General features: G+C 37.7%; 9 protein-coding genes and 2 pseudogenes across 9 annotated transcripts; 7 read left to right on the top strand and 4 right to left on the bottom strand.

Moving 5' to 3' along the window:
- The first annotated feature begins 40,067 nt into the window (after window positions 1-40,067).
- Window positions 40,068-41,902, top strand: LOC110732531 (AT-hook motif nuclear-localized protein 23-like). Its single transcript, XM_021912483.1, has one exon. The coding sequence runs from the start codon at window positions 40,547-40,549 to the stop codon at window positions 41,456-41,458; it is 912 nt and encodes a 303-aa protein (XP_021768175.1). The 5' UTR covers window positions 40,068-40,546; the 3' UTR covers window positions 41,459-41,902.
- Window positions 41,903-49,008: 7,106 nt separating this feature from the next.
- On the bottom strand, window positions 49,009-49,810 carry LOC110732530. The gene has a single exon (XM_021912482.1). The coding sequence runs from the start codon at window positions 49,639-49,641 to the stop codon at window positions 49,210-49,212; it is 432 nt and encodes a 143-aa protein (XP_021768174.1). The 5' UTR covers window positions 49,642-49,810; the 3' UTR covers window positions 49,009-49,209.
- A 2,691-nt stretch (window positions 49,811-52,501) lies between these two features.
- On the bottom strand, window positions 52,502-60,018 carry LOC110732529 (AT-hook motif nuclear-localized protein 8-like). Its single transcript, XM_021912481.1, has 5 exons — window positions 59,082-60,018; window positions 58,923-58,975; window positions 56,895-57,026; window positions 54,115-54,276; window positions 52,502-53,168 (listed from the first exon to the last, which is right to left on the bottom strand). Exons 1-5 carry the CDS (start codon window positions 59,761-59,763, stop codon window positions 52,890-52,892), a joined length of 1,308 nt encoding a protein of 435 aa, XP_021768173.1. The 5' UTR covers window positions 59,764-60,018; the 3' UTR covers window positions 52,502-52,889.
- Window positions 60,019-60,464: 446 nt separating this feature from the next.
- Window positions 60,465-62,910, top strand: LOC110732854 (protein MAIN-LIKE 1-like). The gene is made up of 2 exons (XM_021912854.1): window positions 60,465-60,521; window positions 61,489-62,910. Exons 1-2 carry the CDS (start codon window positions 60,465-60,467, stop codon window positions 62,908-62,910), a joined length of 1,479 nt encoding a protein of 492 aa, XP_021768546.1.
- On the top strand, window positions 62,720-63,815 carry LOC110732237. Its single transcript, XM_021912152.1, has 2 exons — window positions 62,720-63,198; window positions 63,281-63,815. The coding sequence occupies exons 1-2, from the start codon at window positions 62,968-62,970 to the stop codon at window positions 63,401-63,403; spliced, it is 354 nt and encodes a 117-aa protein (XP_021767844.1). The 5' UTR covers window positions 62,720-62,967; the 3' UTR covers window positions 63,404-63,815.
- A 1,981-nt stretch (window positions 63,816-65,796) lies between these two features.
- LOC110732853 lies at window positions 65,797-67,257 on the bottom strand. The gene is made up of 2 exons (XM_021912853.1): window positions 67,210-67,257; window positions 65,797-66,384 (listed from the first exon to the last, which is right to left on the bottom strand). Exons 1-2 carry the CDS (start codon window positions 67,255-67,257, stop codon window positions 65,797-65,799), a joined length of 636 nt encoding a protein of 211 aa, XP_021768545.1.
- A 9,121-nt stretch (window positions 67,258-76,378) lies between these two features.
- Window positions 76,379-83,451, top strand: LOC110732528 (AP-2 complex subunit mu). The gene is made up of 13 exons (XM_021912480.1): window positions 76,379-76,786; window positions 78,343-78,520; window positions 78,997-79,087; window positions 79,745-79,839; window positions 79,986-80,075; window positions 80,157-80,205; window positions 80,305-80,443; window positions 80,882-80,998; window positions 81,438-81,528; window positions 81,614-81,756; window positions 82,431-82,545; window positions 82,807-82,851; window positions 82,932-83,451. Exons 1-13 carry the CDS (start codon window positions 76,704-76,706, stop codon window positions 83,010-83,012), a joined length of 1,317 nt encoding a protein of 438 aa, XP_021768172.1. The 5' UTR covers window positions 76,379-76,703; the 3' UTR covers window positions 83,013-83,451.
- Window positions 83,452-90,057: 6,606 nt separating this feature from the next.
- Window positions 90,058-92,705, top strand: LOC110732235 (annotated as a pseudogene).
- Window positions 92,706-93,448: 743 nt separating this feature from the next.
- LOC110732234 lies at window positions 93,449-95,802 on the top strand (annotated as a pseudogene).
- Window positions 95,803-101,335: 5,533 nt separating this feature from the next.
- LOC110732527 (putative disease resistance protein RGA1) lies at window positions 101,336-105,898 on the bottom strand. The gene has a single exon (XM_021912479.1). The coding sequence runs from the start codon at window positions 104,933-104,935 to the stop codon at window positions 101,576-101,578; it is 3,360 nt and encodes a 1,119-aa protein (XP_021768171.1). The 5' UTR covers window positions 104,936-105,898; the 3' UTR covers window positions 101,336-101,575.
- A 352-nt stretch (window positions 105,899-106,250) lies between these two features.
- On the top strand, window positions 106,251-120,961 carry LOC110732852 (probable LRR receptor-like serine/threonine-protein kinase At5g59680). The gene is made up of 6 exons (XM_021912852.1): window positions 106,251-106,292; window positions 107,095-107,250; window positions 119,091-119,194; window positions 119,763-120,226; window positions 120,755-120,856; window positions 120,891-120,961. Exons 1-6 carry the CDS (start codon window positions 106,251-106,253, stop codon window positions 120,959-120,961), a joined length of 939 nt encoding a protein of 312 aa, XP_021768544.1.
- Window positions 120,962-135,354: the final 14,393 nt, after the last annotated feature.

Below are 135,354 nucleotides of genomic sequence, written 5' to 3'. Positions count from 1 at the left end.
CCAATAGGGAGTGAAGCTAGGAATCAAAAATTACTGGAGCCGAGGTTGCCTTCTCCCTTAATTGTTGGAAAGCAAAAATCCATCCTTTGCCTTCTCCCTTAATGGGCGGAATTGGGCCACAGGGGATCGAGGCCCTTGTCAAAACCCCATAGCTTTGCCCTCGCCTTTCATACACGACTCACTTGAGCACAAGAATCTTAATTAATATATGTCACGTGGACTTGCACAATCCGACTTGTGCCCTAATGACAAAAGTATTTAGAATTGGCCTATTATATAGAATTAATTATGTTACAAAAAGTGTCAAACCCAAAAACAATGACTCCAAAAGACTAGGTACATTATGTCATTATATTATACGTATTAAGAGTGGGGGATAGCTCAAGTGGTTAAAGGCTTAAAGCTTCCCTCCCGGTTCCAGGTGATCCTGGGATCGATTCTCATCACTCGCCCTTGTGGTTTTCTAAACAGCAAAAAAATAATTATATTACGTGTATTCAATTCAAAAATCGGTCCCACGAACTTGACTGGACCAAATAGAACAACAGTTTTGAACAGTCCAGTCATAGCATAACCAGATTAGTCTCCAAAACTTTAATTTTAAATTTTCAGTCTTTGACCTAATTTTGAACATGTGAACAACCTCTTAACTCCTAAATGTCCTTTCCTTTCCATAGTTTCTAACATTCCAATAGGTTTTAATAAATGACCTCTTAAGGGCTAAAATGACCCCTAAAACCTTTACGAAACATTTTTCAACACGCAAATTAAGGAAAAAAATTGATTTGGGTGGCAATTAACAAGTTATTAGTACTTTTAGGCTGCAATTTGCAATTTTTTTTAAATGACTGCAATTTACAAAATACAAACTTTAAATGGTTGCAATAGCAAATTTTCCTAAAATACACTTACCCTTTGACATGATTAACATGCGGCATTTTTTTTTTCATAATTATAAGCCATTGGGGTTTAATTACGCCGGGGCTATACATCTTGAGGGTTAGGGCAGTCTTCTCTTAAGATTTGTTCAAAGAGATGGTGGGGACTTGGGAGCGTCATAACTCATAACCTGGAGAAAAAGGAGGGAAATAAAAAGTTACGGGTTTAATTCCGTATTTCTCAGACTTCACTGAAAATCTTCAACTGCGCAACAATTTGGTAATCTGTCGCTCTTTTGTTCTTCACTTCTTTCTAATTTCTTTTGTCATTTTCACTTTTTCTTCTTCTCATTTTTTTTTTCCTGTAATTTACCTGTCTCTGCTTTTTTTCATTATATTTCTTCATTTCCCAGTTCATCTCCTCTCGCAACTTCATGCATTTATTTCCGCACCACTTTACTATTTCACTTTTATTATTTAGAAAATAAAAATAAAATAATATATTGTGAGAGGAGATATAATCTAAGTTAATTTCAGAGATAAACTTGAATTTTCCCTAAATGATTACTCCGTATTTGATTTGAATTTTATAATTGAAAATGTGCCCTTTAATTACTATTTTTTTTGTTTTGTTTTGGAGTTGATATGTTCTTGTTGCTTAGTTTAAATCATTATACTTATTTTTTCCATGAAATTATAATACAGTGTTCGTTGTTGAGTTATAATGTGGGCAAAAGATTGAATATTGACTAGCAATTTTGCAAATTTATATAGTAAAAATGTTTACAATCTTAGGGTATTCAAGGAATGATGAAATATGGTTGTTCAATTTTGCCAATTTTCGTTCTATAGAAGATAGGAAATGATTTTGGAAAATGTGAGTTTATTCGTCATCACCAGAATTTAAGACGGAATTTTTTGTGGTTGTGTACTTGTGTTGGATGCTATGTAATGTTAGGAAGATGAACAGTAAATTGGAAATTTTATTTGAATGAATGGTGCAATTAAACTCAATTGGGATGGAGTCTTAGAGATTAGGCTACTATATGCTCTTATTTGTTAGTGGAGCGTGCTCGATGCAAAAGAATTGAGAGGATTGTGCACAGCTAAGGAAAATTTTGGAAAGGTTTTGAGTTGCATTAGTAGCACTAGCATTGAGGATGGTTGAATTTGAATGTTCAAAGGTGTAGCATACGAATTGCTATGTAGGCTTTATGTACGAGTGTTAAATTACAGGTTAATTGAAGTTACCGGACTCAAGGTCCAATCGTGTTTTAGTAGAATAGTAGGGAAGGATTGGAGTTCTCTTTGTACAGTTGCAATTCTCCTTGTACTATATTTTTTGTTTACTTTCCTTGCTTCTATACTTTCCTTCCATCTTATGACACTGTTGCTTTTTATGCCAAAACAACACTGTTTTAGGGTATGATTGGATTCTCGTGTCCAATAATCACTAGTGTATCTCATATTCTACTCTCATTTTGTAGCTGAAGTATGTTTTCAGTCAACAAATGTTTACAGTTCTATGGAATACTCTTGTAGTATCCAGTACTTGTAGCATGATCTATGCTATATGCTTGAATTTTTTAGTGTTCATTAAAGACCTGCCCTTCCTGAACTACAGTATAGTGTTTTTTTTGTACTTTCTTTTTTTTTTTTTTTTTTAAAAAAAATAAAAATTCCTATGTTATAGTGTTATACTTACTAATTTCAACTTCTAGTAAGAAACTCTCAAGCTATTCCAGTTTCACAGTATGATTTCCATGTAATTTATTTGATCTAAATTGATTTAAGTATTTTGTTAAGGGTTTGAATAAGCACTCTTCTTGTACATTGCTCTCAACTATAGAATCATCATCTACTCTTATTTGCTGATGTTTTCTGTTATATGAACCTTCTAGTTGTTGGATTTGGTTTTTTACATATAGAAATTTACTTTTGTTTCTAATTGGTTTTCAGGTGTTTTCTTTGAAAAGTAAGAACATGGGACAAAGTCATTATCCCGCCTTCCTCAAATTACCCACATAACGTCTACTGGAAGCATATCATGCATTTGACAACCATTACTGGTAGGTGCTAATAACTTTTGTTCTTATTAAAATGTCTACTCCGTATTATTGATTGATAGAAAAGGACCTTCATGCATGATCCATAATTTTTTCTTCTATTGAATTTATAATATGTTTGCTACACTTGAAGGTAGAAAATTGCTTGTTCTTAATTTTTTTCCGGTGTGATTGCATCGTGGAAGATCTGAAGATGGCTTGTTTATTTGCCTTCTATAGTGTACACTACTAACCTTCAATGTGATTTGGTTTTTCACTATGGTGACTTCTTCAAGGCTGGATGTTGCTTTATGTTGTACATTTTGGAGACTGACTTTCAAAAGTGGTATGGGATCTTCCACCACTGATTTTTGTAGGGCACACTTACAGAATTAAGCAAATAAATGACTTGCGAACTTTGTTCTTAATACATATTTTCCCAGAGCAGCTGTAAAAGAAACTGAGCAAACATGGTCACATGGAAGATCCCTAATCTTTATTTGAAACACTAGGTGTAAAGGATGCTAGTTGTAACCTAAATTTTTTCATGAAAATGACCCATGACCCCGCATGAAAGTTTTGGTGGGGAATTTATAGAAATCCTGGATGCTCTGTCTATGTTTTCCATTTGGTTCACTTGCCTAAAAACTGACTTAAATCAAATTTGGAGACGACCTGGCCAATTTGCTGGCAGTTTGGTTTGACGTAAGCCTATTTTTGGTTTCTGGCTCACCTTTATTATGGATAATTTTCTAGTCTCCACAAGCGACCATTTAATTTTCAAATATGAAGGTATTTAAATATACTTTACACTGATGACTTATGAGAAGCGCATTATTTGTAGTTTGTACTACTTATGTGTGGAAATTGTATTATCTGAATAATGAAATTGGAGATAGAATTCTAGTCAGCACACTTCAGCTGGTAGGTGAAATGCTAATGAAAAAAGGCCCTAGAAGTAAGAATGTAAGATATGGTGACTGGAGTATTTGGATGATCCATTCCCTCTTTCCAGACTGGAGATAACCAGGTTAAGCCTTTTTAGAGAAATGTAGGGTTTTTCCTGATACCTTAGTGCAAAAGTCTGCAAACCATTGTTGTTTCAGCTGCACAATATCCGAATGACGTTAGCCCTTCATTTTCCATCCTTTGATTACTTCAGATTATTAGATCTTAAACCAGCCTGAGAGTCCAATTTTTGGAGTCAATGACAATATTTTCTGCCCCTAACTGTCTTGACAGAAATTGTAATTGCTGCTTACAGACTGTTTATTTGCATAGAGGCTAGAATGGAGTAGGGGAATTAATCCACTGCACACCTTTCAACAGAGAACTTCTTAAACTGCAAAATTGTCCATAACATCCGAGAAAAAAGGCAATTATTGTGAAACCTGAATTTTGGTTGACCACTATTTGTGCATATGCTCCGTATATGGTTCTGAGGTAATTTTCAAAGGGTTTTTATATGTATGAAGACTTTGTCGAGTTGAAGCACCCCTTAAGCTTATCTGCCAATGTCTTATTTACTTTAGGTCATTTCTGTAACACAAGGAGTTTGGCTCTATCAGTTATCACTGATCTATTAAGGTATTTACCTCTTTAGGTTTGTAGATCAAAGTCCAATCCAGAGGAACAGCAGTTTCTTCCATCCTCTACCTTTTGAGCCCCCTCCTTTCTTAATTAAAAAAAGAGAACTATATGTGCGAGAAGCTGAGAACGAGACAATACAAGTAGAAACAAGAATCATGTACCCCCACTTCCCCAAATCCAAGAGATCCCTGCCCCCCCCCCCCCCCCAAAGTTAATCCCTTAGATGTCTTCTCAAGATGAAATCATGTACTTCTGAACTAACTTTAAGAGGAAAGAACAATCCACAAAACTCACACTAGATCTATCCATGTTAATCCTATTCCCATAAATAAGCTTAGAACCTTACTTTTTCAGTAATCTCCAAGTGATCACAGTGAAACAATGCTATAGGCCTTGCTGCATACTCGTATGTTTTCACATATGCCTTCTCAAACTTCAAGTATAGAAGAGCACCCATCTTTCCTCACTTCCTGGCATCATATTCATCTTTATATCTACTTCTTCTGCATCTGATTATGTGTAACCTCCATAAAAGCTTTTTAAAGTCAAAATCTTATTTGAACTCCTCAATAAGGACCCCAATAACTAGACTTGTAGACGTTATGGCTGACTTATATAGAATTCTCAATCGCTTCAAGTATATTATATCTTGTAACATTAACCCTCTTAGAAGTTAGCTGCAAGGAAACCACTAAAAACAGCTTGCCCAAGCTTCTCCTCTGCAAATTTAAAGGCCTCTTTATCCTACCAGTGCTGTTAAACAGTAGTTAAAGCATTCGTTGATTAAAATAAATTGGTGTTTGCAGATAATGGAATTTCTTAATATCTGTATTAGGAACTTTGAGGTTACTTATTACGAAATATAATGGAGAGCTTTCTTAGATTTATCTACTGGATCATTATTGTAGTATCCATTATTTTGAGAAATGAAGCAGTAGCTATGCTTGCCATTAAGTTGGAGCTGAGCAAATTTTTTTACTCTTCCATTTTGCTATACTGCAGTCGCCGTTGTGCCAGGGAAGTTATATTGGGTAGTTAGACTAAAATATTTGAGTGAAATCGGGCAAATGACGGCACGATCTGCCCCTAAGGCTAACTAGCCTCGCTGCTATAATCCACTCTTTGTCCGACTTCAGCAGTTTAAATTCCTTATTGTTGGATTGGATAGGTATTAAGAAACCAACCAATCATATAAAACTTAAATTCTTCGACATTTTCATTAGAGGATTAGACTGTGTTTCTAACAGTGGTACTAAGTACAGAAGGTCACTTTTTTACTTCTTCCTCCAACCACACTTCAACTCAGTGACGATTGATGTTTGTAGCTGTGAGTCTAAATGTATAATACTTCATATTTAATTAAAAGCTATACTTGTCCATACTAGTTCTAAAGTCTACGGGCATTTGCTGAAATACTTATCCATATTGTTGTTGTGTCAGCTTTCTTAAATGACTTTTCTACGGTTAGAAATTCAAAATAATCTGTAGCAAATTTTGCCTATCCTTGTTTCAATATTTGCTGTAGAGATGCTATGTTATTTGGAATCTTCTTTTCGCTTCACACTTATGAGATTCTTGACACTCTTACATGAGTATGGATACTTAGTTTAGACCTTTACTTTTGAATTTTTTCGTGAAGTATCCTAGTATGACACTTGGATACTTACTCATCTTCGAATCCTAGTAACATAGTGCAGTTGTGTTATCCTTGACAAGCCCTCCTTGGCTGCAACCCTTTATTGGCATATTACTAACCACTAGTTATCCACTATTATAACAATCATAATTGGGACAAAAGAATCAATGCCTTACAGGAAACAGCATTTTTACTCGTCATTCTCAGTCCAATTCCACACCACGAAAAAAGGCATTCAGCTGTGCTTTATGAGAAAGAAAGAGGTCCCTTCTTTTTGACGTTTATTTGTCCGATAAGCTAACTATAATATGCTCTAATATCTGTGTCCTAGATTAGTTTATGCTAATTTAATTGTCTACTTTACCATTCCATCTGTTGAATTGGTTGTTAATGAATAATGGGTTTGGTTTCTGTTCCTTTCAGGATACGTATCTCATGAGCTCCTTTTGTAATGAATCGACAAGGACAACACACACGGATGGTAACTTATTTAGTGCAAAAGCTCGAGTTCTGGTGACCTCTTGATAAGACTCCTGTCCTGATATTTCATCGTACAAGGTAGGCATATTCTATCAAAAACTGATGTTTAGTTTACCAACTTATATATACATATATATATATATAACTTCTGATAGCTGCACCAATATCATTATGCAATTTGATTATTTGAAATCACTTTTGGCAAAACCTTCCACTTGCATCTGCCGTCAAACTAGACATAATTTTCTCTTATTTTGCCCATAATATGTTTCTTTATTACTTAATTATATCTTATTTTAAGCATACATTTGTAAGTACAAGGTACATAAAGTATCTTTGTAACTACAAGATTAGTAAAATATTTGTACATCTGTCGCATTTTAATCTCATATGAAGTTGCTTTTGAACTTACTTTGTAATTGGATAGAGATAAATATTATACAAGTTTAAACCTCATGACGCAAAGTTTATCTTTGGTGCATAATGCAAGTTTAGTTGGGGACTTATCTAGGCAGTACACTGGGTGTGATTAGGTTAAAATACATTAAGGTGATAAGGACCCTGCTTGATGATGAGCTAGGCTTATCCGTAGATAATATATTTTACGGGCATTGGCCCCATGATGGATTCCTTTTATACAGCACAAGTTAGGATAATAACTTTGATGTGGTAAATCCCAAACTCTATACTTTGGGGAAAAACTACGGTCAAGATCTTAAAAGACAAAGAGTCCAATATAATGGCGAATAACATGATATAAGGGTAACAATCTGTATAGATCTCTCTGCCCTTTAATTAGTTTTAACTAATTAAAATCTGTCTTTTGCTAGGTCTAAGTTTAGGATGGGCTAACTTTAAACTTCTCCTTCCTACAAGGGTTTGGTGGTGTTTGGGATGTACATATTGCCGAGATGCCTTATACTTGTGAAAAGCATGTGTAAACTATATTGTGTTGGAGAAGATGAGAGAAAAACTATTGTTAATTTGTTTTTGGATGGAACTTCACTTAGGCTTATATATGTTCCAACTCACAACGTCCTTGACGAGCATGTGGCCTAAATCCATTTAACAAAGTTAACACATTACTCTCATAACTTCACCTCTGAATTGCTGATCAATTTATAGCCTCTAATTGCTTCGTTACACTTAGGGTTTGCATCTTAGATTCGAGTACATATTAAATTGATAAATTAGAACTTTATAAGCACCTTATGGGTAAACTTAATTATAGTACTCGTATTATGGTTTGATCAAAAAAATTTCACATAATATGAGCTCTTGTTCAGCTGTACACTTGTACAAGGAACTGGTTTATTTGCTTTACTTTGAGTTGCTAGCCATGTACTCCGTAAGCTACTTATGTCATACAAGTATATTGTCATAGCTAGAACATTTCATTAGTGGAAGTTAATGAAACATTACGGCTTTGCTCTTTTCTATTTTATGAAAATAACAGGTTTAAGAAAAAAAAAAAAAAATAGTTTAGATAGGTGACAATAAATACATACACGAGTCACTAAGTTCAATTGGAATATTGGGACACAAACAGCGATTGTTACGAAAATTTTCATAACAAAAGGGAGTGCCAAAGTATAGTAGAATGATGCAAAAAAACTTAAAACTCACTTGTTTAATTCAATTTGATCAACTCATTTGTAATTCAGGGATTAGGATTTTAGGAGGGAACCCAGAAGAGTGAGGAAATAGTTTGAAGGGCCTATTTAATGGGCCAATGGAATGAAAAGTTGACAAGTGGAGTTTGGGCCCACAGAATTAGAACAGCTATTGAATTGCTGTCACGTGGGAGCGTGGGAGAGGGAAAGAAAGGGTAAAATTAGATATCGAAAACCAACAAATCATTAAAACAGGGCACATGCAAGTACCCCCTCCATTCTTATAGATTCTCACGTTTCCTTGAGCCGCACGTGCTCACATGCCTAACCCTATTAAAGTTTTTTTTAAAAGGATAGATTACAAAAGGTAATCTTAGCTCTATGGATTTCTGGTATTTTTTAGAAGTTAGCTAGTTGAGCTTTATTATTTTGGCTTATTATGATTTAAAATCCCATGGTTGAGAAATTATGAATTGTAAGAGTTTTTACTTGTTTGGATTAGAGATACAATTACACGCATTTAGGAATTAGTAAAATGGACAGTTGAGACCAGAAAAGCAACCACCATAAAGAAAAGTGTCAAAGTAAAGGCTTTCGAGGTTTTACATTTGTTACATCACTTACACGACTGAGCAGGGATCCTAATTATACCATCACAATGTTAGCTTCAATTCTCCTCTATAGTTGGTCTCCCTTTTGTGGTATTGGTCATGACTCATGAGGGAAGATGCCTAGACTCTTGAGCTTATGTTGTCATTTTGTGAGTTAGGTTCTCATTTACTCATCATGAATTCTCATTTTCTTTCTTGTGTTTCATAATAAGGAGCCCTTATTTGTTTAACTTTGATTAAATATAGGAGTATATTCCTTTCTATTTGCTTTGGTTGCCAACTTGTTTCATTTATGTATACTAGTATATTGGAACTTGTTTCTAGGCTGCAGCTTGACTAAGGCTGGTTGTTGAAGTCTGTTAGACTTGAATATTGAGATGTAAACTACTAAACTTTGTTCATTTCAAGGAATTTTTTCTTGTTTCACAAGAACATGGTATTGTTACTGTCACTTTGTTACTATTTGTCTCCTGTAATTTGTTCTCTCCCTTTGATTATACCCTTTGTTTCAGTTATTTGTTTTTGAACCCAAATACAAATCCTTTTTGAGTATGTATGTAGCCAATATGACACTCTAGGTCATTTTATAATATCAGTTATATCTAATACAATTTTTGTAAAACAAATGATAGTTTCAATTGAATTGACTAATTTTTTTTTACTATGTATAAAATTTGCTAAAGGGCTTTTGTTTGATTTAGGTGGAGAATTTGTCCTCAGTGAATAGGTTTAGTGGAGTGCTAGTGCAATAAATCCATAATTAGACAATGTGGTATCGTGTTGTTACTTAGATTGTTTTACCTACCTTGTCATACCCATGTAGTCCCAATGTGACAAAATACATGTCTCGATCCTGAACAATCTTTCAAAAGTAGCATTTTTTTATTCTTTAGGTAAGGAAGCGGACTTGGGTTGGGTGAAGGATCCCACACCCCCAAAGTGCCCCTAGCTCAATAAGAGCTTATACGGCAAGGAGTAAGTAAGAGGATCCCATCTTCAAAGTGTCCATTGAGAGTCAAGTAACAAGCTCTCTATCCTCTTATCAAAGGGACCTAGATGTATCGTTGTCCAACTTTATTTACAACAACACATTTGTCGAGTTTGAGTAACGTAAGAACGAGTAGATTAATTGATTGGAGGGTGTGTTTCTTAAACTCGTATATTGAATCTAGGTTATGAGAAGTTATAGTTTTGTGTAGATTATGTTGATGCTCTACTCTAAAGTACGATGTATTGATTTTTTATTTTTATTTTTTTCCTTGTGGAAAATCTTTGTTACTTAGGTTTTCTGTATAATCAAGATAAATTCTTATTATCAAGATAATAATAGCAGTCTTAAAACTGAAGATTAAAACCATGATGAGTGACATTATAAGCCAAATTCTTGTTACAACATCATTGCTTCATGAACCCTTGTCGCCGCCTAAAGAACTATCTAAGCTGGCTGATTAGCCCAATTGTTCAACCAAAAACTTCTTTTTAATTATGTTTGACCAATCAATTAATTATTATTATTATGGTATTAATAATTCATTATATCAAGTATTATGTGTTGCATTATATACTAAAATAATAGAGCTTGCAGTTTTAATTATATACCTGTCCGAGCATCATGGGCTTAAGCTTTGAAAGTTGACATTGCAGAACTTTCTAGACGTCATTTTTTTTGACAATTTCAGTTTTAAATTATAGTTTTATTAATTTTCAATATGAATACGTTGTAGAGTACTTCAAAATTCATATTTAGGTGTTTTTCATGTTTTGATCTTGGAGAGAACTTATTCTCATTAGTACATATAGTCTTGTATACATTGTCGTGGAAGTTTTACCCCTATTGAGCTCATTTTGTACATAATGTAACCTTCGTTTTTTTAAGTCTCTGTAATTGGACTAATCTAAACTTATTAGTCTAATTTGAAATCTATATATAGTTGTTAAAAAAACTCTGATTGAAGTTTATATGGTTTCCAAGATTGCATGAATCTTCTACTTTATTATATTAAGTTGCACATTTATATTGCGTTAAACTACTATACTTGTATTTATTTGTATAACAAAACAAAAGAACAATCAAGGTCAAAGATTTGCATGCTGGATCTCAAATAGTCAATTTAGATATATAAAGTAACACAAAAGCTATGTTATTTGAAGTTAATTAGTCTTAATTTTTCTCTTTTTTTCTTCTTTTTATTTATCACATGATCGACTGTTTCTCTATTAGATATTGAAAAAGAAGCATAAAGATCTAGATTTGCATTATTTAGTGACTTTTATGAAGGTGTGTTATATAATTGGAATTCTTACATTTCAGTCAAATAATTTATTTGTAAATATATTTTACTATTTTTGGTAACATTAAGAGGGTATTTATATATACATATTGAAATTATTGGCCACTTCCTTATGATTGTGAGACATATTAAATATGTTACTGCTTTATTTAATTTGTTTGGACTATAGAATTATGTTTCTCTGCAAATGTTGGGCAAATAGTTTTGTATACTTTATTTTTGTCCTCCTTTTTTAATGTATATAATTGTATACTTATTCGTTACAAATAGGCGATTGTACCCTGTATTTTCCCTATTATATAACCAAAACTAGAGTTAGAGACCTTTGTTTTCCACTTAAAGTGACAAAAAATTATTGAGTTTACTGAAATTTGTTTCTTGTTCTAGTTGTTCAAGTGATAGCCTTTATACTACTTGATAGGGTAAAGCAAGAGGAGGTAAAAGATAGATGGTAATGATCGCGATGGATTGAACCTGTATAGGAATGGCAAATTACTTGTGTCGAGCCTAGCCAATCACCAGGCATGTGAGTTCGCATGAGGCAAGACCCATACTATATTTGAGTTAACTTTTAATTTTGGCTAGGTTTAGATTTAGGGTTAGGGTCAATTTGTAACGTCGAACTACAAATTAATGTTTTTATCTAACCTTGGAACATGAAAATAATGGAATCAAATGTTTATCAACTTGTTAGATCAACCCGAGCTAGATAAATCTAAGTTAAACCCATGGCTTAAAACTTAGAGATGATCTAATCCAAATCCAATTCAATAGTCGTTCCAAATGACAGGTTGTTGTACATTATAAACTTCATAGTTGTTAGTGGCGTTACATAAAAGTTGCAAACTATAGTAGTAGTAATTAGTGGTCATTGTCGTCGGCGTGGATTACTGTTTGTTTCTATGTTGAAAATCATTATTAAATTTGATTAATGAAATCCTCTTTTCGTTCCGTTGATTAAGAAATTAATAATGGTCTAAATCATCTTCATGGAATCTATGCTGTAAGGTTTGTGACTGAATAATAAAGTTATTAGAGGTGGGCCCAGTTAAACGAATAGATTACCGTCCTTTGATCGTACATTAAAATTGAGTTTAATATTAACAAGTTGGCTTAATTATATTACAAGCAATCTGAAAGGCCAGATTAAAAATTAATCAAAGTTGTTGGTCGGAAACTCGGAATGTTATGTACGTGCTTGTCAAATTTATGCTGATGCCCCTTCCATATTCTTCAAATATTAAAATGTCTAGCAAGTTTTCAACTATACATAGATTTCTACCCCTTTTTTTCTCTTTGGTCATGTAAATTGATAATATTTGTGTCTAATTTCTTTGTTACACATGATGTATTCATATATTCTCTCTATTGATTCGATTTTTCGTATATGCCCGTCGATATATGAAATTTAGTTACGGACTTACAGAGTATGAGGACTTTTCAGTTTTTTGTTGTTGCATATACATAACTTTAAGCAATGATACGGATTATTTAATTTGGGGTAACAAGGAAATAAGGCCTTGTTTAGTTTAACTTATTTTTACTTATTTCAGAAAAAATAAGTTCAGATCAGATCATCGTAATGTGTAATTTCATATCGCTAAATATCTTTAATTTAGTAATGAAAAAAATTATGAAAATTACATATTAATAAAATACACATTATTACGAATTTAATAAGATCCCAATTGATATATTTTTTCCTTACACATTATCGTACACTTAAGGTCAAAGTTTGGTCAAATCAGACAATAAGATCAAATCAGATCAGAAAATTTCAAATAAGCAAAAATAAGGTGAACTAAACAGGACTTGTGATTTTCGATGGATATACAACTTATGCTATTTTAGAACGTCTGTTTATTACATGAAGATATCAATAAGGGGTCGTTTGGTTCACAGAAGAGAATCGGAATGGAATGAACAACGTGAATGAAATGGAATGGAATGGCAAAGTGGAAAATTTGGAAGGTTGTTTGTTACAAAAACCAGGGAATCATTCCCTCCACCACAGCACCACCACCACAACGCAGCTCCGACCGCCGCCGAACCCTCACAGAACTCTGCCGACCGTCGCCGACCATCCAGCCCCCATCGCCGACCGTCGAACTCCCTCCCCGATGCTCCAGCCCCCCTCCCCGATGCTCGAACTCCCTCGCCGACAGTCGCGCCCCCCTCTCCGACGGTCGCTGACCCCTCGCCGACCCTCCAGCCCCCCTCGCCGACGATCGCTGACCACCACCGACCACAGCACCACCTCGAACTCCCTCCCCGATGCTCCAGCCCCCCTCCCCGACGCTCGATCTCCCTCCTCCACCACAGCACCACATCGCCAACCACTCCCCGGTGCTCGCCGAGCCTCCCCGACCACTCCCCGGTGCTCGCCGACAGTCGCCGTCCGACCACCACCGGCGTATATGGGTGTTAGTGTTAGGGTTAGGGTGGGTGGGGAATAGAATGGGAAAGTGGGGGGGGGTGGGGAATGGGGAAGAGGGGTTTTGGGGTATTTTGAAAAATGAAATGGGGGAATGATTGAGGGAAAAAGTGGCAAACAAACAGGTTGAAAGGGAATGATTCCCATTCCCTTTCCTGAAACCAGCGAACCAAACGCACCCTAATAGTAATGATTAGTACTCAATACTTTAGATTACTATATGAGTACTTTATGAAGAATTTAAGCTGGTGAATTATTGTCAAATCCTTGAATGTGTGTATCAGACTGAGCTTGGCTTATTATTAGTGGTCAGTCTGAATGTTATCATTCAAGCTAGGGTTTGAGTCATAAAAACAACAGAGATAGCGTACTAGAAATGAAAGATTAGATACTACAAACTTTAATGAACTTTGACACTATGTCTACATCAATGACCAAACTAGTATCAGAACTGAAAATCAAAGGCAAAGACAAACAGAAATACATGCCAAATTTCTGAATTCAATGTAGACTATAATTTCATAATTTTGTGACTAGCATTAACGTCAAAATGACCGTGGAAAAATAAATGTCTAAATTTAATTCGAAAAAGCGAAGACAATATTAATCTCAGATTTATAAAAAAAATTAAAAAAAAAAAAACTTTGATTACTATGGTCAAAGAATTATAAATCCAGTTATAGAAATATAAATTAAGTTTCTTATTTTCACTGAGTGATTTAGAAACTTCATAGAGTATATATATAATGATCAGAAACCAACTTCTTCAAACTTGCTATAATTCTTAAATTAATCAAGAGATTATTAAATAATATCCATTAAAAAGATTACTCTAATCACACATATAATTGGCTAAGTTAAACAATTTTATTGGGATAAATGTATCACACGATTCACACCTGACCACTTTCATCCTAATCATAATAATTAATATGATATATCCCCCTCTAATTGAAGCTACCTTTTTCCAAAAACTATGGATTATCTAACTATTATTTTACCATATAACTCTATAGTTAGTCATCAAATTCTATATTAATTACCTTCCAATGTCAATGGAACACACTTTAATTTTATAAAGCCGCAAGTTAATTTTTTAAACTTCTCTTCTAATACTGTAGTATTTATATTCTTGTTTAATGGTACATAATAAGATATAAGATATGATACAACTTTTGGCAATGGTTAGTTATTGTTAATTTTTTATTTTTTAATTACATGCTATAATGAGAAAAACATAAACTGAATATGATACTTAGTATAGTAGCTACCTAGATCCAACATGATATTTCCTATCGATTAAATTAAGGTATTGATAATAGTAAATATTGATTGTTATGTCAAATGAAGTGCTCATCATTACATGATTGGATTGAATTGTAGAAAATCTAATTAATATCTTAGTTTTAGGCATTTGCATTATATTAACCTTTCCTTATGAAAGGTAGAAAAGACATCATATCTTATATTATTATAATATTATTATCATGTTAAGAAAATAATGACCACTTATCTTTGTTTCTTCGACTTATTAAATTTGTTTTCTTTCAATTGAAAGCAAATGACAATACACTGTTATGATTCAGTACGTACTATTTGTTTTTTGATACTATTTGTCAATTAGCTAGCAAATTTACTACCATTTTTGTCTGTTTAATATGGCAAAATTTTGTATGTGTCATTTTGTTGTCTTTTGCGTTATCTTGAGTAGGGCTGAGTAAAAATATTCGAATACAGATTATCGGGTTTTTATCAGATCAAAAGTTTTAATAAGATTATTTGGTCATTATTGAACATTTTATTAGAAAAAAAAATGTTTATATTATTATTATGTCATCGTTATTTTTGGACTTGATTTTTATTATCACTTTTACCACCTCATCATCCGATTTATCATTACATCTATTCATCACTTCGATATCTTTTTTGTTTGGCCTTTATTGTCCTTTCATACATTACCGCTAATCCAACCATGTTTTACTAAAAAGATGATACAAATACACATACATGAACTCATAGTGGTCTACCTTTTTCCTATGAATCTACCTCGAGCCAATTCTCATATCATATGAAATACATGTGTTTAACATGGTTAAATTCATGTGAGAAGTATTGAGCCTTGTATAAGCTGTGCTTGATCACATACATTAAAAATTTATAAATAAAGAGGATGGAGAAAATCTCTTGAATATCGATGGAAATCTTTTCCCATCGATAGCAATGAACAGGATTCAAATTTTATTCACCTCTTCATACCGTCATACATGGCTCATAATCATTAACTTATAAAATTATCGATTGCTTAATTAATTTGTTTGTGAACAATAGATAAACAACCATCAACATAAACATTTTTTCCCCACTTTATTAAAAACTAATCACAAAAGTTTGTGTTGCATTGAACATATTCATAGTGGACTAGTCCTTAAAAAATGTTGGGTCTTAATTTAATCTGACGGACTTGAACACGCATATTACGGATTGTTAATTAATCGGAAAGGTCCGTAGACGCATTATTATTGGTTAATTGTTGTGTTATGAGTGAGACTACCGAAAAGATATTGTTAATTAATTACGAGTATTAAGAATACGACAAAAATGCACATGTACTTTCAAACCCAAAGTCCAATTTGCTCAAGGATCACAATGCATTTTAGTGCTCGCAATTATTTGATATGTCAAACAAACATCAACATTACTCCTTAACACTAACTCGTATTATTATTTAATCTCATTATAGTTTTTTGAAAGGCTATTTAATCTGAAGTTTAAAAATATTGTCACATTTTCTAAAACAATAATAATAGCATACCTGTTAGAGAAACTATTTTTAGCAACACAACGCATCTTTAATTATAAGAAGTTAGGATAAATGAACGTGATAATCAATATCAAGCAACTAATATTAGAGTTTGGAGTATGTTTATACATTTGGCTATTTTCTTTCCTACTCCCGCATACCACAGAAGAAATTAAACTAGTATTTCATCAAAAAATAATAAATAAATAAATAAAACTAGTATTATTCTTGTTATGAATGTTAGTTGTATCAATGATTTTTTTGTACTCTTTTGATAGACTCCTATTCTTCTGTGTGTTTGTTTCTTGAATATGTGAATACTCATGATATGATTAATATCTAATCCCTTAGTTATTTGACCTAGATTGTACTTGTATATTCGTAAAATTGTAAGATTGAGATTCCATATTGGATATTTAAATCATCAAGTATTAATTATTTATTCGAATTTGATTTAAAATTATGTATGCTTACAACAATTGGACTAGGATTTTAACAACCCTAAACTAAACTTATTATTGTTTAATTTTACACTTAGAGGAATGATAATTTGATGTATATATATTATGACCATATTTTTGTGAACATTAATTAATTACGCACGTGACACTTGGAGATAATATTAAATGAATACTCACCCTAATGGCCTAATCTACTTGAATAAAAATTATAGACGAAAACCAAGTTCAATTAAAAGATCAAAAGTAAATAGTCTTTGTTAGGAATAGTGGATTGAGTCGCATTTTAGACATGAATACTTTTGTCTTGAGTTAAGCAAATGAATCGAGGACAGGTGATCAATTATTGTGGTGTCGATACCCGAATAAAACAAATGGGGAGTATTAGTGAGACTCCATCCATTCCATTATAAGTTAAAGTTATAACCCCTAATGATACTTATACCATTTCAGATGGAGGAAGCAAAGCTTTTTTTAAAAAAAAAAAATACTTTTAGGAGTTGAATATGTATGTAGGAGAAGGGGGTTGGTAGGTGGATACTCCAAGAATAGATCATAAGAATGAAGTAAGCATTTTAGTAAGGTCAATGCTAATTCCTAGCAACTTGTTTACTTTTGAACCCTCTAACTTCTTCTTCTTTTTTTTTTTTTTTTTAATTAGTGTTTCGGTTGAAAACAATGGGACCTTGCCGAAGGTCCACTGAAATGGAGAAGACTGGATTCGATCCAAGCTGTGTTGGGCCGAAGGTTTCCTGCACAGTGAACACACGTAAACTAGCCTCGGGGGTGTTTCCGAGGAAGGCCCCTCCGATGCTAAAGTCAGTACAATGTGTAAAAAGGAAGACACTATGCAAGAGAGTTTGTAGCTTGAGGCTTTTGTGGAGTATTTCTCAATGCAAGAATGAGCATATGAATTGGAATAATCAGTGTATGAGATAGTGTATCTGATAATGTGTCTGAATGTGTTAATATGAGGGCTTTTATACCTCATCATACTTGGAGAGGTTGGGCTTTAGCCCAATTGGCTTACTTTGTGGGCTGACTTTTGACTTTTGAGCAATTGGAGAGTTGAACCTTGACCTTGGGCTTTTAATTGGATCATTTAGTGCTCCGGCCCAATTTTGACTAAATTGGACCCAAACAACTTGCCCCCCAGACCCGATTTGGAAGAATGACGGGTCGGGTTTGATTTAACTCAGAAAAGGAGGGAAGTAAATGATTTAATTGATCCAAAAATTTGAATTTAAACCGTAATTAATGAGATAACAACGGTTAATGATTTGCGGAAGTTGGACGGATAATGGGCAGTTTAATCACAAGACATGTGTTTAATGGTTACTTAGTGGGTACTTAAGAGAAATTAAAGCACAGACTCTTCGTATCCCGTACCTGGAGATATAAACAGAGGCGCGTCATTCTCCTCACTTATTCACCAACACAAACCCAGAATTCTTCGAGAGAGAAACCGAGAATCCGTATCAAAACTTCGCAAATTCCCCCGAGCATTGAGCTTAGAAACTGAGACTTGCCACTACGAACTCGTAAATCGGCAACTTTCGCTTCAGATTAAGGTAAATTCCTTTGATTTCAGTTTATTTTTCTTCGAATTCGAACTCCTTCCCCTTTTCTTTCGACTTTTCTCTTCGAAATAATCCATGGCAAAAGGAGTTAGAGGTAGAGCCCGTGCTCCAAGAAGAGCAAGGCCGATTCCCGATCCTAGGAATAGGATTGGGACCTGGAATGGTCAAAGGCCGGAGTCTGACCCTGCTGAAGGGATTAGGGCGACTCCCCTTTTCTCGGCTCCTCCTCAAAGAACGGATGAGCCGAGTGCTTCTGGACGGGACGATGAAATTCCCGCTGTCCTTTGGGATATCCTCCCTGGGTTTTCAGAGTGGGAGAATGCCGAAGTCGCTTCGGCCATGATAAAGAACCGCCCCTACTCATGGTGGGTAGAGAACGCCGATCAATATCGATTTGCTGAGCAAATTGAGTTGCACTACGGCATTTTTGAAGCTGATGGATATTGGTGCCGAATGCCCTCAGCATCCGATAGAATCCATCGTCCACCCCCGGGGTATGTGGGGGTGTACACGAGACAGCTTCAGTATGGGCTGAGGTTCCCTTTGGACGTTTTCGTCCGAGACTTGCTGATCCATTACAACATTTCCCTATGTCAGCTAACCCCCACCAGCATCCGAAGGGTGATGACATACTTATGGGTCTGCAAGTTCTTCAAATACGTGCCGAACCTGCACTGCTTCAGAAAGCTCCATCGGCTAGTGCCAAATATTCAGAGTGGGCACGGAAGCCATGGTTCTGGGTGGTATCGGATTGAGTCCCGGCCCCAATACTTGACCATGTGGCCAAATGACTCTTCAGACAAGGACTGGAGAGGTCAATGGATTTGGGTTAGGGCACCCATAGATCCGGGCCACCCTTGCGTCTTCAGCGCTCCCCGGTACTTAGCTGAGCCTGATCCCGAAATGGGAAGTCTAGGTCCCCCCGCAGATAACGGGGCGGATCCGAACCTGGATCAGCAACATATCTTCGGCAAGCTGCCGAACCCGGGGGGGAGTGGTCGAATGCAGCATATCCCGGAGACTTGGCTCCCCGATACGCATTACGTTTTCCAAGAGAATATGCTAGCAGCTGTTGGCCTCAGCCGAAAGTTTAAGGATGGTAAGCTTCTTCGGCTGGGGCCGAGGCTTTTTAACTACCTCTTTTTCTTCTCTCGCTTTGCTTTTTTATGCTGTGCCAACATATCTGAGCTAAACTTTTTCCCTTTCCTTTTTTCAGAGCGGGACGAGACCAACGTTGGTATTAACTACGCTCGTCTTGGTGTTAACCGAGAGCGAGTTGTAACTGAACGGGCCCCGTCTATCACTGAGCCGAGGCATAGGGAAGTTCATCTGGACTCTTCCCACTTCCAAATTGAGGCTGTTGCTCTGTATCAGAGGCAGAAGCCTTGGTGGAAGAAGAGAGACCCTTGGTTTCAGCTGCTGAACGAAGAAGCTGAAGCTGCCCGCACAGCCGAAGAGGTTGCACGGGTATTTGAGGCTTGTGAAGGAGGAGAAGGGTCCTCCAGAGCTGCTGAAGCCGAAGCTGCAGCTAGAGCAGCTGAAGAAGACGAGGCTTTGCTGAAAACCTCGGTGAGCTTTCAGACAACTTTTTTCTTTTCTTCTTTTTTTTTTTTTTTTTTTTTTTTTTTTTTTTTTTTTTTTACTCACACTCTTCTTCCCCCCTGTCTGTTACAGTCTGAAGAGAGTAACAGACACAGAGAAGGCAAAGCTCCTGTTCGTCCCGAAGATCAAATACAAGAGTCTTCAGACTCAGATATGGACGAGCAGCCCCTTCTGAAAAGGCGCCGAAGGATGGCCATCATCGGCCCTCATGATTTTCAGCAGAGGCCGATGACCATCGGCGTCGCAATAAGGGAACCTGAGGAAGGCAATGGATCGCCGAGGGTTCCCCAGCCAACACCCCAATCTCCTCAAAAGACCCCTCCGCCACCTCCTGAGATGGAGGTGGATCAGAGAACTCCCGAACCTAAGGGAGGGGTCCAAGAAGAAATCAAGGAGAGTGCTGCTGAGCACGAAAATAAAGATGCCGTGATGTCAAGTGCTGAAGGCTTCACGGCAGATATCGCAAGAGAGGTTGAGGCTTTCGTCCTCACCCCTGAAGAAGAGGAGGTCATAGTACTTGACTCCTCTGAGAAGGACGATGCTGAGACAACCAAGGCTAATCAAGCTCCATCGTCGTCCTTCCCTTCTTTCCAGACTCTGCATTCTGGAGAAATGGGTTTCTCGGCCCCCCGAATTCCAATCCCAGATCACATCTGGGACCTCATATGGGGTCAAAACCGAGAAGGAGCTGCAGCCTACTTCGGCAATTTTGCTGGCATGTCCGAAGTAGACAGGGCAAGGATCTGGTCGCTGAAGGCCACTGCTGGGATGGGCGAATCCAGTAGATCAGTTCCTGACCCAGCCAGGTCTAACCAACTGCTGATGATGCAGGTAATTTTCCTTCATTTCCTCCGAAATTCAGCTCTATTTTTTTTCTTATTACTTATTTTTTTTTTGTCTTCCTGTTTTCAGTTCGTGCACAATCAGACTCTCACTGTAGAGCTGATTGATACCCTACAAGATAGGGTAGACGCTGCTGTGCACGAAAGGAAGGTGGCTGAAGAGGAAGTTAAGCTTGCTAAGCTGAAGCAAGCAGCAGCTGAAGAGAAGCAGCAGGAGGTTGAGGAGTACGGTAAAAAAGCTGCCGAAGCTCTGAAAACCTTCTGCGATGCTATGGAGATGGAGGTTTTTCCCCCACTGATGGAAGGGGAAAAATTCCTCCAGGAGCATATGGGAGTGGACGTCTCCAAATTCAAGGCTGCTATTGAGAGCCGAATTCAAGAAGGAACTGCTGCACAAGCTGAAGTGCAGCAGCGTCTAGAGGCTCTTGAAGCCAGCCGAATGGCTGCTGAAGAGTTGCTCCTGGCCAAAGACGTCCAACTCTCAGAGGCTGCTGCTGCTGCTGAAGCCCAAAGAGCTAAATTCCAAGAGGCTGAGGATCAACTGCTGATCCAGAAAGTTGAAGTGGCCCAAGCTCAGACAAAGGCTTTCCAAATTCAGCAAGAGCTGAATGAGCTGAAGGGTTCCTCCTCCAAAGTCGCTGATGAGCTGAAGAAATCCAAGGAAGACTTGGAGGAGACCCAGAAGAAGCTGGCTGATGCTGAGGCTTCACTCAAGGTCCGTGTTTATACCCAAGAGGAATATGAGATGGGTTTCAGAAACGGATTCCGAGTATGCCGAAGACTCTGCCTTCATGCTGAGCCGAAGCTGGACTGGTCTAAATGTGCTGAGTGGGTCCAGAATCCCGAAGACCCTCACATGAAGTATGCAACTCCAGCTGAAGCTGAAATTCTTAAGGCTGAGGAAGCCGAAGAGGAAGCTGAAAGACTGGAGTTGGAAGCTAAGCAGAGGGAAAGGGAGGCTCGGCAAAGTGCAAAGCCCGCCTCTTCTGCTGCTGGGGCTGAGGCCACCATGGGACTCAACGCTGATCAGTCTGATCCCCCGGCTGAAGCATAGGAACTCGGGCAGTCGTCTTCAGAATCTTGCGGTTCATCATGTGCTTAACTTTAGACTTGCCGCTTTCTGAGTTTTTTGCCTTGTTTTTTGCTTCAGCTTGCCTTGTCGTACAGCAGTTTTATTTTTTTGCTTATGTACGTATTTCGGCAGCTGTTATTTTCCGCTTGTGGGCGGCTGCCGATACTGAATTATTGAACTTGTAGCTCAAAAATTTTTTTTTTTCAGTTGCTTTATTTTTGAATGCTTTACTGTTTCTTTTCTTCAACTCTGCCGAACATAGCTGCACTGCGTGCTTCTTGCCCCCACAGAAATTGAAGTATGACTTTAGTTGAATAAGCAATTTCTGAACTTCTTCAAAATGGATATCCGAAACACAGGGCCAACTGAAGGCAATGCTTCTGGGATACAAGTCTTACTGAAGATTGACTGTCTGAAAGTTGGATATCCGAAACACAGGGCCAACTGAAGGCAATGCTTGGGATATTAGCTTTCTGGGACTAACCTCTTTAGAACAAGTCTTACTGAAATTTGACTTCAGCTGAAAGACCAGCGTTCTTAAAGAAGACGCATATCCGAAACACAGGGCCAACTTAAGGCAATGTTTCGGATAATGGCTTTCTGGGATACAAGGCTCAGTTAAGGCAATATCCCAGAATTGTCCATGGACTCATGTCTTTGGAGAACAGGTCTTACTGATGTTTGATTTCAGCTGAAAGACCAGTGTTCTTTAAAAAGACTGAGTTTTGTAAGCCATCTGAAACCCAGTTACCCGAAGACGAAGGTTTCAGACGAGGCTGATTTAAAAAGGCTGTTATCCTTGATTTTCTGTCTATCTTTGAAAAATGGATACCCGAAACACAGGGCCAACTTAAGGCAATGTTTCGGATAATGGCTCTCTGGGATACAAGGCTCAGTTAAGGCAATATCCCAGAATTGTCCATGGACTCATGTCTTTGGAGAACAAGTCTTACTGAAGTTTGACTTCAGCTGAAAGACCAGTGTTCTTTAAAAAGACTGAGTTTTGTAAGCCATCTGAAACCCAGTTACCCGAAGGCGAAGGTTTCAGACGAGGCTGATTTAAAAATTTTCAACTGTTGCTGTTATCCTTGATTTTCTGTCTATCTTTGAAAAATGGATACCCGAAACACAGGGCCAACTTAAGGCAATGTTTCGGATAATGGCTCTCTGGGATACAAGGCTCAGTTAAGGCAATATCCCAGAATTGTCCATGGACTCATGTCTTTGGAGAACAAGTCTTACTGAAGTTTGACTTCAGCTGAAAGACCAGTGTTCTTTAAAAAGACAGGTTTTGTCAGCAATCTGAAACCCAGTTACCCGAAGGCGAAGGCTTCAGACGAGGCTGAATAAAAAACCCTCAAAGAGTAGATAGAACAAAGAAAATTTTGAAAGGATAAAAAGTTGTAAATTTTATATAAATGGCGGCTCCAAGGCCTGTCATTAGTTCAAAATGTACTTACAAAGATTGTTCTGCCCCGAAGGGTTTACACATGGTATTTTTTCAGTACATCAGCATTCCAGTGATTCTTCAACTCAGTTCCATCCAACTGCCGAAGTCGGTATGTCCCTGGCTGAAGCTCATCATAAATTTCATAAGGTCCCTCCCATGTAGCTGAGAGCTTCCCATGGATTCGGCCTTTCTGAACTGCAGCAGCATTCCGAAGGACAAGATCCCCAATTTTGAGAGGCCTTGCATGGACCCTTCGGTTATAAAATTTGCTGACTCTCTGCTTATAGGCCGCCATTTTATCTCGAGCTGAGTCTCTTACTTCGTCGAGGAAGTCGAGAGATTCCCTCATCAGTCGCTCATTCTCAGCCGAGAAATGGTGCACTCGAAGGCTCTCAGAGCCAATTTCCACTGGAAGGACGGCTTCGGCACCATACACCAGTTCAAAAGGTGAGTGGCCCGTTGCCTCTTTTTCAGTTGTCCGAAGGGACCAAAGGGTTCCAGGGAGCTCCTCTAGCCATTTGGACTTTTGATCTTCCACCCTCTTCTTGAGGGCACTTAAGATCTGTTTATTTGCTGCTTCGGCTTGTCCGTTACTCTGCGGGTGGCATACCGCTGAAAATGCCAGTTTTATGCCGAACTGATCTGTATATCGCTTCAGCGGTAAGTTGTCAAATTGTCTCCCATGATCGAAGACAAATACTCTCGGGATGCCAAAGCGAGTGATGATGTTCTGCCAGATAAATTTTCTGACAGTTTGCTCTGTAATGTTCGAGGCTGCTTCGGCCTCGATCCATTTACTGAAGTAGTCGACACCAACTATCAGCCATTTTTTCTGGTACACAGCCTCTGGAAATGGTCCCAGTATATCCAGTCCCCATTGGGCAAACGGGAGTGGATTAAGGATCGGCTGAAGATCCCTTGCTGGCTGATGGATAACTGGAGCATATTTTTGACATTTTTCGCATTTCCGAACCAGCTCCTTAGCATCTGCGATCATGGTGGGCCAGTAATATCCAGCCCTCAATGCCTTGTGGGCTAAGGTTCTTCCCCCAATGTGGTTCCCACAGATGCCGAGGTGAATCTCCCGCAGGATATAATCTGCATCTGTTGGTCCCACGCATTTCAGCAATGGGGCTGAGAAGGACTTTTTCAGAAGTTCCCCCTGAAGACAATGAACCTAGAGCTGGTTCTCTTCATTTTGGAGGCCAAAGCTTTGTCCTCAGGAGTTTCTCCCCGAAGCTTAAAAGCTAAAATGGGTTCCATCCAACTAGGCTCTGGGTCAGCGCAGCACACTTCAGGTGCTTCGTCGACACTTCTTACTCGACGCACTTCTACATATACAGACCTGTTCAGCTCGGTAAAAGATGAACTAGCAAGTTTGGAGAGTGCATCGGCCTGAGTATTCTGACCCCTTGGGATCAGCTGAACCTCAAAAGTTTTCAGCTCTGCAATGACTGATTTGATCTTGGCAAGATAAGCTATCATGGAGGGCTCTTTGGCCTCATAGCTGCCACTGATCTGATATGCAACTAGCTGAGAGTCTGTTTTTAAGCAGACATGATCGGCTTCCAAGGAGATGCACAATTATAGGCCGGCGATTGCTGCCTCATATTCGGCTTCATTGTTCGAGGCCTTAAAAGAAAATTTTAGTGCATACTCAAAGGATTTGCCTTCGGGAGAAGTTATCACTACTCCTGCCCCCGAACCGTTTTCGGTGGAAGACCCATCCGTAAACACGGTCCAGACTTTCTTGTCACTGTCCAGCACTTCTTGGTATGAGCATTCGGCCAAGAAATCCGCCAGGGCTTGAGCCTTAATGGCAGCCCTCGGACGGTAGCTGATGCTGAATTCGGTGAGCTCAAAAGCCCACTTGGCTAGCCTACCGGATTTTTCAACCTTGCCAAGAACTTTTTCCAATGGCTGATCAGTTAAGACCACTATCTGATGGCAATCAAAATAGGGCCTCAGCTTCCGAGCAGCTACCACTACCGCGAAAGCAACTTTCTCGAGTAGAGGATAGCGGGTCTCGGCATCCGTCAGTGTATGACTGACGAAATAAATCGGTTGCTGACTCTTACTCTCTTCCCTCAGCAATACTGCGCTGATGGTGGCTGGGCTAACGGCCACATATAGGTATAGAGTTTCTCCTTCAACTGGGCTAGCCAGCGTTGGGAGTTGAGCCAGATGCTCCCGAAGCTGTTGAAAGGCGTCTTTTTGCTCTTCCTCCCAAACAAGCTCTTTTGTTTTCGGGAGTTTCAGGGCTTTGAAGAAGGGCAACCCCTTATCCGAAGCTCTAGAAATGAACCTCGAAAGGGCTGCCATTCTTCCGGTGAGCCGCTGAACATCCCTCTTCGTTTTCGGCTCAGGAAGGTCGAGCGCCGCTTTGACTTTAGAGGGATTGGCATCAATCCCCCTTTTGCTGACCATGAAACCCAGGAATTTCCCTGACTTCACGCCGAAGACACACTTCTTCGGATTCAGCTTCATTTGATGCTTTCTCAAGGTGGCGAAAGTTTCAGCCAGGTCCTTTACATGGTCCTCTAGTTTTTTGCTTTTGACGATTGAATCGTCAACATAGACTTCCATGTTTCGGCCCTTTTGATCGGCGAAAACTTGATCCACCAGCCTTTGATAGGTTGCCCCCGCATTTTTCAATCCGAAGGGCATCATTTTGTAATTATACACCCCAGCGTTCGTGACGAATGCTGTCTTGGCTCGATCGTCGGGGTGCATAAAGATCTGATGATACCCCGAGAATGCGTCCATGAAACTAAGCAAGGCATGGCCACTTGTCGAATCGACTAGCTGATCGATTCTTGGCAAGGGATAGAAATCCTTTGGACAAGCCTTATTTAGGTCCGTGAAATCAACGCACATCCTCCAGGTACCATTGGGCTTCTGAACCATCACCACATTTGCCAGCCATTCCGGATATTGGCAAGGTTCAATGAACCCTGCCTCCAATAATTTTTTGACTTCGGCTGCGATGTCTCGGTTCTTATTGGCGGAGTAATTCCGCTTCTTTTGCTTAACTGGTCGACACGCTGGGTCAACGTTAAGCTTATGGGAGATGAGGTCTGAACTTACCCCGGGCATATCAGCTGCCGAGAAAGCAAACACATCTCTGTTATCCCGAAGGAGCTGAATAAGTTCACAACGGGTGCTAGGATCAAGGTCCATCCCGATTGTTACACATTTCTCAGCATCTCCTTCGGCCAACTCAACTGTTTCAGTCTGTTGGTCCATGTCCATTGCCGATGGACTGGACTCTTCAGAATCTGGTCTGCTGCCAATGTCAGCAGGTGTCCCAGTCTTTGTGTTCTTCGGCTGGCTCTCTGAGTCTTTCGGCTCAGCTGAAGAGTCAACCTTTTCCCTTTCGGGACCTTTTTCTCTGGGCACTGATCCTTGGGCCGAAGCACTTAGGCCTTTCGGCTTTTTTGTGCTTGGCTCTCTTTCTTTTTCTTTCTCCTCCTCATCCTTGTCGTTATCTGGGCGATTACTGGATGGCTTGAGGTAGTTGCACCTTCGGGCGTCCTTCTGGTTGCCCTGTATCCTTTCAGGGAAGCCGGCGTCTGAGACATAAATCATCAGCTGATGATAAGTTGAGACGACCCCTTGGATCTCGTGAATTATGGGTCTCCCCAAAATCACGTTGTACACTGAAGGAGCGTCGATGACCAAAAACTCAATCATGACGTTCCGGGCTGCCTCATCGCAACCGATGGTGACAGGAAGTGTCACCTTCCCATCTGGATAAGTTGAAGCCCCATTGAACCCGGATACCGGATAGGGTACCGGCGTAAGGTGCTTGGGCTTCAGCTTAATTTGGTTGTAGGCCTTTCGGAACAGAATGTTTGCTCCGCTGCCACCGTCAACAAGGACCTTACTGACGTCGTGGTTGGCCACCGTGGCGATGATCACCAACGGATCCTCGTGAGGAAACGTAATCCCCCGGCAGTCGGCGGCTGTGAACGTCATGTTCGGCACCGGCGACTGGGGAGATTGAATGTCAGCGTTGTTCACCTGGTGAGTCAAAGCTCTAAGGTGACGCTTGTGCTCCCTCCGAGAGTATATTCCTCCCGAGATAACATTGATCGGAGGGAATTTCCCCTCCGGTTTTTTACTGTTTTTCCGAGGGAAATCAAGGTCCTGCCGAGGGTCCTTTGCTAACCTTTCGGATTCTTTTTTCTCGCGGTGATCCGCGATGTATTTTTTCAAGTATCCCTTCCGGACCATGTCTTCTATCTGGTCCTTCAGCTGGATACACTCCTCAGTGTTGTGGCCCGAAGAATCGTGGAACTCACACCACTGATTTTTATTTTTTCGCTGATACCACTCTGGGAGTGGTCTCGGCTTTCGGTAACTCTGCTCCTCCTTCGTCACACTGTAAATTTTGGCGCGTGGAAGAGAGAGCGGAGTGTAGGACTCGTATCTGCCCGTGTATGAGGCAAACCTGTCCTTCTTTAGGTCGCTGGCCGAGGATGGCTCCGAGGCCTTTGATTTTCCCTTTGCCTTATGGCCTTGGCCTTCAGACAAGGGTATTTGCCTCTGTTTCCCTCCCCCGGATTGAGGTTGGGTTTTTGCTTTATTCCATTCTTCGGCTCGGATGAACTTATCCGAAGCACTAAGAGCTTCCTCCAAGGTCTGCGGGGTATGCATGACCATGAAGTCTAGGAATTTTCCTGGCTGAAGGCCATTCTGCATTGCAAAAACAGCTAGCCCCTGGTCCAGCTGAGAGACGCTTGATGACTCGTTACTGAAACGGGTCAGGTAGTCTCGGAGGCTTTCAGTTTCCCCCTGTTGCAGACCCATGAGCTCTGCGGTAGTCTTCTCTCGGCGGTTTGCCGTGGAAAACTTGCTCCTGAACTTGGAGGACAGATCATCCCAACCTGTTATGGAGCCTTGCCTTACTCCCTTGGAGATCCACGCTTGCGCGACCCCCTTGAGAGTGGTTGGGAAATATTTGCACCAAGTCGCCTCGGATCTGGGGCAAAGATGCATATGAGTCTCATACGAGGCCACGTGGTCCTTCGGATCCGTGGTCCCGTCATATGTGACATGCGACGGTATTTTAACCGTGGGTACGCGCTCTTCCAGTATCCATTGCTCGAATGGTGAACTAGCGGGAAGCATAATGGCCTTGCCCTTGTTCCTGGTCGTAGGGACCGCGCTCCGCCCTCTTAGAGAGGTAGGAGTGGTTTTCGTCCCTGGCTGGGAAGTCTGGGCCTCGGCTGCAGGGAACGTGAGGCGACTACGCACGCTCGGTTCCTGGCCGCCGAGTCGGTCAAGGACGCTTCTGCGAGCAGTCTCAGGTTCCCGGCGAGTAGATTCTGGCCGAGAAGCTGAGCTGCTGCTCTTATGCGCTGCTGGTCTTGAGGATGAGGATCCTTTAAATAATTGAGAGTTCTTCTTCCTCTGTTTTTCATTTTTCCAAGAATCCTCCTCCCACTCTTCCAGTTCCCGGAAGGAAGGAAGCTTCCCACCGTCATGGTCTAACTTCCTCCGCTGATGCCGGGTATGCGGAGGAGTTCGATCACGAGGCGGTGGCATATTCTGTGCCCTCATTGCCTCCATGAGTACTGCCAGCGCTCTTGCCACCTCTTCCGAACTGGGCCCCGTCAAAGGGGTCCCCGGCCGAGTGTGGGCATGAGGCCGTGCAGCCGATGGTTGGCTTCGGGACACCGAATATGTCCTATGATCAGACTGACCCCTGCTAGACCGAGAGTGGTCCGGCCTATATTGGGAGTCATGCATTATAGGAGATAGGGAATCCTCCTTGTGTGATCCTCCCCCCGAGCCGGCACCCTTGGGAGAGTTCCGGTCCGGCGAGGGCGATGGTGTAGGGGTTTTAGGCTTTTCGCCCGCTCCTTGACGGAGGCTTTTGCTCTTGCGGTTCTTAGCCATGGCTGCTAAGATAATTGCAAGATGATCTTGGTTAAGAATTTGGCTTAAAGATTTTTGAAAGTCTTCCCCACAGACGGCGCCAAATTGTTTCGGTTGAAAACAATGGGACCTTGCCGAAGGTCCACTGAAATGGAGAAGACTGGATTCGATCCAAGCTGTGTTGGGCCGAAGGTTTCCTGCACAGTGAACACACGTAAACTAGCCTCGGGGGTGTTTCCGAGGAAGGCCCCTCCGATGCTAAAGTCAGTACAATGTGTAAAAAGGAAGACACTATGCAAGAGAGTTTGTAGCTTGAGGCTTTTGTGGAGTATTTCTCAATGCAAGAATGAGCATATGAATTGGAATAATCAGTGTATGAGATAGTGTATCTGATAATGTGTCTGAATGTGTTAATATGAGGGCTTTTATACCTCATCATACTTGGAGAGGTTGGGCTTTAGCCCAATTGGCTTACTTTGTGGGCTGACTTTTGACTTTTGAGCAATTGGAGAGTTGAACCTTGACCTTGGGCTTTTAATTGGATCATTTAGTGCTCCGGCCCAATTTTGACTAAATTGGACCCAAACAATTAGTAAATTTTCTTATAGTGATTTAACGGCTAAAAAATATTGGTGAGTCAGTCTAAATTTAATACAGTAATAAAAAGAAGTGGAAAACACATGAATGGAATTTGTCTTATTAATAAGGTTTGTCCATATAATAATAGTGTCAAGTGTCACACATCACATAGTAGTTGTCATAGAATTATAAAGAGAGATCTGAAATCAGAAAGAAAAGGGACAGCAGAAAGAGATTGAGTTTAAGGGGTAAAGGTGCCCTAAAAACTCGGGGGAGCATTCCTATGTTAATTGGGTCAGAAAAGAGTCTCAGTCAGTGTTACTCCAACTTCGCATTTCTGAGGGAGAAACTGCTTTCTCTCTGCCCTAAGCATACACAACCCCCTCTCCACCCATTTCCATTTCTACATTATGTGGATATTTCAACACAAGCAAACAATATGCAACCCCACTTTGCTTAAGATAAGGTGTCACACTTTTATGGAGGTCTCAATAGAAGATGTTACTAAATCTCTCTCCATTTTTCAATGTTTGTTCGTATCTGTTAAACTAGATTTTCACTATATATATATATAATGTAATGTACTACGTATACATTTCTTCGCAATATATATTTTGGTAGAATTTTAACTTAAATTGTTAAACATAGTGTTGGGAAAAATCACAAATAATCTTGCAGTGGAAATAATATTTACTTTTCCTTTGTGTATAAACAAAATAGGTAACAATTATATCTCTATAACATTATAGATTAACTCACAAAGTGTTTATAAACTATAAACTAATATTGAATGGTATACTCTCAAATTTAAATTGTGTTTCTATTTATCAAAAATAATGTGAGACAAATTCTATCTCAATTTTGTTTCTCTTCTTTCTTGTAAATTCTCCTTTATTTATTTTTAGCACATTCTAATAAAGAGGAATAATATTATCCAACAACTCCCCCTTCCGACTTATTAGGAGATTATTGATAAACCCGCTTCACCTCGACAAACATCAAGCTTTTGCATGGTCAATGTTTTTGTCATCATATCTGAACCATTGTGGTCGGTATGGATCTTTTCCAAATGCAACAGCTTGGCTTCAAAGACTTCTCGTATCCCATGATACCTTACGCCTATATGTTTGGAACAGGCATGGAAGGTAGGATTTTTCGCCAGATGAATAGCACTTTGGCTATCACAGTAAAGTGTATACATATCTTGTTTAATCCCTATCTCTTGTAGGAAATTCTTCATCCATAATAGCTCTTTACAAGCTTCTGTCACAGCAATATACTCGGCTTCCGTTGTTGATAATGCAACACATTTTTGTAACCTTGACTGCCATGACATAGCTCCCCCTGCAAAAGTCATCATCTAGTCTGATACCGACTTTCGCGAATCAACATCATTTGCCATATCTGCGCATCTGTGTAACCTTTTAACACAGGATCTCCTTGAGCAAAACATAAGCACATTTTTTATGTGCCCCGTAGATACCTTAGAATCCATTTTACACTTTTCCAGTGTTCTTTCCATGGATTCGAGAGGAACCTACTGACAACACCTACTAAACAGGCATTGTCTGGTCTCGTACAGACCATAGCATACATCAAACTACCAACCGCAGACGAATAAAAAACTTTATTCATCTCTTCTCTTTCTTTCTCACTTGTAGGACATTGTTGAGGACATTGTTGAGAACTCAACTTAAAATGACTTGCAAGTGGAGAATTTACTGGTTTAGCCTTATGTATGTTAAACCTCTCAAGTAACTTCTCAATATATCTTTCCTGTGACGGCCATAACTTCTTATTTTTCCTGTCACGTGAGATTTTTATGCCTAATATCTGTTTTGCTAGTCCTAAGTCTTTCATGGCAAAGAACTTATTCATCGCCTTTTTCAAGTTAGCGATTTTAGTGGTGTCGCGGCCAATAATTAACATTTCAAACATATCATCAACATAAAGGAGTAAAATAATAAAATCTCCCTCTGCAAATCTTTTGATGAACACACAATGATCTGATGTCGTCTTGTGATACTTATGATCCTTCACAAAGGATTCAAATTTTCAATACCATTGACGCGGAGCTTGTTTTAAACCATACAAGCTCTTATTCAAACGACATACCATGTGCTCTTTTCCTTCAACCTGAAATCCCTCAAGTTGTTCCATATATATTTCTTCTTCCAAGTCACCATGTAGAAAAGCTATTTTCACATTTAGGTGTTCAATTTCTAATCCATGCATGCTGCCATGCCGAGAACAACTCTTATTGACAATATTTTCCCCATCGGTGAGAATATTTCTTCAAAGTCAATACCTTTCTTCTGACTGAACCCCTTCACAACCAGCCTTGCTTTGTATCTTGGTTGCTGATTATTTTCATCAGTCTTCAGTCTGAACACCCACTTATTCTTGAGTGTTCGTCGACCTTTTGGTAGCTGTACCAAATCAAATGTATGATTCTCATGCAAGGATTTTATCTCGTCTTGCATGGCTTCAATCCACTCTTTTTGGTGAATATCTCTTAAAGCCTCTTCATAAGACTCTAGCTCTCCACCTTCAGTAAGCAACTGAAAGTCACCACTAGCAAATTTTGCTGGAAGTCGTCTATCTCTATTAGACCTTCTTAACTCTAATGGTGATGTCGGTTGACTTTCTTGTTGTGTCATTTGTTCCACATTCTCATTATTATCATCCTCGTCATCATCGTCAATGTTGTGAGGATGATCTTCTTGGTTTACATCTCCCCCGTGATTATCAACTACACTCGGGGAAGGAACTGGATTCATAATTATAGGCAATTATTCATGGGATGTTGTAGACTTTCCCAATTTTTGTATGTCTTTAATGGGTTGATTTTTGAAGAAGACGACATCTCTACTTCTGACAATATTTCTTTCAGAAGGACTCCATAACCTATAACCAAACTCATCTTCAGGATAGCCAAGAAAAATACATTGTTTTGTCTTGCTATCAAGTTTTGATCTCTCATCCATCGGGATATGAACTAAGTCTCTACATCCAAACACCTTCAAACATTCATAATTTACTTTTCTCCCTAACCATATCATTTGTGGAACTTCACCATCAAGTGAAACTGAAGGAGAAAGATTGATCAAATGAACTGCATTTTTAACTGCCTCCCCCCAAAATGATTTGGGTAACCTTGCGTGGGATAACATCGAACGAACTTTTTCAGTGATCATACGATTCATTCTTTTTGCAATGCCATTTTGTTGAGGCGTTTTTGGGACAGTTTTCTCAAGCTTTATCCCATACTTCTTGAAGTATTCTTCAAAAGGACCTCTATACTCACCACCATTATCAGATCGTACACATTTTAATTTCATGCTCATTTCTCTCTTTACTTTTGCATGAAACTCCTTGAATGCATTAAGGACTTGGTCTTTACTTTTCAAAAGATAGACCCATACTTTCCTGGAATGGTCATCAATAAATGTGACAAGATAAGATGCCCCACCAAGAGATTTTTCTGTTATAGAACATACATCTGTGTGAATCAAATCTAGAATACGTGGTCTTCTAGATGGTGGATTTCTTCGAAATGAAACTCTGTGTTGTTTTCCAGCTAAACAATCAACACAAGATTTCAAATGAACATCCTTCAACGGAAGAAGTTTCTTTTGAGTGAGGATTTGCAATCCCTTCTCACTCATATGCCCGAGCCGCTTATGCCATAACTCGGTAGAACATTCTTCGGCTACATTCAATTGTTGAGCTTCCCATTTGTGACATAAAGGGTTTGTTGCTTCTTTCCATGAGCAATGATTATCGAGCCTCTCGACAACTTCCACTTTCCATTAGAAAAGTGATTCGCATACCCTTCATCGTCAAGTTTGCCAGCTGAGCCAAGATCGCCGCTAGTGTACGATGTGAAATAAAAGCAAGTGAACCTCTTCTTAGATTTCGATCTACCTCTCGATTTATCTTGAGTTTGGGAGCCTCTAAACATCGATCTCCCTCGACTTTCAACAATGTGTGCTTCAGTTTGATTATTTGTGGAGGAAAATTCTTTCCTTCTAGCTTCTTCATTGAACAAGCTATCTTTCACCATGTCAAGGGTGAGTTTACCATTCGGAGCCGAATTGCTCAACGAGATAACAAGAGTTTCCCAACTATCGGGTAATGAGCTAAGGAGTAATAAGGCTTGGACTTCATGTTCAATTGTCATGCTAACATTTGTGAGCTGATTAACAATGCCTTGAAATTCATTCATGTGTTCTGCCATATTTTACCTTCTTTGTATAGAAGACGAACCAACCTTCTTACTAATGTAGCTTTATTTAAAGCTGTCTTCCTCTCATACATTGACTCAAGCTTTTTCCAAAGCTTGTAGGCATTGGTATCATTAGCAACATGTTGAAAAATACTTTGATCAATATGTTGTCGTATCAGCCCAACTGCCTTTCGATTCTCCAATTTCCATACATCTTCGGTTTTACTTTCCGGTTTATTTTCTTCCTCGATGAGTTATACAAATCCTTACAATAAAGGATATCCTCCATTCGAGACTTTCACATGGAATAGTTGGACGACGTCAATCTAATCATTCCCGATAAGCTTACCATCAAATCTTTCATTTTGTTTTATACAACGTGTATATATGTAACCGGCTCTGATACCAGACTGTTAAGAAAAATCACAAATAATCTTGCAACGGAAATAATATCTACTTTCCCTTTGTGTATAAACAAATTAGGTAACAATTATTTTACTATAACATTATAGATTAACTCACAAAGTGTTTTTAAACTATAAACTAATATTCGATGGTATACTCTGAAATTTAAATTGTGTTCTATTTATCAAAAATAATGTGATACAAATTCTATCTCAATTTTCTTCTCTTCTTTCTTATAAATTCTCCTTTATTTATTTTTAGCAAATTCTAATAATAAGGAGTATTATTATCTAAACACATAGTAACTCTAGAGATTAGTTGAAAAGTTAACGTTGAACAAGGTCATTAATCAAACTTACGGTATAAGATTGAGACGCCCCTTTTGACGACAAATCCATAGTTGAACAAGGATATAGATTGATGTGTTATGCTTGAGGTGTTTTAGATGTGCCAAGTTCATATGGTAGAATTTTGAAGCAACATTAGCCAACATGGTAGCGAAGCGATCAGGTGATGACAATATAAAATCTAAGAGATTAAAGGCACTCAGTTGTAGTCACTTAATTAGTACATTCATGCAAGTTAAGTCCTATTCTTATGAGCCGAAATGAATTTAACTGGACTGAAGAAACTAAACTAAGATAAAGTTACAGTATATAATAACTTGAGTTGAATTAAGTTGAAATAAGTCCAAAAGAACAGCCGCCTTACTATGCATTAAATTACTTGTAGCTATACTCCGTATTATCTATTAATCCAATTTGATTCATTATGATCTAATCTGGTCCGATTGAGTAGTACGTGTTAACGATACAAGGCCTTAATAGTAGTGTGAGTAGGGGGTTAAATGAGGACAGGTGGCCCCCGGAGAATAGGGAGTCATATATCTAAGAAAGAGACAAATACCTCGTGGCCGACAGCTATATGGTCACCTCCTTTCTATCTTTCTCATTTCATCCCTTACTCACTCACACACACACTCATCACTCACTCACTTAACTCTCTCACTCACTCACTTAACTCACTCACTGTCTTGTTCTGGCTGAACGAAGGTTGTTTTTATTATTGACTAATTGATCACACGTGATGCCTCTGATTTTTCCCAATTTTGTTTCTCACAATCTGCTATTCTCTGAAGCATTTAACTAATCCTGCTTACCAATTTACCATGCTCTTTGACATTTATGTCCAACAACATGAAAGAAAATGGTAACAAAGAATATGATGCATTCGACACATACTCATCATTGATGATAGAACATGCAGCTTTGTTGCATAATAACTATTACAGCTCCTACCCTGCTACCAAATACCGGTCGATAAGGCATTGTATCATCTATGCTAGCCTGCTAGGTGAGTAGGTGTACACGAATGTATAATAAAAATTACGGACCTTTATTCATTTATATTGTACTGTATATTTTTCATTAAAAAAACCTTTTTATTACGGACTATATAATTTTGAATATGTGAACCCTTTTTAATTATTGTTTGGAGAGCTATGATTTATTCTGTATGCAAAGTCGTAATTCCTCAATCATGATTAAAAATTCTTGTACAATGATTTAAGTTTAGAAATATTTAGTAAAAGTTTTATAAAAAAAAAGTTGTAAGCATCATGTCAATAGGTCAAAGTAAAACAAAATCTCAAAAATACAAATCAGAAACGTAAAATCTTCTCAGAAAATTGCCAATGAAAAAAGAGAGACGTGTATAATTATATGTTAGATATGTGAAAAAAATAATGGGGTTTGAATTTCATGTCTATATCCAATCAACATTATCCTAGATCTCACATAACATTTGCTTTGAGCTCAATTCAAGGATGTATTTATATAATATAATATCATATCATATTATATTATCTATCCCATTACCCTTTTTTATTTTTGAAAATTATAATTTTCTATATTATTTTTGAAATATTATTGAAAAGGTATAAAGGAGACAAAAAGGAACTTAGAAGATATATATTGGACCAATGTAATGAAGAAATGGACAAATATTTGTGTAGGAAAATATTAACAGGAGCGGACAATATATTGCCTAGTCATAAGGAGTTGTGGGTCCATATTTGGTTTGGGACCCACCCCTTGTTTGAAGGTCACTCCTAATAACTACGGAGTTCCAAGGTTGGCCTTGCTTAAGAAATAAGTACTCTTAACTCTTTAGTTAAATTAAAATTTCACAGAATATACAAAAGGCTGAACAATTAGTACATAACTAGGTGAGTTTCTTACGATGTACGGATTTAATAATAAAAAATTCAATCGTAAGTGTGTATTATGAATTTTTTAAGCAAAACATAAGAAACTGTGATCCCTCTCGTTAAATTTATTGAGCTAAAATGATGGACATAAATATACTAATTAACTTCATAACTATAATAAAATTTTAAAAATGTTAGCTTTATCTTAAAAAAAAAATAATAAAAAAAAAATATGTCAACAATAGTTTTGGAGGGAAATTTTTTATAAGAAGCTGTCACGTAGATAGTTATAATGTCAACGGTAATTACTTTAGTATTAGTTATAGAAGATTGGATGGTGAAGGTACATGCACAATGCACACTATGCGTCTTTTTATTTCTTTATTTATTTTTATTTTTTATTTTTTTACGAGCACTATGCGTCTTTGCATCCAATCAACATCAAGTATAAAACCAAAGAAAATGAAGAATAAAACAAATTAATATAAACTTTAATGAACATAAATTGGTAGACTCCAATGAATATAACTTCATCTTAGTTTTAGATACTTCATCAAAATCAAAGTTGTTGAGGATGATGTATATTGTATATACATTAACAATATAGAATGGCATATTAGGGTTTTTTTAGATGAAAAAGGTATTAGAGTAGTATGTAAAGTTTGATTTATTTTAAAAACAAGAACGAGGAGCATCACTAATTAATGTAGAAATCACACTAAGATAAAATTTACAGCATTTTATCAAATCTTATATGGCGTCCAAAATTTTTAGTAACAATACAATACAGCAAAATATAAGTATTTATTTTCATATAAATATAAGTATATAACTTTCTTCATAACTAAACACGATATAATTAACTTAATCATCAACGTGTATGTAGTAAAAAAAAAAATTAGTACTCCATAGCATACTAAGAAAGTACACCCCCATTAATCTCAAATTTAATACTCGTAGACTCGTAGTGTATGTGTTTGTGTTTTTTGCTACAACGGGTACAAACTTTAAAAAAGTATATTATTCTTAAATTTTCTAGTGACGGAATTAAATATGATGCATTTCTACTGTCGCATCAGAAATATTACATAGGAGAAAGGACAAATTAATGTTTAAGGGGTTTTTTACCTATGAAAATCAATTTTCCCACCCACTGCTCAGAGTGTGACATGACATTTAATTAATATATGAGTCATGCATTTATTTAAGGTCCTGTTAGGATTTTCTGATACTCAGAGTTTTATTATGGCTCTGTCTTTCTTTTTTTAAGTTGACCAATCCCATCTTCTTCTCTAGATTGACTCACCTTTAATTTGTCTTCACATTTTTTCTTTTTTAAGTACGTACGGTTTAATTTTTTTGCTTAATTTAAGAGCTGAAAAGGTTTACTATTTAATTAGTGTAACCAACATTATTAAGATGAAAGAATTGTGTCTATTATATTTTAATCATAGTACTAGCTATACTAAGGAGTATTTTGAATTATATGATGCAATAATTTAGGGTGGAGAGAGTATATAGTCTTCCTTGATCAATGTAAGACTCTCAATATATATTATATCTCGTATTGTCTTTCAGTAAACAATATAAAATCTAATTCAATTCATTTACTCAAATAAAAAATTAGTAATACTATTAGTAACAAACTACTATTCTATGGGTAGTATAATATCATCATTAACATCATGAAGATTTCTCTTGACCATTTTAAAATTAAGTGATTTTTATGTTTAGGGGATAAAAATACCGTATCTTTTTTGATGTTTTTCCCTGCATAGCTTGAGACAAGCATTCTCTTGAAGATGATTTAATTGCCACCAACATAATCTTGCATGAACTTGAGCAACTTTAAGAATCACTTCCTTGTTCGAAGGTAATACATTGACGTACTCGCTTATACTAGTTTTTTTTTTTGTTTTACATAAATGAAGTAAATTCAATCAATGTAACATTGTCGTTTGGTGAATTCAAATTACAAATGTTCATCCTTGCGAATATTATGCTATTCACATTGACTTTGACCGAACTGAAAGTTAGAATTGCATGCAACCAAGTTTTAGTGATGCTTTGAATGACTTATTAGGTTTTTTAAAAGTTAGATATGAGTAGTACTTTGCAGGGTCTCTACAAGAACAGCCCAACATGGTAGTATGGTACATTGTGAGTGAAATATGATTAATACATTACTAGCTAGCTAGTTACCACGTACACAAATTTAAAAGTTATCGCTATACATACACAAAGTGAAGCATAGCTTGGACTTAACAACTACCGAGTAATTAAGTAATAAGGCATGACAAGTAGCCTCATACTTCTACATTCCCTCCTTTGAGTCAAAGCTAATAAGGTTTTTTAATTTTTGGTAGACAAATTACATGATCATGAATAATATATACCAATCCACATTTCCTTAAACAATAAAGTTTAGCAAACACTAGAGTTAATCAACTATCTTATTAATATCATATACTAGCTACCTTTTTCGTTTCAATTAACTCATTAGTTTCGATCTATCTTATTTCAGTTAGTATGTCAAACATAGCCAAATTGTTTAGCGTTATTAGCCAGCACCAATTCCTTGATAGCTACTTTTCAAGATCTTACTCTTATAAAATTAAATCTTAAGCTCAAATTCTCCTTAATTGCACTTCATACGTCACAAATAGGAGAACTCAAACCTAGTCATATACTTTCAAGGTCATCTTATTAACCACATTGACATGGCTTAGCAAATTCATAAATCCCCATTGGAAGATCTCCCCATATAACCAACACATAAAAAGACAACGTCAAGTAACCAAAGAGTAGAAAAGCTCAACTTCAAGATACCAAGATTACTACTTTACATTATTAAGTAACAAAGAGAAAACTTGATCAAGCTAGTCATGACTCATTAGGGCACCTAATTTAACTCCTAAACCAAAAGACATATTTACCCCACTTAGCTTATCTAAATTATTGGATAAAATGTATTAGTCTTTTTTATGTACATAAGTTAATTAACTACGTACGATACAACAAAGCATTATTTAATAACTCATTACAAATGCACTATATATGTGGGTACTAATAATATTAGATAATTATAAAGTATATCTTAAAAACAATATGTTATCCACTTATCCACCGGTACAATTTTCTTCATAAGAAATTAAAATAAAAAAATCAATATATTCAACATTTTTTTAAATATGAAAACAACTAATCTTCAAATAAAATTAAATTAGATTATAAGACCCAAATAGAAATTCATACTTGAAGAAAGACTACGCGCTTCTAACACGCGTTGATCCATAGGTAAGAACATTAAATTATAAAATAATCATAAAATTAAAGTAACAAAAGAAATTAAAACAAACAAAATAATACTAGTATAATAATTCTTTTAATAAAACAGAAGGCTTCAATTTATAATTTCATGTATATTTAAACTTTTAGAGGGGGATAGTGTGTGAGAGAAATGACTGCGTCTCTCTCTTTCTCTCTCTGAAATAACTTTCTCTCTCCTCTTTTCCAGCTTAGCTTCTTCCTTTCCTTTCTCTGTACTCTTACCCCCTCCTCTAATCTTTCTTCTATTTTTTATTTTCTTTTTTTTTTCCTTTGTTTTATTTAATTTTCTTTTTATATAAACTTCGACTTCTGGAGCTCTCCTTTTCCTTTCTTCATAAAATATTCTTCAATCTTAAAAATAATCCCCCACCCAAAAAAACAAACATTTTATTTTTAAAAAATAGAACTGTTCTTCTTCCATCCTCTTGTCTAGGCTATTATAATTTTTTTTATAAGTTAAGTTTACTTTAATTTATTAAAAAAATTCAAGTCCTAGTAGTTATTGTGTGTTATTGAATGCTGTTGTTGGAATGGCTGGCTTAGATTTAGGCACAGCGAATCGTTATGTTCATCAACTTCATCATCAGGGTCATCACCGGCCCGACCTCCACTTACAGCAGAGGTCGGACCCGTCTGAAGACGACGATAACAACAACAATAACAACAATATTGATCATGATGAGCATGACCACCATGGGTTAGACCTAGTCAACGTTTCCGGGGGAGGCTCAGGGCAATCTGGCCCCGGAGACGTGGTAGGTCGTCGACCTAGGGGTAGACCCCCTGGGTCGAAGAATAAACCTAAACCTCCAGTGATAATAACTCGGGAGAGTGCTAACACTCTCCGAGCTCATATCTTGGAGGTAGCTAGTGGTTGTGATATATTTGACTGCGTTGCCTCCTACGCTCGTAGGAGGCAACGCGGGATCTGTGTCCTTAGCGGAACTGGGACAGTTACAAATGTTAGTCTTCGCCAACCCGGAGGAGGAGGCGGGACTAGTGGTTCAGCTGTTGTTACACTACACGGTCGGTTCGAGATCCTTTCGCTCTCCGGCTCGTTCTTACCCCCACCTGCCCCGCCTGGAGCCACCAGCCTAACCATATTCTTGGCTGGTGGACAGGGGCAGGTGGTTGGTGGGAACGTAGTCGGTGAGCTCGTAGCTGCGGGTCCCGTTATCGTCATCGCCGCCTCCTTTACCAACGTCGCTTATGAGCGGCTGCCGTTAGAAGAGGAGGAATCAGCAGCGGCAGCAGCAGGTGGTGGAGGTGGGGCCCTCCAGATGCAAACCGGACCAGCCGGTGGGAACGGGGCCCAGTTCCCAGACCCATCTTCAGGGTTACCTTTCTTAAACTTGCCCCTGAATATGCAAAACTGCCAGTTGCCGGTAGATGGATGGGCTGCTGCTAATAACAATTCAGCTGGTAGACCTCCATTTGGATAATACAAATTAATCAAAATGAAAAACACCAACAACAACAGCAGCAGAACCAGCTTGTTTTATTTTTATTTTATTTTTATCTTTTATCTTTTTAGTTTAGAAAGTTGAATTGATTAGCTAGAGTACTTCAACTCAAACTCCATCCATTCCCAGCCATTTGATGTTGATGACAACAACGATGATGATGAATGATGATCAAACGGCTGTAATTTCTCGCCTTCGCAACGGCGACATTTGAAGGATCATTCAGCAGGTCAGCCAACAATAATAATAATCCATGGTACTATCATGTAACTCTTTGTACTTTTTTTTTGGAAGTAACTTCCCTTCTTTTTCTTTGTATTTTACAAATTTTGGAAATAGTCTTTTCTATCTCTCTTTTTTTTTTCTTAAGCTCCATTTTTCTTGTGTGTTTGATGAAGGAATCAACTTGTTTGTTTATGTCTATCTTAATTATAATTATTTCAGTGAGAATTATTAAAAAGAAATTGATGTGTGAGGATTGTTGACACAGTTCTAGATGAATCTTAATTTCGATAATTAATATTCATACATACATGTTTTTCTTAAGATTAATTTTTAGCTAATTAATTAGTCTTTACCTATCCACAATCATCCATAACAAAATATATAATCCTTGTTCCTATTGTTAACTAACCCATATATATATATACATAAATAACTTCATTATCTAATCATAATATATAGTTTTTAATGAAATCTTGTATAGTTTAAGAACATGTTCCATCATATTATATATATATGATGAATATTTGGGAAATGAAATTGTTACAATTTACAAACATACATCATGTGCATCAACTTTAATTTTTTTATAAAAAATATTTGCATTGTTTTCAGGGAGAAGTAATAAATACTATAGTAGAGAGTTATAAAAACAATGGGAAAACAAAATTGGGCATTTGGGTTTACTTCTGAGTAAGAAGGATTCTTCTTGTCCTACCAAAACATAAACATTCACAAGTTTTCACTAAAATTGTTAAGAATTTATTTTCTGCTACTTAATTTTTCTCCTGTTTTTTCTACAATTTGGGAACTGTCAATTCTTCTAGAACTTCTGCACCTCTTCTTTATCCCATTTTTATTTTATTTTTTCTATTTATAATTGCCATTTTCTAGGCAAAGTAATAAAATTATACTTCTATTTTAAGGGGAAGACATAGGAGAAAAAATCTATTTTTGTTTACTCTTTTTAGCATATTTTTTAGGGCTTTTTATAGTTATGTTTTGATTTTTGAAGCATGTGGTTTGTATAATTCTTTGGACTCATATATATCCATAAATTAAACTATACTCATTCAGTCCTTAAATAATAGATCATGTTTGATTGAAAGTTATTTTCAATAATTTGGGTTGAAAATTCGTGATTATCCATTACGGAGTAATAACCAACATTTAACTACATTATCGTTATGTGTTGACTTCATTATATATATTGGATCTATTTTATTGATTTATGGTACTTTAAATTGAAGTTTTCTGTGATTTTCCTGAATTAATTAAAATACTTCAAGTATTTCAATCTTGCTGCTTTACAGGTTCTGGATATATACTTGAAATATAAAATATTTTTGTTAATGAATTAGATTTAGTACAATCAATTTATGTTTACATGGATGCTTAATTATATATAGATTACTACAGTAGAACATTATCTGATCTTCAGCTACTTACTTAGTCTGATACTATTTTAAAGGGAAGTTCTATATATATTAATTAATATGATCTTATTTTAATTTTCTTCTAATTCCACCTTTTTGTTTTTAAATGGCAGCAACATTTGATAATAAAGTGTCATATTGTATAATCTTATAATTTTCTGCTTAATTATTAAGAAGTAGCTAATGCTTAATATGTCTACCCTATAAAATAATTTCAATCTTTGCCCTATATTTTTTTGTGTGTGTTTCGATCTACTGATTCAAAAGACTAATTAAAAACAATGGTTTCGCCGAATTTAATTACATATTTATATCCAAGTTGCCGTGGGATGCGCTAACATGAGGGATTGAGGGAGTTGTTTATTAACTAGCTCCTTTGTCCTTAGCTCCACAACCATGCTAATTGTCAGTTAATTATTTATTAATTATCTTGTTCATCAACTAATCCAGCCAATGTATGGCCAAAACGAATAAACAACATGTCACTCCGGTATCTCCGATCGGTGAAATAGAGTCAATTAGCCAAGAGTAAACTTCCAAAGCAATGATTTATATCCATTAACTATTAATTTAGCTTTTGGTTAACTATGGTCCCTTTAACTTAATTATTTATGGATGACCATTACCTTTATTTGTTTTGGTTACATTGATTGTGATATGACCTAATTTATTCATATTGTGTAATAAGGTTGATTGTAATCTTCTGATTATATGTAGTGGATATGGAAGTATGATATATGTCATGGATGAATTAATTTTATCCATTATAACCTTAATGTGGTTCTTTAATAATTTGTGATCTTACGTATGATCATACAAATTAAGATTCTTTAAGATTTCTTTGATGAACTATATGTTTTTATGTATGATATCAAAGTCCACTGAATTAAAGCAAGTTAGGGTTCAATGCTAGGGTAAGCAATGCAAGGGATATAACTCAAAGCTAGGGACAATATATAATGGAGCAATCTTTTGAGGTAGATGTATATACGATGTATTATACTTCGTATCATCAAATGCATCCATGTCCTATGTACCTTTGTTTTGACTAATATCAACACAATAATTAATTTTGGATGGGGTGAGTTGAGAGTATAATTATGTATTATATATAGAAGTACGCATCTGGAACTGAATTGTATTATCATCAAACTATATGATTAATTAACATGCCGATGATCTTGGCTAGGGCAATATATATGTTGTGTGTGCTCAAACTTTTTTTAATTATATTATTTTTTATTGACATATATTTGCTCAATAAGTAGAAATAAAGTATATTACAAATTATCGGAATAAGTTTATTAAAACGGGAGTTAGTAGCTCCAATATTACAACAATTACAATTTAAACTGAACAACTTCTTCCTAACAAGAGTAAAATAATGTTGATATTAAGATCTTTGCATTTATAATAGCGAAAAACCTTTTCTAAGCTCATATATGTGATCTAACAGATTCATATTAGATTAAATCTAGGGAAAATACATGCATATATTATCTCAACCTCTTAATTAGGCAATCTTGATAGTTTATTATGCTTTATGGTACGGTAGTCAAGCTGCAATTTCTCAGGTGTGGATATTGAAGTTTTATAATTATAATTTTCGCCGTATCAACTAAAAATTGTTCACTTGTTCAAATCTCCCTCTAATCTAGCTAATTGATATCAAGCATATATACACATACGTGTTTCGAATTCCTCTTAGACAATTAATTTATAGAAACTTATACGTTAATGAGCTCCCTAAGTATGTTTTAATGCATACAAAAGCAAACATAGGAAGCATAATATTCATCACAAGCAATGCAAGGAGAAAGGAGGGGGCGATAACTGGACCTATAGATATTGCAGGTTTCATATTAGAAGACAAGATCTAATTACTTAGTTATAATATCATTGTAATGTATATTATATAATAGATTTCAGTTTAAAGATTCAATCAGCTGACCACACATTTGTACACTTTCACCCTTTCAGAAGGATTAGGTTTTTCAAAATTTGGATTAAAGTGAGGGCTTTGCTTCGTTAGAGGGATAAGAACAAATTAAACCTTAATTAAGATCTTAAGAATATAGCTAGGCTAAAAAAAAAGAGTTGATAGTAATTTTAATGGCCGTTTATTGATACCTTGATATTTAAGTATACCACGAAGGAAGTAAAGCATATGGTAATGAGTTATTTGAAACTTTGATGTGTAAACACAGTTTCGATAATACTACATACGGAGTAGTACTTACCAAATATGCCGTGCGCAAGTGTTTTCGAAAATAGGTTTGCTATCTCTAAGTTTCTAAAATCGAATTCATTGATGATTTAGGCTTATAGCAAAAGCCAATACATTTATGTGAAAGTTTGTTGAGATTTGCTTTGCTGAATTTGGGCTCTTTGCTTGCTTTTGCACCAATTCATAATATAAAGTGGTAATTTACTTAGGACTTTAACGAAAATAAGCTAATGTTATTATAGATTTCATGACCATTAACCGTTGCATCTATATATATATATATGTTCCACTAATTTATATTTAATAAAATGATACATGAATATCTTAATTAATGGACCATACTACAATTATTTAAAATCTGTTGACCTAGTGATTCAATTTTCTTAATTTATTTGGTTGTTAAAGCTAAATAAGTTATTAGTGAAATTATGTAAAATGATGATGAGAGAGAGAGAGATGTAAAATGATTATTGGAAGGTAAAGTGGAATTAAGAAAAGGTAGTTAGGACATTAAGATATTAGCTTACCAACTTCAAATATGATAAAGCAAAGAAACAACGAATAATGAAAGGCAAACTTGGAATAGAGAATATGTTGACTAAGTCTTGTGTTCTTACAATATTAGATTAAGACATCTATTATATGCATGTTTACACACATTATTTAGACAATAATAATAATGCTGTTATGTTTATCCAAGTTGTCAACTAGTGAACTAATATAATGGTTATACCAAGAAACATCTAAAACTGTGTATTATACTAATATAAATGATAAAATTAATATAAGGAGTCATGTTCATCATGAGCTACATAAGCTAGCTAATGAAATTTTAGCAACTCCGATCCTCCAACCTAAACTTTATGCAAAACATGTTTAATTATACACTAAATATCATTGTGTACAGTAAATGATGATGTTGGCAACAATAATGAAGCCAACTTGTAATAATTAAGACCCTTTTAATTTAATTTATACTTTTTTTTGCTTTTTGTTAATGGACTTCCTCAATAGATGAACTAAATTAAAGTCACAAATTGCAATATTTTTTGGTTCTCCCGACCCCTTTTTGCTGTTAAGATCTTCTCATTTGCATTTTGCATGATGCATACCTTTTGAACATTAATATTATCTGTTAATTAATTAATATATTAAAAATATAAATTAAAACAAATTTAACAAATATTCCGCATATGAATATCTTTCTTTGAACATATGAATACGTAGTAGATAGAAATATGTTAATTAGATGATGAAAAAGTAACATAAATTAACATATGGTCACCATTTTCTAGTAACATAACAAAGTATAATTTAAATAAAAAGTTTAGTTATCATGTCTCATAAAAGGCTAGATATGTTGAAGAGTAATATTGATGTAAGTGATGTAACCAGTTTATGTCAATCAAACAGTAGGCATCATGGTATGATGAGAATGATTAGTACATTTTTTACGATATTCATTATGAGCATGAGCTAGTATAAAGCGTGAGTAGAAGTATAGAAGAAGCTTCTAATTAATTGAGAGACATAAAGAACTTAACTTTCTCTACATTTGAGAGGAATAAGAACAACATGCTAACTCTACTTGTACTTCAATCTTTCCTTCATTCTTATAGCTTTTTTGGTACTTCTGTTCTAGGGCATATACCTTACAATCGCCTTTCTTATTCATTGGGGGAGTTGGGTGGCAACCTTGTATGACGTGGTAGTAGTGATGTAAAAAAGATTCGATCATAAGCCTTAGCTTGTACATTTGTTATTTAAGATCGAGTTTTAGCATGATTAGCGAAATTAGTTTTTGTCATGTTAAATATAATAACCTATTAACTGTAGAAGCTATTGGATCTTTTACTTTTGTAAGTAGTGAGATACTTGCTGTTAAAGGTTAATAAATTGCCAAAGTCATTTGATGTATATATACTTTTATAGATTAGTTTTTGCACAACATACACTAAATGTTAAAATAGTAATTAAAGCTAAATATAATACGCCGTAGCTTTTACTAACCACTGCTTTAAAGCTAGCTAGTTATATTGATTTTTATATTGAAAAGTGAATGTACTACCCTTCACTACTATATCGAACAAAGCGCAAATACGCTCTTGACCAATTAAGTTAGTTAGCATTCGTTAAAACTATCATATGATGGATCTAGAGTTGCAGAGCCTAAATAGAAGTTTACACGTACAATGGTGCTTCATTTCCGATTGGGCTGGGCATACGATTAGTTGGATGTACATAGGGTCTCTCACCCTGATAACTATTGTGAAGAGTTTACAGTTAAGTAGAGTTCAAGGTCGAACCACAAAACTATCCAATTCCATCTATGAAATCTACACATTATTAACACCCCCACTTTTGATTAGAGTTAAAATTAGCCTCTTTTATAACATAGAGCTTGGTATGTATGATACGAGAGTAATTAATTTTCGTTAATAACTCCAATAAAATTGCATAACGTACAAACAATATCGATCAGTCTGTTTAATAAATGATGATAAAAAGTGTAACAACAGCATAAATAAACACAACCACCCCAAAAACCTAATAAAGCGTTTTTTTGTAGATGAAAGTAGTAATTCAGAAGTTCATAAATCACAACACATGGTAAAGTAACGAATCCTGCTAGTTACGTTTCAAACACAATAATGGACTTGGGTTTAGTTAATATAAGTTAAAGCTGTCTTGGATAAATATAACTAAGAGCCCAAATATATGAAGGTCATGAAGGTTTGAGATAAATAGGGCCTTAGCCTAACATAAAGCCCACCAATGAAAGTTCTACTTTTTTTCCACATGACAGAAAATCGGAAATGCCATTGTTACTTGTTAGGACGAAAATTCATAAAGGCTTTAATTTAGGATGTAAATAGCAATTGGAAATTTTTGTAAGGGAATATCTCTATATTTTTTTTCATCTTCTTTTAAAGGATATTTTTAATATGGTTTATCTCCTATAGTCGATGTGTTTATTGTCTGTGGACACATGTTAAGTTACAAAAATATACTTGTATGTTTATCCCTTTAAATAAATACAATATTTTTATATTGTGTAAGTTAATGAAAAAAAAAGGTTAAATAACGGTGAACTCTTGTGAGACACATATAAACATAAAATTACCTCAACTTGTATTGCTCTCCAAACAATATGATCTTATTTTAATTATCAAATTGAATGTATTCAAATAGTACTTGGTACATTGATAAAGTGCGTTCTAAAATTAATTTGTAGCTAAGTGTTTGTATCCCAATGCTTTCTATTCTTTAGTTACAAACAAACAACGACCATCTTATTTAACTTTCAAGCCGTCATTGTGAATGAGCATAATAGTCGATTTTAGGATTTTTTTTTTTTTTTTCGATATATTTTAGGTGACATGTTTGTTTATGCGACTAAGTTTTTTATTACAGATAGTCCATTTGTGTGAGTGTCTGAAAGTATGTATTCATAAATCAATGAAACAATGACCAATTGTAAGTGTGAAATGTCTAATGGACAACCCATAAGGGAAAATAAATAATTACTTAAATTCTATCACATGATGAAGCTAAACACTTATTTGTACTATCCTTGTACCATAAATCCATAATACATTAAGAATGGAGGGATTGGATTAATTTTAAAATAATAACAAAGTATACTAAAATTTCAAACGATCAATACTTGTTTTTATTTAATCACAAGGTATACACAATTATGACAAGAAATATTAATCACAAGTGATTCAATAATATTCTCAAGATTAATCAAACTTGAGATTAAACCTGCCTACCCCAAGTTAAGTAGTTGAGTATATATCATACAAGTATATCCATACAGTTAATCTACATACATATATATATTAATAATCTTGAGCATAAAATTCTATAATCTCCATAACATTAAGCTTGAAAAAAGAGGAGCAATCATTATACATCAACCAAAGCATATGCTCAAACAATATAGCATCCACATCAACAAAAATCACCCTTTTTGTAGAAGACTTATTTGTTATAATACCATCCATATAATTCTCCAACTCCCTCTTATTCTTATGATCATGTTTGTGATGACCTTGCATAGCCAACTCAATCAAAACTCGAAACGGGCTCTCTTGTAACACAAATGGATCCACCAAGAATTGCCTTCTTTCTCTTCCAACCACCACCGTTACCAATTCACCATCGGATAGCATAGCATCATCGTCCAAGGACCGGTAGCCTAGTCTCGAGCTCAAGTACCTCCCGGAGCATCGCCTCACTAGAACCGAAACTGGCATAACCAAGCAGTCCATAATATATGTAGTTCGTGTATTGATAGAGAATATACGCAGATATAGTAATGATGGAAGAATTGGTAGTGGTGGTATATATGGTAATGAAGGGGTCAAATGACCAAAAGTGGGGTATTTATGTACATTGTGAAAGTAGTTTGCTTGTTGGATTGAATGATTTAAACGCGGGAGAGAAAATGACATATTGAGGTGCTAGTGTGCTACAAATTGGCCTACCAACGGTTAGTATAATGACTAAATATATGTGTCATAATGTGTACAGCTTGGGACCTTGGATACGCAATGAAACTGTATAACACGGTAACACCGTGTCTATAATTTATTCGGTTATTTTATATATGAGTATATTTTTTCCGTTTATTTCATATTCTTGTTTGAAATTTTTACAAGCAATGTACAGTAATTAGAATACAAACTTTCTGAAACCAAATAAATACATATAGAATAGTAAATATGTTTGATTTGTCTCAATATGTAGATTTAAAAAGTTAATTTTTTAAAAGCTATTTATAATACATATTTAAAAATACTTATGCTTAAATAAGTGTATTGAATGATTTACACAAAAAAGTAAGTAGGAATCGCTAAAAGAAAGGAGGGAATACAATGTTTTGTTTTTCAATTTTGTGTTTGGTACATGTACATTAGGTCACTTCCAAGAAAAGAGTTGTTGAAGAAATTGCTAGATAATGGAAGGTACTACTCCACCATATGATTAATATTCCTTTTCAGACGGTGTATTTTCAACCAAAGTTGTTTTTTTTCGTTTGGTTGGTTATTTTTTTTTTTTTTTTTTTTTTTTTGAGTAATCGTTTGGTTGGTTATGAAACAGGTATGTATTGATGAAGAAACTCTTAAGAGTAGACTACGGTCACTCTAAGAGGAGCGCGCAATAACTTTCACTATCCTCTTGGAGAAGCTAAGTTGAATAATGGCCCAAGGCGGTGATTTCTTGAAGAAATTATAGTAGTGGGTGCATTATGGGATCTACTTAAGGCGTTACAAATTATTTAAAAATAGTTTATTAGTCATTTAAATACTATTTTAAAAGAGTAGATGATTTCCACTTGCTAAGTTTGTCTTTCGTGATCTCATAGGACATATAAATATCAACAGTTGTCAACCTTATCGGTTTAGGAAATGTTCCAACTTTAAAGGTATGGTAAATAAGGTGCTTTATACATACTTAACATAGTTGATTTTCAAGAAGGTAATGAAAAGAAACCTACTTCAAAAAGAGTAGAGGAGAAAAACCTTCCAAAACATCCTTATCCACGAGTAGACTCTTAAATCTCATACGTATGACGTTATTCATCAATATATAAAGTATTATTGTATTTTATACATGCATTTTTGGCATGCTTAAACATAATACAGCTCCTAATTAAAGTATAAGCTAACTAATTGTCCACATTGATGATTTTGGTAGGTTAGGTGGTAAGGCATTTTCCATTCCCAGTCTCAGATTGAATCTTCCTAAACCCTCTCCGCCATACAATTTCTGAACATGTACTCTTAGACACGGGTTAGGCAAACCATTTTTGAATTATCGATCCCCCCTTGCTATAGATATGGTTGAGTTGGTTGTTACATAAAATGAAAAGGTTAACAATGGTCAATTAGTCATGGTGCATCTCAACCAAAAATTGAATTGGCTTGATAATGCATGTCAATGTCACACTTAGGCACTTAGCTTGAGACAAACAAGCTAAGCTAAGCTAAGGTAGTTAATAAATCACCTACTAACATACAAATACTAATATTGTACGCGTTATGACAGCTTAGCCGACCAAAGAAGCCCAATTATCTGTAAGGTCAAAATATATTTACCTGTTCTTGAGTTTTTGGGAAGTTTACCTAAAGTTAAGCTTCATCTTGACCTTCGTATCTTCGTGATTTCTCTATAGAAACAAATAAGTTGACTTGTTCCTTTCTACATGTATATTCTACTTCACAGTTTGGTGCGTAAATATACGTGGATTCTAAGCTATTATTAGGAATTATTTTTGACAGTCTTCACAAGTCACAAGGGAAAGAAAAAAATTCAGATTGCATGGTCTCCTCAATTAGTAGGATTGTAATTATTAACTAACGCACAAATTTAATCATTAATATTTTATTAATAAAAATCACAAATTGCTAGTGAGGAATTATATATATATATATACTACAAAAGTCCAATGGTTACAATTATAAACGAACCTAAGAAGTAATAAACCTTGATGTTCATTATCCTATATTTGGCAGAAAAGTGGTTATGATTTTCACCCTGCACAATGGTCTATAACACACGCTTTTCACATTCAAAGACACGCTTGGATTAAGAATAACATAGTAAGAAGAAAATGGAGAAAAAATTGAAAGAATGATGAGTTTAGTAGGTGATCTACAGAATTATGTGGTACGGCCGGGCAGTTACACCCTCATTTCGAGGTTATACATGACCCTATGTGATGATGGGCAACTATAACGCCAAAAATGAGTAAACTTGTGAGACAAAGTCAACCAAAATTTGCTCAAAGTTGTGTACACCACTACACCCCTCATTTCCAAGTATGCTCAAAACTCCTAATTATTGCCCACGGTCCATACACTAATTCAGAACATGGCAACTTGACAACATGTCTTCAACAATGAAATAGACATCTTTTGCAACTTTTACACTATTATAATCATTTTTAAAGGTTGTCATCTAGCCTAATGGAACTTTATGGCAGAACTTTACATAATTTTTTCCATTTCAAAAGTGATTTTGGTGGGTCTGTAACACCCAAAAAAAAAATGAAAACAATAAGAATAATGTAAAGGTTTTGAGCTTTGAGGGATCGCAATTGGGACCTGATAACACTGGCACAAAACATCCAACACTCCAAATCAAATTCAACTTTGAAACCCCTGTTGCACAAAATCATTCCTAAGAAAAGTTCTACATTTCGAGTCAGGAACCCATGGTGGCATCAGATTGGATAACATAAATTCGATCTCATACTGATGACTATGTGCAAACGATGCCAAAAAGGGTGTGAAAAACTCAGCTTTAACACCAGGGTGATAATTTCATTTACCTACAACGAAAGGGGGGGAAAGGGAGGGAGGGGGATAAGACACGAAATCACCTAAATATAATTAACAGATAAAAGAAGACGGAGGTAAAGCCAGTAAGAAAAGCTAATCTAGGATATATGCTTTAGACTCTGCCTGTTAGAATCTGAAATCAGCCTTGGAACACCAAGAAGACAATCAGCACTCTAGTTTTGAAGCATCTTTGAACCGGAGTTAGGCCCCCAGCCCATAGGTGTATACATTTGCATATTATGCATGGGATGATTGGAATTGCCATAGGATCCCATGGTCCTGTCAATGTGATTACTACCATTCTCCTCAGATCCATCACTTGAAACCTCATGAGAGGGGGGACTTTCAGCAGCCGGTAGTGCTGGTGCAGCAAAGTTCAACACATTAGAGTGAGGAACTGAGGGCATGTACTTTGTCTTTTTCCCATTTGCAATGAAGCTACCCACAATTATCTGACAACAGCTTTCGAGTTAGGATGCATAAAAATGAAATTGCCCAAATGCTCGACAACATACGAATGCACAATAAATGGTATATCACTATAATTTAAACCCCCCCCCCCCGGGATGTTGACAAACACAATATTTCTGAAGTTGAGCTGACAGAAGATGGTGCGTCCACAAGAATCTCTCCCCTCAAAGAAACAAGAAGTATAAGAGGGGATATATCTGACACGGCATATCAATTCGAATACTGTTGCAACCTAGCATGGCAAGATAGGCAAACTACTTGGTCCTACAATATGCTGTTTAGCAGTCACCACAACTTTCTGAGAGAGTGTAACTGTTACATAATAATTATAGGCATTATCAAACTTCTTGCACTGAGGCAAATCTCATAAGGATCCCATGATCCTGAACCGTTCTTACCTATGGAAAAGAAGAGATCAAGAAAGAATTCCTCTACAAGAGTACAGAATTACAGAAGGAAAATTTGAACCAACAGGTGTTTGAATATAGATTAGGTTATAAGGTTAACTAATACTTCGTATTATCTTCAAGCATTGAACTAAACTTCACATGGTAAGAAGAATGCGAATATAATCATGTAGACACAAGGTACAATTCACACACAAGGCACAAGAAAAAAGCCGAATAATATACACAGAAATGTACACCCTCCGTTTCATAATAAATGCCCCAGATTGACTTTTGCATACAACGCTTGTACCAATGTTTGTGCTTTATATAAGATTAGATGTGAGTAGTTGTTAGAATCGTCTTAGTGTATAGTTTCTAAATATCAATTTTTAATCATTTATACTTGTTAATAATTAAAGATATTATTGGTTAAACTTCTGCATTGGCAAATGTGCCAGTCAAACTTGGGGATTTATTTTGAAACAGAGGGAGTAGGAAGAACAATGAACATGACAGAGATATAAAAGAATGTGGATACCTGAACAGGAGAGGCAGCCACAAGCATCCCGGCAACACTACCACCTAACACTCGGCCATCTGAGCCAGCCAGAGATACACTCAAGCCACCTGATCGCACTTGGCCACCAGTATTCTCTGAGAACAGGAATGAACCTGACAAAGAAATAATTTCAAACCGTCCCTGCAACACATGTATCACAACTACATCAGTAAGAGAAATGGAAAATGCACCCCAAAACAAGCAATAAACTTACCAGCATAAAGTGTGAGAATATTAATCCTATCTAAACAACGTAAAAATTTCCTCATGAGAGGAGTCTAAACAATGTAATTAAGTGCAAAATAATTAATATCAGAAGAACATAAAATCTAAGTAAAATGGAGCAATATGCCTTAATTAATTGTAAATTTCTGCCAAACCATGAGTTAGTAGTAATCAAGAGTGTAAATCAAAGTTAAACCATGAATTTGAGTATTTTAACAAAAACTGTAATCAAGAGTGCAAATTAGGGTTGATTCATGAATTTGAATAATATAACAGAAACTGAAGAGAACCAACATCAAAGCCTTAAGAATCAAGGAGAGGAAGAAGAAGAAAAGAAAAAAATATCCACGAGCCCGACTACCTAAAATGCTAAAAAATGTGTTTGGACATCCAAGATTTACATGCTAGGGAAATTATGCCAAAAAATCTCTTCATTGCAGCAATTCTTTAATCTTTTCGGCCCATTAGTATAAGCACATATAAATCTCGAAATACAAGAAGAAGATGTCTTGACCACAGTGGTATTTTATCACAAAAATAAAACACTTATGCATGATGGATCATGTAGAGATATAAATGCTTCTATACATTTAACTTAAAAGAAAAAAAAGGTTCAAGCAAGTAAAAAGGGTAAGGTACAACAGCATATATCCGTGCAGCAAAATACCACAAAGAATGTAAATTCACTTTGCATATCAGTTCACAATCAATCCATGATTAATGTTTTGGGTTTCCAAGAAGGTTCCATAAGAGATAAGAAGAAAAATAGGACATGATGCGTATGTTCAAGAAACTTAAACACACACAAGGATAATTCAAGCCTAATTCTCTATAAGATTCGTCCACCAAGAATTAAACAAGAAGACAAGTAGATTAATTAAGTTAAAGGTCACACCACCCCTTAATTAATCAACTTAAACAAAGCTTAAAGAACCTAATCTGAAAAATACTTTAATTGCAAAACAAACAAATACTTTGATTTATTAGTCTGAAAAATTCTATATCTAAAAGTCATCAAATTTCAACTATTTATAGACTAAAAACTAACTAATTCTAAGTCTAATAGGACTAGGACAAGTCCCTAGCCTTTAGCCCAAAGTAACCCAAATAGAATAGGAAAACTAATTCTACTTAGATTAGGAAACTAATTCTAATTCTACTTAGATTAAAAAACTAATTCTACTTAGTCTATAATTCCTAAAGTAAATAAATTAATCCTGAGTGCTTAAACCAAGAAAAACCCTTTCAAGTGAAAGGTAAAAACTTGCAAGCAAAAACTAATTAAAAACCACTAAGTAGAGTAAGTAGAGTGATCCGGAACTTGAGCTTGTACTAGACACCAAGTTCCTTTGCTTGAACCGTCCAAGAACCGCCAATTTGTAGCTTCTAATGAGTTAATGTTCAAGGTTAGGTTTTTTCGTGTAAAGATTTAACAAACTCTCGAAGTTCTCAATATCCGGATAAGGACATTTCAATTCAATCTCTGTTACTAGCATTGTAAAATTCCATCCTTTAAAAAGAGTCAATTGACCCTTACATAGTTGTCAAACTTCGTCCTTAACTACAAATTTTACCAAAGTTCATCTCAATTTATTAGATATACAACTTCCAATGTGAGCAAAATGATAAGAGAGGAGACCAAGGTGTTACTTCTTAAAATTCAAAAGGCCAACCAAGAGCCACTCCGCAACAAACTTTCTGATTTGTACCCGAATTCAAATAGATCCCACACACATAAAAGACCTCCATAGAACATAAAAACCTTGAACTTGAGAATACAAGATTACAAGACACTCAGCATTGACCAAGGGAATACTCGAGCAAAGCTCAAGAAAGACAAATTTTGATTAAAATCCATCTTCCTCTAAAAATTACCCCAAAATCAAAGAAAAACTGCAAGAGAGACTGGAAGAGGAAAAAGGGAAGATATATCGTATGTAAGAAAACTACTCCGTATCAAGAATGCTAACTTGCTAAATGAGGAGCATAAACCTTGGCATAAAAAAGATGGACAAAAAAGAATATCCCAAATGCATTCGAGGCCATCATGAACATGTCACAACAATGCACCAGCAATAGAAGATAGAAGTACAGCACAGGTATATGAACAAGATGTAACCAAATTCAATCAAGGAACCAAACTTTCTTCACTATGTCAAAATGATCTACAATCCAAGGCAATAGATACTTAACTTGAATTATTTTGACTGTCGGTAGGGAAGGATATGAAAGGAAAAACTACACTCAACTCAAACTATGTTTGAGCATATGAAGTTTCCATCTTCCAGTCAGACCACAAGAACAGAATAGGTATGCTTACTAAAGTATAAGATACTACAAAATACCAACACTTTCTAATAATTTACTTCAAAATTCAAAATTTTAAGCACATTCGTTAAGAACCACAAGAGGTCAAAGTTTCAGATAGGAGCCATATGACAGCTACTTAAAATGAGAAGAAATATATTACAACATGGAAGAGCATAAGATTTTAAAAAGGTAAAAAAAAAAAAAAAAAAAAAGTCAGTGCACACCTCATAGTTCACAACGCCTCCAGACATTGCAGGTTGTCGAAGGCTCACATTGCAGATGGAGCCATTTGCAGAAAGCACACAAACTGTACGCGGTCCCTGCTTGGAAAAGGCTACAATCTTGGATGCAATGTCCTGTGGATTGAAAAATAACAAAAATGGTACAATAAATATATAGTGCCAAAGATAAGCATTGCTTCTGTTCATGCAGTAGTCCATTTTGGACAAACCAAATCCATAAGTTACTGTGGCTTCCGCTGAGTGAAGCATCCTAAAATCATCATTACTTCTGTAGCAGCTGACCAGCTGTTTTCTATGAAAGAGCAAGATGCTTAAAAGATGCCATCCAACAACATAAATTTTCGTATGAATGTTGCAGATGAATACATGTAATTATTAAAGTTTGTGTCCTTGCAAAATTGAGTAAATTACAGATAACAAACCATGAACATAATCCCAAATTTAAATAGACTGGTGTACTAGAATTAGTACATTGAGTACAAAAATCAGCTAATGTCTTAGTTTTATTATGCTTATCCTAATGGGCTCTTCTAAAAATAAAGTAAAATGGAAAAGACTCAACAGGAATACCTTTTAGTAGCAATGCATTAATGGCATATTGGCATAGAGTGATAGCATTTAGGACAACCAATTTGAGACACCAATATAGAGAGAGAACAAACGCTATTAAACAATGTGGACATCTAGAAGAACTGAACAAACAGCCAGTATAAGCTCAATTTATAGATAGACAGTTAAACATAGCAAAAAGAGAGAACCTAAAGAATAACCCATTCAATGAAGCTATCTTTGACTATACAGCATGTCTGCACATTAGAAATAATCTTAATGAGCTCATAATTTTCAGCCTAATAATACAAAATAAATGGTACCTTTACCATTTTTTGAGAAGGCCCGTTGGAAAGACTTGCTTGGAAGGTAAATATCTGGATACTATCGTTTTTTCTAAATTAATATAAAACCTGGACCAACCAAGCCACCTATTCATCCATCATTACAGGACGTGGAACTTGGTATATAGACACACACTTTTAGTCATGCAAAAGAAAATGAAGAGTACATATAGCATCAATATCAGCATTATCTTAATTCACAATGTCTCTAAAACAAGGCCTAACCTAGGGCAGGGTTAGGTAACTTAAGTCTATACAGCTTTGTCACCTTATATTTTTAAACAATGGAAGTACAAATCAATGCTAAAAACCCCGCACAAAAACATCCTAATCACATTTCCTCAAACACAATAAAGAACCAATTCGAACACACAATGAAATTATGAGGGGTAGGAAAGAATAGAAAATAATATTCTACCTCCAACCCTCCCGTCCCATTAAGGATCACCCAATTTCCATTTTAGTATGTCCCAAACTTCTAAAGGATTGCTCAATTCCTTTTAAGGTTTAGGTCCACTCAACAAACCCTAATACTGCAATTTGTTTTTCTATCTTCACTCAATGGCCCACCAAACTACGTTTCCTTAATCTATGTGCCCAAATGAAATAGGCAGTTTTTTACGGGATTGAAAGAGTAGTATATACAAATGTTTTCAATATACACTATGAATGTATGAAATTTAAAGCAGACTAAGGAAGGCTTCAAACATAGCAATTAAAAGGAATAGGAAGTGATGGGGATGATGTTTAAGCTACCTATTAGACTTCACTTCAGTACAATGGTTACGCTAATTTTGCTATACAATCGTCTCTACACATTTTATAGAATCACAACTAAAGTAAGATTCCAACAATTAAGCTTTACTTTATACATGAGAAAGAACACAGATTTATAATTAGATATGGTTCCGTGCACATAAATCACTGTCATTTCCATATAGCATTTAATAACTCAAACTAAGTGAGCCATTTACATTAAATATGATCATAACGGGCACAAGATGCATAGAAAACAAGAGCAAGTATACCATGATTAACAACACATTTAACAATCAACAATTCAGATCACAATTCAATAATCACACCCAAATTACCATTTATCAAGTGTCACACATACCTCCCCGGAATTCACCAAGATAACGTGTGGCGTAAAACCAACCCCACAGTTACCTGCCCAGAAGCAAAAACAAAGGATCAAACAAGTGACAATCATCAAAATCTCACTTTAACAATACCACATTATATCAACAAAAACTCAAAACTAACAGGAACGCACCTAAAGCATCCAATTGCTTCTTACTAGACCCGGGGGGCCGGCCACGATGCCGCTTAGACGGATTATCCGAGGACGGAGCAGTCCCACTCGAATCCGCCTGCCCCCTACCGCCTCCACCAGCAGCACCAGCAGCAACCCCACCTCCGCTTCCCATAACAGAAGAAGACATTGGAGTAGGAGCCAATCCCAAAGCAATGTTACTCCCCCCACCATCAGGGGAGTACTTTCTTGGTCGACCCCTTTTCTTCTTCTGCGAACCCGAAGAATTCGGATCAACCCCGAAACCAGATTGCCTCATCCCAGAAGACCCATCTCCAGAATAAGGTGAATTTAGGGGTTCAAGACTAGTACCAGGGTTCTTCGACGGAGGTGGGGTAGTTGTAACAACTTGTGAATTGAACGGAAACCTGTTGTTTTGCATCATAGAAGAAGATGAATTTGGGGTTGCGATCATTTGAGGTGGGGGTTGGTTTGAATTGGGACTTTGATAAGAATTCGAAGATGGGTGATGATGATGTTGATGGTGTTGCATCATCAACCCAGATGGTGGTTGTTGCGGCGGCTGATGATGGTGGTGTGGGTGGTGCTGGTGATGCTGCTGGTGGTGCTGCTGCTGATGCGCCGCTTGCTGGTGGTGCTGCTGGTGGTGGGATGGTGGCGCAGAGGGCCCACGAGACTCCATTTTTGTACAATTAACCTTGCTACAACCAAAGATACAGCCGCAAGAATCACGGGTTTTTGAAGATAACTGAGATTACCCAGAAAAAAGATGAAGAAATTGAAGAAATTCAGGTGGGGTGGGGGAGAAATTGGGGAAAAGGGGAAGTCGAAATTTTGGAATTTATTAGTGTGCTACTGCTATCTGTGAAAAAAAAGGGTTTTTGGATATTTAGGATTTTAGGGTTTTATATGTTGCTTTTTTTTTTTTTTTTTTTTTTTTTTTTTTTTTTGGTTTTCTCTCTATCTTTTTCTTTTGCAAGCTTTTCTTTTCCACCGTCTTTTTTACCTTTTTTTATTGGTCCCACTTAATTGATTTAAATTTTCTGATTTTACTGAGTAGTTTTTTTTATACCGAGTATCTCATATAATTTGGAAGTTGTTAAACGTCGTTCACATTTTACTAGGTGACGTTGACATTTTTTACATAAATTTCCTAAATTATCCTCCGTATATAAATACTCGGTAAAATAAGTTAGGGCTTTACGAGACATTTCCCATCTCACAAAAACACTCTTTGACACTTTCTCTCTCTAAAAAAAACAAAAAATCTGAAATTTTGGAAGAAAAAAAATCAGAAATTTTTTTTTTTAAAAAAAAAAAAGCAAAATAGTTGAAGGCTACTCAAACACAAGCAAATCTTGCAATCAAACGTTGAATCCGACGATGGCAGACCGACGGAGAATTAGGCTGACGTTTGGTGGTCGTAGCGGCGGCGAGCCGGTGAGTTTTTTGTTTTTGTTTTAAATTTTTGAATTTTGAAAAAAAAAATTCTGGAAACTGGACTTCCGCCCAGAAATTCCGGAAGTCCAGGGAACTTCCGGAAATTCCAGGCGGAAGTGGGGTTTCCGCCTGAAATTTCCGGAAGTTCCCCTGGACTTCCGGAATTTCTGGGCGGAAGTCCAGTTTCCAGAATTTTTTTTTTCAATATTTTTCTGATATTCCCCTTTTTTTTTTCTGTTTTCCGTTTTTTTTTTTGGTTTTTGTGTTTTTCTGTTTCCCCCCCCCCCTTTTTTTCTTCTTCTGTTTTTCCTTTGTTTTTTAATTTATGTTTTTCTAATTTTTTTTTTGTCCTCGATTTTGTTGATTTGGTGCATGTTTTAATTTGAAAATATTTGTGTCCTTCATTTTTTTTTTTTTTTTTGAAGTAATTTGTGTCCTTCATTTGTGGCATTAAAATAATTTTTTTCTTGATTTAGTTTTGCAATAGTTAATGATATGTAATTTTTGTTGATTTAGTTTTACAATAATTATAGTTTAGCAATAATTCTTGATTTTATTTTAATAAGTTTGTTGTTGCTATGTATTGTTATTGTTATGTAAATTTGGTTTGGTTTGTATTGGTTTTTGCTGCTGTTGTTGTTATGTATTATGGTTGTTTACTTAAATTGTTGTTATTGTTATTGTAATTGTTTTTTTTATTGGGTTGTCGTTGTTGCGTTTAAATTTTGGCAGTTTTGTGGTTAATTATAGTTTTGATTTGGTCTGTTATTGTGTTGAAATTATTTGTAGTGTGTTAGTGTGTTGTTATTGTTAGTAGTGTACTAGTATTGTAAGAATAATATTATTGTTATTATTTGTAATGTTGTTATTATTGTTTATTTGATTTGATTTATTATAGTTTTGATTTGATTTTTTTGACTATGAATTATTATTGAAATATGATTCTGTACTTATTTTTTTAATGCAGATTGAGGGTTCTGGTCCTCGTCATGCAAGATCAAGACGTTTGAATGCGTCTGTTAGGAGGGAGTTAGGTGGTGCAGGACCTTCACATGCACCGTTTCAGCATGAGCAGCAGTATGGGACTGTTGGTGCTTGGTCGGGGGAGCACCAGTCACAAGGGAGCCCCCCCATGTATTCGTCTACTGGAGTGCCTTCATCAGATCGGGAGGAGGATGAAGATGGAGGAAGTCAATCTGCTGGAGATGCACAGTACGACCCTCAGGATTACTGTACTGTGTATAGGGGTGACCATGGGAGATATGTTAGCAGTAGTGAACCAGGTCAAGCTTCTACCAGCTCGTCAGAGTCATGGTTGGTGCAGGAGCCGATGCCAGGTGGGCCTGAGGATGGTACCGTTATTCCGAGTTTTGGGGGTCACGTGTTTGCCTACATATGGGGTGGGCAGGAGCGAAACGTGTTGCGGTGTTTGAGCAGGACACAGTTGTGTTCTGAATTGGGTAACTGGCGCACTCGTCTTCCGCCGGAGCACCTGGAACCGATTGATGGCACTGGTCTATCTCATTTACCTGGGATCATGTTCCGGCGATTTGACTGGCCCTTAATTTCTACTTTTGTTGAGAGATGGCAGCCAGACACGAACACGTTTCACATGCCTTTTGGGGAGATCACGATCATGCTTCATGATGTGTATCATATTCTAGGGCTTCGTGTCGACGGTTCCATGGTTTCCACTACTCCTAGCACGAACGTTTTACGGGACGCGTGCTCGGTTACCTTGGATATGACTGAGGAAGAGCCGAATGAGAAGTGCGGTACCAAAACCGTGTGGCAGGGTAGTGGGGTCCTGACTGAGAGGATAGTGGAGTCGACCTTGGAGGCGCAGAGGCCCTTCAGTTTCCATTACAGGGCGTACCTGTGGTTAGTACTCGGCGGTTGTTTGTTTTTGGACAAGAGTGGAAACCGTACTCATCCTTCCTTCCTCAATGAGCTGTTTGTTGAGGATGTTCAGATTAGTGAGTACTCCTGGGGTTCTGCTGTGCTAGCATACATGTACCGGCAATTGGGTACAGCATCACGAAGAGATGCTGATTCTATCGCTGGCTGCCTTACGCTTCTGCAGGCGTGGATCTACGAGTACTTTCCGTGTTTCCGGCCTCAGCAGGGGACCTTGACCAGAGAGCTTGCTATTCCTCGTGCGTCCGCCTGGGATGTTGGATCGGGGTGCCTTAACAAGAGCATGAAGCGCCTTCTCGCTTTTCGGGCTAGGTTGGATCATTTGACTGACAATGAAGTTAATTGGCTACCGTACGGAGTTGATCCAGCACGACGCGTGCCTGCTACTCTTTTCATTGGCTGCATCCAGTATCGTAGCATCATTGAGCCATACATGCCTGATCGAGTGGTTCAGCAACTTGGATACGTCTAGGGCATTCCACCAGCCATTATCAGGCCTGAGAAGGCTAAGAGACCGACGAACTTGAAGATGTATCGGGTTGACTTTCCGCCAGAGATGACATCTGTGATGTGGAATCGGTTTGTCCCTGGTATGTCTTTTAGTGTCGTGGTAGGTGCCCTCAGCAGACTTGGTGGTGGTGCTCCTACAGTCGGTCCTGGTTACATGCAGTGGCTGTACCGATTTTCTCATCCACGTGTTTCTCCAGTTGCGTCATCACATGAGAGTCGCACACTGCCAGAGAGAACTAACACGGATTACGTAAGTAGTTGTATTTTTTGGTATAATTTAATAAGTTGCTATTTTAATATGTTGTTTATAATATGTTGTTTTTTAATTGAAGTGGATGGGTCGGTCTATGGAGGTCATCAACAGGACCCTGGAGGAGTATCCGAGCCTATCGCGTGATACAAGAGCAATGGCTGAGGCGCTACGAGCTGATTGGAGGGCGATGATGGGGTTGTGAACTTCCTGTTTTTTTTTTTTATTTCCCTTGTACGCATTTCGTTTATGTACTTTTTATTCGTCACGTACTTTAAGTATTGAACAACTGTTTTGGTGGTTTTCTAAATATTTTGTTTAATTAAGTTCAATTCGTTTACATTTTACATAACAACTACAAAACGACAACTGCTTTACATTTTACATAACGACAACTGCTTTACATTTTACATAACGACTACATAACGACAATTGCTTTACATTTTACATAACGACAACTGCTTTACACTTTACATAACGACAACATGTTCACTATCTAATTAAGGCATCCCACATGTTCCTTCTAGCTTCGTAACGCTGATCCCAACCGTCAACACTTGGGTCGTGGTGCTCGGTCCACCAACCTGCAACCGGGGGAAGTGGCGAATCAGGTGCAAGTTCAAGACAAATAAAATGTGATGCCCCAACTGTAGCGATGACAAACTCTCGCTCCGGTGCTGTGACCCCCCTTCTTGCCCGGAACGGCAATATCGTGAGGCATGGGTAGTAGCAAGTTGGTGTTTGGCCTACACCAAGAATAATAACCGTTGCGTTGAACCAAGTCGTAATAGGAAATAAATCTTGTATTGCAACCATCCAATGACGGGAATCAACCGCCCCACCGTCCCATCAAATACGCTGCACATTGATCTCAAGTCTTCCAAGCCCATAAATCCTCTCATATAGGGCTCGATAACCGAGGACCTCATTCGCTATTGTCTCTCGAGCGTCATACAATCGGCCTTGATCACCGAAGAAGAACTCGGCCACACAACGAAACCCACAGTTCCCATCGCCAATGACATCCTTCCATCCTGTGATGTAAGGCAACATCGGCTCTGGAAGCATGTGTCGATAACGGCTTTGGCTAATGTCGTTTACATCTCCTGCACAAATGTAGGTTTCAGTTAATAGTTTAGTGAACGCTGTTTTATGTGAAAAACACAACACTCAATCGTACCTGTTTGTCGTGCGCCGCTTACAGTGTGTTGGCGGTTTACATGTTCAAAATAAGAACGATCACGTCTTGTATCATTGTGTCTTGGTCGACCACAAACCCGGTGGTTTACAGCAGGCTCTCTGAGATCGGAATGATCCGGATGCAGCTCCTCTTCAATGATGCGAGACACGTTTCGAAGAACAGCAGGATCACTATCAAACACCTCCTCCATCAGAGAACGAAAATGTGCGGCATCCTCGGTCGAGTCATTGTCAGGCACCGTCCCGTGCTCTCCAGAACCAATAACCAAGGTCCTCCAAAACGGGTGAATTTGCCTTATGTACAATCCTGTCCCAGCAGCTAGCGAATCATGTATCTGGCATGCACAGGGCAACCCGTGGGTCACACGTATTACACATCCACATCGTTCGTGCACTTGATAACTCAGCTCCCTCATCCTCCTTGTCTCCTCATCGAGAACCTTCAAACAATGCTGAGACACCTTCCCGTTTATACGTGACAGTGGCAACTGTCGGTACTTTTGACCTATCTTCGACCTAGAAGCCTCCAAACCATTATGAATTGCGTTGATTTGATTACCAATGTGGCTATGAACTCGAGCCCATATAGTATCCAAAGAACCTGCACATTACAAAGAAAAACAGTTATGATTTGTAACTGAAATTCCTGCACAAATAAAAGTACATACATGAAGTACAATTAGCAAACACCAAACCTGTCGAGGAATCAAACCACATCTTCACGGCCGAATGTTGGCTCTCAACTCTGCAAGTGCTGGTGTTGCCATAATGTAGAACTTGGTTTGTCCAAAATGTCACGAACTTCGTTTTATGACAAAGCCATGTGTTCTCTACATATTGTATCACTGCTGGAAAACTTGCCCACTTATCCTTCATGTTTTCTACAGCGGCCTCATAATCTTCCTCGGTTGCAGCGTCCATGATACGTTTCCATTTTCCGTTTTTGAAAGACGCACCGATTTTCTTGCTTTTGAACATAGCAGTGACCCGAGCCTCCACATCTTTGTTAATGTGCCATCGACAAAGTAAGTGCGAGGTTCCTGGAAACACTTCCCTCAATGAAGCACATAGCCCAAGCTCACGGTCTGTCAAGAAAACCGACGGCTCCTTATTATACCCAATCACGTCTCTCAACCTCTGCAAAACCCATCGATAGCTTGCCGTGCTCTCGTTGCGCATGAACACGTAAGCGACGAGAAAATTCTGGTTTGTCGGTGTCACGCTAACTATCTCAAAGAACGGCATCCTGTATCGGTTAGTCTTGTAAGTGGAATCCATACCGATCACATAGGGGTACGTCTGTAGGATGTCTACCATGACTGGGTGCGCCATAAAGGTGTGCTGTAAAACGCCTTCATCATCGGAAATGACCCAATAAACATACTGACTCTGTCTCGCCTAATGTAGAAATTGCTGAACAACTCCTCTCCCATCAAACATCTCCTCTCTGAAGTCATTCCGGCAGTTGTAGATGTGTCTGATGTTTGGATGATCAGCAGGAAATTGCTCCGCAATAATCGCCATGATGTTACGCGGTGCAACCTTAGACTTCGTCATGTCACGCACAACCTGCTTCGCATTCGGGCTCAACCCACTAATTTTACGATGACCCTCTGGATACGCAATCATTGGATGGTTGTGGGTCCCAGTTACATCATCTTTCGCCCGGATAAACCAAGTATTGGTGACGAACTCGTAACATATCTTGATGTAGAAAGGACAACCAATGCCCTTGGTTTTGGTGTCCTTCCGAATTGCGTTCTCAAGATCTCTCGGCTTACTCCTGCGTCCCCGGTCACATCTTAAATATCGAACTGGTCGACCATCCCTCAGTTTGTTGAAAGACGATTTCACCAAAATAAATCCCAGATTTATTGCAACAGCATCCGCCCATGTAAATGCATCGTCAAACGTTAGAAAAACCGTGTCTGTCACAAAATGTGCACTGTAATTCACAACGTCACCGTCGTTTTCAACCTCCGAATCCTATCAAAATAACAACACAAACAAATAAAACACGCAAGGATTAGTATTTTAAATTTAACAATAATAATAACAATAATATACAAATAATCATAATAATAATAAAAATAACAATAATAATATTAATAGTATTAATAGTATTAATAGTAGTAATAATAATAATAATAACAATAATAATAATACTAATGATAATAATAATAACAATAATAATAATACTGATGATAATAATAATAACAATAACAATAACAATAATAATACTAATAATAATAACAACAATAACTACGTAACATTAACATATAATAACTAATATAATAATAATAACAACAATATTAATAATAATAGTAGTAATAATATTAATAATAATCATAATCATAACAAAAATTTACAAAAGTAATAATAATAATAGTAATAATAATAATAACAATAGTAATAATAATAATAATAGTAATAATAATAATAGTAACAATAACAATAGTAATAATAATAATAGTAATAATAACAATAACAATAGTAATAATAATAGTAATAATAAAAATTTACAAAAATTTACAATAGTAATAATAATAATAATAACAATAACAATTACGTAAGAAAAAAAAAAAAAAAAAGGGACATCCGCCTATTTTGTCCGGAATTCTGGGGGAGATCCGCCCAAAATTTCCGGATGTCCCCACATACATCCGGAAATTTCAGGCGGATGTACCCATCCGGATGAAATTTCCGGATGTCATGGGGGACATCCGGAAATTTTGGTCGGATCTCCCCCATGTTTCCGGAAATAAAGGGCGGATGTCCATTTACATAAAAAAAATATTCCGAAATACTTACAGATTCTTCCGTCGAATCCTCCGGCGTGTAAACGTTGTCGTCGTCCATCGTAAAACACCACTCCGTACACTTTTCTTTTATGCCCCGGGATTTTTAAATTTCTCGGGATTACCGTACAATGGTGGAACCGGGATTTTTTAATGCTCGGGAATTTTTTAACACAAGTGGTGGGCTCGGTAATTTTTTATGTTGTCGGTAACTAATTTACCCATGGTGGACCTTTAAATAGGTAAAATACCCACAAGGGCAAAAATGTAATTTCAATTAAAAATGTTTAACGTCACCCAGTAATTTGCGAACGACGAATAGCGATTCAGTATAATTTATACGTTATAGCGTACGAAGTATTATATAGGGTGCATAGGTTGTTATGTTAGTTTGCTCGAATTGGCTTGTAAAAATTGTTTCAATTTGTAAATTGTATTTTTTTTTTTTTTGGTGAAGAGAATTTGGAAATTTTATGCGATAGCCTCTTGTCATAATAAGCAATTAGTACAAAATCAAGCATTTAAGATATCTACAGCCATAAATGAAGCAAACTTGAAAAATATTAAATATAAGCACTTTTTTTTTTAAAGAATATTAAATATTAGAACTTAATATAACTATTATTCGTAAACTCGTAATCAATTACGATTACTAGTAGCTCTTTAAAAAATCATTATATTCAATGTACTTAGATTAGGTAAGGATCGAAGAAAGTGTCTTATCAAACTAAAATCTCACATAGCAAGTCAAATAAACTCGAATTAGTGAGCAAGACTTGTTATGAGTGTGGAGGAATCTTCACCCCTAATGTGTCCAATGTCCATAGTAAGGTTATGAGACACAATTTTTTACCATTAGACCAAATACTATTTGTTACTTGTATTCATATATTGGTGCAATCTTAAAGGAAAAAAAATAAAAAATCAATTTGAAGTAATGGTCACATCAACCAAGTGAAATCTCATTAAATTGCTTTGTATATATTCATTTAAGTGTTGTGGTGATACTTCACTACTTTCTAGTAACCTATTTTGGTAATGTGAACAACGTAAGATAGTCTTATCAGGTTATGAGGTTTCATACCCATTAGGCCATTATAGTTCAACCAAACATTAGTTTCAGATTATTTTTTTTTTTTCTAAATATCACATTCATTCCAATATGTCTAAAACACAATACACAACCTTTAAAAACAAAGTATTTATTCGGTTGGCAAAAAAAAAAAAGGGAATCTGAATATTTTAAGAAGTTGAATTAAATTTTGTCAGTGACAAAAAAGCTTGATGAGAATATGAACTAGTATAAAATTTTATTTTCCACAAGATGAAGAAGAAGAACATTCTAAGATCAACCAAGCAAAACTATGCGTTTCTTATATTACGAAATGATATTACATGTGAAATATAACTTTATATGAAAATCTACATCATACATTCAATCATTCAACCACTAATTAATTGTAGTTACATTGTTTTGAAAATACCTTTTTATATTCTACTTTTGACATGAGACACCATCGCGATTTTTGCCAATATTAAAATGATCAATAAAAACTGAAAGTTAGGTGTATAGAAAAACTTTATGCGTATTGTATATGAATATACACTATCTTCCTAATAAGGAAATACCTAACATCGTGATTGTGAATTCATTCTTCGAATATATTATATGTTACTCTAATGATAAATAGACTTATAACATTAAAGAGGAATTGTCTCTATTTCCTCTTTGTATCTATATTGTTGCAAATATGTACTTGTAAGTCAAATACAATAATAACTAAGAATAAAAAAAAGGGAATCTTTATGTGTAACACCCCGTATTTTTAAGCCGTTTACTAATTATTAACTATGGATTTTTCCGAAATATTTTTTATTATACAAAAATATTTATATGATTTTACGAAGATAATTTATAATTATGCTTTATAAAGGTTTTAATTATACGGGTCAAGTTAAAATTTATCGTATCCAAAAATCGGATTTTTTAACCTTTAGTACTATGCCAAAAATCCCGAGTCAAACACTTATTTCCGAGTCAAATTTACCAACTACCACCCATCTTCTTCCTCCATAATCAAAGTCAAAGTCTTACTTCTTATTCAACACTACTACCCAACCACTACCCATCTCCTCCTTCCATAGTCAAACTACATTAATAACCATGAAAGTAAGGCATTCTTACTCCATCCAAAGCTCTCTTCTCCTCCTTTCTCCTTCCTCCTCCATATTCACCTTCTTTTCACTTTGTGGTCGTGAGCACCTCCTCGCCACTGCCACCTTGCTGCCGCCATTCGACCACCACCTTGCCGCCACCTCACTCCTTGTTGCTGTTGCCGTAAGTCTCTAACCAAAAAAAAAAAAAAAACTTCTTCTTAAACCTTTCCATCTTAACTTATTACTACCACTATTTTACTACTACTACATATCACTACTACTACTACGTACTTCCTATTATTATTACTTTTATTATTGTTGTTGTTGTTATTATTATCTTTAATGGATTATAAAAGATTAGTTTATAAAAACAATTATTAAATTTATAAAAGGGCTAAAATAATCAATTTTCATGCACAACTAGTTAAAGTCAGTATCTAAGTCCTTGTGTCTATGGATTGAAAAGCATTTGATTGGGATTATTCATTTGTTGTAGGAGGAATTTGGAGTTCGTAATTAGGAGTTCCGTACTTGTGTGCAAAGATCAAGATACGTACACGTTGCTAGATCTTTTATAAAGTGACTTTTATATGCAATGCGATTTACATGCTAAATGTTTGAATGATATGAAATATACTTCGTGAAACATGTTTTAATTGTTTGATCTTAAATGTTTAAATATTTTATATGGTTGGTTATAAACTTGTATTGATATTTAAGATGCTTAAAAAGGAAGTTTTACTGTTCAAATTATCCCGGGTATGGGATATTGAGAATTTATAATTATTTATCGGATTTATTTGTTAGATATTTGGATTTATGACTCCCACTATGCGGAGATAAAATTGAGAATACGGGCTATATATGACCTAGTTTATCCCCTTGATAGCACTATGTACGGAGTTACTAGCTTGGGGGGTGTGCACACTTAGGTGGGAAAATGATTGGCGAAATGAGAATTGAATCCATATTTTATTCGGAACTATCTTTGGAAAGTTATTGATTTCGGAAATTGATATGTTTTAATATGAGAATTTCTGTTCATGAGCGGTTTGAATAAATTATGATTTATTAAAGTCGGATCTTTCGAAAGCATGTTTAATTAACTAAATTGATTTTACATGTCTAGCATTTGTATGTACTTTGCATTTTGGCTAATACGTATTTCTCTTTTGTTTTGGCTTGGCCCTACTTATCATTAATGATGAATAGTTAGGTGATGGTGATCGGACGACGTGAATTAAATGCTGCATTGGGGACGATGAGCGGTGATCACCTAGTTTAATTTAGTAAACCTAGTATCAGTGTTTTAGTTATTTCGGAAATGTTTTAGTTATGATAAGTACTTTCTTCCGCTGCAAGTCTCTGTTAAGCCTTAAGTAACCACGTGGCGGTAATATCCCCAAGTTACTCCCTAAAGTTTTATTATGATTATTATTATGGGAGAGTAACTTGGGGGTGTTACATTATGCTCAAAACCCGATTCAAGCAGTCAATTATTTAGTACCTCCCCAATAGCGGGAGCTACTTTATAACCCTTAGAAGGGCTCATTCAGGAGTTATTCGATCTATTGCTCAACTGAAAACAAGAGTTGTGATTTCAATGACGATCGACTAGAGATAAATGAGGATGTATAGCTCGGAGACGCGGAAACAAAATTCGTCTGTTTGGATCAACCTTAAGAAGGTCTTGTTTAGGACTTGCTAAACAATTGCTTAGCAGAAAACAAGAGTTGTGATTTCATCTCCCGGTAAGAGAGAGTTAGATTATTAAAGTATTAAATCATATTTGTCAAGTTATCTTTTACCATTACATACGATCTAACATATACTACGTATAAATGACCCCTCAACTTATCAACAATTGTCACTTTCATATTATTTTAAGGAAAATTTCACTTTTGTTACCACCAAAAGGCATGCATCTCAGTTTTGCTACCCCTCTACCACACAAAAACACAATTGTTAAAAATTGCTATCACTTAACGGAATGGGTTAGGATTCTGTTAAGTTTATTAAAAAAAAAAAAACCCACCACCCTCAACTGCCACCCTCCCCCCTCCCTTTCCTCCACCTTTGTAGCCCACCACCCTCAACTGCCCCCGTCAACCACCCTTCCCCTCCCCCTGCCGGCGATCGGCGCCCAATGCTTTGGCCAGCGCCGGCGACCCCACCCCAATCCCTTTCCCCCACCAACGCAACCCACCTCCCCTCCCTTATCCCTTTCTCGCTACCCCAACCCCCACCCTGAAACTGGAAAACAACCATCCTTCCCCATCCCCCCTACCGGAATTAGCCCCTTCCCCTTCCTCCACCCTGAATCTACCCCCCCTTCCCCCGCCTAAAAACTGGCACCTCTAACCTTAAACCACCAGGTCGAAACCACCCTAAACGAGTTTTAGGGTTTCGCTTATGGTGGTTTAGGGGTGGTGTTTATGGGTTAGGGGTGCCGGTTTTTGGGTGGGGGAAGGGGAAGGGGAGGGGGGCCGATTCCGTTGGGGGGGATGGGGAGGGAGGGTTGTTTTCCGGTTTTGGGGTGGGGGTTGGGGCAGCGAGAAAGGGATAAGGGAGGGGGGTAGGTTGCATTGGTGGGGGAAAGGGATTGGGGTGGGGTCGCTGGCGCCGGCGGGGGGAGGGTGGCTGACGGGAGGGGGCTGGTTGGGCAGTTGAGGGTGGTGGGTTGCAAAGGTGGAGGAAAAGAAGGGGGGAGGATGACAGTTGAGGGTGGTGTGTTTTTTTTTTTTAATAAACTTAACAGAATCCTAACCCATTCCGTTAAGTGATAACAATTTTTAACAACTGTGTTTTTGTGTGGTAGCAAAATAAAAAAAAAAATTTGGAGGGGTAGCAAAACTGAGATGCATGCCTTTTGGTGGTAGCAAAAGTGAAATTTTTCCTTATTTTAAAAAGGGAAATTCTATACCATAACCCTCGAGTATTGACTTTTCCAAGTTGTGCCCCTCCTTTTGAAAATTACACACTGTAACCTTCAACTTACAATTATGTCTCAACAATGACATTGCCGTTATCCTCCTGTAATGGTCACCATTAGTGGGACCCACTTTGCACTTTTTAATATTTTTTTCTTGATTTGCGTGTTGAAAAATATCCCGTTAAAGGTTTTAGGGGTCACTTTAGTCTTTAAGGGTCCAAATTGAGCTCGGATTTGAAAAAAAAAAAACGTAAAAGCCCCGTTTTATTGAATTCTAAATTTAACTACGGAAATCCGAATTCACAAAATGGAATTCTACGTTCTTTTTTTGCAAAATCCGAGCTCAATTTGGAATCTTAAAGAAAGAAAATGACCCCTAAAACCTCTAACGAAATATTTTTTTTAGCATGAACATCAAGAAAAAAAATTAAATAGGTAAAAGTGGGCCCCACTAGCGGCAACATGTAATGAAGGGTTAACGGTAAGGTTGTAGCGTAGTCAATAAATGGACCTTGAGGTTAAAGCGTGGAATTTTTAAAAGGAGAGGACATAGAAAAGTGAACGAGGGATATTGCGTAGAATTTCCCTTTAATAAGTGAAACGCTAAACATCGCCCGCAATTTACCATATAAAGCCCACAAATATGATATGGTTTGACCATTATGCCCTTTTTCTAAAATTGAAATAATCTCGGTGTAAAAAATGTGGAGCCGTACTGGCTCGCCGGGGGAGACCGGAGGGCAGGCCGGAGATGCGGGGGACGCCGGAGGTACGTCGTCGTCGACGGAAAACGAGGTAAGTCACCGTTAAAATTCACGGTTTACCGTCGGAGTGGCTCCGGCGCCTAGGGTGGACGCCCAAACCGTAGCCTGGACGTCCAAGCCAGACGCCAGAACCACCAGAGTGGCGTCAAGCCCAGACGCCCAGACCACCAGACTGGCGTCCTGGGCAGACGCCACTCCACTGGGTGAGGCGGCCCTGCCAGGCGCCAGTCCAGTGGTTGTGGCAGCCCTGGCAGACGCCACCTTTAATAATTAATTTTTTTTTTCTTTTTTGATTTTGTTGTTGTTTTTTATTTAATTTTTTTGTAAAAAAAAAATCGAAAATGATTTTTTTAAAAAATTCGAAATGGTTTTTTTTTAAATTAATTTTGAAAATTCGAAATAGGTTTTTTAAAAATTAAATTTGAAAATTCGAAATGGTATATTTTTAAATTTAGTTTGAAAATTCGAATTGGGTTTTTATAAAAATTAAGTTTGATTATATATAATTATGTTTTTTTTTGTGTTAATTCTGTGTAAATATAGAAATTAAATGTATTATCCGTTAAATGTATTTATTGTAATATATAATTGATGCAGGAATATGGTGGAGACGGAAATGATTACAGTGGGATATTTGGACATGATGGTCCATTCGAAGAAGCTCAACAGGCGATTGATTGGGCAAAAGGGGTTGCAATAGCAGCTGGATTTTGCTTGGTAGTAGTAACTCATAAATCTCAACGGGATGGTAGAATGGATCGCATACAACAAAAAACAGAAGATGAAATACAATAACAACAAATAAAACTTAATTAAAAGACAACGATAAATATAATAAAAGACATAACGCTTCCGTGGCAGTAGGCGGTGGCACATAATCATCATCGCTGTGGTCGAGATCAGCGATCAACCTCGGGTGCGAATACCGGTTGAACCATTGCATGTAGTAATGGTCACACATGGGAGTAACCCCAGAGGGCGGCCGCTGCAACTCCGCAGTCCATAAGCGGGCCACCATCGGAAACTGGTCCCACGTCCCGGTCATGATATCCGGCCATTCCACGACGTAGTCCCTCGACGATGCAGGTCGGACCGCCTTCATCGGGCACGCCGGGGGAGGAGGGACAACTTGGACAAACCCAAGCTGGCGAAGACAACGCTGGGGCATGTACGCCTCGACGATGTCACGATACTGAATGAGTCCCGTGTACAGGGTCCTGGGTACCCTAACACTAGGGTTCGGGCCGAAAGGCATCCAGTTCACCTGTACAATAACAACATATAAAATTTAATAACATGAATATAATATGTGCAAATAATAAAATGTAGACTCTATAAATAAACGTTACCTCTAAGGGGGACAGCCTGTCCAGCAATAACCGTATCGATCGGAGGCGGTCAACGGACTTCTTCTCCGAGCGCGGACTCCACGCACAAGCACGCGACATCCCCTCATCAATAGGAACTGGGTCACGATGTGGTCGCAATGCAGGAAAGTACTCGTATATCCAGGTCTACAATAGAGTCAGACACCCAGTGATACCTGCCGCGTCAGCCCGACTCGCAAATCCTAGTTGGCGATACAAATACGCCAACGTAGCCGATCCCCAGGAAAACTGGCCTACACTGTCGGGGTCACACGCCTCTACGATGTCGCGTGGCCTGAGCTTGTTTCCGCCGCTCTTATCCGGAAACAAGGTACATCCGAGGAGTAGAAAAACATAAGCACTCAGCTGTGCGTCGGGCGTCCTACGTGCACTGGGGTACAAACACCGCTGCAACACGGATGCGATCTTCACACCTCCGTGTTCCCAAACACCTAGCGCCTCGGTGTACAGTGCAACCCTGTCCACCGCCAACAACTCCGCCAGCGAATCTGCCTGATCCGCATCAGCCACAGCACAAAGTCGTTTACCCTCAACACGAATCCCCAGAATGGCCTCGACGTCATGTAACATGATCGTCATCACCGAACGGAAGGTGGAAAGAGTTTGTATCCGGCTGCCATCGCTCAATGAAAGCCGTGATCAGCGTACTGTCAATCTTATCGTGCATGGTGGCAGGAACGTGATTCACCCCAGTGCCCTCCAGTCGCTCGAACATCTCGCTCTCCGCCGGCCAGGCCTCAGCCCATGTACGCAAAAAGCTACAAGTCTTTTCCCGGGTATGACATTTCAACAACCCCGTAACTGAAGGCCTCTGCTGGTCCTCCCAAATACGGGCAGCTATGTGTCCTAGAAAGCTAGGAATCACACTCCCGTCAACAGGCCCACCGGGCACCTCACTCCTAACAACCCAAGAATCATTACCGGCCCTCGACCGTTTCCTGCTTGCCCCAGATACAGTGGACGCAGATGATGTGCCAGATCTACTAACAAACCTACCACCCCTACCCTTACGCACCTCCACCATATGCGTCTCGTACATGTCATCAACCCTCTGACTGAATGGACCGTAATCATCATACGGTCCACTGCCATCGTCCACATCCTCATCCTCATCTGCGCCCTCCTCCTGCTCCTCCTCCTGGTCACCCTCCTCAGCATCATCATCGTCATCGTCATCCTCATCCCGACGGTGGATCCGTTCTCTACGAACTGAGGCCGAAATACCACGGGATCTGACATGTCTATGCCTCGACCTCTCCACTGAATAACTTCTACTAAGAAGCTCTATATTCTTCCCCGCACCATGACGACCCAGTGAATTCTACACAAAATTTTAAAATATATAAACATACAAAAATTTATACGATAAATAATCATCATCGCAAATCAAATAAACTAAAAACATACAAATAATTGTAAACAAAATATAAACGTAGAAAAAATACAACGAAATTGAAAAAATTTATAAAAATAAACAACAAAATATAAAAACAATTCAAAATTATATTACACAAAAAAAAAAAAAAAAAAATTAAAAACAATTTTTAAAAAAAAAAAAAAAAAAAAATGGGGGGGGGGGGTGGGCGCCCTGGCTGGACGCCCAGCCAGCGGTGGCGGCGTCTGCCGCTGGCGCCACCACCGCTGGCTGGGCGTCCAGCCAGGGCGCCCCACCGCGGTCACGACGGTTTTTCCCTTTTTTTTTTTTTTTTTTTTTTTTAAACAAAATGTACCTTTCCTCCTTGGGACATCCTTCCCTCCGCCGCCAATTCCTTGCCTTGCCGCCTCGACATTGCCGTTATTTGAATTTTTTTTTTGTAGAGAGGTTGAAAGAAGATGAGCAATGAGAGTGTGAGTGATGAGAGTGTGAGTGATGAGAGTGTGAGTGTTTTTTTTTTAAGGTCAAGGGCAATTTTGACAAACCAAGTGAATTTTGTGGGCTTTATGTAGTAATTTGTGGACGATGTTTAACAAATCCCTTAAATAATTACTTGACATTAGCTCTAACTATTTGATCTATCTCCGTTCCCTACACCAACCTTTCTGTATTTCTGACCTTTCTCCAGCTCAATTTAATCATAAAAATGTTCTTATAATTTCCCAAAAATGCTAATTTCAAATTTACTTCCTGACATTTGAATTGATAATTGCTAATTGAATTTTAGGAAATTGGAAACCCTAGATCTCAGCTACATTTCTGCGATCGATTTTTCGAAGTTCATTTTAGGGTTTGAATATTCTTGGTGGATTTTAGATCCACTGGTTCAATATGCCGGTGGCAGCTTCTGCAATATACTTCTTGAATCTTCGTGGTGATGTTCTTATCAATCGCCTCTATCGCGACGATGTCGGGTATTTTTTTCCTATCATTTTCTATTTATTTGCGTTGATTGAATGTGATTTTGATATTGAATTTGTGTATTTGGTTATATTTGAAGTTTAATTTGACTTATATGTGATTTTGTTCAACATAATTGGTGGATTAATTAGATTGTAAGTTTTAATGCTTGAGTTGTTGCCCCTTTTTTGGTTGATTTATGCCGGTGATGGTGTTGATCTACTTGATTCCGAGTGATGGTGTGATTTTACCGACTTAGAAGCTGAAATTACAATTTTAGATTGCTGTTTAGTAATTGCATGGAGTTGTTGAATAAAACAATAGGATTGAATCGAAGTGGATGTGAATGTACATGCTTTGTTTGTTGATGGTGGCCTGGGCTGGCAGTACCGCATAGTAAATCAAGACAATGCTGATCAATGAATCGAGTTTTTTTTAAGAAGTTGCTTATTTGTTGCTGGGTAGTTATCAATGGATAAATACAGAACTGGACTATCTGTTTTAAAAGCTTCTTCATGTGCTTTGTACTTGAGCTAATGATGGAGTGTTTAGAAGTGAAAGATTGAAAGTTTTGGAGTGACGAAAGCTGGAGATTAATACTGTAGTACATTTTTGAATCAGAGCAGACATACTTGCTCATATCTCTCATTACTTCATTATTACCAGTCTGACTGATGACGTCATGTAGGCATTCTTCATTTGTTATTCTTTGTCTGAGATGGTGTGCCTGGTTTGGAAGAAATGAAGAGTAGTATTTCAGTGGAGGGGGGAGAAGGGGGGTGGGGGGGGGATGTAGGTTCATAATTTTTGGTTGGAATGGGGGTAAAAATAAAGTAAATTAAGCTGCTTTCCATATTGGCTAACCAGTAGTGTTAACCCCTTAAAGTAAGCATACTGCCTGTTACCCTCTGTCATCTCTAGCTTCATCACACCATCACATCCATGATCCACCAACCTTCCTCAACCACAACTGTTTTCACCCCTGGGCCATCACCAATCTTACACCTCAGACCTCACATCTTTCTGCTCTATCTCCTCCATCCTCCACCCTCTTTCTTCATTTCTATCAAGGATGAAGTTGGTGGTGAGAAGGAGAAAGAAAGAGAGGAGTAGGGGAGAATATATTACCACGGGAATCATTTCATGCCAGGATACAAAAGGAAATTATATAACCTTGAGTTTACGCTCCCGAACCCAAACTTATACTTTCAATGTAGGCATGCTTTTGGTGTTTACTCTGTCTGTAACCTCAACAGCTGTTTTAGTTGGTCCGTTACCTAATTTCGAAATCTGCAATCTGGTTTAGTTTGATTTGCAAACCCCCCCTCCCCGCTCTCCCCCTATCTTTTCTTCCCTTTTTTTTTTTTTTTTTTTTTTTTTTTTTTACTACAACAAGACTTGAGAGATACTGAAATAAAGATGTGTTACTTGTTATTCATCGACTTTTTGTCTTTTTTTGTAAAAGTGGAGTATGCAAACTCACTATTGCCCTGAAGAGTGAGGCTTTTGCGTTGTTTTTCCTTGCTGCATTTTGTGAACAATTATAAACTGTTTATATTTTTGATAATAGGGGCAACATGGTTGATGCATTTCGGATGCATATTATGCAAACGAAGGAACTCGGTACTTGTCCTGTGAGGCAAATAGGAGGCTGCTCCTTCCTTTATATGAGAATCAGCAATGTGTACATTGTAATTGTTGTCAGCAGCAATGCTAATGTTGCTTGTGCTTTCAAATTTGTTGTTGAGGTAATTCTCTGTTTTTTTGTTTCTTTGGGAGTAAGTTCCCCCTGATGATGGATTTTCATGGAGTTGTCCTTCGTATATCACTCTCCTCCTTTATTTGATTTCTACCTTCTCTCTTCCCTAATTATCCATCTAGCCAGCCTTCCTAAAGCTGCTACTAACTCAACGTCATCATCATGAATCATAGTTCTCTTACCTCATTCTGCTTGTAAATAGATTCAGGTTTATTCTGAAAACACCAGCTGCCTCTATAGGTTGAAAAGATCATGAATTCTGATTGTAAATAGATTCAGGCTTTCTCATGAAATTAGTCATGGTATCTCACAAGACCCTTCACCTTGTTAGCTAGATGCTATGATTAGTTGAAGTAGGACACTACTTTGAGAAAAGCAAAATACTAAAAAAGATGAAGATTTGGCTTAATTGTAAGTAATTTGAGTGATAAAGTTGGCTAACTATGAATTTTCAACTCTCCGCAGGCTGTGAATCTTTTCAAATCATACTTTGGCGGACAATTTGATGAAGATGCTATTCGTAATAATTTTGTCCTCATATACGAGTTGCTAGATGGTATGTAATGCATATTCTGTAATTTATATTTACAGACCTTTCTGAATTTATTCTTATTGTTCATTGTGTCTAACACATGAATTATGTATGTTATCATGCAATATGTATTTCTGCTACCAAAAATGATATAGAAGTGATTAGGCATGAATGTAAAACAAGAAACATGTATAACAGTATTTTATTCCTAGTAATTAATAATAAATGTAAAGTTGGTCTTCTTTTATTTCCATTTTTTGGGGAAGGGGTAGGGAGTGCAAAAGTTGTGGATTCTATTCTGAGATTTATCACTGTGAAACATTGTGTGGATGCTATAGTCTATGACTTCATTGAAACTAGAATGGGAAGATTTAGCAATGCTCATGAATATGATTATAGCTACTATCTTACCAAGCTAATAAGGGTGTATTGCACAGGTATTCATAAGTATCTTAACAAATCAACTTAAGCATGGTGGAGGGTGGGATGCATGTTGTAGATATGAATGCATTCCTGTGCTCATATTTCTGTCTTTATACACTGGTTTGCTCATTGAATTTTGCAAAATCATCTTGCCTTATGCTGTCTTCTTATGGTGTTGCCGTCACCTGTTCTTATATTTCACGAGCCGTAGTACAAAGTTCATTTACACGTTATGTTCTGATATTTTCTAAATTGCAGAAATTATGGATTTTGGTTACCCACAAAATCTTTCGCCAGAAATTTTGAAGCTTTACATCACTCAGGAGGGAGTACGTTCACCATTCTCATCCAAGGTATGTATTTTTATCTGTTTGTATTATCTGATAGCTATGTTTGACTTTTGCCTTTTGGCATAGGCTTATGAAGATTTCCAGATGTTTTGTTAATTTTTTATTTTTCTTGCTTGTTCTTTGTTTTCTGTTGTTCCCATACAATCTAGCCTGCCGATAAACCAGTGCCAAATGCAACGTTGCAAGTAACAGGTGCTGTTGGCTGGAGAAGAGAAGGTCTCATGTACAAAAAGAATGAGGTGATATAAGTTTGTCTTGTCAGTGTGTTAGGTATCACAATTGTAGTCCACTGTTTAATTATTTTTAGCATTCCCCTGCAGGTGTTCCTAGATATTGTAGAAAGTGTCAATCTTCTTATGTCTTCGAAAGGTGGGTCACCCCCCCCCCTCTTATGTGTATGTGTGGGAATTGGGGTTTTTGCCGGTGTCTGATTATGTAGTGTTTTGTAATGCTTATTGATTTTTACAGGTAGTGTGCTGCGTTGTGATGTTACTGGAAAGATTCTTATGAAGTGCTTTCTCTCTGGAATGCCTGATTTGAAGCTGGGATTAAATGATAAAATTGGTCTTGAAAAAGAGTCACAGTTGAAAGCACGTCCAGCAAAAAGGTAGCTTCTGTGAATCAGTCTTCTTTCTTATCATTTATCTGCCTGAGATTACAGTTAGTTTTTCACTCATTAACTGGTCTTGCTTTTTTGTTTTACAAACTGGGTCTTTCTAAGGTGTAATTGCACTGCTGTACATAAATTGTAATGAAAAGCATTGCATTTGGCTGCGTGTCATGTAGACATAATCCTACATTAAATATTTAGCATAACAACTATGATAGTATGATATTCATGTCTGTGGCACCATGTTGAACTATTCCCATATGGGTAGAGGTGTTTATGTGTACCTGGCTCTAGGTCAAGCCCTATTTATAACGAAGTACTTATTAAGTTCTGCTTGTGAGCTCTTATCACAGTTCAGTTTTCATAATTCATTTGGTTCCACTCAGATTTTGCTGTAGTTAACTTCTTATTTCCTTGTTATGCTCCTTTTTTCAGTGGGAAGACAATTGAGCTGGATGATGTAACCTTCCACCAATGTGTTAATTTGACAAGGTTCAACTCAGAGAAGACTGTCAGTTTTGTCCCTCCAGATGGTGAATTTGAATTAATGAAGTAAGCCTCACAACTATTTCAATGAATAGGCTTTTTGGCTAATGTTTGGCTGGTGTGAAATATTTGATGCTGTTTCTTCATTTGAATTAATGAAGTCTACTGGGCAACCAATTTAAAGAATTAATGATGCTGTCTCTTTATTTGAAGCAGCTTCTTGTCTTTTTGTTGTTGAATCTAATGTCTGCCATGATTTTGTTCCCTTAATATTTGTGGTCAAATTGATTATACCATTTTTTGTTTATCTAGTATTTGATACACCAGAATGCATGGTTTATTGTCTATTTTGTTCTATTAATGTTCTTGGCTCTCTGGTCCACTCTGTCTTTTGTCCTCCGTGTAAAATTGTCCTAAAAGTTTCATCTGGAATTTCATCTAGTCGTCAGGTTGTGCAAATCTTGCTGAATTACTTTTATAATATTCTCTGCTCGTGATATTTCAGATATCGTATAACTGAGGGTGTGAACCTGCCCTTTCGAGTATTGCCAACAATCAAGGAATTGGGTAGGACACGAATGGAAGTGAATGTCAAGGTTTGTACAGTTTCTCTTGTGAAGCCGAGCATCAATCTTATTGTATGTATTTTTGTGACATCTGCTTATAAGTTGTAATTATCAGGTTAAGAGTGTTTTCGGTGCGAAGATGTTTGCTCTGGGAGTTGTGATTAAAATACCAGTTCCCAAGCAAACTGCTAAAACAAGTTTCCAAGTGACATCTGGTAGAGCAAAGTATAATCCAAGCATCGATAGCTTGGTCTGGAAGTGAGTTTCTTCCTGCCACTTTTTCAAATTTACCTTGTCGAATAGTGCTTCTATCCTCTTATCTGTTTGCATTTGGCATGTGCATGTGCTTTTGTACAGCATATTATCTTTGTTAGCACATGAAAGCTGAATTTCTTTTAGGGCGTCTTCTGACCTGGAAGTGGTCTTAGATTTTGGATATTGAAAGTGGGGTTGCTGAAACAGCAATTTAGGAGTGGAGTGATACAGAGTTTCTGTAATTGTGTTTTTTATAGACTTATTTTTACTGTGAGTAGGGTTCTGTTTGCACTGTGATGTATCATTTTCCAAGGCATAGATGACAGATCCTGATGCTTGAGGGAATATAGACCTTATGTGTTATTAAATCATTTATCATATCTTTAACAGCTATACTAATCATTGCAGTCTCACAATTTTTTAAATGAGCTCTTGAGCATTTCCTTAACGGTATTATAGGCCAAAGATACCTTGTTCTTTTGTACCAGATATTACTATGATATAGGTTCGTATTTGTGGGAGGATATTCATAGTTAGTAAATCAAATGTTTAACTTTTAATTTCTCATTGTTTCATTTTTAAAAAAATTGGATGTGTTTTGTTATTTGTCACCCCCTTTTGATGTGCCTCCTTTACTTTTGTTGCTGCTGTGTAATAACTCTTGAATTTGATAACAGAATAAGAAAATTTCCTGGCCAGACGGAGTCAACCTTAAGTGCTGAGGTAGAGTTGATTTCTACTATGGGTGAGAAAAAGTCCTCGACAAGGCCACCAATTCAAATGGAATTTCAGGTATCTCATAATCTACAGTTGCAATGTTGCTGGATGTACATTTTTCTATTTTAAGCAATGGCCTTAAATTGCATGCCTTTTTCTGAAGATAAGGTGATGTTTAGGCCAAAATGAGATAACTAAGTGTTCATCTATGACTTAATTCGTGCTGAACATACTATGTGTGAAGCATGTGTACAGTATATGACTTCATTCTGCACTTGGTGTGGATTGAGAACTGAAATCTTTTCACCCTATTTGATGTGATTTTTTTTTTGTCAGGTTCCTATGTTCACAGCATCAGGGTTACGTGTTCGTTTTCTCAAGGTATTTTTCTTTGATCAAGTTATTCTGCCCTATCATTAATGAACTGCCAATTATTTTCTCACTTCATCATGTCACTGCAGGTATGGGAGAAAAGTGGGTACAATACTGTTGAATGGGTTCGCTACATAACAAAAGCTGGTTCCTATGAGGTTAGGTGTTAAATTCAATTGAAGTTGGCGGTAGGACTTGGCACAAAGGAGACCTTTTTTCTTTGAGCGCTTTGTAGAGATTTTCAGGAGGTTAACAGCTGGATGTTCCAAACTAATTCATGGCAATAGTAACTCTCAAGTTCATGTTGCCCCCTGTCTGGCTAATCTTCTGCGCGTTGCTCTCCGGGAATGTTTATTATGTTGCCTCTTTGCATCATCGTCAAATCCTTTCCCCCCCCTGTATTTTAGTAATTCAGTCTTTGATAGCATAGTATGTTGATATGATTATTTGCATTTTATAGTGTGGAAATGATATGTCTTTTATGTAAAGAATAATTTTCAGATTTATGGTACGGGAAGTGCAGAGTTTTGAATTTGTATCTGTGTACGGGGAGATTCTCTCCACATTGAAATTGATTGCTTAATTTGATCATTTTGAGGTTCAGGTTTATGCTGTGTGCAGTATTTTGTTTCACTGAATGACCGTTTTGGCTAGTATTGTATGGCTGTGTGCAATATTTGCAGTTTTCTTGTATTGTTTTGTCTGACAGCAATATGCATAATTTGGACTATGTAATGGAATTACAAACCTTTTTTTTATCCTTTCATTTTCCGAAGTAGCACAAAATTCCTCACTGATCGCTTCATCTCTCTTTTCAATAGTTGGCCAATGTTGGAGAAATAATTATCAGAAAATCTCTTTATAATTGATTCTAGAGAAGTAATGTGTCAAAGTTCAAAAATTATTTTTGATTTTGATCGTGATTATGGTAAATTCTCAAGAACCTCGGTTATGAGGAGAAATCCAATTCTGTTGTAGGAAAGGAAGATCAAAGGATCTTAGATAAAATCCCCACAACTCTTTTCGTATTACACCAGGCATTGATTATTAGGCGAAATCTCATTATATTTTGATAAATCTCTCGGTTTAGCATTTATGCATATTCACATGTATGTAATCATAAAATGGTGTATTAGTGAAATTCACGTTATTTTTTCTATTTCCCTCTCTAACCTCAACACTCAACTTGATCCCGAAAATGGCGGAAGCAACCTCTGCAAGCGCCAGCGCTTCTCCCACCATCGAACCACCGCAAAGCAGCTTAGCCTCCCCTCCTCCTCCTCCTCCTCCTCCTCTGCCTCCTCCGGAAGCGGCGATTATGGTTTCCGGCGACTCATCCTCGCAACTATCCGCTAGCATCTCTACTCAAACCTTGTCGTTTTCCTCCGGAAATCCTAGAATTGAAGAAACTCGCGGTGTCATGCATTTTTACTCCAACGATGTCGTTTCTTCTCCCTCCCTTTCCCTTCTTCCGGTACATGCTCTTTCTTTCCCTCCATTTTTTTTATTTTTGCTAGTAATCAATAACTCCAGGATACTGGAAGGAGGGGGGGGGGGGGGGGGAAGGGGGATGGGGTGTAGTTGCCTAGCATAGCCTCAATGCTTATAACCTTTTTTATTCTGTAAAATTCCTAAGATAATAGAATATATGATCTTGTGATTACTTATTTACTTGCTAAATGGCCTAGCAGAGGTAATTTTTTTGATCTTGTTTATTTGGATGCTATTTCTGCATTGTTATACTGGAACTTCTGCATAATGCTTCTGTGATCAAGTGTAATAACTGTTTTTTGAGGTTTGCAATTGATATTTCTGTTGAAGAGATTAATAAGTGGTGGGTGAGTTTAATATTAGGTGCTTTTGAAGCTAATATGGTGGCTGAGTGATGAAATAAACCCCTGGGAGACAGACTGGGAAACTTCCCTATTCTCAGGGAAAATATGTTATTCATTTAGGAAATATGCTCAGTTTTTTCACTCTCCTATTCTATTTGTTTTCACTCTGCTTTATTATTGATGAAGTTTTTGCTATCTTGTATCATTAAGGTATCCCATTTTTATGCTTGTATCCTTATGCAATTAGCTGTTTCTTTTGCAAGTTGAATGATGTTGCATAGGGTTACTGAAATATATTGCTGCAGGGAGGAGAAAGCTGTGAGCCTGAAGGATGAAAAAATACGAGATCATGAAGAACAGGTTTGTAATTATGTTATATTGCTCATCTCTTAGGATGCTCCTCCTGTTTTGGCCTTGCTACCTTTGAGCAACTGATGATAACTCTCGTGCAATCTTCTATATGATTGCAGCTTAAAGACTTGATGTTGCACCTTGAATCTGGGCAAGCAGTGGAACAGCTGTCCATGTCCGATGAAGTAGTTGATGGTGCTGTTTTGAAGTTAGGAGGTGAATCCTCTACCAAAGCCATTAAATCCAAGAATCAGAAGTAGTGAAAAAATTAGTTCAATCTATGGCAAAGCTAGCATAAATGAGAGATGATACATTGTTAGCAGTCACTTCTACTGGAATGGGTGAACCAGAGTTTGTTACAAGTAAATATTAATGGTTGTTCTGGTAGTTTCTTCTGACCGCTTGTTCTGGTAGTTTCTTAGATAATAGAATACAGGACTAGCAATATTGAACATAATAGTCTTCACTGGCCTCAAGTCTCTCTTAACCAGTTATGTTTCTTGACAGTTCCGCATTCTGCCTTAAAGTGAGGCTGGCCGGTGCGGTGATGTCGCTGTTACATAGCGTTTTGTTAATTTTGCTTTTGAGCTTATATTAGTGTACAGGTTGTAAAGCAATTTGGTGATATACTGATGCGTTGGCCTTGCAAATTGTAGTAGATTTGAGGGTGTTTGTGTGTGTTGTCTTCAAGATGTAAGGAACTAAGGATACTACTAAATATACGATTTGCTACTTGAAAGAAATAGATTTTCCGATAATAATTGTCGATTGTGAAGGGTCTTACTATATTTGTGTCACTCTTATAATTATACAAAGTACTTTTTAGGGAGAAACTTATGCTAGACAGAGTAGATACAAACGAACATAAGTACTCCCTCTGTTTTACTAAAATTGTCTTATTCAATCCAAAAAAAAAAAAAAAAAATTCACAGAAAATGGTCAAATGGAGGCAATATTAGTGAGACGGGGAGTAATTTTTAGGTTAAAGATAGTCAAAATAGCGGTTAGAAATGCCTGGTTTTTCATTACATTTTCCTATTCACATCCATCCATTCTCTAACCTGAGTCACCTCCTTTCAACCATCATAATCATAATCACTAGACCTCAACTGCCATAGCCACTCTTCTCCCACTCCAATTTTGTATTCCATTAGGAACACTTCTTGTCGCAGTATAAAGATCAAATAATTTATATGTTAATGTATTGTAAAAATTTCCTAATCAAGGGAACATGAATTTCGTTTATGCTAGAAAACTCTCAATTATTCAAACAACTAGTTTATTCTTAAAGTTTTTCATAATCAGTTTAACACAACATTTAACAAAAAATCTTATGTCACTCTTTCAATTTTGTACGTGACCAATTTGACTTTTACACTATTCATATACATTACTCTGACTAATATTTGAGCTTTATACATAAAACTAGTTTAAAAGTCTCGTACATGCACAGATGATTAATACTTAGATTTGTTGATACCTTGTAATTAATTCAAAATTTATAATAATTAAAATTTTATTAAATCAATTGTTAAGTAATGTGATTTATTTAATAGGATTTTTTTATACATAAAAAATTTAAATTTAATAGTTTATACACTTTTTTTTTGTTGAAATTTAATATAATTGTTTATTTGTTGAAGGTTTCTTATCTTATATGAAAAAAGGTAATTTCCTTGTTAATGATATATATTGTACTTATCTTATTAATAAAAAAGATATTATTAAATTTTGCCATGATTAAGATATATTTAGATTTAGTAACATTATATAATATACTATATAAAAAAGGGGAAGAAAGAATAGGCGGGAACATTTTTAATTACGTAATAACAAGTGTCATTTGAGATTCGTCTTTATTATAGGATTATTGATTAGATATAGTCATGCAACCAATACGGAAACTTGTTCGAACTATTTTAATCTGTAGTTTCCAAAATATAAATTTTTTATAATTTATAATTATTAATAATAATATTCATATCATTCGTCAAAGTTTCGCTCAAGTATATAATTAATACAGAAAAACTAAAAAATAGCTAATCTTGACACAATTTAGCTATTTTATCAGCAACAACAAGTCAAAATGTAATGTACTTATGTACTGCATAAATCATTTAATTCGGATGGTCAAAGGTTGATTTATCTAAGAACCAAAAGATTTTATTACATATTTTAATCAAACCGACTAAGATTTGCTAATGTTCGACAATTTCTTAATACAAATTAACATTTTTATTTAAAACTTTATTTAAAATCATCTAGCAACCCCTGAAAAAGATTAACATTGCATTAAACAATAATCTTAAAACCCCCTTATTGAAAAGATATTTATTGTGTCACAAAAATATGTTATTAATAAATACATGCAAAAAATCTTAATAATAATATTTTTTCATATATTGTGTCACAAAATATGTCAAGGATTTGATTAAATTACTTTTTACTTATAGCATTATTATTTTATGTTAAAAGATATATTAAATATTTTATCTTAAGTAATATTCCATTAAAAAAATAGTTATTATTTTTGTATAAGGTTTTAAAAATATTTTTAAAAATATAAAAATCCTAAGGACACATTAGGAGATGACATGTGTCATTGTCGGTGTGTTTTTTAAGGGGCCGTTTGGTTTGCACGGGGTAAACGGAATGGAATGAACAAAGGAAATGAATTGAATGGAATGAAAATCCCTCAAATGTAGTATGTTGTAAAAAAACAATAAGAATTGAATCACCAGATTCACCACCATCACACCCACACAACCCCCTCTTTCTTCACTTTCCCATTCACCATTGCTCTCGGCAACGTCAGGCGCGCTAGGGGGCTAGGGTTTCTAGGGTCGGGGTGGCATTTTCGAGGAGAGGGGGTGGCGTTTTCGAAGGTTGTGGTGGCTGGTTGGAGTGTTCGTGGTGGCTGGTTGGGGTGTTCGAGGAAGCTGGCCGGGCTGACATTGCTGTCGGCGACGGAACCCAGCCCCCTTGCGCGCCTAACACCGACGGAACCCTAACCCCCTGTCGCGCCTAACTCCGACTACACCGCTACCGTGGTTGGTACTCTTTCTTCACCGACGGAACCCTAACCCCCATCCCTACCCCTCGCCGCCCATCCCTAACCCCTCGCCGCTTAGCCCTAACCCCTCCAACTACATGGTGGTCGACTTAGAAGGGTTTCTAGGGTCGGGGTGGCATTTTCGAGGAGAGGGGGTGGCGTTTTCTAAGGCTATGGTGGCTAGTTTGCCGAGCTGGTTGGAGTGTTTGTGGTGGCTGGTTGGGGTGTTTGAGGAGGCTAGCCGGGCTGACTAGGTGGGTTTCCGATGAGGGGTGGGGTGCCAGGGAAGGCGGCTAGAGGGTGGGGCTGCCGGTGAAAGGTGTTGTGAGAGGTGGTCATGGAAGAAGGACGAAGGAGGTGGTCATGGAGGAGGAGAGATGAGAGAGAAAGAAGCAAGGGTGGGGAAGGGAATGGAAAAGGTAGGGGGGGTGGGGATTGGGATTAGAAGCTTTTTGGGTAATCAAAGGGGAAAGGGAATGATAGAAATGGGAAAACAAACACCAACAAAGGGAATGATTCCCATGGAATCCCATTCCCATTGATTATTACTGCGAACCAAACGGCTCCTTAGTATATAGTTATTGATTATTGATTACTATTGACTGATTATTATTATTATGACCATAATTTATCGAAGGGATCATAAAAATATATGTTCTTAATTTTCTATATGTACTGATTTGTTATAGGAATATCTTCTTGTGGTAGAATTATGGATTATAATCAATAATTATACAAACAAATATTTTATTAGGCAAAAAAAATATGAATATTTTCTTGTAGTAGAATGTATTACAAATTATGTAATATTTTTTTTATAGCTATAAATATTTCGGTTAAAGATATGTCAAATTTTTTTTATTTTAGGTAATTATATTGTATAAGATTAAGAAAGAAATTATTTTTGTATAAAATTTGTTTTTTTTAATAGAATTTTATTTCGCGCTCGCACACACAAAAAAAAGGACACACTAGGAAATGACACGTGTCATTACTCGTGTGTCTTTTAGTATATAGTTACTAGCTTTTAGTTGAAAAATTTAAAATATTTACATAATATGTTTTAAACAACTTAAATAACCAAACTTAATGATTTAAGAATTTAGTCCTTAAACTAAAATACTTACCAAAAAGAAAAAAAGTTACACCTTTTATAAAAATTCTACAAATATATATGACCTTATGAAAATCAACAATAATAAAAATTAAAGAAAAATTATAGAATAAAATAAAATACATGTACGATCAATAAACAACTTTGTATGTGGAAAAAAAATGATGAAGTCGGCAATGGGAGAGGGTTGACACAAAGGGTGGTGGTGATTGTATGTCGTGGTTAATCCCGTCTCCCAACAATCATGAAAGTGTTTTTCTGATAAACATGAATTAAGAATCTGTATAATTATAAAAATACAGAATTAGAGAATAAAAAAAGAAAGTTTGTTAATATATGTATTTTTATACCTATCATCAAATAAGCGATTGTAAGAAATAGATTTAAAGGAAGAATTTATAGGATTTAATTACGTAAATTATTGATTTGCAGATGAAGATATTGATCATAAAGGGAATACTTTTATCGTAATTAGAGAATTTGTGATTTGACTGAAATGGGAGATTGATTTTTTAAAATTATTAATTAAGATAATTAATAAAATAATTTAATTTAAGGATTATTTGACGTATTAGATGATGATGAATTAAATTTGATTGATTTTATTAAGACATAATTGAATAAAGATTGATGATGAGATTGCTTTATAATTAAATCAATTAAATGTAATTAATATAGAATAATTACTTTTTTTTAACCTTTATTTTAGTATTGTAGATTTGTAGTATAAGCTAAGGGTATGTACCTTGGTCTTTTTTAGGGGACACCATAGCCTCCCCTCTTGGCTTATATAATAGTCATTTCTACTGACCCAATCCCCCCGGAGCCGTTTTGGGATGTAAGAGGGATGTAATTAAATTGTAAATCTAGCTGGTACAACATCAGTATCAAATATATAATTTATTTCCATATACATGATCATGCATATTAAGTAAAAAAATATAAAAGATATTTCTAACTAAAAAAATTTAAAATCTCCATAATAACCAAAGATAAGATCAAAACATTCCCTTAAATTCCTTCAAAAAAAAAAAAAAAAATTCAAAAACACAACAGTATGTTTGTAGTCTAAAAGATCGGATCTCCAACAAACAAATAGAGCCAAATTCTCCTATATTAATGCATGATAAAACAACCGAAGCAAAACCCCATTATTTTATTATATGACCCTAAACACATTCAAACACAATCATAAACCTTCAACTTCTCTCTGAAAACAGCCATGTTAGTTCCATTATACAGGGTAGCTGGTCCTTCAGAGTACTTGGCCATAACAGGATGGAAGATCCAAGACATCAAACTGGCCAAGAAAGCTCTCATTCTTCCTGGCCAACGTTTCGTTCGTGTCAATGTTCCTCCTGTCAATTACACCTTCGAAGTGCAAGCCATGAGCGCTGAGAAACTCCCTTTCTTGTTGCCTGCTGTCTTTACTATCGGCCCTCGAGTCGACTCTGATGACAGCCTTGTGCTTTATGCTAAACTCATGGCACCCCATGACATGTGCTCTAAGCATGTTAATGAACTTGTACAAGGTATTATCGAGGGCGAGACTCGTGTTCTTGCTGCTTCCATGACTATGGAGGAGATTTTTAGGGGTACTAAAGAGTTTAAGAAGGAAGTGTTTGATAAGGTTCAGTTAGAGTTGAATCAATTCGGACTTGTTATCTGTAATGCTAATATTAAAAGACTCAAATGGAGGCTGCTAATCAGGCTAAGGTAAAAAAAAAATAAAAAAAAATTTCTTGGTCATTGTAATTTATTTAATTTCAGATTTAGCAACATATGATTATTTAGTTAATAGATCTGTCAAAAATTGGTGAATATTTATCTATCGAAAACACGTATATGGTTTTGATTATAGTTGAAGATGAAAGATTATGAGAATTTTTCTTTTAGTACCAGGTTTCTGCCATTAGTATAGTTGGATAATGCATCACTATCTACTTGGTCTCCCAAAAACCTGTTAACATTGTTTGGCCCGAACCGAATTAGATGTTTTTTACAGGTTATGACTATGCCTAAACAATCATACATGTTTCTAAGTTAAGACAGAAATTGATCAGCCATTTACGTGACATGGTCACAGCTTTTCAATATCTTAAAAAAAAAGGATGGAACAGATTTTTGTAAATGCTTATATTATTTAAGGTGGATGTTGCTGAGGCCAAGATGAAGGGGGAGATAGGAGCAAAGCTGAGGCAAGGGCAAACAGCACAGAGTGCAGCGAAAATTGATGCAGAAACTAAAATCATATCAACACAAAGGGATGGAGAAGGGCTATAGGAAGAGGTCAAAGTTAAGAGCGAGGTTAAGATATATGAGAACCAGAAGGAAGCTGATGTTGCAAAAGCAAATGCTGAGTTGGCTGCTCAAAAGGCCGGATGGGAAAAGGCGGCTCAACTGGCAAGGGTCGAGGCTAAGCAGGCAGTTTCTATTCGAGAGGCTGAGCTGCAGGTTGAGGTGGAGAAGAAGAATGCTCTCACTAGGACTGAAAAACTCAGGGCAGAGCTCCTTAGTGAGGCTACTGTTGAGTATGACATAAAGGTACTAATTTTAATTTTGATGTACAACTTTACATGACATCTTTCTGTTTTCTTCTAATGATATTTACTACTTTAAATAAATTGACTAACATCAAATTTATTGGTTATCAGGTCCAAGAAGCAAACCAAAACTTATACAACAACCAAAGAGAAGCAGATGCAAATCTGTATGAGAAGCAAAAGCAAGCAGAGGCAGAGAAGGCAACAGCAGAAGCTGCATTCTACTCTCGTCAGCAAGCAGCTGATGCAGACCTCTATGGCAAGAAGAAAGAGGCTGAGGGAATCGTGGCCCTCGCTCAAGCTCAAGGATTTTACATTAGTACCCTTCTTAAGGCTCTTGATGGCAGCTATGCTGGATAGGGACTACATGATGATCAATTCTGGAGCGTTTCAAGAGATGGCGAGGATCAATGCTCAAGCTGTTCAGGGTCTGCAACCAAAGATCAGTATTTGGTCATCAGGGTCTGGTGGTGCAAGCTTGGAGGGCAGAAATGGGTCTGGTGGATCAATGAAGGATGTGGCCGAGGTCTATAGCATGCTGCCTCCTCTTTTAAAGACGGTACATGAACAGACTGGGATGCTGCCACCTACTTGGCTTGCCACTTTAACTGATGCTGAAGGAAAAGGTTCTGCTGCTGCAGTTGCCAAGTGAACAATTGAACTGGCTTATGGTTGAGTTCTTGAACATCATATCATTTTGCTACTCTAGTTTCTTGTTAATGAGCTGCTAAACTCGGACTTATATTTCCAGGAATAATTCGTTTGTTTTGATGTGAACCTACAATATTTTATCGTTTGCTTTTTTTTTTTTTTTCAACCTGTTCCTTCAGTACAGTTTCATAGTACATATCAAATGTGCTTGAATTTCTTGCAGTAAGTTGTCAGTGATCACAGTTTGGCAAAGATGGAGACTGCATAAATTGAATTGTTTTGCGGCGGTACACACAAAAACATATTCTAAAAGAGAAGTTTGATAGTTAATTCGTGTTTTACGAGCTGAAACAAGAATAAACAATTATGAATTTTTTTATTTATTGTTTATACCAAAGTTTTTTTATATGAAAGATGTTGCTTTTTGTTGGGATGCAAAATGATACTGTAACACATATTGTTCTACACTAATCAACAATCAACATTCTGGCACCTATTGTGAAGGATGTTTCAATATACTACGTATGTAATCTTAAAATATGAGGGCTTTAGAGTTCGTAATTATTTTAGACGGAGGGAGTACTTGCAAGCTCAGAGATGTTGTAGCTCGATTCTCGTCAATATAATAGTATAAGTTCCTGATTTACCCTTTGCATTCCAATTAATCACCCTTCTCGTTACCTTTTTTTTTCTTCCATAGGATCAAAGGGGGATGTTCACATATTCATATGATGATAAAAGCTTACTTGTAATTTCTTCAAATTTACTTCGTATCTCACAAGCCGCAACCTCACAAGTAATAAACCTTCATATTGACATGGAAAGAGGATAAATTGTAGTAACTAGTAATAAGTTGTCGGGATTTTTTTTTCTCTATCAAAATAATTCAAAAGAACAATACTAATTACAAATAGGATACAGTGGATAAATTTGAGCCTATAATATTAGATTCATGAACGCATGAATACGTGATTAAATAGTTCTATATATATATGCTTACATGCTTCATTCTCAATCAAACCCACGAATCCAAATTAAAACTCCATTTTAAACACAAACAAAAAATCAAAAACCTTGAAAAATTCTCTCTCAAAAACAACTAAAATCCATGATAATTCCATTATACAAGATAGCAAGGCCTTCAGAATACTTAGCCATAACAGGATGGAACATCCATGACATAAAACTAGCCAAGAAAGCTCTCATTCTTCCAGGCCAACGTTACGTACGTGTGAATGTATCCCCCGTTAACTACACCTTCAATGTCCAAGCCATGAGCGCCGAGAAACTCCCCTTTGTACTCCCTGCAGTCTTCACTATCGGCCCTCGAGTCAACTCCGATCACCATGAATGCCTTGTTCGTTATGCTAAACTCATGGCACCCCATGACATGACTTCTGATCATGTTCATGAACTTGTTCAGGGTATTATCGAAGGCGAAACTCGGGTTCTTGCTGCTACTATGACTATGGAAGAGGTGTTTAAGGGTACTAAAGAGTTTAAAGGAAGTGTTTGAAAAGGTTCAGTTGGAGTTGAATCAGTTTGGACTTTTTATCTATAATGCTAATATTAAACAGCTTGTTGATGTTCCTGGTCATGAGTATTTTTCTTACTTGGGTCAGAAGACTCAAATGGAGGCTGCTAATCAAGCTAAGGTATAATTTTCTTGATTCTTTAAATTTTAGTTTTGGTTTTTTTTTTTTTTTTTTTTTTTTTTTTTTTTTTTTGAATATTAATTTTGTGTTAATTCTTGAAGATTTTGAGGGTTTAGTTTGATTTTAATTTTGTTGATTTGGGGTTTTTTTAGTTTTTCAAGATTTAGGGTTTTTGAACATCGTTATATTTAGTCTAATAATGTGAAAAAACAATGTTAATTACATTTTGGCATGAGAGACCGTGTATTGAGTAACCAATGCTTTTAAATTGGTTGAACTTATAAAAAAGAATGGAAAAAATAGTGGGTTTTATATATTAATCATGAAGCGCTAGTAAAATTCTTTATTTTTTTTGAGGAACATTATACATAGTATATTTTCTGATATTAATGATTTAAAGCCAAGAAAATATGTTATATATACGGACTTATTAAATTTTGGAAAATATGAATGATCTGAGTTTAGTATGTGTTTGTATCTTAAGGTGGATGTTGCAGAGGCCAAAATGAAGGGGGAGGTAGGAGCAAAGCAAAGGGAAGGGGAAACAGAACAGAATGCAGCAAAAATCGATGCAGAAACTAAGATCATATCTGTACAGAGGCAAGGAGAAGGCAAGAAGGCAGAGGTCAAGGTTAGGAGTGAGGTTAAGATATTTGAGAACCAAAAAGAGGCTGATGTAGCAAAAGCAAAAGCCGAGCTTGCTGCTCTCAAGGCCGGATGGTCCAAGTCGGCTCAGTTGGCAGAAGTCGAGGCTGAGCAGGCTGTTTCCCTTAGAGGGGCCGAGTTGCAAGTCGAGGTGGAGAAGAAGAATGCTGTCACTAGGACTGAAAAACTCAGGGCTGACCTCCGTTCGATACTTACTGCTTTGAATTGACATGAAATATTTTTGTTATCAGGTTCAAGAAGCAAACAAAAACCTATACAACAACCAAAGAGAAGCAGATGCGATTCTCTACAAGAAGCAGAAGCAAGCTGAGGCAGAGAAGGCATCAACAGACGCTGCCTTCTACACTCGCCAGCAAGCAGCTGATGCAGACCTCTATGGCAAGAAAAAAGAGGCTGAGGGAATCTCAGTCGTCGCTCAAGCCCAAGGATATCACCTTTGTACCCTTCTCTAGGCCCTTGATGGAAACTATACAGCATTGAGGGACTACATGATGATCAATTCTGGAACATTCCAAGAGATGGCTAAGATAAATGCTGACGTCGTGCCGGGTTTGCAGCCAAAGGTCAGCATCTGGTCATCAGGATCTGGTGGGGCCACCTTGGGTAGTGGAATTGGGTCTGGTGGATCCATGAGAGATGTGGCCGAGATCTATAGCATGCTGCCTCCAATTGTGAAGACGGTCAACGAACAGACTGGGATGCTGCCTCCTACTTGGCTTGCCACTCTGACAGAGAAAAGTTTGTTGAACAAAGTCAAAAGAAGAAGAGATTATGTAAAGCATGTAGGGAGCTTGGTTATCATGATAGTCGTAATTGCCCTGGAAAAGTCAAGTGATATTGTAAGTAAACTTTTTTTTTTTTTTTTAATTTTCTTATGTTCTAATGCTCTAAACTTTAAGTTTTAAGTCAAAATTAATATATAATAATATGTTCTAATATTCTAACTTTATACTTTGTGTTCTAAATTAATATTCTTATTTTCCAAACATAATCTCTAGTGTTTTAAACTAATATATATGTCATGTACTATTATTTTATTATGTTTTAATGTAATTCATTTTATGTTTTAAAGTGTTTTCTCTATGTTCTAATGTTTTCCTCTATGTTCTAAAGTTTATTCTTTATGTTTTAAAGTAATTCAATATGCTCTAAAGTAATCATGTTCTAAAGTTTAGAAGATAAAGTTATTCATATATGTTCTAAAGTAATTTAATATGTTCTAAAGTGTTTTCTCTATGTTCTAAAGTTTTTCTCTATGTTCTAATATTTATTCTTTATGTTTTAAAGTAATTCAATATGCTCTAAAGTTTAGAAGATAAAGTTATTCATTTTGTTCTAAAGTTTTCCTTTATATTTTAAAGTTTTATCTTTATGTTCAAAATTTTACCCTATATGTTTTAAAGTTTTCTATATATGTTCTAAAGTTTTCACTCTATATTCTAATGAGTCTATTTATTTGATTATTGATCAAAACCATAATCTCTTGTGTTCTAAACTAATATATATGGCATGTTATAATATTTTTTGATGCTATATTATGTGCTTATGTTCTAATATTGTTTTTTTTTAGGGGTTGATGAATATACTATTATTCCAGTCGCATGAGACGTTATATTTTTAGAAACAATATCTCATTTACTAGCCAGTGAAATAATATTCACGTAATTCTTAGAACATAAGAACTCAATTTTATTTATTTTTAGAAATAATATTTTTATTTTTATTCTTGTCCAATTATTGGTGAGAATATCTCTACTAGTGTTTTTCTTATCATTCTTTGTGATGAATATGAAAGGATATTATAAAATAAGTAAATATAAATTTTACAACAATTATATGATATATTTTATACTAAAATTTTAGCATTTAATATGAATCAACAATATATTTCTTGTAACATCGGTAGAAATACATAGAACATAATTTTTTTTTTATAAGAATTAGAACATAAGAAGATAGAACATAATTTTTTTTCCTCTTTTTTCTTCTCCTCTTTTTCCTCTTCTTGCTTCTCCTCTAATTCCTCTTCGTTTTTCTTCTCTTTTTCCTTCTTCTCTTCATCCAATGTAGGTGGATGATCTGGATTCAGAAAAGAACAATCAAGAACACTTGTTGTCACTTCTTTGTGAATGAGTTCTGCTTCATTACCTTCTTGATTTTCTGGGACAATTGTAAATAAAGGGACATTAGAAGTAACTTTTAGATCATAACAAAAAATATTTAGAACATAAGTAACTATTAGACCATAAAATGTAATTATTAAAACATAAGAAGTAACAATCAAAGCATAAGTAGAAACGATTAGGACACAACCTAAAAATAGTTAGAACATAAGAAGTAACTTTAGAACATAACCAGAAAAAATTTAGAACATCAGAAATAACTTTATAATATAACCAGAAAAAATTTAGAACATAAGAAGTAACTTTAGAACATAACTAATTTAGAACATAATCATATAATTTAGAACATATGCACATAATTTAGAACATAAGAAGTAACTTTAGAACATAACTAATTTAGAACATAATCATATAATTTAGAACATATGCACCTAATTTAGAACATAAACATCTGATTTAAGCGCATACTTTAGAACATAAGAAAGTAGTTTAAAACATAAGCATCTGATTCAGAAAAAATTTAGAACATCATAAATAACTTTAGAACATAACCAGAAAACATGAGAAGTAACTTTAGAATAAATCTAGTAAATACTAGTTCATAAGAAATGAGTTTGAAAATAATGTAAAATTACCAACTGCAGGTGAGGGGGTCAACAAGTTGAAGCTTGGAGGAGTTATATCAAAAGGTTGCTTCTTTTTTTGGAGGAATTGGTGTTTTCGGTGTCTCCTCATTCCTTTTCTCTTTCTTCTCCACATTTTGCACACAGTTTTGATCATCTTTCTTCTCCTTTTTCCCCTCCTCGTTTCTCTCTTTGATTCCATTCTTTCCAAGATTTTGATCATCATAAAGTGTAGTGTTTAAACATAAGCATATACAAATATCATACCACATGCATTTGATTCCATTCTTTTCAAGATTTTTCCATATCCAAATCCATGATCTTTTTCAAACTTATATCTCACTTGAATCCTTTCCTTTGTCCACACCTATATTAGTGGATTTTTTCTTGGTTTTTCTAACCCTCCTCTTTGTAGACGATCAAAATAAAATACTTATTTAGTACATGTTAAGAATTAACTAGAATATTTTTCACACATTTTCAACATAACAAGAATAACATATATACATAATGGTAAGAAATTAAAACTTACCATTAGAAAAGGTAAAGGACCTGTATAGTAAGATTTTCCCTTCTTCCATACAATAACAGAATCTTTTAAGTGTTCAATCACAAATGTGCACCACTCCAATTCAGCAATTTTCTTTACATCCATACAACTATACAAGAATTTAATATATAGTTGTGTGTTGTTTGTTGATCGGATGCAACAATTGACAACAAATACCACAAAGTTCCAAAGGAATTCATCAGAAACTGTTTTTTCCTTCTTCAATTCTTGAATTATGTCGATCAATCTTTTGTTGGTTGGACTTCCTTTTTAGAGGTAAAAAAAAATAAAAACATATAAATTAGAACATATATGGAAATAATAGTCAATATCTATAACATAGGAGATTATAATTTAGAACATAATAAGCATTATATTTATAATGTAGAATATAATAGATCTATTTTAGAACATAATTATTGTACTTTAGAATATAAGCAGAAAACACTTTAGAACATAACCAAAATACTTTAGAATATAGGAGATTATAATTTAAAACATAAAAAGTATAATAGATCTAGTTTAAACAGGATCAAAAATGAATTTGAACATACAATTTATAACATAACCATCTTATATCAATATATTATCATAAAAATAGCTAGATATAATTTAAAACATTACAAGTCAAATTACTACATATAAGATCTGTATTTTAGAACATAATATTCATACTTTAGAACATAAAATTTAAAACATAACCACATTATATCATCATACCTTTTTGAGGCCAAACTTGCTTCTCCAATCTTTTAGAAACTTGGTCCATTTAAGATTTGATTCATCATTTGGTTGCTCAATCCTTTTGCCTCCCAATGGCAACCTATAAGCCAAATGAACATCAAATGCATCCAAAAAGATTTCTTGTTTTCTCTTAGGCAGCATCAAACAACATCTCATTGTGTCAAAATTCATAACCAAGTTTTCTGTCAACCTAGAATTATGATGAAAAATGTAAGATTTAGAGCACAATACACCTAGATTTAGAACATAATAGTCAATCTTTAGAACATAGAAGATTAAAACATTTAGCATAATATTTAACTTTAGAACATAATTTAGAACATTATAGAATAAAAAAAGTTCTATTTTAGAACATAATAATCATACATTAGAACATAATCAAAATTTAATTTAGAACATTAGTGTATAGAGATTCAAACATGAGTGATTATAATTTAGAACATAACAATGATAATACGTACGATTGTAGAATATGAAAGATCTACTACTTACATAGAATTAGTATGGATTGGTAAATCCAATTCCAAAAAACCTCCAAAACCAATGTTTCGAATAACTTGCTTATGTTTCTTCGAAAGATCTATCAACACATCCTCCATGAATTGGGTAGGAGGTACTCTTTGATAAGGTCGCCTCTTAACTAGTTTTTCTTGCTCATTAGCTTCTAGTACTTACTACTTAGACATCCTCATCATCCTCTTCTTATTCAATCTTTCTTTTCTTCTTCTTCACATTTTCAGTTTTCATGAATATGTACATCATGCAACAAGATTAGTTCATAATGAGCCACATCTGAACAAATTAGGAATGCAACTAAAAAATTAAAGATTATGGATGGCTGAGATTAATTATCACATTCCCATGCATTTTCTTGGGAACACGCATTCCAGTAATTATTACATGCATTGGAACATGTTTTTTAATTATTTTTTTTTTATTTTTTGCATTGAAACACGGATTTATGTATTTGAAAATCAAGAGATTCAGCCATTGAAGAGAGAAAAAATAAAAAATCCGGTCTCATTTTAATTTAGCCATTGAAGAGAGAGAAAATGGAAAATATCATAGCAAGAAGGTACATTTTAATTTAGCTATTGAAGGTACGATTTCTCTCTCATAAATAAAGCTTTTGAATCGATTTTTGTTTCGAATCTGATTATTTTTTTGTGTACAATAAGCATACAAAATTTTAGAATTTTTAGAGTTCGTTTGATATTTTTTTGGGTAGAATTTTCGAAACAGTGCAAAAAAAGGAACAAATATGGAAATGCAGATTTCAAATGAAGATTTCACTCTCATAAAAAAATCTTTTAAAGCGATTCTTTTTTGATCTGCTTACTTTTTTGCGTAGAATAAGCATACAAAATTTCAGAATTTTTGAAATTTTTTTGATATTTTTTTGGTAGAATTTTCGAAGCAATGCAAAAAAACAACAAATATGGAAATGCAGATTTCAAATGAATATTTCTCTTTCATAAAATAATCTTTTGAAGCGATTCTTTTTTTGAATTTGCTTGTTTTTCTGTGTTAATAAGAATACAAAATTTCAGAATTTTTGGTGTTCGTTTGATATAAAGGTTGATGATAACGATACGGAACGTTTTATCAAAGGGGTAGGCAATATTACCTGCAGGCTTCTTGGCTGTAGTGGGTATTTTGGTAGATTAAACTGTCAATGTAAAACACAAAGCTCGAACCTTGTAATGAATGGAAGAAATGAAATTCCCCAAAACCAACAAAATACAAGTGAGTTGGTTTGATCAGCCCGGCAGAGCCAGACTAATAAACAAACCAGACATTTTTTTTTTGGTGCAATGAACCAGACTTGTTGATGCATAATAAGACCTTTGGCTTAGATCAGTGTCAATATAACAGTGTGCTTCTTGAATCAATCATACTTATAGCGTGAATAGATGTTAAAACAATATATCTTTCCTCTGTTTCAAAATAGACGACATGTTTCTTTTATCACACTTGCCAATGCATAAATTCAACCGTAAATATCTGTAATTTTTGATAAGTTAAAATTATAAAAAATTGATATTTTGAAAGTACACATTAAGAGGATTGTAACAAGATCCGTGAATAGTGTCAAAAGTCAAAACGCGTCATATAATTAGGAACGTTGGAACTTGGAAGAATAAAGGAAGGGAGTACACTAATAAAGGAAGCAAACAGACTGACAGTCCCGTCTTAACAGCAAAAAATTGAACACTAGCTTGGGCCCTTGAATAGCATCAGAGGGCGATGAGGCTCACCTTCTAGGGGGACCCCACACATTATTTGCCAAGGCCTACTTACATTATTTACAAGCTAACACATTCCTTAGCTAGAAATCTGTAACCAAATTATATGAAATGTAAATCAACATTGTTAAGATGAGGTGAAACACAAACAGCGATGCTAGAATCACTTATCCCTGCAGCAACGACGACCAAACAGGCAGCAATGTTTTCCAGTCAAATGAGCACGCGTGGTCCTTTTTCTAAAGAAGTGTACGAAAAGCTAACATTGCTCTTTGAATTTACACCATCAGCATACTCAACAACTAAATCACGTTGAACTATGTGCACCTGGAGTAAGTACATCACCATTATAGCAACTTTGTCAATATATAATCAAATATTGATCAAATTGTCTTTTATAAAACTTAAACCTACAAAATCACATCTTAATGTACAATAACTATCATAGCATGTTGTAGTACAATATTATCCAAAAGTTTTGGTAATTTTATTTTTAATGTAGATAAGCAAATTGTAGAAAGGTTCGATAACATAATCAGGAACAGGGAATCAATAACAAAAGCATAAAGAGTTGGAGTTACTAAAATTCAAGGCTTAAATCGGGGATGTGGCTTATTTTAGAAAAGTCTGTCCCATTCAGTTCATCGTATCTTTCCTTCAATCCATTGCTCAGAGATATACGAAGGCGTGTGAGGGAGGGGAGGATTGCTTCTGGCAGCGATTTCAGTTCCGGACAGTAATTAATAGAAAGTGTCCGCAAAGACTTGGGGCAATGAGGCCACTCCGGGTGGGTTTTCATATCCTCACAATCTTGAATAGAGAGACTTTGAAGGGAAGTCAAGTATTGAATGCCCTTTGGTAGATCTATCAATTGTGGAAGACTCTCCAACTCTAAGACAGAGAGGGCGTGAAGGTCTTTCCATGGAAACCCTTCATCTTCTTCCAATTCCAGGTTAGGACATTTCCAAATATTGAGGCATGCTAAGTTGGTGAGATGCTCTATTCCTCCTCCCGACAGACTCTTCAAGTTTCGGCAACTATTAAACCGTAGACTACGAATGGAAAATGCGTACTTCCGAAGATACTCTTCTTCAACACTCGACAAACTCTCCACCTTCATATTACGCAAGTTGAGTTCACCAATGCTTCGTATTGACTCCCCAAAAAGGGACTTAATTAATTCTAAATTGTCTGTTGTTAACCGCAGCAAATCAAAAACATCAACACCAGCTGAATTATTGTCGTTGTCGCCGCTTGAAGACGAGGCAGAGAATGAGGAGGCAGCAGGGGTGGTTGCATTTGCTTCATCATCTCTTTGTTCACAAAATGTCAGTGCTTCATTCAAGCGCAGTAGATCAAATGTTTTCACACGTGGACATCTAGGAAAAGACTCCAACCTTGGACATTTTTTAAGGGTCAGATCAACAAGTGACGGAAACGAAAGTGCAACATTATTATCAGACTCCATCAGCTCTACATTGGGCATGTCTGTGAGTACAAGAGTTTTCAGATGCTGGAGTTGATTCATTGCTGGCAGATGTTGCAAATCGTGAAAATGACGCATACAGATGCTCACAAGTCGTGGGAGAGTGGTTGCCAGTGTGGCTGCCCATCTTGGCAATGTCACGCCTTTATATCCAAATATTGTCATTTCTATTAGATCACGGTGGGGTTCCAGTCTTTCTAGCAATCTTTCATCTACAATTTTGTAATGATGCCATAGGGCATTTTCTTGAATCGTCAAAGCCTTGATATGTTCCTTGTTTGAAAGATATGCTTCTTCCTCAGAATTCATTGAATCGTATGTGTATCCCACTTCAAAAATAACTTCAAGTGTACCTCTAAGGTTAATTAGAGGTACCAAATCTCTTAGTTGCCCCGTCTGGCCTTTCTTGGAACTTTCTGGCCCCAACACAAACCTTGTAAGGGTACGTAGACCAGTCATTCTATCCATTCCAATGGGCATATGACCCAAATCAAAGCAAGCTATTATGTCCAAATGCTTAAGATTGACTAGTTCCCTCAAGTCCTTAGGCAACTCTTCTAGGCTAAAACAACATCTTAGGTTCAATACTTGCAAATTATAGAGTCTACTAATTGACTCGGGAAGCGTCTCCAAATCCTTATTGTGAGAGAGATCAAGATACCTTAAATGCAAAAGGTTCTTTATTGTACTTGGTAAAGCTTTTATCCTAAGACTGTGCAAGTCCAACACCCTCAAACGCCTGCAGTTTGCTATTATTGTGGACACTTGTGATTCATAAACCAGCCAACGATGCCGGAGAAGCGTACGCAATCCACTCAATTTGCTAAAAGTATCACTTGGACTAAGCACCAGAGGGCGCCTAACTGAAATAGCGAGATGACGAGATTTTCTATCAAAAGGGCTTTTGCTAGTGTCCTCCATCAAGTACGACTCCTTTCCTGCAATTTCTTGTGCAAGATCATGAATCAAATCATGCATTTTACAACTATATATTTCACCATCAGAACGTCGTATAACGTCTTGGAAAAAACATCTCTGCAATAAAATTGAAAAATACTCCTCACCAACATCTTCTGTGTTTTGCATATCATTGATAGGTTCAAGATACCCTTGTGCAGACCATAGACGGATCAATAACTCTTTCTCAATCTCGTAATCCTTGGGGAAGAGTGCACAATAAATAAAACAACTCTTTAACTGTGGCTCAAGATAACTATAACTAAACTTCAATATTTTTATTATGCTCTCTTCACCTTGGACCATTTTAGACAACCCAATTCTCTGAAAAGATTTCCACCTGCTTTTCTCTTGACCATACAACATGCTCCCCACAACCCTTATAGCCAAGGGAACATTTGCACATTCTTTAACGATGTTTTTACCAAGGTCCACAAGGTCATCATCAATCTCTCTACTCCCTCGGTTAAATGCTACTCTCTTAAACAAATGCCAAGAATCATCATCTGACAAACCGCTCAATCTGAACATTGGATAGTCTCCTATAGCTCCTGCCACCCTTTTTGAGCGTGTAGTCACCACAACTCGGCTTCCTCTCGCACCTACTTGCAAGAAGTCTCTCAACTTGAGCCATTCATCACGACTTTCATTCCACAAATCATCTAGAATAAGGAAATATTTTTTCCCTTCTATACAATGTCTCACTTTATTCTGCACCCCTTCAGCTCCTATATCACCATGATCTTGGGCAGTGGCCGACTTCAACATCTTACAAAGGATTTCTTGCATGATAAAATCATCAGAGACACAAACCCACAACTTCAAATCAAATTCGTCATTAATTCTAACATCATTGTACACAAGTTGAGCAAGAGCAGTTTTGCCTAGTCCTCCTATCCCGACAATACTCACAAAAGAAACACTATCAACCGAAGAATCTGATTCTCTCAACAACACACCCATAATCTCCTCCTTATCAGCATCTCTCCCAATAATACTATCTTCACGCACATAAGACCAAGTTTCCTCTTTTCTCTTAACTGGCCTATACACATCACTAAACCCAAACTGAGTATGATCTTTAGCAACACCATCTAGCTTCTTTCTAATCTCCTTAATCTCTTTACATGTCCTAAAGCCAAAAAGCAACCGATTTTCACTAGAAAAGAAAGTGTGTACCTTTTTCGAAATCTTACTGCCAGGCATCCTTTTATGTTGTTGAGCAACCGTGGCAAACTTGTCGAACAAATCATCAGCTTCATAGACAGCATCCTTGAGCTTGTTAACCCAATCCAACCCCTGATTGTTGAGCTCGAGTTGCCGGGAATCCGCATCAAGTAGGACTTTCTGGATGGTTTCGACGGTGCCTCGGAGTGCCTCAAGTTGCGAATCATACTTAAATTTAGAGCAGAACTCTTTCAATTCCTTGCATTGTAATGCTGCAAATAGAGTTTGCGCAACACCCAACACCATACCCACGGCCACCTCCACTGTCATGATTTTTTTTTTTTTTTTAAATTTTATTTATTTTTTGCAAAAGAGAGGATGAGAATAATTATGATGAGATGGTATGATATAAAACTTGCTAGAACCACAACTGGCTTATCCTTTATACTTCCTCCGTTAACAGTTATCTGCAACATTTACTAAAAGTAGGTGCTACCTATTATTTGCATCACTTTCATTTTAGGACAAAAAATATCTATGTTCACACTGCAAATACCCAACATACCCTTATTTTTCACACTTACTTTTTATTTTATCTTTACATTACATGGACAATTTTGTATTTTACTTTTCTCTCTTACTTTTTCCCACTACCAAATTTTGCCTAGGCCTTCGTAAACGGTACACTTGTTGCAAATAACCGTTAACGGAGGAAGTACTACTACTTATAGACGTAGTAAAGTGTTAGGAAAATTCTCCACATTTTGGCCAGTTTCTTATTTTTAATTTAATTTATTTTTTTACAAAAGAGAGGATGAGAATAATTATGAGATGGTATGATATAAAAGTAGAACCACAGCTGGCTTATCCTTTATACAACTACTTTTGTAGACGTAGGAAAGTGTTGGGAAAATTCTCAACAGTTTGCCCAGTTTTTCCACAAGAATGATGAATAGATTTCTCCATATACCAACAAGTGCAATAATTAAGGTTTTAGGATATAATTTAAATAAATTAGCGGTTGGTATGATAATTGAAATGAAACTCCAAAAAAAAAAGGTCCCTTCTTGCTCCAATCTCTACTCCATATGCCCTCTACATACATACTCTTTCAATTCCTTCCTTTTATTGACTCGTCTTACTTCTTGTTTAGACGGAGTCAAAATTGGCCAATTTGCAATTTAATTAAATAAAATAAAAAAGAAAAAAAATAAGAGTTTAATAGATATAAATATTATATATTATGACTCTATCAACTACGTGCTTTATGTATGTGTGTCTTTTGGTCATGGCCTTCGCCTTTCAATGACCCTGTAACGATCCAATTTTTACACTTGTAAAATTTGGGGAGCAGATTTCTAACAGGTGTTCATATGGATATTCATGAATCGGTGGGGATAAGTGAAGAGCGGGTGTTTAATGTTCCTTATTTTAAACATTTAAAATTACCTAAGACGATTTATACTTTGTATTGAATTTTATTTGACAAATATTTGGATTTCGTTTGGTAGGTCTTGAAGGTTCCAAATTGTATGATTAATTAAAGTCTACCATCATTTGAAAGTTTTCTTTTATCTTTAAGAATTTTAAATTCCACTGCAAAACTTTGATTTAAGTCTTCACGTTTTTATACGTGGCGGCGGTAATGCTTCGGTTATTCTCCTACATTTCATTTAAGGTTTTACAGGTTTAAATGAGAGGATTACCGGGGTGTTACAAATTTTCTTTCTTCTTCACCCCTTCAATTCCTTCCAGTATCAAACAAAATAAATTAAATTTGTTTAGGAATTGAAGGGATGGAGTAGAAAGAAAATTATTATCACGAATTTTCGTCGGAATTATCGGATAGTATTCGAAAACTTGATAAATCTTACTACCCTGCATAATTTTTCACCAATGAAACAATTCCACGGCAATTCATTGGATCTACTATCATGGATTTTAAGCTAAGGAAATTCTCCTTCAAAAAAGAGGAGACAAACCTTGTCTTTTGAATTCGAAAAAAGTCAAAAAACCTTGTTTTTTGAAAGAGATAAAAAAATACCCTGTATTTTAAAAGAGATTGAAAACCTTTTCTTTTAAGGGAGAAACCACTATTAATTTTAAAACTATAAATTTTTTTTCTATTTAAATTTTTTAATATGAAAATCTAATTAATTTTTACATACTCCGCATTATACTTGACTTTTTTACCTTTGATACTTGTTTTTTTTAACATTTATAATGTATATTTATGTATTAAAATTGATTCACTATTTTATATGTTTGATAACCTTATATACTATATACTTTATCCGTTCTAAATTGTATGATACAGTTTAACTAGGTGCACTATTCTCATAACTTGCTTTAACTTCGTTTTGTGATTTCGTGTTAAGAAAAATCATAATCATGTGGAGTCTTGTTATATATATTCGTCTCAACTAATATTACATCTATTTTTCAAATATCAAATTTTTATAATTTATCCTAACACGTAATCGATCAAGAATATTTGTGATTATGGCAAGGGCCTTGCTTCTTATTATGAGCTTGTAGTTGCTGATCATGGCAAGATTTTTTCGGTTTGTCTCGCTCGAAACGAGTACACTAAAGGTGCTTCTAGCCCCTTCATCTCTGCCGTAGAAGTCATGTTCCTAGATGACATTCGTTCTGTACGAAAACAATGGGGGCCTTCGGCTGGCCCAAAACTGGTGGAGAAGACGAAGCTCGGTCCAAGTAATGCTGGAACCGAGGATTTCCTGCACAGCACAAAACACGTAAACTGGCCTCGGGGGTTGTGCCGAGGAAAGCCCCTCCGATGCCGAAATCAATACGATGTTTTAGAGAGAGAAAGGAAGCTATGCAAGATGGTTTGTGCTTGAGGCTGATTGTGAATGATTTGCAAAATATGATTAAGACTAGCTTTTATACCTTAGCTCAATGATGAGGGATGGGCCTTTGGAGCCAAGTGGGCTTGCCACTTGGATTGGACCTTGGACTGACTTGGCATTTGGGCCGGAGAATTGAACCTTGCCTTTTGGGCTTGCAATTGAATCATTTGTGAACCGGGCCTAATTAATGACAAATTGGACCCAAACAACTTGCCCCCCAGACTCGGTTTGGGAAGAATACTGAACCGGGTTTTGACTTGCAGAAGCTGGTGGGAAGCAAATGATGACAAAAGTTTTTTTTTTTTTTTTTTTTTTTTTTTTTTTGGAGGGAGATGGAAGGTTAATGATTTTGGTAACCGTTAACCTTGGCATGATTAGCAGTAATGGGGAAGTGGAGTAGATTACTGGGTTATTAATGAGTGGGGAATACGAGTAGTTTTTTGAGTAAGTAGGATTAATGGGGTTATTAGTGGCGCCAGTTACGAAAAACTGATTTCCCAAAAGTACTTAAGCCACTCACTCCTAAATCCTTATTCACTTTCGACATTTGCTCTATAAACCCAGTATTCCACTATGTTTCTCTACTTCCCAAATCTTTTTCCCTTAATTTCTCTGCAATCCGAAACTTCCAGGTGAAATCCGTTGCTCCGAAGTTCAAGATCGGCAAATTCCGCACCTAACTGAGGTAATTTTTTCTGGATTTTCCTCAGCTTTCTTCAACTTTTGAACTACTCTCCTTTAGCTCTTTCGAATTTTCCGTTCAACCCAAAAATGGCCGGTGACCGGGGAAAAGCGCCGGCTAGGCCTGAGTCGAGCTCTGAGTCAGAAGAAGAGAGGCCGCAGCTAATTTTGAGGCGGAGTCGCCCATTGGCGATGATGCCTTTCCTCAGCGGCCGAAACCCTAACGCTGGAGTGAGGTCAGCCGCTGCATCAAGCGGAGCTGCGCTGAGGGCAGTTCCTTTGTCTAGTGCCCCTCCCGCTAATCTGGGCGAGGCTAGCACATCAGGCCGAAGTGATGCTTCAGCATCAAGGCCGTTGACTCCCGAGGAATGGGAGTGGACTGATGTGAGGGAGAACGAGGGTATAATGAATGCTGCGCCCTATTCTTGGTGGGTTGAAAACAGTGCCCAGTACCGTTTTGCCGAACAACTTGAGGTATTCTACGGTATTCTGGAAGAAGATGGTTACTGGTGCCGAATGCCCAGGGCCACAGATACGATTCATCGGCCTCCATTCGGGTATATCGGGGTTTACACCCGGCAGCTGCAGTATGGGCTGCGATTTCCTGCTCACCCCTTCGTCATCGAGCTGCTGAACGGGTACAACATATCCCTTTCTCAGCTAACCCCGGTCAGTATCCGAAGGATCATGACCTATCTCTAGGTCTGCTTTTTCTGTGGGTACGAGCCGAGCGTCCACTGTTTTCGTTGTACCCACAAGCTTTCGCCGAACACCCAGTCTAATAAATGGCATGGCCCTGGGTGTTGGCAAATTGAGGACGAGAAGGGTTTCCTCTCGACCTATCCGAACGACACTTCGGATAAAGACTGGAGGGGGCAATGGATCTGGGTTAGAGCCCCCTAAGATGAAGAGCATCCGAACTATTTCGGCGGGCCCCGGTATTTAAGGAAGCCTGATCCGAAGATGGCCAGCATTGGCCCAGATGAATTTTCAGAGGCTGATCATCGCCAAATGGAGTTATTTGGCCGAAAGAAAGTGCCTGGGGCTACTGGCCGAATGGCCAACGTGCCGAGCGTCTGGCTGCCTTGCTGCCATTACATCTTCCAAGAGAAGATGCTTGCTGTTGTCGGCCTCAGCCGAAGATACCAAGGCGGTAAAGGATTCGGCTGGGGCCAAGATCTTTTAGTTATATGTCTTTTTTCTTGCTTTCTGATTTTTCGAATTCTTTCAGTTGAGCTAACCTCTGACCTTTTTCTTTTTTCAGAGCTGTACGAAGAGAACTCGGGCATCAACTATGAAGTTCTTGGGATTAGTGGGGAGAGGGTTCCGCTCACTAATACGCCGAAGATCACCGAATCTAAGGATCGGCCTCTCAGCCTTCACCCAAGAAAGCTTCAAGCTGTAAGCGCTCTTGAGTACCAGCGGCAGAAGCCTTGGTACAGAAAAGTTGACCCGTTTTTCCTTCATTCGGCTGAAGAAGCTGCTGCTGCTGCTGAGATCGCTGCTGCAGCCCCTCAAGGTGAAGCGAAGCCTTCTACTTCAGCTGCTGAGCCAAGGGGAGAGGAAGCCGAGGAAGAGAACTCTGAAGACAAGCGTCTACTGGCCTCCACCGTAAGCCTTAAACACATTTTCTCATTTTTTGCGAATAATTGTTTAAGTACAAAACTTCAGCATTCATATATATATATATATATATATATATATATATTTACTTATACCTCTCCTTGCCCCCCCTTTCCTCCTCCAGTCTGAAGAAGAAGAAGAAGAAGAAGAGGAAATAGTTGATCTCTCCCAGGCCTTCCCTGTCCCAGAACCTTCAGAAGAAGAAGGAATGGCTGGTGAACGAAGAAAGAGGCAGCTGGTTCGGCCAGGACAATTCCGGGCTCCTCCTCTTCCCGAGAAGAGGCCTCGGCTGGAGGAGGTCCAGTAAGAGGAGGTCAGGAAGGTCATTTCTTCACCTGTTGCAGCTGAGGGGGAGACTGAAATGAGAACGCCCCCTATCTCTCCGGGCCATGTGGCCAATGACTTTTCTGAAGAGGTCCGGAGAGAGGCTGATGCACTAATCGTCCAGGCTGAGGACGAAGTGCTTGATGAGAATGCGGGCAAGCCGCAGGAAGTTGAGGTAGAGGCCGAAGAAGATGAGGCCAAGCATCTGATGCGCCTTCTACCTCAGCCGCTGGCTCTTTTAGGACTTTTCAGTCCTCCGAGATGGGGTTCGGCTCAGCCCCATTGGTGCATGTCCCTGAAAATGCTAGGCAGATCCTTGAGTCCAAGAGGGGTTCTGCCTCTGAGTTCTTCGGCGAGTCTTCTAACTTGCCTGAATTACAAAGGGCCAGGGCATGGCTGGTTGGTGCAGCATCTGGAGCGTCTGAGCCGCGTGTTCAAGTGCCAGACCCCTTTTTAGAAAACCAGAGGCTGCTGATGCAGGTAAGCTGTCCTCCTTCAACTTTTTTTTTTTTTTTATGCTTATTTTACTTGCAGTGATTTTTCATGGTTATTTCTCCTTCCTCTCTTTTATTCTGGGTTTCTGCCAATGTACTCTCCTTATTTTATTTTATTCTTCATCTGCTTTTCCAGGTCGTTCATAATCATTTCCTTGCTGTGGAAATGAATGACGAGCTGAGGTCTAAAGCTGATAGGGCTGAAGAGGCAGAGTGCCGGGCTCGGTCTGCAGAGCTGAAGCAGCTGAATGCCGAGGATGAAGCCTCGGCTCTGAGGACTAAAATGCAGAGCATGAGCGCAAACTTCTTGTCCTTCTGCCAGGGTTTGGAGCAGACTGTCTTCCCCTGGCTGGATGAAGGGAGCGCTCTGATCCAAGAATACGGTGCCGAAAGTATAGCAGACTTTAGGGCCCGTATCGAGGAAAGAGTGAGGAAGGAGGTTGAGGCTCAGCGTCTTCTTATTGAAGAGCATCAGAGTCAGATTGCGCAGTTGAAAGAAGAATCTGAAAAGAAGCAATCTGACTTAGAGGGTGAAGTCCAAAGGCTGAAGGACTCTCTGGAGAAGGAGAAGGAGGAGGCTGCAAAGGTTAAGGCTGATCTTGAAGCTTCTCAAAAACTGCTAGAAACTCAGATTTATACCGAGGAAGAATATGCTGAGGGCTTCGAGAATGGCTTCAAGACGGCTCGGCGACTTGCTTTTCATGTTGATCCCACAATTAATTGGGACGTTGCCGAGGGTTGGTCTATGGATCCCAATGATACCCATATGACTGAGGCCAGCCCAGCCGAAGTGGCCTTCCTCGTTCGTCAAGCAGAAGAGAAGGCTCAGGAAGGAAGGGATGAAGAAGCAGGACAAGAAGTTCCAATTGCCCAACCTGCCTCATCTTCAGCCGCGGCTATGCCTTCTGAAGTTCCAACTGCGGATGCAGATGCTGATGTTGAAGCATAGGAACTCGGGCAGCCGTCTTCAGAATCCTGCGGATCAACTTGCTCTTAACTGATGAATGCCACATCTGTTTTTAGCCTCAGTTTTTGCTTTCAGCTTGCTATAACTTGTACAAACTTTATTTCTTTTTGCATTTGTACTATCTTTGGCAGCTGTGCTTTTCCGCTTTGTGGGCGGTTGCCGAAATCTAGGATTTTAACTTTGCTTTTCATTGCTGTAATTCTCTATTCCGCATATTTATGAAATGCTTCTTTTTTCAATTTTTCTGCTTCGCTACTGCTTGATTGAATGTCTTTTGCACTGTAGCTGCTTTTCTGAAATTCTTCAAAATTGTGCTAAGTATAGAACTTCGGCTTGCATTTCATACTTGGATGAGGATCAATTGTAATTGGAACTGCACTTGTCTTTGCCTGCGCCCTCTTTTGCCTTACTTTCTTTTGCTCAGATTTTCCAACCTTTGAAAATTTTTCTAAGTACCAGGTTGAGAACTTTATGAGTGTTTCTTGCACCCCCAGAATTCTGAAGATTGTGTCTTCTGAGTTCTGAGATGGCTGACTTTATGACAGCCAAGGTTCTTGCCTTGTTAAAAATTTTTGCATATTTTTCCTTTGCGTCTACTTTGTTCCAAGAGCAATACTTTTGTGACATTTTGAATTCATCTGAGGGAACGGCTATCCGAAACACCGTACCAATGCAGTAATCTGTCCGAAGTACAAGGCATCACTATGCAATACTTTGGAAGTGCAATTACCACCCGGAACTGATTCATCCGAAGCACAAGGCATCACTATGCAATACTTCGGGGCTTTATCAGTTCCTATTTTTTCGGCTATGTTTCGGGTGCGCATATGGCCTCTTTGCCCAAAGGAACAGATTCGTCCGAAGTACAAGGCATCACTATGCAATACTTCGGGCTTTTATCTTTTATCCTCCTCTTGGCAAGTTTTACGACTTGCCGAAGTACAATGCATCATTATGCAATACTCCGGACAGCGCCGAACAAAAATCTTGAATTATTTGCAGAAACCGTAGAAAAAAGAAATATAGAAATGCACTTGAATTGGGATGAATGGTGGCTCAAAGGCCTTTTTCTTTAATAATTGTTAACGTACTTACATAGATTGTTCATCCCCTATTGGATTACACATGGAATTTTTTCAGTACATCAGCGTTCCAGTGGTTTTTCAGCTCAGTGCCATCCAACTGCCGTAGTCGGTATGTGCCTGGCTGAAGCTCATCGTAGATTTCATAGGGTCCCTCCCAAGTTGCAGAGAGTTTCCCATGGATCCGCCCTTTCTGCACAGCAGCAGCATTCCGAAGAACCAAGTCTCCGACTTTGAGGAGTCTTTGGTGGACTCTTCGGTTGTAAGATTTGTTGATTCTATGCTTGTATGCAGCCATTCTATCTCGAGCCGAATCCCTGATCTCATCGAGGAATCAAGGGACTCTTTCATGAGTTGTTCATTTTCCTCGGCCGAGAAGAGATTGACCCTTAAACTTTCCGAGCCAATTTCCACTGGAAGCACGGCTTCGGATCCATACACCAATTCGAACGGTGAATGCCCCGTTGCCTCTTTTTCGGTTGTCCGAAGTGACCAGAGGACTCCGGGAAGCTCCTCTATCCACTTGGACTTTTGGTCTTCAACTCTCTTCTTGAGAGCGTTGAGAATTTGTTTATTTGCAGCTTCGGCCTGACCGTTGCTCTGTGGATGACAAACCGCAGAATATGCTAGTTTAATGCCGAACTGATCTGTATACCGCTTCAACGGCAGATTGTCAAATTGCCTTCCATGATCAAAGACAAAGACCTTCGGAATTCCGTAGCGAGTAATAATGTTCAGCCAGATGAACTTTCGGACAGTTTGCTCTGTAATGTTCGAAGCTGCCTCGGCTTCGATCCATTTGCTAAAGTAGTCTATGCCGACTATCAACCATTTTTTCTGGTAAGGAGCCTCAGGAAAAGGTCCCAATATATCCAATCCCCATTGAGAAAATGGAAGGGGATTCAGGATTGGCTGAAGATCCCGAGACGGCCGATGGATGACCGATGCAAACTTCTGCCATTTCTCGCATTTTCGGACCATGTCTTTTGCTTCTGAGACCATAGTTGGCCAAAAATACCCGGCCCTCAGTGCTTTATGGGCTAATGCTCTTCCCCCTATGTGATTCCCGCAGATGCCGAGGTGAATCTCCCGAAGGATGTAGTCTGCATCTGTTGGGCCCACGCATTTTAATAGCGGGGAAGAGAAGGACTTTTTAAGGAGTTTATTTCTGAAGACTACGAAACTTGAGCTGATTCTTTTTGTCTTAGAGGCTAACTTTCTGTCTTCGGGAAGTTCTCCCCGAATCTTATAAGCCAAGATGGGGTCCATCCAACTAGGCTCGTGCACAGCACAGTTTATGCTCATAACTTCGGCTATGCTTTTTTCTCGGCGCACCTCCACATATACAGATCTGTTCAGCTCGGTTAGAGTTGAACTTGCAAGTTTGGAGAGTGCATCGGCTTGTGCATTCTGACCCCTTGGGATCAACTCGATTTCACAAGATCTCAGCTTCGCAATAACTGTTTTGATCTTTGCGAGGTATGCTACCATTGAAGGCTCTTTGGCTTCATATTCACCCCTGATCTGATTTGCGACAAGCTGAGAGTCTGTTTTCAGACAAACATATTCGGCTTCCAAAGATATGCACAACTCTAAGCCAGCAATTGCGACCTCATATTCAGCCTCATTATTCGAAGCTTTGAATGAAAATTTCAGCGCATATTCGAAGGACTTGCCCTCGGGAGAGGTTATGACGACCCCTGCCCCCGAACCATTTACGGTGGAGGAGCCATCCGTGAAAGCGGTCCAAATTTTCTTTCCTTCGTCAAGTGTTTCTTGATAAGAACACTCGGCTAGGAAATCCGCTAAGGCTTGCGCCTTGATAGCTGCCCTCGGTTGGTAATTGATACTGAACTCGGTAAGCTCGAAAGCCCACTTCGTTAGTCTACCAGATTTTTCTACCTTGCCGAGGACTTTCTCCAGCGGCTGATCAGTTAAGACTGCTATTTGATGGGAATCAAAATAGGGCCTCAGCTTCCGACCGGCCACCACTACTGCATATGCAACTTTTTCGAGTAGGGGGTAGCGCGTCTCTGCATCCGTCAGAGTATGACTGACGAAATAGATCGGCTGCTGAACTTTTTCTTCTTCCCTCAGCAACACCGCGCTTACTGTGGCTGGGCTAACCGCCACATATAAGTATAGGATCTCTCCGTCAACTGGTCTTGCCAGTGTTGGGAGCTGAGCTAGGTGCTCACGGAGTTGCTGAAAGGCTTGCTTTTGCTCGTCTCCCTAGACGAGATCTTTTGATTTCGGGAGTTTGAGTGCTTGGAAGAAAGGCAGTCCTTTGTCCGAGGCCTTTGAGATAAACCTGGATAATGCGGCCATTCTGCCGGTCAAGCGCTGAACATCCCTCTTTGTTTTCGGCTCGGGGAGATCCAAAGCTGCTTGCACTTTGGTGGGATTGGCATCAATCCCCCTCTTACTGACCATGAAGCCGAGAAATTTGCCCGACTTCACGCCGAAGACACACTTCTTCGGATTCAGTTTCATTTGGTGTTTGCGAAGGGTGGTAAAGGTTTCGGCCAGGTCCGTAACATGGTCTTTTTCTTCTTTACTTTTGACGATAGAATCGTCTACATAGACTTCCATGTTGCGGCCTTTTTGCTCGGCGAACACCTGATCAACCAGCCTTTGATATGTTGCCCCCGCATTTTTCAATCCGAAGGGCATCATTTTGTAATTATACACCCCGGAACTTGTAACGAAGGCCGTTTTTGCTCGGTCATCGGGGTGCATGAAGATCTGATGGTATCCAGAGAATGCGTCCATGAAGCTGAGCAGGGCATGGCCGCTTGTCGAGTCGACTAACTGATCGATCCTCGGCAAGGGATATAAGTCCTTCGGACATGCCTTATTTAGATCCGTGAAATCAACACACATTCTCCAGCTGCCATTGGCCTTCTGAACCATCACCACATTGGCCAGCCATTCTGGATACTGACAAGGTTCAATGAACCCAGCATCCAACAGTTTTTTGACCTCGGCTGCGATGTCATGGTTCTTTTGCGCAGAATAGTTCCGCTTTTTCTGCTTAATGGGTCGACATGCCGGGTCGACATTAAGCTTGTGAGAGATGAGGTCCGGATCAATCCCGGGCATTTCTGCAGCCGAGAATGCGAACACATCTTCATTAGTCCGAAGGAGTACAATTAGATCAGCACGAACATTTGGGTCTAACCCAAGTCCGATGCTAACGCATCTTTCAGGATTTCCTTCGGCCAGCTCTATTGACTCTGTCTGGCTGTCCAGTTTTACGGCCTTGGCACTGGATTCTTCGAATTCTGGCCTGCTGTCAATATCAGCAGGCTTCCCAGACATTTGCTGCTCTTCCGAGTCTTTCGACTCGGATGAAGAACTAGCTTTTTCACCCCCTGAAGATTTTTTCTTTTGCTAGGGTCTCTTGGGCCAAGCACTTAAGCCTTTAAGCTTTTTCGCGCTACGGTCCCTTTCTTTTTCCTCCTCATCGTCCCGGTCGCTGCGGCGGCCTTTGGACGGCTTGAGGTGGTTACATCTTCGGGCCTCCTTTTGGCTGCCCTTTATTTTTTCGGAGTGTCCCTCGTCCGGAACATATATCATCGTTTGATGGTACGTTGAGACGACTCCTTGGATGTCGTGAATGAGGGGTCTCCCCATGATCACGTTGTATACAGAGGGAGCATCTACGACTAGGAATTCTGACATGATACTCCGCACTGCTCGGCCTTTGCCGATGGTGACGGGAAGACGAATCTTCCCATCTAGATATGATGAAGAGCCATTGAATCCGGATATTGGGTATGTCACCGGAGTCAAGTGCTTGGCTTCCATCCTCAGCTGGTCGAACGCTCCTCGGAAGAGGATATTCGCCCCGCTACCGCCGTCAACGAGAGTTCGCCAGACGTTGCGGTTTGCGATGCCCATCACTATTACCAATGGGTCATCATGGGGGTATGCCACCCCCTCGCAGTCTTCGGCTGTGAACAGAATGTTCGGCACCGGAGACTGAGGTAAACGAAGCTCGGCATGATTTACTTGGTGGGTTAAATCCCTCAAGTGGTGTTTGGCCGCACTTCGGGAAGTTCCCCCGGAAATGACAAGAATGTCAAGGGAATCCTTGTCCTGTTGCTGTTTGTCCTTTTTCCGGGAAAAGTCCACATCTTGCCGAGAATCTCTCTCGGCCTTTTTCTCCTCACGGTGATCCGCGAGGTACTTTTTCAAGTAGCCCTTTCGAACCAAATCTTCAATCTGGTCCTTCAGTTGTAGGCAGTCCTCGGTGCGATGTCCAGGAGACTCATGGAACTCGCACCATCTGTTCTTGCCCTTCTGCTGATGCCATGGTGGCAGCTGCCGGGGCTTCTTGAATCTCCCCTCGTCCTTTGTCGTGCTGAAAATCTTTGCACGAGGAAGGGTAAGGGGAGTATATGAATCGTACCTCCCCGCGTAGGGGACGTACTTTTCCTTCTTCGGCTCGGCAGCCGAGGATGGTTCTGAGGCGCCTTGGCCTTCCCTTTCCTCGGTGCCGAGGCTTCGGACAATTGTCCTTTCGGCTTCCCAGCTCCTAAACGAGGCTGAGACTTTGCCTTGTTCCATTCTTCGGCTCGGATAAATTTATCCGAGGCGTCCAAAGTTTCCTCCAAGGTCTGCGGGGATGCATGACCATGAAGTCAAGGAACTTTCCAGCCTGGAGGCCATTCCGTAGTGCAAATACGGCGAGGCTTTGATCCAGACTCGTAATTCTGGATGACTCGTTGTTGAAGCGAGTCAGATAGTCTTGGAGGCTCTCGTCCTCGGACTGCTGCAGATTCATGAGCTCTGCAGTTGTTTTCTCGCGGCAATTTGCCATGGAAAACTTGCTCTTAAATTTGTTGGAAAGGTCATTCCAACCGGTGATAGAGCCTTCTTTAATCCCTTTGGTGATCCACGATTGTGCAACACCTTTGAGGGTTGTTGGAAAATACTTGCACCAGGTAGCCTCGGAACTGGGGTTGAGATACATGTGCCCCTCGTAAGAGGCGATGTGATCTTTTGGGTCCGAGGTCCCGTCATAAGTAATGTACGCCGGTATTTTTACCGTTGGCACATGCTCTTCCAATATCCAGCTTTAGAAGGGCGAGCTTGTGGGAACCATAACAGCTTTCCCTTTGCGCCCGGCCGAAGGGACCTCGCTTCTCCCTCTTAGAGAGGTGGAAGTGGTTTTCGTCCCCGGCCGAGACGATTCTAGGTGCGTCCCAGTTTCTCCTGGGTAGGTGAGACGGCTATGGACGTCCACCTCCCTCGGGCCTAAGCGCTCAAGAACGCTTCGGCGAACTGTGTCCGGACACTCGGAGGCAGTATTGCTGCTTCGGAAACTCATTGAGTCCCCGGCTCCGGATTGGTCGAAGAATTGTGGATTCTTCTTCCTTTCCTTGCTGGAGTTCCAGGTGTCTTCCTGCCACCTTTTCCCGAGCTCCCGGTAGGGTGGAACTTGTCCATCCCTCTCTTCACCAATCCTCCTTCTCAGGTTTCTCAGCGGAAGAGAGGAAGACTCAGGTGGGGTTGGCTGGAGTGGAGCTCCTTGGGCTTTTAGGAACTCCATGCAGACTGCCACATCCTTAGCCACTTCTTTCGTAGAAGGCCCCGAAGGAGGGGTTTCTTTCTGCTGGGACCGTGAGAGCTCGCTGTTGCGACGCAAAATGCTCCTCGCGTTAGACCCACTCTGTCTCGGCGAGGGCTCTAGCTACCGAGTGTGGTGCGAGGGCGGATTTATTGAAGCTTCCCTTCCTTGAGGACTGGGAGTTCTCGAGACCTCCCTCTCCTGAGAGTTGGGGGCTCTTGACGATGGAGTGGATGGAGATGAGGGTTCCGGTTCGGGAGAAACTGGTCGATGCTCCCTCACCGTGATCATCCCTCTTCCCCTCCTCGAGGAGGTAGCATCTCCCTTCTTTTTAGCATTTTTCATGCTTTTTCCACTTTTAGTCATGTGGTACTAAAGTGATGGACGTTTGGCGTGATTTTTTGTATCCTCCCCACAGACGACGCCAAATTGTTTCTGTACGAAAACAATGGGGGCCTTCGGCTGGCCCAAAACTGGTGGAGAAGACGAAGCTCGGTCCAAGTAATGCTGGAACCGAGGATTTCCTGCACAGCACAAAACACGTAAACTGGCCTCGGGGGTTGTGCCGAGGAAAGCCCCTCCGATGCCGAAATCAATACGATGTTTTAGAGAGAGAAAGGAAGCTATGCAAGATGGTTTGTGCTTGAGGCTGATTGTGAATGATTTGCAAAATATGATTAAGACTAGCTTTTATACCTTAGCTCAATGATGAGGGATGGGCCTTTGGAGCCAAGTGGGCTTGCCACTTGGATTAGACCTTGGACTGACTTGGCATTTGGGCCGGAGAGTTGAACCTTACCTTTTGGGCTTGCAATTGAATCATTTGTGAACCGGGCCCAATTAATGACAAATTGGACCCAAACAACATTCTTTATAAGTCTGTTGATTTCCACAAGTGTGCGCTTAGTACTGTTGCTCGTCATACATTTGGTCATGATCACAAGGATAATGGTGGGGCCAATTTTATCAGGTACATAATTAATCTTATTATAAAAAACAATAGTTTCTCTGGTTCAAGATCTCGAAATGTTTTTCTTGTTTTGATGGCGATTATTTTTTAAAAAAAAAGTCAAAATAGAAAGAACGAATAAAGGCAATATTAGTTTTTAATTTTTGGTTTAAAAATTGTGATTCTCCTAGCTATTTGGTACTCGCTCTGTTCTCATTTTTTCCCCATTGCTATATTTTGAGTCAAATATTAAATAGGTTGACCACTTATTATCACTAATTTACAAGAAATAATATAGTTAGATAGGTGGGATCTTGTTAAATACTCGTTTCAATGACTACTTCTAAAATTAAAATTTATAATTTTTGCATAAATAAAGTTGGAAATATTTAAGTTACATGATGCATTTTTAAAACCTTTAAAAAGTTAAATGAGACAAATAAATGGGGACAGAGGTAGTATATCACACACGTTTACCTTTTGAAATCCCGAACTAAAAAAACAAGAAACTAACTGCGATACTAAATATAGTAAGTTTATAAAACTAGTGATTTTATAGTATGTAGTTGATTGATTATTTGGAGACTAGTTATTCAGATGACGAGTATAACCGAATGTGGCAACAATCCAAAGATACAAATCCAACAGTGAAATGTCAATCTAATATCACACCATCAGATTTTTGGAACATGCCACCAAGCCGAGCATTAAGCTCAGGAATCACAACAAGCCGAGGGAAAACCCTCGAAATCAAGTGGCCACCAATATCCTTGTCCGATAGAAACTACCACATTTCTTTTTACTTCCAAGATAACCGAACTCCGAGCCCATACAGTTGGAGAGTGTTCAACATTTTGATCAACGGCGACGCGTTTTATAACAAACTCAATGTAACAACTAGTGGGGTGAATGTCTATACACCTGAATGGCCTCTATCTGGTCAGACTCAGATCACGTTGATCCCCGAGGACGGCGCCCCGGTTGGCCCTATCATGAATGCTGCCGAGATGTTTCAGCTCCTTCCTCTTGGTGGGAGGACTAGTGACAAGGATGGTAATACTATGGTACCAAAATTTTCTTGCTATTCTTATACTACTACTTATTTTTGTTCTTGTTTCTCACTTTAACCAGTTTTGTCTAACAAAATTGATAGAGTATAAAATATATTTCTGACTTCAACCATTAGCTTAAGCTTTTGGTTGAAATGGTCTTCTAACATGATATCACAACATTAATGATAAAATATAGTATAAAACATATTTCTGGGCTTCAACCAAAAACTTAAGCTAATGATTAAAGCCTAAGAATATGTTTTATACTCTATCAAAAATGATTTTATACAGAATATATAAAAAATACACAAATATCTATGTTTTATGTAGTATATTCTTTTTCAGAAATATGGAAAAAAGAGTACTTTACTAATTATAAATAGATTTTGATTAATGGCTTACAAATTACTTAGTACAAGTGTAAATCCAAAGACATTATCAGTGGTCTGGTATGATTTCAACGAGATTAAGTGATAATCGATAAGAATACGACGAAGAGAACAAAGTCTAAACCCAAAGAATTTGGCAGTGACTGCAATGACTGATCTTGATCGAAGCTTGAACAACCCACCCGGTGATTGGAACGGAGATCCTTGCTTACCTCGGAAAAATTCATGGAGTGGAGTTACATACTATCAAACGGCATAGCTCGAGTTGCAGCTATGGCAGTTCAATTCTTATAAGAAGAATTACAGTAATTTTCATCCCGGAGACTTCACATTTAGCGTATTTTTAGCTGAAGTTAATTTAGTCCAAGTTAATTATATATCATCTGTTTAAAGACAAGTTTACAGTACAACAATCAATCAAATATTTTTGGAGAGCCATGCTAAATTTGACATAATTATATTTTAAGCAAAATTGAACTAATAATTACTAGTATTGAAATTTAAATTACTAGTATTGAAAATTTAACATCTGTTATTAAATCACTCAAAATTAAGGATACGAACATGAACATACATTAAATGTGAATGTATCGGGTTAAAAATTAGATGTACTCAATAAAATAATTTTGTACTCATGTATATGTTAATAAAAATTATATCATTATCCTTGTCTAATTTTGATCAGAGAAATTCTATCTTGTACATATTCTCTGCATAAAATGTACAACTTATGCATAGAGTAATTACAAGAAAGAATTTTCCTTCCCTTTTTGTTGGTTTTATAGGAATTTTACAGATTTAGGGCTATCTGGATCTTTATCGACAACCATAAAAGATTTAACTGCAATTGCCCATCTGTAAGTCGTAAATCAAACTTACCTAGTCTGATCCTTTCATCATCTATGTGCACTATAAATCGAGGCATATGATAGACACTCTTTGATTGGCACTAAATATATTTATGTGTGTTGTGCATCTTAGCTAGCTAGCTAGACAACTCAACTACTACCTCAGTTAATTATTATTGGAAAATTCTCAATGGTAACCCCTAACTTTTACTACGTACCAACGGTAATTTTTTTCAATTATACAAAATGACCTTAGTTAAAATTTTCATCTCACTCATAACCTTATTTCATTAAATATTAACTATAGTTAGATTTATATTTATTAAAAAATAAAAAAAAATAAAAAAAAAAATCAACCCAACCACCAAAAACAGCCACCCCCACTAAAAAAACCCACCCACCATAACCCAGTCGTAGCCACCGCTAGGGATGTCACTGGGGCGGGTCTAGTAGGAGACCCGCCCCATCCCCGCCCCGATGGGGCGGGGATGGGTCTAGCTTTGGCGGGTCGCGGGGCGGGGATGGGTCTAAAATCCATACCCGCCATGGGTGATGGGGCGGGGATGGTTGTTATGTAATACCCGCCCCGCCCAGACCCGCCCCATACCCGCCCCGCCCTGCCCCGCCTGACCCACCCCGTACCCGCCCCGCCCCGCCTGACCCACTCCATACCCGACCCATACCCGCTTTATACCCACCCCATACCCGCATAAGACACGAAACCCACTTACCTTCTTCTCAAAACAAAAACCCTAGCCTCACTGCCTCACTCTCTCCTCTCACTGCCTCATTCCTCAAGCCTCAAACCCCTCTCTTCGATCCTTCTTCTTCAACCTCGTGGTCCTCGTCTGCAATCAAATCTCTTCGATCCTTCTTCTTCAACCTCGTGGTCCTCGTCTGCAATCAAATCTCTTCGATCCTTCTTCTTCAACCTCGTGGTCCTCGTCTGCAATCAAATCTCTTCGATCCTTCTTCTTCAACCTCGTGGTCCTCGTCTGCAATCAAATCTCTTCGATCCTTCTTCTTCAACCTCGATCTTGCAAGGCTGCAACCCATTCAATTTAGGTAAACGTTTTCGCATTATTATCTTTGAGTTTTCTTAATTCAATATGTTCAATTAAGAATTTCTTAATTGGGTTTTCGATTGAAAGTATGTGAATCGTCTTTTATTTATGATTTGTTCGATTGCGGTTTTCAATATTTCATTTGATTGAGCTAGGGTTTCGTGTTATATTTGTATGATACTTTCAATCTAATGCAATTATTGAACTTTTTTTTTTCAATTGCCATATTGCTCATATACACCTCCTTAAATTACCATTCTAACAATTTTACATTAGTACTTTGCTATAAATTAGAACATTTGTTGCCGTTGATTTCTGTTCGGTGTGACTTTAATTTGTAATTTGGTTTGGTTCATTCTTGAAACACTCCTAATTGTTGCATTTGTGTGGTGTTGTTGTGATTGTAAGCTAAGTTCATATGATTTGCTTCATTATTGGTTTAATTGTGTCAAGGGACTTATTTAGAAGGCCAGGGATCGAGTATATATGAGTAGCAAAACAGCAACAGTTTAATTAGTGATCAATCACTAGTTTGATGGTGTGTACGTACATGTAATATGTTGGTGCAATGCCACAATCTTTGTTTGGAATGTTACTGTTGTTTGGATTACAAAACAAAATTTGAAGTATTAATTATATATGCTGTTGAACAAATGATGAGTGATCACAAAATAAGTCTCTTGATACTACACTAATGACGTTGGATACCTTAGAGAGGGCCAAGTGTTGTGTTCAAGGGTGGATAATTTCTGAGATGTCAAATGTGTTCAATACTGTAGTCAATATGTCTAGTGCATTAATTGTCTTTATTTAATTTTTACAGGGGAGAATTTGTCTGAGATGTCAAATAACGCTAGTGTTCCCACTTCCGCTAGTAATACTCCAATTGCAATAGATGATGATGAAAGTCCTCTAGAGACTAATTCCGATCCTTCTCTCCTACCAATTACTAGTAGGCATACTTCGGCAGTGTGGTCTGATTTTAAGAGAAAGAGAGTTGGGGATGTGATAAAAGCTGAGTGCAACCATTGCTCCAAGCTACTTGCTGGTGGGTCAAAAGCAGGAACTACTCATTTGAAAGATCATATAAAAATATGTCCAAAGAGAGTATGTCAAGATCTTCGACAAACAAGAATGTTTGGTACAAAAAAAAACTTGAATGATAAGAATGACACGATGACATTGGCTCCTTACGAATTCCACCAAGAAGATGGAAGAAGAGACTTGGCAGAGATGATTATTTTGCATGAGTATCCAATTAGCATGGTTGAGCATATTGGTTTTAGAAAATATAGCAACACACTCCAACCTGGATTTAAAGTGCCGTCTCGCAACACAACTAGAAAAGATATTATGAAAAGATATGAGCTTGAGAAGGAGAATGTTGCAACCTTGTTGAGGAAAGCAAAGGGTAAGATTGCCTTAACTACTGACATGTGGACAGCTGACAACCAGAGAAAAGGTTATATGGCGGTCACCTCACATTTTATTGATAATACATGGAAGTTGCAAAGTCGGATCATAAGGTATTGTTTTCTGGTTACTTATAACTTGTTTATTTTTTTTTGGTTGTCTTTGTATTGCTATAGTTTTTTGTGTGAATTTTAAAATCATAAGAATTATAAGTTGTGATGATGGATGATAATAATGAGCCCATATATCCACAATAGTATTGAATAGACAAATAATATATGTTATTTTCATTGGTTTTGGTAGGTTTTTATATGTCCCCGCCCCTCATACTGCTGAGGTTCTTGCTGATGCTTTGAAAGAAAGCATTCAATCATGGAATCTTGATCTTAGGTTGTCTTCTATAACCGTGGATAATTGTTCAACTAATGATGCAATGATGGAAATTTTGAAAGGAGTGTTTCCATATGGCTCACTTTTATTGCGAGGTGATTTTTTTCATATGCGTTGTTGTGCTCACATATTAAATTTGATTGTTCAAGATGGTTTAAGTGCTGTGGTATCAAATGGTGTTCAAAGAATTAGGGATAGTGTTGTGTTTTGGACTGCTTCTGATAAGAGAGTACAAAGGTTTGAACAAGTGGCTAAGCAAATAACTCCTGAGTGTAGTAGAAAGTTAGCACTTGATTGCAAAACCCGGTGGAATTCTACTTATGAAATGCTTTCTATTGCTACTAGTTATAAAGAAGTGTTTGTTGTTTTAAGTGCTCGTAATAATTTATATAAGAATCCACCGACCCCTGAAGATTGGGAAAAAGTTGAGAAAATATGTGAACATTTGGAAGTGTTTAGTAAAACTACCCTTAGTTTTTCAGGAACAAATTACCCTACGGCCAATCTTTATTTTCCTAAAATTTGTGCTTTGAGAATTGCTATTTCTGGTTGGCTTTTATCTCCTCATGATTATGTAAGGAAAATGGCCGACATTATGTTACAAAAATATAACAAGTATTGGGCTAGTGTGAATGGCTTAATGGGAGTGGCAACAATACTAGATCCTAGATACAAAATGGCTCTTATTCGCTTTTATTTTGCAAAAATTTTTGATGAGCATGACTTTGAAATTGAGGTTCGTAGAATTAGTGATCTTCTACGAAGATTGGTTGATGAATATGGGTCTAAGATGGGTAAAACTCAAGGTAGTAGCAACCAACAAGATTTTGATTTGGGTAGTAGTAGCAAATCCAATGAAGAGACCTTTATGCAAGAATTTGCTGAATTTTTACAACAAGATAAGGACTCAAGTCATGATATATCAGATTTGGATAAGTATTTAGATGCTGCTAATGTGCCTCTAGTCCAAGATTTTGATATTCTTAACTGGTGGAAGACAAATGGAGGCACATATCCCATTCTTCAGCAAATAGCACGAGATATATTGAGCATTCCTGTTTCTACTGTTGCATCAGAGTCCGCATTTAGCACAAGTGGTCGGGTTCTTAATCCTTATCGTAGTCGGCTTTTACCGGAAGCTGTAGAAGCTTTGATGTGTACTCAAAATTGGATATGGGCTGCTTCTAAAAGTAAATAGCTAAAATTTTATTTGATTAATAATATTATTTATTTATTTATTTTAATTAATTCACATTGTATTTGCAGATTGTGGAGAATTTAAGGATGATGAATATGCTAAATTAGTGGGAGAATTAGAGGAAGGATTTGAAACATGTGATATCGATTCTGGAACAAGTGGACTTTGCACCGAATAATTCAAGGCCTAATGAATTTCTTGTTATGTATTTGAATATTTGTAGACTTGTAGTTATTTTTAATATTTGGACTTTGGACAATTTGGAGTTAGTGTTTTTTTTTTTAAAATGGTTATTTTTAAAATGGTTGATCTTGCAGTGGTTTTTGTTGGATTTGAGTTAATGGGATTTGTATGCACTGCTACTTTTTCATTAGTCTACTATGGAGTCTGCAGGGTTTCAGTTGACACTTGAAACTTGAAAGACAGTTGCTTTTCTCAATACTTAGTTGGCGGGTATGGGGCGGGGAATTGGCGGGGATGGGGCGGGGGTTTGGCGGGTATGGGGTGGGGTTTGGCGGGTATGGGGCGGGGACGGGGATGGGGCGGGGGTGGTTTTAGAGTTGGACCCGCCGGGGCGGGGACGGGGATTATTTTCAGACCCGACATGGGGATGGGGATGGGGATGGGGATGAAAATGTGAGGCGGGGATGGGGATGGGAATGCCAAAATCCGCCCCGCCCCGCCCCGTTGACATCCCTAGCCACCGCCACCACCCTATCCCCGCCAATCCCCCGATCGTCACCGAATCTGCCGGAACTCCCGTGCCGGCGCCACCTTGACCTCGACATCCAACTGTCGGCACCCCAAAGCTTCCCCTAAACCACCAGCCACCCCCACCCCAAAGAACTCCTTTCTCCCTCGAAAAACGCACCCCTCCCCACCGCCGGCGTCCAATCACCCTTCCTCGCGCCAGCGAACCCCACGACATCTCTCCCTGCCCCTCCCTCTGCCATCTCCACCCCCCGAACCACCACGCCAAAACCCCAAATTAAAAACCCGCCTAAAATCAAAATCTAGGGTTACGATTTTAGGGAATTCGATTTTGGGGTTTTAGGGTGTCGAGGATGGTGGTTTAAGGGGTGGGTGTGTTTCCGACGGTATTTCGAGGGGGTAGGTGGGGTCCGACGAGGTTTCAAGAGGGTGGGTGGGGGTGTTCAAGGAAGAGAAGGGTGGCTGGAGATGGTTGTTGAGGGGGGTGCTCGGAAAGGGAGGGTTAGGAGGTTGGCAAAGGTGGTCGGTCGGAATTAATGGAGGGTGAAGGGAAGAAGAAGAGGAAAGGGAAAGGAAAGTGAAGAAGAAGGAAGGAAAGAGAAAGGAAGGAGGGGAGGAGTTATCGGATCATTGTGGTGGAGGGGAGGGGCTGCCGGAAATTATGGAGGAGGAGCAAGAATGGAGGAAAGAGAAAGGAAGGAGGAAGGTGGTTGGGTTAATTTTTTTAGTTTTTCTTTTTTCAAAAAAAATATAAATCTAACTATAGTTAATATATTTAATGAAATAAGGTTATGAGTGAGATGAAAATTTAAATTAAGGTCATTTTGTATAATTGTAAAAAAAGGGAGGTCACCGTTAGTGCGTAGCAAAAGTTGGGGGTCGCCATTTAGAATTTCCCATTATTATTTGCAACGTATTATTTGTGAGACAAAAAAATATTCTTTTATTAAAATTCTACATGGTGGCCTCATGGTTTTGCGTTTTCTACGTGAAAGACGAACTTTTTTCCAGCTCTCTTCAGTGGCACCAAGGTTTAGAAAAATTTACATAGTGACCTTTTTTAGGTTTATGGCTAACCTTTTTAGTTAAAATGGTTAACCTTTGATTTTTTTTGTTAAAAAATTATTTAAATTATATTTTAAAATAATAAAAAAATTTAAAAAAAAAAAAAAAACCCCCACCTTTCTCTCTCCTCTCTAATAAAATTTGAATTTTTTTGTTTTTTTTTAAATTTTATTACTTTAAAATATAATTTAAATAATTTTTTAATAAAAAAAATCAAAGGTTAGTCATAAACCTAAAAAAGGTCACTATGTAAATTTTTCTAAACCTTAGTGCCACTGAAGAGCTGGAAAAAAGTTTGTCTTTCACGTAGAAAACGCAAAATCATAAGGCTACCATGTAGAATTTTCCAATAATAATTAATAGAGATAGTATATATTTTGTGATTCCTTTTTTTTTTTACAAAAAAATCACTCCCTCCTCCAAGAGGTATAAAGAATGGTTGTACGTGGTGGTTGTTATGCACCATCATCAAGACGCGCATTATGAGTCTTGTGAGTCATTAAGTTTTGACTCACTTTTATACATACAATCCTAAAGCCCAGGGGATGCACTTTTTATTTGATGGGCATTCATTATTTTATATGTTTCCCTGCATAGATATGTCGTCGAACACTACCTCTTTCAATTTTCATTAATTTAAAAAGTTGTTTATGACATTAATATGTAACTTTTATTATAGTTGGCTTGGGCATAACAAACTCTCAGGTACTTTGCCGAATATGAGCTCCATGAAGATGCTAGAAACCTTGTAAGCTTGCTTAATCAACTACATGTCATTTGCGAAATTACAAATTAACCCTTTTAGTAAGTTTTATTTCAAATATATTCTATAAATAATTATTCAATTAAGTGGCATTTGGAGAATAATCGATTCGAAGGATCATTTCCTGAATCTTTAGCCAAACTTCCACGAATCCGTGAGATGTATGCCGCCATTATTATAGCTTTATTTTTGCTAAATTAATACTTACTCATTTTCACTGACAACCTATAATTTTGCTAAATAAATTTCACAACTTTGGTAATATAGCTTTGAATTTAACCTCTAATTATATCTCCTCTAATTTGCTAATTACTTTTGATGGCAGACATCTTCAAAACAACAACTTTAAGGGTGGTATTCCTAGCAGTCTAAAGAATCGGCAGGGCCTTACAATTCGGTAAATACAATATACAATTACAGTTTTTCAAAGATGGTTTTAATTGTTTGTAATATGCATGTGACTTGGAAACTAACATAAGGCGTCTGTTATTATCTTCTGTTTACTTGCTTCTAGGTCTTCGTCAAATTTAAAGTTTATAAAACTTAAATCATCTTTAGTGATAGACTGATAGTGTGTGTATATATATATACACACTCCACATGTTATAATTACAGATATGAATGGTCAAAGGTGTATTGAAAAGTAAAAATCGTCTAAAATCTAATAGAATAGTAAAATTCACAAAATTGAGGGAGTATAAAATGTTCAGATAAAATAATTAGTCAAGTAACAAGAATAATTTGTAATAACCAAAATTCCATATATAATGCATCGTATTGTTATTTTTAAAGGTTGGTCTCTCTCTTGATGCAGGATCTGATTAATTTGAAATTGATATTGACCATGAAGGTGTAAAGCTTGACTTGACCAAAGTTGTGTACATCGCATTTTTATCATGCAATCTTGTAATTTTATATTTAGAATAATCACTAGCTAGTATATTGTGTAATGTGTATCAACACGGTATTTATTTCATTTACAGAGGACAATCCCCTTGTCCCTAGACAAGTATATATCATCACGTACGCACCTCAATCCAAAAAAGATAAGCATAGTACAACTTATATCTGTTTATATCATTTACTACCTCCATTTTCTATTATTTGCAACATAAAAGTATTACTTATGAGATATAAAATATTCATTTATTGTAAATATTTATTTGTGAAACAGGGGATATTATTTAATTTCATTGCGCATAATGCAAAGTACAATAATCTAGGCTAGAAGAAACTAAAAACAACAAAACACGCACCAAACCAAACACACAAATAAACCTAAGACGAAAAGGAATAGCATTTATGAACCATAGCGAGGCAACACGTACGGCTAAACAATCCCACACAAGCCTTTCCTTTTAACCAGAAGACAATAAATATAAATCGCACATAAACATCACCACCGTTGAAGAGACCGATGATATATGAAGATTATGTGGATGTTAAACAACGCCCGTAAATCTCCATATAACGCTCATATTTTTGTATTGAATTGACACTTTTGCCCTTATATATAAAAAAACAAAAAAACACTCTCACTCAATTCACACTCTCTCATCACCTCTCTCTAAAAAAATTAAAATAAAAAAAAAATATCTTCAAAAACACACACACACACACAATATCGATGAGGCGGCGTGGCAAGGAAGTGACGGCGCCGGAGGAGGAAAGGCGACAGCGTGGTGGGAAGGTATTTTTTAAATTTTAAAATAAAAAAATAATAATTAACAGCGGCGTCAGGGCGGGGCGTCTAGCTAGGACGCCAGCCCCATGGTGGCGGCGTCCTAGCAGACAGCCCCATGGCGGCGGCGTCCAGGCTGGCAGACAACCCCATGGCGGCGGCATCTAGGCTGGACGCCAGACCCATGGTTACAGCGTCCAGGCTGGACGCCAGCCGCCAGCCGCCATGGGGCTGGCATCCAGCCTGGACGCCCCTCCTCTATTTATTTATTTTTCAATTTCAGTATTTTTTTTCTTCAGTTTTTAGTATATATTTTTGTTTATTTTATATATTTTTTCAGTTTTTTGTATTATTTTATTTTATATTTTTTTTCAGTTTTTAGTATTTTTGTTTGTTTATTTTATATTTTTTTTTTCTTCAGTTTTTAGTATTTTTTTTTTGGTTTATTTTATATTTTTTTTCTTCAGTTTTTAGTTTTTTTTTTTTTGTCAATTGTAACTAATTATTTTTTGTTTATTTTATATTTTTGTTCTTAGATTTTAGTTTTGTTTTTTTTTTTGTCAATTTTTACTAATTTTTTTTTTTAGTTTTTAGTTTTTTTTGTTTAGTTGATATTTTTTTTTGTCAATTATTACTATTTTTTATTTGTACTTAAATTAGGTAGTGATAATATAGATAGATTATTAATATTAGATAAATTAAATAATAATAATAATAATAATAATAATTACTATTATTTTTGGTTTATTATTTGGAGTTAGGTATCGCAATTTCGACCTGGTGCGAAGAAGAGTATGAACGTTCTGAGTAGCTATTCAATGGAGAGCTCAGGCCCAGACATGTTAGATCCCGTGATATTTCGGCCTCGGCTCGCAGAGAACGGGTTCAATATCCTGAGGATGAAGATGATGATGATGATGAAGAGGAGGAGGAGGGGGACGTAGATGAGGATGTAGTGCATGGGATGGGCGATCAGAGTGGACCATATGATGACTACGGTCCACTCAGTCAGAGGGTTGATGATATGTATGAGACGCAGAGGGTAGATGTGTAGAAGGGTAGAGGTGGTTGATTTGTTAGTAGATCCGGTACATCATCTGCGTTTACTGTGTCTGAGGTCAGCAGAAAACGGTCGAGGGCCGTTAATGATTCTTGGGTGGTGAAGGGTGAGGTGCCTGGGGGTCCTGCAGACGGGAGAGTGAATCCTAGATTTCTAGGACACATAGCTACCCGAATTTTGGAGGACAAGGAGAATTTGAATGCGGGCATTTTGAAATGCCAAACTCGAGAAAGGACTTTTAGCTTTTTATGTAGATGGGTTGAGGCTTGGCCAGAGGAGAGCGAGATGTTCGGCCGGTTGCAGGGCACTAGAGTGAGTCACCTTCCTGCCACCATGCACGATAGGATTGACTCAACGCTGATGACAACTTTCGTTGAGCGATGGCAACCGGATATGAACTATTTCCACCTTTCGTTTGGTGAGATGACAATCATGTTACATGACGTCAAGGCGATCCTTGGGATTCGCGCTGAGGGCAAGCGGCTTTCTGCTGCGAATGATGCGGATCAGACAGATTTGCTGGCGGAGCTGTTGGGGGTGGACAGGACTTTGTTGTACACTGGGGAGCTTGGTGTATGGGATCATGGCGGTGTGAAGATCGCATCCCTTCTGCAGCATTGTTTGGACCCCGCTGCACGTAGGGAGGATGATACGCAGGCTGCATATGTCTTTCTTCTCCTCGGTGTACCTTGTTTTCGGATAAGAGCGGAAACAAGCTCAGACCACGCAACATAGTTGACGCGTGTGACCCCGACACCGTAGGCCAGTTTTCTTGGGGATCGACTACGTAGGCGTATCTGTATTGCCAATTAGGATTAATTCTTGAGTCGGGCTGACGCTGCAGGTATCATTGGATGTCTGACTTTATTACAGACCTGGATATACGAGTATTTTCCTACATTACGACCACACCGCGACTCGGATCCTATTGGTGAGGGGATGCTACGTGCTTGTGCGCACTACAAGAAAACAGCTAATTTCCGACGGAATTTTTCCGTCGGAAAAACCGGAAAATCCGTCAGAAACGGCCTTTCCGACGGAATTCCGTCGGAAACATTCCGCCGGAAAACCCTTCGTCGAAAATTTGGGGTATTCCGAGGGAAATTCCGTCGGAAATCAGCTTTCCGACAGAATTGACTCCGTCATAGCAGAATTTGACTTTCCACGTAAGTTCGTCGGAAATTTCCGATGAATTTTTCCTCGGAATATTCCGTCGGAACTCTAACCTTCCGACGAAATTTTCCGTCTGAATCTTCTTTTTCCGACGGAATATTCCGTCGAAAAATTTATTAAAAAAAATAAAAAAAAAAAAAAAAACCCCATCCCCACCCACCACCCGCACCACCAGCCCGCACCTACCCACCCACCACCACCGAACCCCCAACCCAGTCCACCACCACTACCGCACCCACAAATCACCCAAACCCAGACCACCAACACCGAAACCCCCTATACCCAAAATCACCCACCACCCAAACCACCTACCACCCACCGAAACCACCCACCACCCACCACCGAAACCACCCACAAATCACCCAAACCACCCACAAATCACCCACCACCAAAACCCCCTATACCCAAATTCACCCAAACCACCCACGAAATCACCCAAACCACCCACAAATCACCCAAAATCACCCAAACCCACAAATCACCCACCAAAATCACCCAAACCCACAAATCACCCACAAACAAACCACGCAACCCCAAACCGCGCAACCCCAAACAGCCACGCAACCCAAAACAACCACCAATTACCACCACACAACCCCAAACAACCACCAATTACCACCACAACCGTATATATTAAAAAAAAAAACCGATTAAATCACAAAATAAAATCAGAAAAAAAAAAAACATACCTTAATTCGACCACCAAAATCCGCGAAATTGGGTTTACGAGGTCAAATTCGTCCATGAAACCTCGAGATCTAGAGTTTTCATGGTTGAATTTGACTTGAAAACCTTTGTTTTTGGCAAATTTGTTGTTGTTAGTGCCGGTATTAGTGATTTTGGGTGAGAAGGAGGACGAGGAGGGAGGTGGAGTTGTTGTTGGTGTCGGTGTTGGTGGTTTTGGGTGAGAAGGAGAACGAGGGGACGAGGAGGGAGAAAGAGTTGTTGTTGTTGGTGTAGGTTATGGCGGTTTTGGGTGAGAAGGAGAGGACGAGACAGGGAGGGAGAAGGAGGAAAGAGGAGGGAGAAGGACAGAGAAGAGGGAGAAGGAGGAAAGAGGAGCAGAGTGCACGAAGAGGAAGGAGAAGAGAATAGGAGAGAAAGAGAAAGAGAAAAGGGAAAGAAAGAGGCGCACCAAGGAGTTAGGGTTTCTCCATTTTTTTATTTTTATAAAATTAGATTTCGACGGAATATTCCGTCGGAATATATGGTATTTCCGACGGAATATTCCGTCAGAATTTTCCGATGGACTCTAATTCCGCCGGAGAATAAACTTTCCGGCGGAATATTCCGTCGGAAATTTCTGACGAATTTTTATTCCGTCGGAATACCTGGGTATTCCAACGAATTTTTTTCCCGTCACAATTTCGTCATAAATTTCCGACGGAAAAAAATTCCGTCGAAAATTCTGATTTTTCCGACGGAAATTGGTGTCCGTCGGAAAACGGCCTTTTTCTAGTAGTGGCGTGAAGTCCGCGGCCCGAGAAGAAGTCCCTTGACCGCCTCCGATCGATTCGATTTTTGCTTGACAAGATGTCCCCCTTGGAGGTAAAGTCTATAAATTATTTTTAATATTATATTATAATGATTTTATTATATGAATCTTACTAATTTGAAAATATGTGTAGATAAACTGCATGCCTTTCGGCCATAAACCTGGTAATAAGGTACCCAAGACCCTCTACATGGGACTGATTCAGTATCGTGAGATCGTAGAGGCGTACATGCCCCAGCGCTGTCTCCGTCAGCTTGGATTTGTCCAAGTTATCCCTCCTCCACCAGCATGGCCCAATAAGGCGGTCCGATCTGCATCGACGAAGGATTACGTCGTCCAATGGCCGAAAACCATGATTGGCACGTGGGATCAGTTTTCGATGGCCGCCCGCTTTTGGACTGCGGAGTTGCAGAGGGCGCCAACTGGGGTGCCTCCCATGTGTGACCACCACTACATGGAATGGTACACCTTGTATTCGCACCCGCGGTTGATCGGAGACCTCAACCATGACGACGGTGCCGATGATGGTGTGCCACGGCCCACAGCCACGAATGTTGTATGTTTCATTTTGATTATTATATGTCGTGACCCACCACTATATGCTTTTTAATTATTATATATTGTGATTAAATTTCATTTTTTTTTCTTGTGTGTAGTGGATAGGAAAGGTGATACAGGCGGCGCAGGGAGTCCTGTAGGAAAGGGACAACATGCCGACTGAAGCAGCCAGAGCCTCTGTTGATCATCTGCAACGGGTCTTTGTTCAGTGGGTGTGGGCGTCACGGAGGGGTTACTAATATGTTGGTAGTTTATTTATACAACATTTTGTACTATCTGACATTACTATATTAGTTTGTACTATTTGACATTACTATGTTAGTTTGTACTATTTGACATTATCATTTTAGTTTGTAGTATTTGACATTATCATTTTAATTTTAATATGCAAATACAAATTAGTATGCATTTAATATATATATTTAGTCAAAATTAGAATACAAAAAAAGAGATAAATAGGATAAAAATAGCAATACAAATACAATGTTACATAGAAAAAGTATACACATGCAAAACTAATAGGCAGCTAGGTTGTTCCAATGACGCATCCGCTCATGATACAACACATCCCAACCCTCTACGTCTGGTTTGTGAATAGTGTACCAAGTACGTAAGATCGGTGGCACCGGAAAATCTGATGACAGGTTCAATCGGATGAAATGTCTGTATGACGACCCCAGATATGCAATAGTGAACTCTCCACCAGTCTGGTGATGGTCGCATGTGTATCCCAAGGGAGAACCGTGCAACATGGAAAATAAGCTCGACTGTGCAAACCAAGCCCGAAATGCATGACTGCGCACTTGTAGATGTTTGCAACGGCAAACAAATCAAGCGGCGCGTCAAACCAATGATTTGGACCGCAACGTCCTCCTCCCCACCGGATACGCTGAAGAGAACTATCTAAGTCTTCGCCATACACATGACGGTAAACATCTCGGTTTGCTGCAATTTCATTTTAGATCATCTGACGTACTAAAGTATAGCTGTCCTCACCCATCTAAAGCACGTCAGCCACGACCCGAAATTCGCAGTTACCATTTGTAGCCACATCATTCCACCCGTCCAAGTATTCCATGATGATGTTAGGGATCCTGTCCTTATATGGAAACTGATCAATATCCACTCTTCCTGTTGCAAATATCAATAAACACAATTAACAATTCAGTAATAAACTAAACAAACATTGTAAAAAGTAAAAGAAAAGTATTGTACCGGTTCCGGGTATGTTCACCGACGAAGAAGATCGGCCACGACCACACGAACGACCGGATGACGATGAACAACCACAACCACGACCGCGACCACGAATGTACTCAAA

The sequence above is a fragment of the Chenopodium quinoa genome, unplaced genomic scaffold (assembly GCF_001683475.1).
Source record: "Chenopodium quinoa cultivar QQ74 unplaced genomic scaffold, ASM168347v1, whole genome shotgun sequence".
NCBI classification, from domain to species: domain Eukaryota; kingdom Viridiplantae; phylum Streptophyta; class Magnoliopsida; order Caryophyllales; family Amaranthaceae; genus Chenopodium; species Chenopodium quinoa.
This window is presented reverse-complemented; position numbering and strand designations above follow the sequence as displayed.

Coding starts and splice junctions, on each gene's coding strand:
- LOC110732531 (XM_021912483.1), top strand. CDS start 40,547: ATGGCTGGCTTAGATTTAGGCACAGCGAATCGTTATGTTCATCAACTT.
- LOC110732528 (XM_021912480.1), top strand. CDS start 76,704: ATGCCGGTGGCAGCTTCTGCAATATACTTCTTGAATCTTCGTGGTGAT. Junction 79,840..79,985: donor GTTCACCATTCTCATCCAAG/GTATGTATTTTT, acceptor CATACAATCTAG/CCTGCCGATAAACCAGTGCC. Junction 82,546..82,806: donor CAATTCAAATGGAATTTCAG/GTATCTCATAAT, acceptor TTTTTTTGTCAG/GTTCCTATGTTCACAGCATC.
- LOC110732852 (XM_021912852.1), top strand. CDS start 106,251: ATGCTTCGGTTATTCTCCTACATTTCATTTAAGGTTTTACAG. Junction 106,293..107,094: donor TTTCATTTAAGGTTTTACAG/GTTTAAATGAGA, acceptor TAATCGATCAAG/AATATTTGTGATTATGGCAA. Junction 120,857..120,890: donor TTCATGGAGTGGAGTTACAT/ACTATCAAACGG, acceptor GTTGCAGCTATG/GCAGTTCAATTCTTATAAGA.
- LOC110732854 (XM_021912854.1), top strand. CDS start 60,465: ATGGCAGACCGACGGAGAATTAGGCTGACGTTTGGTGGTCGTAGCGGC. Junction 60,522..61,488: donor GTCGTAGCGGCGGCGAGCCG/GTGAGTTTTTTG, acceptor TTTTTAATGCAG/ATTGAGGGTTCTGGTCCTCG.
- LOC110732527 (XM_021912479.1), bottom strand. CDS start 104,935: ATGACAGTGGAGGTGGCCGTGGGTATGGTGTTGGGTGTTGCGCAAACT.
- LOC110732237 (XM_021912152.1), top strand. CDS start 62,968: ATGTATCGGGTTGACTTTCCGCCAGAGATGACATCTGTGATGTGGAAT. Junction 63,199..63,280: donor AGAGAACTAACACGGATTAC/GTAAGTAGTTGT, acceptor TTTTAATTGAAG/TGGATGGGTCGGTCTATGGA.
- LOC110732853 (XM_021912853.1), bottom strand. CDS start 67,257: ATGGACGACGACAACGTTTACACGCCGGAGGATTCGACGGAAGAATCT. Junction 66,385..67,209: donor AGGATTCGACGGAAGAATCT/GTAAGTATTTCG, acceptor TTATTTTGATAG/GATTCGGAGGTTGAAAACGA.
- LOC110732529 (XM_021912481.1), bottom strand. CDS start 59,763: ATGGAGTCTCGTGGGCCCTCTGCGCCACCATCCCACCACCAGCAGCAC. Junction 57,027..58,922: donor TCTTGGTGAATTCCGGGGAG/GTATGTGTGACA, acceptor TTCAATCCACAG/GACATTGCATCCAAGATTGT. Junction 53,169..54,114: donor TGGCTGCCTCTCCTGTTCAG/GTATCCACATTC, acceptor AGCTGTTGTCAG/ATAATTGTGGGTAGCTTCAT.
- LOC110732530 (XM_021912482.1), bottom strand. CDS start 49,641: ATGGACTGCTTGGTTATGCCAGTTTCGGTTCTAGTGAGGCGATGCTCC.